Source organism: Ammospiza caudacuta, chromosome 4 (genome assembly GCF_027887145.1).
Source record: "Ammospiza caudacuta isolate bAmmCau1 chromosome 4, bAmmCau1.pri, whole genome shotgun sequence".
Classification (NCBI taxonomy): Eukaryota; Metazoa; Chordata; class Aves; order Passeriformes; family Passerellidae; genus Ammospiza; species Ammospiza caudacuta.
Window position 1 is genome coordinate 13,844,014 of NC_080596.1, and position 139,221 is coordinate 13,983,234.

The window sequence follows — 139,221 nt, forward strand, 5'->3', positions numbered from 1 at the left end:
GAGGGCTCCTTTGCTCAGCCCTGGGGCAAGGGACAGCTTCAGCTGCCTGGCCTGAGGCAGGGTGCACTGCTGCAGGTCTGGTGCTCCCAGCCAAGGGGCACATGCAGAGAGCTCAGTTTCCTAAGGTTAACAATACAACCTGGGCAAGGGAAGGATCTCTCCTTTTAGATCTACCTTTCCTACATGTAGCTTGTATTATACATATATACACTTGTATACAAGAACTGTGGTAAAGCAATTTATGTCGGCATGGCTAAGCTTTAAAAACAAACAAAAGACAACCACCAAACCGAAATCAGGAACTTAGCATTTCAGCTCCTTCAGAGCATTAGCAAAGCCTGAATAAGGCAGCTGAATTAAGAGATGAGTTTGCTCTCTCCCCATACAGGCCATGAGGAAGCGAAGCCATCCCTCATACAAGCCAAGTCACATTTTGGGGGCAGGTACTGCAGAGCATTGCACTTGTGCTTGGCTACCTGGTTCTGTTAAAAAACAACTTGGCACAAAGCAGGTTCTTAGCATGTTTTCAGCCTAGTGGCTTTTATCCTGGTTTTCTACTGGGAAAAAAAATAGCAGGTTTTCTGCCAGGCTGCAAGGAGCTAGTCAAAGATAAGGATGACCTGACTGCAGGTGTTAGGGAAAATGATTTCTCAGGTTGCCAACCCACTTGGGTTCTCCAGATAAGGCAGCTTGTCCCAGGAACACCTTCCTGAGGGTGGGGGACAGCACTAGCTGGTGGTACAAAGGGCAGGGCCTCCTCTGTTGATCCAGTTTGAAATCATCAACTCAGCACAGGCAAAGAGGCACTCAGGTACCCAGCCCCTGCCATCCCTGTGCCACACTCTTACAGGCCCCTTGCAGCCTGAGGGCAGGCCCAGGCACCACTCCCGTTCCCTGTCCATACCATGAACTGCCCACAGGCAGCCTAGAGGAGCAGCAAGCCAAGCCTGCCCCCTGTCTGGGCACTGCCAGCCCCACTGCAGCCCCCAAGGCCGTGTCCTGCGGCAGCACTGCACCCTGCTCTTTGCTGCTTAGGTAGCAACTGCATGGCTCACAAACCCACATTTCCACTGTCACCTGCATTACCTCTGAAACTCAAATTTAAATTCCACAGCTTCCATCTAGCTGCACTTCTTCTCTGGTAGCAGAGAATATTGCCCTTCATGCCCATAGGGCCCATCCTTCCAAATCACAAACAGGTTCAGCATTGCATTTGAACCTTGTCCATTTGTGTGCAGCCCCCACCTTGTGCCCTGACCTTACTAAAGCAGGCAGAGAAATTAAAACAATATGCTGAAAAGGAAAAAGAACATATTTCTGGAGCCACTGTCCCTGTCTGCAGTCAAGTCTGGCATCTCTGTACTGACTCCCCCAGGCTCACCTGGCTTGAGGTCTTGAGGAGCTCTGTCAATGACACTGGCAATGCTCCTGCCTCTAATTAAAAATGGCTTCCACAGCCATTAATAAGTGGAAGATAGAAGATGAAGGTACTTTAATAAAGTTTATTTAATCATAACTATGCTTAGGAAAATACACTTGTAAAGGTTAATATAATGCAATTTAGTTTAACTTTATACTACATTTTGAACAAAAGACTTCTTATACATGATTTAGGTAAAAACAGGAAGTATGATCCGCTCGTTTTACATCTATTACAAACGCAGAAAAGACTGTCATGCACTACAGTAGAGAGCATGAAAAAAATTACCTTTGGTTTAATTCAGAGAATACAAGTATTGCACTGTAAAAGCATCAAACATGGTGCAACTAAACATCATAAACATGTTTCCATGCCAGCTTACAAAAGTTTGTTAGCTCGTGTAATTTTAGAGGGGGGATAATATATGTACACATAAAACAATTTCTTTAGCTATTTGGATTCTGTTAATATCATATCCACGCCACATATCTACACAACTGACATTCAAGAAAATACTTGAATTTGATTTAATACCTTTCAGCTACATTAAATCAGTTGAAATCAATTACTTTACTGTATCTTAACTGGCCTGTCAGCTGTTAAACATTTTTCTTTAAATGACTGAAGTTTCAGCCTAGATCATCAAAATCCAGAAACATCAATTGCAAACCATGGATTTTAGGTGCCTAGCTAGCCATTTCTGGACCATTTTTCGGGGCAGTTAGTTTGAGTGTATAGATTCATACAGAAAAAGCCCAAAACACATGACTCAACCAAGGGCTGGCAGTGTAGGGGTATATCAGCATGCTAATCCTTCCAACCACGTATTGGAGGCTGAACACAAATACAGATATTATTGCCAAAAAACACAAACATGCTAGCATTGGCAAAACCAACACAAAATAATTTAACAATATTGAAAAAGACCAAAAAAAAAAAAAAAAGGCGTTGTTTAAAGGGAGACAGCAATGTAAGACCACCATATATGGTGGGCTACATGACCCACACTCCCCTGAAATACTCATATTAGCAGTGCCTAACATTTGAGATAAACATAATGCATTACATCCTTGCCTTTTTACTGTAACATAATCCCAAACCCTGCAGAGAATTCCAACATAGTTCTGCACCAAGATTAGCTAGTTCAGGATGTTCTTGATGGGTCTCAGATAGAAAAAATCAACTTTTCTTCTTCTTAATACGTTAATAATTTATTTTCAGTTTCTCGTCTTGTAGGAAGGTAGGAAACTCCACCAAAGAGGAGCCAGCTGTTGTCTTTGAAGAGTTCTTGTCAGATCAAGCATTGAAACCTTGACCACTTCACAGAAATGTGCAGCACAGTATTTCAGAGAATCACCTTTGCTTTTGTCTCACAGAGAGAACTTTAAAGTCAGTTAACAGCATTGTTTCCCTTAAAAAAATAACAGGAAAAAATAATCAGGCCAGTCCATGAGTTTACTTGAACATAGCTAAAGTCCTTGAAGTCTCTCACAAAATGGCAAAGGCTCTTCGCAAGGATAGGAAGGGAGCTTTAAATCTCTACACAGCACTGGAATGCCCAGCATCTGCTCACATCACTCACAAATGGTGGCAACATTTATAGATAAAGAAACACTATTATGAAGAAAAAAAATACATCTAAAACTATTACAACTGGTAGTTTAGGAAAACAATCCAACTAGGTTTGTTTTCTTAATGTTTAACATAAATATAGTTGCAACTTGATCTTGAGTTGACAATGATTGTCACAGCCAAGGTAAGGATTGAACACTATCTATGCAAACAGAAACTCACTATACATTATACAACTTATGTCTGCCATGAGGGATGCCTTCCCTCTCAAATCTTTGGCCTCCTATTACCAATCTCTCCCAAAAGCAGAAGCAATGTAGCATTGTTGCTCTCAATTCTTTCACAGCAGTGGGTTTGTCTGGAGGGGAAGATGCTGTGGGGACAACACCATGAAGAATGGGGTTTATTCCAGAGCTTACACAGAGAGAGTTACTTGCAATAAAGTGCTCTGACAAATGCTGTCTGAGCTCTTCAACTCCACTCCCCAAGTAACACCTGACTCCAAATTTGCTTCTTTGGAGCTGTCCCCAACTGCTCCCACTGGAAAAGCAGCTAGTGACAGTCAGAAGAGGGCACAGATGGGACCTGGAGGGTTTTGCTTCTTCCCTACTGGTTTGGGTTTTGTTTACATTTTGCCGCTGGTTGGCCACAAGCAGTCAGGTAAGCAATCTCTCTTGCATTTGTGTGAGCTGGAAATTAAATCTGTTTAGAATTAAAAACTCCTCGTATGACATGCAGACCTGAGATGACAATCTGGTAACTTGCATGTTTCTCTCTGCATGGAAGCAGGATGGTTTTATTAAATGCAATTTGAATTAATACGGAGCAGAAATTCCTACAGATTTTAAATGCCAGGTTTGTTGCTTACCAGTTGATTCATCTTTATTTGTTTGCTGGGTTTTTTTTGTGTATGAGATGTTAGATTATATCACTGCTACTATTTTATTTTTTTAAAGCTCATGAAATTTGACTGCTGTCCACCACAAAAATGAAAATGGAAGGGAAAAAAAAATTCCAGACTTGCAGAATCTGCAGACTGTTTCCACTGAGAGAGATTATTTTCCTGTCTGGTGATCCCAAATTATAAATCACAATTTATTACTCTGCATGTGTATTCAAAGTATCAGAAGTGGCATTTCCATGACAGAATAAATCCCGTAAAAGTGTTCTGGAACTGCATTGGTATTGTTTTGCTCAAGAACTCTACAATTCTAAACACAGTAAAAAATACATAGCCAAGCAGTTCATAATTTTAGCAACTTCACGCACAGTTAATCACACCCCAGGAAAACAAGAAAAATCTGCAGTAAGGAGCATCACAGAAAACTGCCACAGAAAACTGTCCCACTGTAAGCAACAAGTCTGAACGTTTCCAGATAAAAAAAACTTACACATACAAAACCAAACATGCATATATAAAGTGTACATATACTGCACAAGCACTATTCCTAGAAGATTAAACTGCATAGGTAAAAATCAAAAACAAGTGCAACATTTTAAGCCCTTAAAGCACAATCAAAAAACAAAAAGCAGGAATTAAAAATAACAAACTTGCTCCCCCACAACAAAGCCAATTACAGATCAGTGATTAAGATATTAATCAAGACAGAGGTTCTCCAATCAAAAGTTGGAAGGACTGCTCTCAAATTTTGGCTCATCATTCACGCTTAGGGGACCTGAAATGTACGTTCATAATTGTAATTAGCTTAAACAGTTATGTTCATCACTAGCCAACTTTGATTTCTTTTACAAAGTGCTCTCTATGTAATAGAAGCTATCTTCCTGGTAGAAAAACCATCAAGTAGTTTAACACTTTGAACATCAAGATACATTGAAAAGAACTAAAATAAAAAAAGGGAAAGGGAAAAAGGGAGAGAAAGAGAGTTGGCTGCTAGAACAAAAAGCAACTTATGCCAGTGGCTCTATAAACATCCAACTTGTATATTGCTAGCTCCAGTCTTGTTCCTAAAACTCAGTTTATAAAAGAGCTGCATAAGCTAATAGACTAGAAGCTTACAGTGACTTTATAGGACACAACCTCATACACCCTACCTGCTTTCTCTGATTAAGAGATCCAATAGTTAACGAGTTCACCATGACACATAAAGTTGTCAAAAATATTTTCAACTTAAAAAAAAAAAAACTAAACCAAAAAGAAACCAATGCAGACACTAAAGCAAACCGTGCTTAAAAAAAATCTACAGTATTTTTACATAAGCTGTGTAAGATCTTACAAAAGAAGATTCCCCAAACCACAGCTATTTCTACTCCTGCCCTTTTGCTGCCTTCTCAAGATAATACACATTAACTAAGTGCCTGTTGAGGTGCTTGCTGTATTCACCCTCCTTTTTAAATGAGCGGTCACAAAAAATGCACACATAGTTCTCCCTGGCCACGGTGGGGTCTGGAGCTCCTTGTGACATCTTTGGACTCGTTTCCTCTTGCACAGAGCGAGCACCGTTTAACCCCGAGTCGTCGCTCCCTTCTGATATGTTATCACTGATGTCACTGCCTTCGTGGCTGTGGATGCCCTCATCCTCCTCCATTTCCTGAGATTCATTCACGGCTGTGCTATCCCGAGGTAAGGACAGAGCCACTTTAGGGCTTTGTGTACACCCTGCTGCGGACACAGGCGCTGGCACAGCATCTCCTGTGGACTCTGTCGCTGGCAGGCATGTCTTGGACAGGTCCATCGGGCTGGAGTTAGTCTCAGTTTCTGCCACAGTTTCCTCTGGCTCCTTCTCAGGTGCCAGATCTGGTACCACATCCATGACTACATCCACACTTTTTTCAGAAGACACTGCATGGGAAGATTCCTCAGAGCAAGCGTCTTCCCCTTTGTCCGCCTCTCTCTCCTCCTCTTTTGCACCACCAGCGTCTTCACTCTCTCCTACTGCCGCAGGCATTTCTTGGTCCTCTACCTCACCTTCTGTGTTTGCATCCTGAGCTGGCAGACAAAGCTGCCCTGGACCCTGGATGCAGTTTCCTTTGGGATCAGTGCTCTCCCCGCTGAGAGCTTGACCGCTGTTGTTGTTTAATGCCACTGTGTCAGTGGGATCCTGCTCCTTTTGGTCACCGCCCTCAGTGTCCAGCTTCATGTCTCCATCTTCTTTTGTGACAGGATACTCATCTGGCATCTCCTCTTCTTCAATCTTCTCCTGATCAGGTTTACTGCTTTTTTTACTGTGCTTAATTTTCAGAGCTTTCTTTTTTCTGTTTTTCTTGAGGCAAGAATTTTGCTTTTTAGGCTCTTCCTCTGGTGCAACATCACTTTTTTGAGCTTCCTGGCAGTCTCTGGGTTTAGCTTCCACTTTCTTTTTCTTTTTTGTTACTACTGAGGTATCATTTGCAGGCTCTTGTTTTGAGGAAGTAGCCTCAGTCTCTGCCTTTCTTTTGACCTTCTTTGTTTTACATGTTTTCTCAGTTTTAATATCCACCTCCTTGTTTTCTGAAGCCGATTTCCGACTTCTGGTTGTCACCTGGCCTGCAGAAACATTGCTCACTGACTTCTTTTCCTTTGCCGAATTATCTTTTTTCTCCACCTTCACAATTTTCTCCGTTTTCTTTGCAGCTGAATCCCCTTTTGTCGGCTCCTTCTCCACTTTGTCATTACCGCTCTCAGAAAAGTCAGCTTCGCTCTTTTTAGTCCGTAGCTTCACCTTCGAGACATCCATGGTGATGTCAGAACAATCGGGATGCCTGGACTTGATGTGATACTGCAGGTTGCATTTTTTAGACGCTGCATAGTCACAGACAGGGCAGAGGAACTGGCGCGGGTTGATGTGGAGCTCCACGTGCTTTTTGAAGTTGCTGCGGTCAGCGGTTTTGTAGTTACAGTGCGGGCAGATCAGAGGCTTCGGCCCGTTGTGCACCTGCCGCGCGTGACGAGTCACCTCGTGCTGGTTTGAGGCCACGTAGCTGCACTGGTCACATTTGAATGGCTTCTCACCTAAGGAAGGAAGGATGGAAGGGAATGATGGTGATTATTAAGCATGGTGGTTGTGGGACACTTACTTCCCACTAATACAGATATAGAAATATGAAACTTTAAAGGATAAAAAAAAAATATCCATGCGCCTTTAAAATTAAGCAAAGTCAACATAAGAAATCCACGAGTCACAAACACATTCACAAGACACTAAGAACAAAATACAAAAAAAAAGAGAGAAGGAGTGAGGGCTGGGAGGAAGGGGATCCAAAACCAAACAAGCAGTAACAACGTCACAGGTTCTGGCTAGGCATACATACCGGCAGAGATCTCTCTACAGTAATATTAGCAAATGGAATCCATACCCAACTGGTCCATTGAATGCATTGTAGAAAAATGGAAATGCAACATTTGATGAATAGCGGTTTCACACAAACGTTTCAAAAAAGTCCAACTTTATACAGATTTAGCATACTTCATGTTTGCATTGAAAAGGAAATGAGGGAAAAGAAGCTAGCAAAACCTAAGAACATGAAAGGGGTGTCCAGATGATCTTTACCTCTGAAAAAATTCTGTTCGCTGTTTTAGTGCCTCAAACACATAGTGCTCTGGCTGCAGGCTACTCTTGGCAAGGCAACCAAATGCAGTCCACAGCCATCACGTTACTATTAAAATCTGCATTCATATTAGTGTAATGACTCCTATAGAAGTGTTCCTGAAATGTTCTGCTTAATGCATGCCACTGCAGCAGAAGTAGCTTTCCCCTTACACATCAAAGCAAATAGGAAGAACACTTCTAGTGCAACAACCCAAGTCCAGAAATACTTTGGGAGCATCTGTGTATGTGCAAATTTAGCTGAGGAATTTGGGATGCTCCTGAGCTCTGAACCAGCATCTCAAAACTGATCTGCAGCACTAATGCATGCTACTTCTTCAGTATGCTGAAAATCCACTCCAGTCCCTTGTGCTCATGATACAATAGGTGCTTCTCCCACCCCTGCAAGCCACTGCCCATACTCAAGCATGCTCTGTGGCATGACTCAGGAGACCAGCCAGCCTGCACTGAAGATGTGGTGCCTGTTTGTGTGTTAACCACAAGATATGCAACACCCTCACAAACTCTAGAAAAGGCTGTGCTGCCTCCCTGGCAGAAACCAGGGGGACAATTGTTTAAGAGTCCAAATTGTCTCATGTCTGTCTGCAGCATCTATTTATTATTTAAAGAAGAGCTACTTTGATTCCCTCCCTCACCACTTTACTTCCTTCTTTTTTCATCCCACTTCCTGGTGACATTTTCTACAAGTTTAAGCTTGATGTGTTTATTGCTCATCCTTCCTCCAAGTACAGAGCCTTTATCACCAACACTTCAAAGAACAGTTCTGTGCTGCACTGTGGGAGGACAAGTACAGCCTCTCTTACATACACATGAACAAGCTGTTCTAAGTGCACAGAGTGCAATTGGGTAACTCAAAGATAGCATGTGAAGAGCTTGTGTCCATGGCCTCAACTAAATCCTGGGGCTTTACTGTGCATGTGAAAAGGATATGTACCAAGATGGCTAAAACCAGCTGTGAATTAGGCTCTAGGCCACTGCCATTTGCTGTCTAACATGGAAAGAAAGCTACAGCACCCATGGGCCTTAAACAGCCAGCCTGTCAACTGCAGGAGTCCAGAAATTGCTATTGAAAAGGTGCAGCTGCCTGGGCAATGCAACAAAACATACAATAGGGTTTAGGAGAGCTATTAAGATCCCTGATAGCAAAAATCATGCCTTCCCTCAGAGACTTTTGAGGCAGGGGCCACAAGCAGATCCCACTCCTTACCTCCTGTGGAGCTGAGACATCCTTGCACAGAACAAGGGCAGAGCAACATGTTCATGAAATGGTTTCCAGGTTTGGTATTGACCAAACCATTTGCAAATTTGGTGGTTCATTTGCAAACCAGAGGCTCAACCAAATTTTTTTTTTGTTTCTGAAAGCAGAATACTACATTCACAAAATTCTCACACCAAAATACTGACATGTCATTTTAAAGGTGGCTATTTTTAATGGACCCAAGCCCCTCTCTACTACAGTTACAACTGTCTGTCTCTTGGTTTCAATTAAAAGCCTCATCAATTGAAATTGAGACAATTTTTGTTCAGGAGACTTCAACTCCTGTTTGTCAGCATTAAGAATTCACCTAGGGCTGGTCAATTCAATTTTACAAAAACAAATCAAAAGCACAGGCTCAGGCCTATATGAACTCCCTAATGAGAGTCATAAAGGATGACTATGCTTGTGTCTATGGTGTCACAACTATCAAAAAATGCTGTTAATTCATTCAAAAAGAGATTTGCAAGAGCATGAGAGCAAATGTTTGCAACACCACAGCTCACAACCAGTAATGGGAAATAAAGGCTAGTGAAAGTTGCTACTTTGGCTTTTAGTGCCACAAGACTGAGTCACTTGTGAACATCCTGTGAGTTTGCTTTTTCCTCCTGTGCCTCCTTGCCATAAGCAGACACTAATTTACACCACTGTGTCATACTGAACAAAAGCTAAGGGTTCCCTCAGAACCCCTAGATGAGATACAATACTAGGCCTCACAAAGTAAATTCTCATCTACTCAAAATGTTCCCAGTTTCACTGATTTGAACTCAGCTATGAAGCAGACAGTGTATCATCACGACGTTGTATTTATTACTAGGACTACTAGAGCAGCCCTATGAATATCAGAATAGATCTTGAAAAGTAAAAGAAAGAATATATATTTCCATTTTCAGTTTTATTCATGACACTTAACATTCTTTAGCAAGACAACCTTCTCCATTTAAAAAGGAACTAAAGCCCAGGCCCTACTGGCTAAGATGGCATCTCACACAGAACTGGGCAGACTGCTTTAAGTGGCCCTTCTGGAGGCAGGGTGTGGCCCAGATGAGCTGCAGAGGTGCCCTGTGACTGCAGGATGCTGTGATACTGTGAGGCACCCCTTTCCTCAGTCACTGCTGCCCCCCCGTACCAACCTGAGTGGGTGCGCATGTGCCTGGTTAAATGGGTCTTCTGAGAGCTGGAGTAGGGACACATCGCACACTGATAGGGTCGCTCCCCTGCAAAACAAACAGCAAAGGAGTTACGAAACACAGCACATTCCCAAACTTGGTTACCAAGCCACACAGGGGAGGCTGGCACAGATCCTCACACTGTGTTTGAGAGCGTGTTATCTCTCAGCAAAGGGACAGTGAGAAGCAAATGCCCGAGCCGGACCACTGCAACATGTCATGCCTTGTGAATGAGGGTAGTAAAAGGGCAGGATACGACAGAGGCACATCCTAATGTCCACCTGGGGTCAACTGTAACCTCAGCCAAAAGATTATGAGGACAGACAACTTTAGGAAGCCTTAAGCCACCAGACCTGACTTCCCTACAGCATCTTCTCCCAACACTCTGAAGATGCACAAAAGATCCTGTAAGAAACAGGGTACATTCTTGCTTTGCTTAACATCTTACCTGAAACCTCCGTATTTAATTTGGATTAAGATGGGATATGACCATCCATTCCACATGGACTTGCATTTACCAGAACACAAGTGCAGATAGAGCAGGTCTTTGCTTCCAAAGTTTTACTGGCAGAGTGAAAATAGTTTGCAGCATGGAAAAGCATGATGTCCTGATCAGTGAAATTATGCTGCTAGCAAAAGCTTAAGTGCAGCATAAACGTTTATTTCAAAAGACTCAAAACCCCCTGCCTGAAGAGTTATTGGTTCTGGAGAACTAATGGAAACTAAACAGTCATAAATTATATCTCCACTGAGGACAGTCAGCTTGCAATTGTAGCTAAAACTTGTTTCAGTACAATGATACTTGAAAATCTTTTTCAAGTGAAGACAAGCTCCAAACAAAGGCAGACAGTTTTATAATTAACATGTTAGGCAGGTCTGGATAAGCACCAGGGGTGTCTGCCCCAAACTGCTAACACACTGTCTTCCCTACAAACACTTTTTAGTCCTGGGTGGACATCCACAAGAGAAGAGAGGAGTGAAGCTGAAAAGGGAAAAAGAAGTTACTCAGTCCTAGTATTTATTCAATTCATAGCCAGAATTACACTACAGCATTTTGATAAATTTGCTACATATGAGGTATACAACCAAGGTGCTCTCTAAATCACAGAGACCTGGACATCCACAAGAGCCCTGCACACAGGGTATGTGTTCACTTTCAGAGGCACAGCTCTATCTGCAGCAGCAAAGATCTGCATCTGCCAGTGTGTGATGTGAGGCTCCACTGCTGGCCTGTGCCAAAACAGCAGTAGAACCGGCCTTTGTAATGCAGATTAATTCCACATTTCTTCCTTCCATCAAACATTTAGACTATCATTCTTGATTAGATCAGCAGTTTAAAGGTAAATTCAGCCTAACAACCACAACTCCCCTCCCTTTCCAATTAAAACAAGGTAGGAGATTGGCGCAATACACACAATAAGATTAAGTCATGCTCAAGGGGGGGGCAGTCCTTTTGGTACAAAGAAATGGTTTTGGTCTTAAATTACTCCTTACAATTAAAAAATATGTGGCCAAAGGTCTTGAAATATTCAGTCATATCTTCTTCCTATTACCTGAAATTTCATATCTGTAAAGTTAGCTACAACATTAGGAATGTGAAACAGGCTTCCTTTCATGGACTTTTTTACATAGGGCACAGCCACAAAACATACTAGATTTAAGTATAATGACCACAAGTAATTTTAAATGTGTTATTGCCACTTGAGAATTAAACGCATTGTACAGGCTGTTCTGTCAAATACTATTCCCCAAAGGATTTGTATTGTAATTTTACAAGCTGTTTCATTATATGCAAACAAGCCATTAAAAAAACCTCTCCAGAAGACACTTAGAGAATAAGCCCCAATCTAGCCAAAGCTCAAGCAGGCACTTAACTCTATGCAAATGAACAGGCACACTGACATCGGCATACAAGTTTAAGACCATCTTGTTACGGGAAGTTCCCAGTGTGACCATGCAGGAGACTCTCAAGAGTCACACTCCCGAGGCCAGACTGCTGGGACTGAAGCCCTTTCATGGTGGGTGGCTCCAGTGACCCAACGGTGCCCCCTGTGATTCTCTGCACGCCTCACTCACACAGGGTTTCCTTACCAGTTTCACCCCAGGTTTCCCACAGCAGTCTCAGATGTCCCATTCCATAAAGCCACTTACTCATGGCACAGTAACACAGAAACACCTGGAACTGTTGCCTCCAAAAAGGACCCAAGAGTGGAACCCCTGCACTTTTATACTCTCACAATCTACCTGCACACAAATCTCACTCTTCCTCCCCAGTCTTCTGTTCCTGCTGCTGAGCTTCTCCATGTCGACCTTGCTGGCCTCCCCAGTCTTCATCTGCTTTGTTATCCCAAAGTTTGGCAGTTCATGGCTCCTGCTGTGTCTCTCAATGTCCATCCATCTGGCTGGCACCAGCAGCACAGGGTTGGCAGCCCATGGCCTCTCTGTGCCCTCACCCTGAGCAAAACCTGATCTCGAACTGCAGCTTGCACACTGAGCTACCTGCACCAAAGGTATTCCTCAAAAACCTCTTGATAAAGCCTTTTTTTATAACGCCATTAGAAGTCCCATCTGCTGGAAACAAATCTGCTTCCATCAAACTTCAAACAGAGTGGCAAGCAAGAAAGATCCCCTCTCACAACCAAAATTTAAATTAAAAAAACAAAACAAACAAACAAAAACCCCAAACAAACGAACAAAAAAACCAAACAACCACAAACCAAACCAAAACCAGTCCAAAACTAGGCACAGAACACTTTAGCTACTGACTGAAGCAGATGTTAGTTATATAGCCCTTCAGATTATTTTCAATGAAGTTTTCCAGAAATTTCTTCTAACAAGCAAAATAAAGAAAAAAGAAAGAGAACAATGCTGCACTGTCTTGCCCGTAGTACAGCTCCAGAATCAGCAGGTAAATCAAGTCAAAACTTGGTATGAAAGGTCTAACGAGCACAAACGAGCCCAGGTAGATCTGCCCCTGACACAAAGAGTCCTTTCTGACGAGCAGCAGAGGAACAGACTGTCCTGAACAACTCCAGCCAGCCACTCCTGGGCAGCAGACAGGCCCTTCTAGATGCAGCTTTCCCAGGTGACAACCCTATGACCATCTGTAGGATCCTTGTGGCACCCTCTGCCCAAGGTGCCCAACATTTGTCAGCAGCCTGTCCCACAAGCACTGTCACAAGCTGCAAGGTATCCTCAGCACAGGGCAGGTTCTGGGACAGCTGCTTTTCAACATGAATGAAAGCAACAACAGGCAGGCAGATAACTTCTGCCTGTCTTCCTGTGGTCCCCAAACATGCCAAGGATTGGTATTTTTCCCAATCATGCAAGGTGCTAGCATGCAGCCCCCTTCCCTGCTCCCAGCCACATGCTCTGGTATTTGCATGTGTCATTAGTAAGGCAACTAAGTTCACTAACCAGCAGAAAACCAACCTGGGGAAGAGGAAAGGAGTACTTTTATTCCTTTACTCCATTTTAGTGAGCTGAATCAACTAGTCCCAGGATATAGGTAGAAAACTGAGACTGCCCTTCTCCAGCAGCAGCACATGTATCCTGTGAAACTCCACTCTGTACTGTCAGTGTTTCAGAAAATTGTATGGCTCTAACACAGGAGAATCAAATTAACTGCAAAGAGGCATTTCCCCCACAAAAAAGTCTGATGAGGAACAAAAAAACAGGAGAGAAAGAAAAGCATGTATCCAAACTTATTTAACCTATTAGCAATCAGGAAACCAAAGAAACAAACAATTCCAACTTTCTTCTTTAATATCCTGAATCCATAGAGTAGGAAGAAAATGATGGATGGATGTAACCCATTTATTTTTCCCAACAAATATTTTTTTTAGTTTTAAATGAAAACTACAATCCAAAGCTATTTTAGCATCATTCAGCCAGTTTTTACTAAATTCAATATTGTTATGTAAACAGTCTGCAAATACTTTTGACTATAAAATAGCTGTGGGTGTTTTCTCAGGGTTTTTTTGGGTGAGGGTTGTATGGGGGGATTTTTTGTGCGTTCTGGTTTTGTTTGTGTTCTTTAAGGCAATACACATTAGTATTGGCAAAGACTTTTAGCTTGGTGTGTAAAATATACCTGCCAGGAGCTTATTCATTCTTCTAGTACTCTAACACTCTCTTCCACAAAACCAACATTACTGGAAGCCAGGCACATTCCTAAATTATTCTACTAACATATTTGGAAGCTTTTAATCAAGCAAGAACTGCCTGAAAGAACTTAACTATGTAGTTATGAAGTAGCAAAGAAACACCTACAAGGGTACACTAAAACATGCTGAAATCATAATCACTCATTCCAGCTCAATTACAGTAACTAAAAGAACCAGAAACCCTGACTGCACAACTGTGTTCAAAGGAAAAAAAATAGGATCTGGATACACTTGATTTTTTAAAAAGTTTTAATACAGTTCATTGGTAAATTGGTCAAATGCAGTGATAACAGAGCACTTCCTCAGCAAACATGGTAGTTCCTGTAAAAGTCAACAAGTGGAAGTTGTTGACTTTCAGAAGTCGGAAAGGGGGACCTAATGTCATCTACAAACATAAGTAGAGAATTATTTAAAGTTGAGGCAAATGTAAACTAGACAAGAATCAAAGCACTGACTCACATGTGGCCATGACTTCCCCACAAGATTCATTTCGGTTTTCTCCTACTATTTTGCCATTTTTACCTGGTCTCTTTCCTGTTAACTCCTCCAAAACACACAAAGAAAATGAACTGGAGGATAAACAACACCATTTTCCTAATAACTCTCACAATAAACTTTGTTTACTTGTTTAGGAAAAAATATTTAGACAGGACTGAGTTTGAAATTGATGGTATCCACTGAACAACAGCACGCAGCTATTCTTAGGAAGAATAAAGTACTAAAAACCCAGCAGACCCTACCAGCCCCAACAAAGCAGACACTAAAGCGAGCTGACAAACACAAACTCCTGCACAGTTCAGCTCAAGCCCAGCCCCGAGGCCTCCGGAGTGCCCACCCCTTCCAGACAGCTGCAGACAACTGAACTGAAACCTCCAAACCATTCATGCCACTGCTGTGACAAAACACGACTTTAAAGGAGAAATTCCCCAGTGTTTTGCTCAGCCAGCACAGTCTACAGTAAAGGGGAACCAAGTCAGGTGAGCACGCCAGGAGATGGTTAGCAAGTGAGGCGAGCCCTCTCCACAGAAAAGCCCGGACACAGTGGAAATAAAAGCTTCTAAGAAGCAGCAGGGAAGCTCTGAATTGCCCTCTCACTTTCACAAAAGGGATCAGGAGGCCAAGTAACTGTACCCCATGGCCCAGAGAGGTGAGATGGCTGCGATAACCCCCTCAAAAGGAGTTTGGTTGGTCAGAACTCCCCGTGTGCGAGGGTGGTGAGGCTCTCTGCTGAAAACCAAGGTATTTCCTAAGGCACCTGAGGTCCCAGCTCACAGGACAGCAGCAACACTACAGTCCTCTGCTTCCACTTGCCATACACCAGGGAAAAAAAGGGCCTCACACTGTCTCTTCCAATTACAAACCAAGGGTAGGAGAAGTCAGGAAATCAGGCCAGACCCCCCGGAAGGCTTCCTACAGGGTAACAGAAGTGTGTGTCTACTTCTGGCTGCTGCAGTGATGCAGGGCCTAGAAAAAAAACGAAGCCTCTGAGCATTAAAAGGAATTAATTCACTGTTCAACTCTTCTGACTTCGTGGATGCTGGAGAACTCCTCTGCATGCATATATCAGCTCACTCTTCTCTGTAATTACATTGTAGTCAAGTTTCAGCTCAGTCTAAAGGAACCATTTTCAAAACTACCTATGGGATTCAGGCACCTTTTGTCAATCTGCTTGTTTTGGTTTTAGACTACATCAGGTTTCGGTGTTGTGGACTCTGACAATTATCACAGGTTCACTTTGTCATGCCTTCTTCAAAAAATTGGCTTAAAATTACTAAACAGAATGCCCTTCATCTCCTCTTGGGCACCTGACATTTCTTCAGCCCTCTAGGACTACAGTCTGGAGCTCAAAGCAAATTCTACTAGGCTATAACCTGGTAGCACCAGAAAAGAGAGCACAAAGCTTTATCAGATAGAACAAACTTTGCAAAAAGACTCTGCTTCCTTCATTTATCACATATTCTCAGTAGTCTTATTGCACTTCAGACAAAAAAAGATTAAAACCTTACCTGTGTGAGTTCGAATATGTTGAATATAATTGTTCTTCCTGTCTGAAAAATAAGAGCACTCTGAGCACGTATACACTTTCCTGGGAAAATGATTTCTTAGGTGTTTTTTCCAGTGATATTCACTGACAGTAGTGTATGTGCATATGGTACACTTGTAGACTCTCTCATTTTCCCCTGCTTTGTTGTGGTGCTTCAAGTGAGCCAGATAGTGATCATATCTGTTAGTGTTATAGCCACAGCGATCACAACGGATTGGGCCCTTAGAGAAATCCACCTCTTCTGCAGTGCAGGAATCAGACTCCTTCACCTGTGCTTGCTTTTCTGCATTTTCTTCCACGAAGAACTTCTTAGCACTGTGAACCCTGATATGATGCACAAACTCCTCTTCAGACTCTGCCTCATACTGGCAAGGCTTACAACGAAATGGTTTGCTCTTCAAGCTCTTACACTTGTCCTCTGTGCTTTCTGGAGTACCCGGTGCTTCCAATGAGGCATCTTTGTCCACACTGGGAGTCTTAGCAGGGGAACAAGCAGCTGGACCTTGAGTTTCCACACTAGGAACCTCAAGGGAGCTTAATTCCACATTTTCAGGTGCCTCACGGTCACTCTCTGCAGTCTGGGTATCTTCCATACCCTCTCCATCACTATCTGAGAAGTTGCTGTCCCCCACCGTTGTCAGTTCTGCCATTTGTCTCTCTTCTCCAACCAGGTAATCACAGCAGTTGCCACTAACTTCTCCCGTCAAGGCCACATTTGCCAACATAATGAGCTGAGGAGCTGCCAGCTCAGCTTTAGAAAGGTCCTGTAAGTCATACATGTCATTGGACAATGCCATGCCAATATTTGAACTGCCGGGAAAGAGGCCGTTCCCACCAGACTGTCCCAGCACTTGAGTTGCCATGGCAGTAATTCTGTCGGAAGAGAAAAGGAACACCTGTAAGCACCGGAGTGTGGAAAAGTCTCCTCTGCTGTGCACCCTCGAAGCAGCCCTCCAGGGAACATCAAAAAACTACAGCTCTCTGCTGAGGCGCTGGGGCAGCGGGAAGCAGAACCCAGAGCTGGGGGTCTCGTTCTTTGCCAATGGGGTGGTTGGGCTCTTCCCTACGAGTGGTGCAGGATCCCACCGTGTGGAGGACGGGTGGGAGGCGCTGACAGCGGGGTCCCAGGGCCCAGGCGGGGCTCGGCTCAGGTGAGTGACCCGGGCCGGGCCCCGCGGCTCCTGCCACGCCAGACACCGGGGGATGGGGGGTGCAGGGCCAGCCGGTGAGCGCTGCGGCCGGGCTCCGCCGAGCGCCCCTGTCCGGCCGCCGCCCGCCCCAAGGGCCCCGCCGGCCCAAGGCCGCCAACAAAAGGGGGCGGCCCGGCCCTGCGGCGACCTCCCCGCAGCCCGGCGCACATCCGCCGGGGGAGCCGGGCCGGGCCGTGCCCCCGCCACCCTCCCTCCTTCCCTCCCTCCCTGCCTGACAGGCATGCGGCCATTTTCTGCCTGCCCACACAAAGCGCCCTCCCCGCGCCGCCCCCGGCCCGCCCGCTGCCGCCGGCCGGCGGGGACGCCCGGCTTCCTCCTCCCCCCGCGGCGGGCAGGGCAGGGCAGCGGCGCCGGTGCGGGGGCGCGGGGCGGAGGAAGCGCCTCGGTACCGGCAAGGTCACAGCGGCCGCGCCCACCCGATGCCCGTCCGCGGGAGGGGGAGCGAGCGGCGCCCCGGGCCTGCTCCTGGGCCCCGGGCCTGCGGCTGCGCCCGGCCCGGCCCGGCCCGGCCGGCGACGGCTTCGCCTTCCGGCGGCGGCGCGGCCCGGCGAGCGCCCCCGCGGCCGGCGCGGCTCCTTAGCCGTGGTGCTGATCGCCCCGCGGCCCGCCCGCCCGGCCGCCCCCGCCCGCCCGGCGGCCGCAGATCAGCCCTGGACAGCGCCTCTCGCCCGGCTCCCGGCCCCCCCTGCCCGGCCCCGCCGGGCCCCGCCGCACTCACTCACCCACCGGCGGCGCGGGGCCGCCCGGCCGCGCGGCTGCTGCGGGGCGGGGCGGGGCGGGCGGGAGGCGCTGCTGGCGGCGGCGGCGGGCGAAGGCGCCCCCGCATTCCAGCACACAGCGCGCAGCGGCGGCGCCGCCCCGCCCGCCCCCGGCAGGAGGGGCCGGGCCCAGCGGGGTCACCCGGCAGCGGCGGGGGCACCGGGCGGGCGGAGGGCGAGGGGAAAGGGGCACCCGGCCGAGGAGAGGGGTCGTGCCCAGGCAGGGGCAGAGCTGTCCGTGCCCGGCCCCGCTTCCGTGAGTTCCTTTGTCCCGTTCAGGGATGATAACGCTGATCTGACCAGCTGCGAGGCGGTGCCCACCGCATCGCCTTCACGAGGCGAGTCCAGAGAAGAGCAGCGAAGCTGGTGGAGGGTTTGGAGCACTGGTCTAGTGAGGAGCAGCCGAGAGAACTGGGTGTTTAACCTGGTGAAAAGAAGGCTCTGGGTGACCTTATCACTCTACAAGCAGCTGAAAGGAGGTTGTGCCAGATTGGGGTCAATCTCTTCCTCCAGGCAACTAGTGAGGAGAGGAGACCTTAAGCTGCACCAGGGGAGTTTTAGGTTAGATATTAGTCATGGTAAACGTGGTTAGACATTGGAATGGGCTGCCACAGGTGGTGGTCATTGTCTCTGGAGGTGTTTAAGGAGAGACTGGATGTGGTGGCCTTTCTTGCCATGGTCTAGCTGACATGGTGGTGTTCAGTCAAAAGCTGGATTCAATGGCCCCAGAGGTCTTTTCCAACCTAACTGATTCTGTGATTCACCCTTCTCCACCACGGTCTAGGCCATTAAACTACCCAAATTGCTCTCAAAACATAAACTGCCATATGCAACCATAGGACTCAAAACCTCCATAGATTGTCCTCATTGTTCCAAAACTAGGGAAAACCCCCAAAAGTTGCTCTTGCTGAGCCCAACCATGCACTCACTGGCTGCAACGGAGAGCTCAATAGCAGCATCCAGTCCTGCCTGGGTGACAATCCCAATCCTAAATGAGGAACCCAAATTTCTTAGTGGTTCTTTATTCTCTTGGGCACTCATGTAGCTCTTCACCACAACTATTGGAAAATTTTCCGTGGCCCTGAAATTCCTCAGGCTGAGCTGATTTCTAAATCTCAACATTTTCAGCAGGAGTGGGCACCTGTTGGGCTGACATCCCTGGGAGGCTGCAAAACTCCCTCTCTCTGTGTCATCTGCAAAGCAAGCTGTGCTGCACTGCCTGGCAGTGGGTGCAGAGGCAGGGCCAGCCACCCCGCTGGCAAAGCAGAAACGTCTCTGAAACTGGGGAAAGCAAATGGGATTTTTCCTAGGTACAAAAACAACTGGAGAATGTAAACTTACATCAGGAAATGTTGAAGGAGAATAAAGATACTTTGTTAGATATTGAAACTGAGAATCTAAAAAGTATCCTTGATCTGTTCCTGTGAGAACGGCCTTCCTGGCCCGGACAGCAGAGATGTGGTGTGTGTGTGTGCTGGCCAATCTTGCCACCTGGCCCTACCCTAGCTATTTCTGTTTCCCAAGGGCAAGCTCCTTTCTCCAGCCTCCAGATCTGCCTGTCTGTCATTTTCATCATCCAGAAGAGAAACTCTGTAATACACGTATGATGGATTATGAATTTATATATGTTTTTATATATTATGTTACAGATTTATTTGTGAGACGTTGCCCTAAAACCTTAACCCAAGGTCCCTCGCCTAGGCACCATGTCCTTGCAAACTCCGTGTATCTTTCGTCCCTCTTCACTGCTCTCAGGACACATATGGTTTGTATGCTCTGGTGTTAATGCAGGGTGCAGCTCTGAGCAGCTACCCTGGCAGAGGAACTTGCAGACACGGGGGGACAGACTCACATCAAAGCTTTGCCTTTATGAAATACATGGATGCTACTGGCTCAGACCTCTTGGCTCCAAAAAATCTAAACCAACTTCAGTTTCTGTAAGTAGTTTTTTACATTGCCATTGCCTACCCCTCTTCCTGCAGAACTTGCCTTATTTGCAAACAACTCTTTTTTTGCTCAACACTCTCCTTATGCCAGACAAACACAAAAGTTGCATTCCCAAGTGAAAAGCTCCTTTGAGCTCTATGTTAAGTCTGAGCCATTCCCAAATCCCCTTAATTCTAGGGCTGCCCATCAGATTTATAGGTTAAAACCCAAGTTACACCACTCCTAAGCTATGCCAGCAGTCAAGTGCAGTTAGTTCTCCAATGCTTTCCAAAAAAATCCCACATGTGCACCCCAAGAAATCTCAGCAGTACACAGAAGTGGCTACATCAATTATTTAGTGGTCAGGATGCTTTCGAGCAGCTTGAATTTAGATAGTCCTGCAGTGAATATGTATCACGAAAGAAATGTTCCACATCAAAGCCTGTAATGTCTGCAAAAAATGCAATCATAAATATAAACTTCTGCCAAAACAAGAAAGTTGACATTAACAGTCATATGGATTGTTGCCATCCTGCATCAGCTGGAGAGCAGGGAGCTGAAACTGTTTCTAATAGAAAGCACACTTCAATATTAACATCCATCTGTTATAAAAATAAAGGCACTGCATTTAGAATTGTTAAAGCTTTTCAGATGACTTGGGGTTCCTATGGGAACTTTGGTTCTTTCCTTTGTGTATAATTTCACAACTGGATTTGACATATAGTGCCCTTTTAGGTTCATTGCCTGGAAGCAGGTTTTTTGCACTGTCTGATTTTTCTCTTTTTTTTTTTTCCTGGTGACCAGATTGCTTGCTGAAAGCACCACTTTTAATGTTATCTTAATAGTATTTTAATGTTTATCATTTCACCAGAGATCTCTTTCACCTTTCAAAAACCAGTCTGACCAGATTTCTCAACTTTTGTGCTCTGCAAGTATGCCAATGTGCCGTAACTGTCTATGTTAATACTGTAAAATGTGTTTATGGTTCCAGTGTTCTAAAAAAATTAAATAATAAATGCTTCACTGCCAGGATTAGATCCCACAAGCACTGCTTTAACAATACAAACACTATTCAGAGCCTCACACCATATATACACTTTGCACTATTGTGCTCTGAGAGAAATCTTTTGGTGCTAATGGAGAAAAAGCATTGCTGTCTGGGTTTAAAAAAAAAAGGTCTCCATTTGGTTTGTTTGCCTTGTTTGCTACTTATGAGATTGTCATGTTTGGTCAGAATGGGCCAAAATTTCAAGCTCTATGCAGCATCAATTACATCTCAGAAATTCTTGCCTTAATCCTTTTGAACAAGCTCATTCTATAGCCTTCAGTAGACACAGGTCTCATGATGAGAGGAATCTAATAATTATCTTTTTTTTAACAAGTCAGTAAAATTCTCTGACTCACAGCTAGTGTGGCACCTCCTCCCTCCTTCCAGCATGAAGGTTTCCACATCTGTGTGGTGAACAGGATCACTAGAACAACACATACTAAAACTACTTCTCCAAAAAGCTCCTCGTCAGTGATCAGCATTGGTTAGTCTTACCTTACAAGGTCAGTGCAAATGCCATGTTTTCACTCCTGCCTAGAAGTGGGTCTAATAGGGGTCAGTTTTAGTTTCCAGAAGATTATCCACACTTAGCTACTTCACTTTGCTCTTTCACAAAAGCATACAGGATAGATTGCATTTGTTATGGCTTTGCTGCCTTCTCTGAAAGGGGCAAACTTTGGCAAAGCCACCATTTCATACAATACAAAATATCATGTGCAAAGAAGGCTAAGACTCTTCAAAAAGATAGTTACCTTTACTGAAAGTTACCTTTTTTTACTCACAGGGTATTTCTCTACAAGCAATCAGCCTTAATATTTGTACCTATTTTAACACAGTCTTTTCAAACCATCTTTAAGATCTAACATAAGACTGTTTCCAACTGCTGTGGCTGGGATTTTACCAAGCAGTAAACCCAGTGTTCAGGCTGCCACTGCCAGACCTAATCCACCACAGCCATCTGACTCAAATCACGAACCTGGCACAAAACACATCCTGTCAGGTCCTGTTTGTTTCAAGATGCTCTGAACAGTTAATTTTGTGCCATCAGACTTTGCACAGTTCCCATTTATGTGGTTGGTACCACATGATTTCAGTCCATGGAAGGGAGAGGCAGTAGGTACCAAGTGCTGTGGAAAACGTGATCTCAAGTTTGCAGCTGAAAGCTGTGCAGCTGGGTGTCAGGGCTAGGCACACAGCACCTCATCCTCTGCAGCAATTCCTGGCTTCTAAAACTAAAGTTGCCCGAGTAACTGTTTGCGGGGGGAGGGTAATGTTGTGCCTGGAATTACAGTGCCACAGCCTAAACAGACATCCAGCTGCAACAACTCATAAAACTGTTTTTAAAAGCTCTTCTCGTATGGGAGCACTGGTGTAACTGGATTTGGACATGCACATTTTTTGTCTTGGGTGATGACAGGATAGGGAATGGTGTGCCTGGCATTTTACAACATCTCCCTGGATGAGCAACTGTTTCTTAGGCAACAGCCCTCTGTGCTTTGCCACTGGCTAATTGACAACACCAGGGATTATGTGGGGAGGAGAGAAGATGTAATGAACAATTTCTGGGTGAGAGGAAGAGCAAGGGAGGAGGAAGGCCCCCTTTAGAAGGAACATGTGGTTGTGTAGTGGGGCTCAGCTGACCACATTCTCAGACCCTTGGGTTCTTCTCAGTCTGTGCTGCATGTTCACTCTCAATAAATCCTGCTGGGAATCTCTGTCTTATTCACCTCAGGTTCAGAAATTCCACCTATCTTTCCTAAACACCTTTGCATTTAAGCCACAGTCCTCTTGCTCCTGCTTCTCTCCAGGCTTCCTATGCCCACTGGCTTGGAAATGTCATCAGCCAAACCCAATGTGGGATGTTAACCCCTTTCTTAATTGAGCCCTTTGTTGCTCTGTACCCCTCCAGTACCAGGAACTGGAAAAGGGGTTCAGGACTCTACAGTAGCAAGGGGAGGGTACTTTAAATCATGCAATAAATCTAAAAAAAGACTTTAAAAACTTCCAGCATTCTCTCCAGCCCAGCTCTCCAACCTTTGCTCTTTGCATCAGTGCAACCGTTCTGAGGGGAAAAGTTGAAAACATTGCCTAAATAAACATATAAACCTTTCCACTTTGCCTCCAGTAATTGTTCAGTCAACAGAAACATCGTTTCACTAGCCTGAAATAATCCCTAAGAATCAGTGAAGTGTATGAGCATTTTCCCAAGCACACTCTCTGTGCACTCCCCTGCAGTTGCATGTGCTTTTTCAAACGCTCAACACTTGGCTGTGCTGTGGCTTTCCATGCTAGGAAAGCTGCACCATGCAGGACACCCACTTATTGTCTTGAAAAACCACCCAAGGGTGTTTCTTGCCCTTCTGTTCTCAAAGTAAGTTATGGGGTCGCAGCACAGTTTCAAGAGAAGTTTCACTGGTGCAGTCACATCACTCAGTACAACACTAGCTAAAGCTCAGGTTTAAGCAAGGCCAAACCTTATTTCCTTTAAATACGGAAAATGTAGTGCTCTATGCAGAGAAAATGACTTTCCTATTGTCCCCATTTTTTTCTAAACGGGAAGCCAGAAAAAAACCCAGAAAACAAACAAAACAAAGGCTGTCATTAACAGCTGCCCTTCACATTGACTCCCATTATTAATGTCTCCCTTTTCACTCTTTTCCTTCAAGTATCTGCAGCTCATCTTAAGCTAATAAACCTCTTCCCCCAAGGTAAGAAAGGAACCAGAAAACCCACCTCCCATCCATCCTTGCAGACTGATCCTTGCCCACAGTCCTTTGCCTGGGGGACCTGCAGGAAGGGGATTGTGTCTTACTGGGGGTGGAACACTGCCCAGTGTGATCCATCCTTTTCCTCTTCCAGTCTGGGCAAAGTGTTTTTCAGATGGTATTACCTTTCTGTGCTGGGAGGCTGTGCCTAGGATAAGTAGATCCTTATCCTCATAGATAATGATGTAAGACCTGCCATACTGCCTTGGAGGAAAGCTCTGCCTATCCCAGTACCCTGATTCTGATGGAGGCTGTTAACACCTTCTGCTTCTGGAATTCAAGTTCTAGGGATTTTTCAGCAAGATGTCATGTAATGGCTCAGTAGCTGATGTATTGCTTTTATATAAAATCACCCAATCCTTTCATCTTTAGTTTTGGCCTTTAGAATGTGCTGTGGTACAAAGTTTCATAAACCAGATTGCCTGCGTTTCAAAGCGCACGTGATCTCTGAGCTGGCAAGATTGTGAAAATGCATGGTTGGGCCGTGCATTTGGAGGGAGAGCAAAAGAATGGCCAGCACTGCTCCAGCAGCTGAACCAACACAGCCTTCATAAGCCACATGCAGACCATGGGATGCAGCTGCCCCAGCCTGCTGCAGCCACTGTGTACAAGCACACCCTCCAGTGTGCTGACTGGCTCCACAGGGCATTCTACATCTCCTCCTAAAGGTCTCTGCTGCTGACTGTTCCATACCCTTCATTTATTTGGCATTCCAGGGCATGACAAATTCCTGTAGCTCAGCTGTCTTCCTGGGGCTCTCCTGACATGCTGTCCAAAGGTCAGCAAACAATCTTCCCTCACCCACAGCCTCTTTGCTTGGAAGTATGCCAAGCTGAGGCTAAGTGGTAGCACTCATGGCTCCATGAGGCCTCTCAGGTGCTTAAGCAAACAAAGACTGGAGAGGCACAGATGCCTCGGTAGCAGGTTCAGCTAGAAACACTCACTAGTTTCTGTGTGGGACTTCCTGTTCCCCCCTCCTCTTCCCAGGCTGAATGCCCTTGGAGGATGGTTCACACTGTGATTCTCTCTCTCAGCTGCTGCAGAGAGCTCTGTTTCTCAGTTATGTCCAAAGCAGCTCTGCAATTTAAAAGGCAGTATCTGCCCAAACACTAACTTCTCTTTAGCAGCTGCATCAGCTGGGCTAAAGGGAATGTATTAGTATCTTAGGTGAAACTGGATTACCCAAGTCAAGAGTGGTCTTCCTCTCATCACTTATGCTTGCTCTGTTTCAGCTCTATGCACATTCACTTAGTTACAGCCTAATCTCCAGCTCCTTGTTAAAAAGGAAATAAATCCTTCCACCCGTTAATGTAGAATTAACCACGCAAGCCTGCCAATTCAGAATCACACTGCACTATGACCCAGGGGGCCTGGTTATTTTTAATAGTCAGAATGAGGACAGAGGGTTTGCCCACCTAAGGGAAGGAGGACTTCAGTGCTGGCAGTAGTTGTCAGCAGCAGATGACAACTTGTGCTGAACAGGATCTCAGCTCAAAGCAAAGACAGGAACAACCTTGTGAGCTGCTTCAGACTGATTGGAGCTTGTTTTTACCTCAGTTTCAGAAATAGCACAGATCAGTTTGTTTCTGTCTATGCTAAAGCCACATGAATTTCTATGCTGACCTAACCTCACTTTTTACGGCTACCAATTCTTTGCAAGCTGTGCATCAAACTACAAAAAGCTCTGAACAGGTCTAACTTTGTTGCACACGAAACCTGTTACAGTTCTAAGTCTTCTACTCTTGCAGTGCAGAAGACAGTGCTGGCATTATTTAAATCCACATAATAAAGTGCTCATCCACCTCCTGGAGAAGGATGTTCATAAAGTAATCCCATGATGAAGGTTAGCTCTGCAAAATTGTTCCAAGTCAACATTTTATCTACATTCATTGCACATTTTTCCCCTTTTTTCCCCCAACTGTTTGTTGTCTGTCCATTAAAGCAGATGTGATATGTTTACAGCTGCCAAATGACATGAAAATGACCACAGGATCTGACTGGGAGATGAATAACTAGGCAGCAGCAGCAAAAGGTATTCTGGATTGCTGGTAATTCCAGTGCTGCCTCAATAAAGACATCCCCACATACTGATTACAAGGACACAGGAGGCACAGAGAAGAAGGCTTACAGAAACAATGATGTCAGGGCTGTGATCTCAAGGCCAAGTCTCAGAGGATCCCACACAATGGCATCTAAATAAAGCTGCACAGCAAAGACTGCCTAAGTCTTGATGCCAGGGAAGTCAGGGCAAATGCAGGAAATGAGGAAAAGTTCCCTATGCAGTACTTCAGAGACTCTGGTCTTTAAGCAGGCAGTGATTTGTCTCCTCCAAATTTCACAGTGGGTAGTTTGAAGTCTGAATTATGGAATGGCTCAGATGGCCCTCAGGGCAAAAGATGTCAATCCATACTACTGGTAATTGCCTGTAGGACTTAACTTTAGGGATGCAGGAAAACTCAGTAAAATAATCCTGATACAACAGCTGTTAGGACTGCCTACTATTTCCTGCTGTTGTGTGAGAAGTGAGCAGGCAGGACCCACTAGGACACAGGCTTCACCCGCAAGCTTTGCTTTGGCCTACTTGCTACCCTTTGTCATAGTTGCTTGCTGCTCTTTCCACATTTGGCCTTCTCTGTTCATTCTAAGCCATGCTGCAGAAGGAAAGAAACAAGGATGCAGGGCCAAGTCACCTTTCTTCTGCTTGGCATTTTCAGAAGCACCTGGTATCTTCAAACATACATCTACCCACAGGATCTGCAATGGCATGACTGTGGAGTGGCTGAGCTAGCACATCCTAGGCCAGCTTCCTGGTGCAACATCATTCCTAAGTTAGGATGGAGAGAATGTTTTCAGGTCTTCTCCTTGCTGCCAGCTCACCAGCTCTGATCTGCTCCAATCCCCAGCTGCCATTCTGTACCTTTGACAAAAATGCTTCTCTGACAGAAAGCTAAAACAGTATCTTTCCAGACATACTGCCCACACAGGTCAATTCACAGCCTGACAGTTGGCTCCCTTGACTTCATCACTATCTACTCCATCCATTCCCAGCTCAATGCACTTTTTACAACTGCTCAGCCTTTCCTTGCTAAAGAAACAATGAACCCCAGCCAGAACAGAGGGAACCACAAAATGGAAGAGAGCAGGAGATAATATACATAGGCCACATAAAGGGAGTCTGCTGATTATTTTCATTAGCATTGGCAAATCACAGCTGCAATAGAAAAAGAAGCATCAGAAAGTGAATACTACACACAATATTAGGAAAGCAAAAGACCTGGCTACAGAAGAAGGCTCCACAAAATATGCTGAGTGATAAGGAGCTGCTCCCACACAGCACTCAACCCCAGCAGGTACAGAAGGAGAAGGAGGGACCTGACATTATGTTTCAATAGACACAGCAGGACACAACAGCATTGTCTGCTGGTACAGATTGCATTGCTGTGAGATTTTAATGTTTTTGTGGATTTGCTCATATGCCTTCGTTCTCAGGCAGCTGGGCTATTTCTGTACCACAATCACTGGTTGATAGGGATTCTCACAATATTAAGAATACAAATCTGCTTTAGTAAGGAAGAAAAAATACATCAGTTTTAATCAGTGCTAAGTGGACAACAGTCTATGTGCAAGCGCTGCATTTTCAACATTTTCAGCTTTTAGACAGCTGTGCAGGCAGGTAGGTATTGCTTGCTACTTTACTTCAGCAATTCTCTGTGCAACAACTCCTAGTCCTGGAAATCATACCACCTGGCTTAATTCTCTTTTTGGAAGTCAATGATCTAAAGTGATGACCATGGAAGAATTTTATTTTTGAAACAAACCAGCTACCATCTTGCCTTGGTGCTAAGTGAAGCACACACATGGCACCCAGGGAAAAGAGCAAGGTGCACAGCATGAGACTCAGCAGAACTGAGCCAAGATCTGACCTGGCAGCTGAGTCACAAGACAGAGCAGCACAGAGAAAGCTTATCTCTGTCCATCTATTTTTTTTCATCACATGCTTCATGGGAAGTCAGCTGTAAAACCAGGAGTTTCGTTTCTGTAATGAGTTTTAGCTTTGTGTGAGGATGGAAGCATTGTCAGAGTACAAGCAGTTCTGGTCCCAGGTACCAAACTGAATTGCAGCTATCTACAACAGCATTTAACAGTTTGAGCATTTAAACATGCCTTGCAACTATGAAGCTGCTGAGAATATGCTGCCAGAGCCCTGCCCAGGAGCAGAAGGGAGACTTGGACCTTCCAGATCTGATGCTCAAGAAGGAAGCTCAAGGTCTCAGAAGTATGAGCTCTAAGCTGCCTTCCACGAGTTCTTTTCACTCAGGAGCACCAGCAGCATTTGATGAAGGAAACACTGACAGCAGAATTTGCAGGCCCCCATTTAACCCCAGGTTACAACTGCCAAGACATTGAACTCTCTGTGTAGACCATGTGTGTTCAGCAGTGACACATCCTGTGTAAGAAGCCAATACATCAGCTTAGGCTATCCCTGTGTTGAGTTCTGCTCTGCCCACAACCAGAACAGCAGCAGTGATCATAAATTCTTTTGAAGGGTTCAGCTCACCACCTTGTAAAACCAGGAACATGCTGACATAACAGAGCTTTTCTGCAGACTCAGATCCCAAGCCCTGATGTACAAGAAAGCCTTCAATCCCTTATAGGATTCAGTATTTTGTTACTGAAAACATAATCAATACAATAACTCTATTCCCAGTATTGGTTTATTTTATTGAAACAATATACAGCTTACCCACTTTGCATCTGGGGGTAAAGGATGATATTATTTACCCAGGAAGTGGATGATGAGACAGAGAACTCTGAGAAAATAAACAATGCCATCCCTGCAGGCCTCAAGACAGTGATTTAAAGACAAAAATACTCCTTATTCACTTGTTTCATTCCTTTATCAGAGAGAAGGGCAAACATATCCAAACAGATTCAGAAGCTATAGTAGATTTATGTGTCAGATTTATTTTGCACATTTCATGCAGAAACTATAAATACATAAACACAGATGAAAACATTGTCTAAAACATTTCATACCACACTGTAATTTAGGGGCAAACTTCAGCTTCCAACTACCCAATTAGAAAAAATCCAGTTTCACTGTTATGCAATTAGTTGGCAAAGCAAATATTGACTGTGACAAGCTTAACCTGAATTTACTTAGAAATGAGTAAGAACTCCATATTTAAAATATATTCTTCTGCTACAGTTTGTTATAAAGATAAGAAATTTACCATGGATTTTTCATAAAAGGCAGAGCTTTCTAGGAGGCCACGAGTAAGGTCTTTGTCATTTCCCTTTTTAGGTTCACAGTTATTTTTCCCCAACCCTCAGGAAGCTCTGAGAAGCAAACCAACATTTCACCCTCAAGTTATTCTGAATTATCAAATGAAATTGTTAACACTTTTAGTACAAGAACTTTTTCATGAAGCACTTTTTCTGGCTGTTGACTTCATAAAGATTTCTGAGATTTGCTGGTTTGGTTTGCTTGTGTATTTTTTTCTTTTCTTTTTTGAATTTCTCTCTTTTGGTTGCTTAAATCATATGCTGAACTTGGGTGTTAACGTATGAACTAATTCCTTCTATACTCATGAATGGACATGGCTGCTTTTCCCTGAGTTCTGCTAAAGTCACTTTCTTACACAAACCAGACCTATTTCATCTCCTTGTGGAGCTGCAACCTGTATCAGCTGAACAGTGCCTTGCTTTTGCTGTAACAGCTGCTATCAATTCCCAACACAGTATTTTCCCAAGGCTGAAAGACAAGGCTTCTCTGGCTGCTGCCAGCATACATGAGCTGTGCCCACACAAACACTTCTACACTCTGCTAGGATGGGCTCTGCACAGGAGCTGGTGATCAAGCACCCCATTCTTCACTCTTCCCCTCTCCTGAGAAATTTCTCTGCTTTTATCCAGCAATGCCTCTTCCAGGAGAGAATAAGTCACCCAAGAAGTGTACAACACTTCACAGAAGCACCAAAACATCATCACAGAACAAAGCAAGGCCTCTCTGCTTCCCACTCTTCAACAGCACTTTGTTTTTAAAAAGCACATTTGGGGAAGTTACATGCTGTTAGACATCCAACTTCCTTTCTTAGCTTAGTAGCTTAGTAAGATCAGTAGCTTAGCCGGCTGTGTCCCAGGGATTCTATCATCTCTGCAGTAAGAACATCCCCTTCCCTTTTGCAATGAACACCTTTTTTACTGTGCCTTGGACAGGTGATCTAGCAGGACACACCATTCACATGATAAGTTTTCATTTCATTGCCAACATCCACCATTAAAAGGCAAATCTGTGGCCTCAATGCAGGCAAAACATCTGTAATCACCTGAATTTAAATTACCTCAGTCTTCGAGAAAAAGGTCAAGATTTCCAGGTTACTTATTTATTTACCCCCAATAACTTACAGACAAAGTTCCCCATGTTTGCAGAGTTACCCTGGATAAACTCTATAACATGGAGAATCCATGAATCTCCACATTTTTGCTCCAACAGTCACATAGCACAGATACAAACATACTAATGTTAATCTCTTCATACACAGTTTTGCTCTTGTCCACTGAGGAAGAACTCCCACACTTATCTGAGTGGCTGACTGCACTTACAGTGAAGTTCACATTAATTCTGCAAAGGCAAACAAAAATAGCTTCCAAGAACAGCACTCCTTACATATCAGGTAGGTGCTGGACTACCAGAAAAGATGAAAAATATTATCAGAAATTCTGGACCAAATGAAATGAAGCCCAGAACATGAGTAGTAAGGTACAAGCTTTGAAAATCTGGTAAGGCTATCACTGGGGCCTCAAGTACAGACAGGTACACAGTCACTGTAACATCATTCTTCTTAACCTGGATGAGCTTTTTCTGTAGGAGATGATGATCTGAAATAGTGGATGTTCCAGCACCTGTCATACCCTAAATAGCAGTGAGGGTCCACAGAGAAAGTGAGGAATTCTTTGCCTAATCCTCCATACCTCATATGCATTTTTGAAGTATACTACTATTAAAAGAAGCACAAGTACACAACAAGATTTAGTTCAATCACTCTGATGTAATAATGTAAAGGATTTCATCTTCGCTTCGTGCCCCCAAAGCCTGCAAAATAAAAAAAAAAAAAAAAAAAATCAGCTCCACCATGGCCTTTCCATTGAACTCTCTAGTTCTAAAAATGCTAAAGGTAGCAAGGGAGATGAGGTAAACATATCCACATGAAGGAGAACAGCAAGCAACTGTGGGCTGACTGGCCTGGAAACTATTCTGCTCTTGCAGATTAGACAACCTGCATTCTACAGAGAACATGTCTGTGCATGTTTGCTAGAGAAAAGTACACGTAGTGCACATCAGAAGGGAAAGCCTTAAACTAATGCACCTTGCCAGTGAAGACAAGCCCAATGCTGATGGTGCCATGCCCACCACAGGGCTGTGGGGAATTTCGTGCCCCACAATGCTGCCCTACTTCCATATGGAATGGAAGGAAGGGACATTGTTACATGCCATCTACACCACCTGGTAAAATAAAACAAGGATGCTCCTCGAACTGCAACTAACATCTGCATGTTTTTCATAGGTCAAAGTCCCTTGAGCTTCAGGAACTTAAAAGGTGCTTTGCCTTACCAGAAGCAGTTCTTGTTCCTGAGCTGCTGTCTTCTGTGGAATTCCTTGAGTGCCCATACATAGGAGGTACAGCTGTGGGATCTGTCCACATACTGTGATATGGGGACCGCGGCTGCGCTCTGCCATGAAACAGAATAGAAGGAAGGCTTCATGAGTGCCCTTCAGAAAAATTACGAAAACACCATTCCAAACAAGAGAACTGCACCTCCAAGAGAAAACTATAAGCAATTATTTCAAAGCTAGAAATATTCCTATTTAATGTATGTATTTAACACATTGAGAGCAAGGACATCCAGTGCTGTGATTTCATAATCTGTAGACTTTCATAATCTGTAGCTTTATTCTTCAGACTAAGGAATTCTGACAACTGCAAATTTTTCTTTCTGAAATTTTGACCTTAAATTCCATCAGACAAGAAAGAAGTTTGAAATCTGAAGTTTAAATGCATTTTGACATCACCTACATCCCAGCCATGTTTAGCAAGAGAAAACATGCTTTTGTTAACTCTTTTGAAAAGGTCGTATCAGTAACACTAACATATCATGGTCTTTGACTCACTCACTTAAAATTACTTGCTTCCATGGATATGGAATTTCCTGCTGTTGAAATTTACAAACAGCTCTCTCACACTTCCTGGCACCAGCATTTTGCAGCACATAATTTCAAAAGCCTAAAAACCAAACTAAACAATAGTGGACTGAAGACCGTTTTAAAGAAAAAGAAGCTCAAGTCAGGAAGCTTGTTTATGTATTTGGACTTATTCAATTAGATCTCTGATCTTGAGCAATAATTTGTGCCCACTGAAATGGGGATGTGTACAGAAATCGGGGAAATAACCTATATGGAGATACTACATAAACAGAATGCCTCAACACAAGAGTCATGTATTTAAGCCTTAAGAAATACCAGGCCAATAGAAACTTTAACACATTATACCTTAGAAAAATTCTTAGCAGAATTAATATAAGGCTTCTGTTATTGAAAATAGCCCACAACTTTACCACACAGATGCTTAGCACTCCTGTGGAAACATCTTACTCTCTAATCTGTTACATTTCTACAGGAATAGACTCGATACATAGGCAAGTCATTTGATAAATAGAGAAAACTGCTTAGGATCTGAAGATTCCCTGCAGGAATCTTGTATTTTCTCCAGTGAAGCCTAAAATGGCAGCAACTGCTCTCTTTAAACCATTAATCTAAAAATGATGCATTCTGAATGTCTTAAAGCCTATACCAAATATGGTCATCCAGACTTATTTTATGAAAGATGACACTGATACAAGAGATCCACATACAGAAGATTATATGCTTAATATGACTATGTGAGTTTTAAGGCATTCTGCAGATAAATAAAATGCTCAATTTAAATTTGGAGGCCATCATGCCAGGTCAGAGGAAGCAGAATGAAGTGCTTCAGTCTTTCCAATTCTGCCTCAGAAACATGTTTGAAATGTCTCTGGTCCTGAAGCTGCAAACAGCTGCTCAAAATTCTTCTAGTGGTAGGATTTTATAACTTGAATTACACTTTTAAATCTTAGAAACAATGTCAATATAGTACATGGCATACCTCTGAAAGCTTAAATGCTTAAAATCTGATTGTATGCATATTTTACCTGTGACTGCCTGCTAAGTAGCCTAGCAAGCCTCCTGCTCCTAATCCAGCCCAAAATCCCGGTCCTGAACTGGTTCCATGATAAGAATGAGTTCCAAAGCTGTTGTCATCTTAAACAAAATGAAAATAGGAAGCATAAGTTAGTAACAGACTAATCCTCAAGCCAGCTGTTGCAACAAAATTCTCTCCTGTTAAAGATAATGGAAAATTAGACAACAAACTTGTCCTGATTTCAGCAGATTTTCGATCAAGCTTAACTTGAAAGGCCTAACATTTCAGAAAGCAGGATACCCCACATAAACCAACACTACTGTAAAGAGTTTTATGTTAAAAATCTGCTTCCACTTCATCTCACAACCCTGATGTTTGCAAAACATGGAAAGAGTCCCTGCCTGCTGATCTATAAACAGAAAAGTTAGAGTAAAAATAGAAAAAGAAACTAAGAAAGAATAATCTGCTGAAGGTCACCGAGCAGGCCAGAAGCAGATGCAGGAACACAAATCAAGTAGGTAACAGTGCAGAGTGAGCAAACCACAAAGACACAGAGCTCCTAATCTCACTGAGCACAGCTGCACAGTTTGAGTCACAGTGGCCCAGTGTAAGGCTGACATTACTGGTATTGTTCCTGGTAATCCTAGTCTGGCACTTGTTATCAAAAGCCAAGCTCACTGCAACCACATTGCAAAGTTTTCATTATGCATGAGTCGCCAAGCTTGACAAATACCTTGATGAAACTGCAAGCATATCAAGTAGGTTGTGGGGGAAGGAGAGTCACAAATTTTCTGACATGTGACCTGCACATAACATGAGGTTCTGAGCCAGAATGAATGTTTTCCATTAAGAAAGAAAAAGAGAAAATACAAACCCAAAGCAGAATAATTTTTCTGGTCTAGCAAAAATCATGGATGCAAGAATAAGCTCAACCATGGGTTTAACACATAAGGAAGTATAAAAAAAACTGAAGATAACATTAGGGACTCCCTAAAACATGCCCACCTGAACAATTGGGCCAGAGATGACGTAGGTAAAAATCAGAGGGCCTGGTTTGTCTTCAAACTGATATGGGTTGTTTGAAGTCATAGAAGATAAAACAATATTGAAATAATCAGTTTCAGTCCAGACTGTATTTGATATTGAATTTCATTTAGAATGTGGTGGGGAAAAATATAAACTCTCATTGGGATGATATACTACTAAATTATGCTGATTTGGAACAACAACAACAAAAAATTACCTAATTTGCTGCAAAAACAATGTTAATCAGAGATCAACCAACTCATTTGCTCAAAAGCACCATGACTGAACACTGAGTCAGAAAACTGAGTAATTTTCTTGAAATATCTAGAGTAAACATTAAGAATCATTACAACGACTAACCGAGAGAAAGCAGAATTTAATTAAGATAGTCTAGCTAAACAAGTTCCACAGGACACATTCTGCATGTTAAGGGGATTTAAAGTGAGGCAAATTAAATATTAACAGCAGTATGTGAACAACATTGCTTTTTGTTTCTGTCCAGGTTTCCAAAGACTAATACATTCCTGGAACACATGGACATACACATTCAGAGATGTGTTTTTGCTCTGCTCCCACAATGTAAGGCAGACACTGAATGCATGAAGTATCCTAACATTTAGTATTTTTAATCTGGCTCCACATTTGTTTTCCTCCTTACTTTGCCTGAAATCCAAAGACAAATCATTGACATGCCTTATTAAAAACATCACAAGCTAAGCATTATATGGTTCCCAATGTGTATTTTAAGTGTCTAAGTTTTCAGCAATCCTCAAGAAAACATTCTCAAGGCCCTGCCCTTGCTATATTTGTGACTCCTGCAAAGAAAAATGCATTGGGGCAATTAACTGACACGGAACTGAAGAGAAAAAAATGAAAATAACCTTTCATTGTTTCGCCTGTGCCCAGTGTGACAGAGCTGTGTGTCATGGCCAGGGCTCCTGCTGACCACCACAGGGCAGCCAGTGCCATGCCCACACACGGCCACTGATGCCGACGCAGCACAGACAGACAGTCTGATGTAACCACATGCAAACCAATTTGCAAAGCCAACAGAAGCAGATTCCCTGTAATTTTCTGGTGCAGGTACAGGTGAAAGTTCCTGCTCTGCACAAGGGTATCCAAAAGAATTACACTGCACCCTCTGTTGGCCAAGCTGTTTTTATATTACTAAAATACCAACTTTTGACTAATAAACCTAATCCTTGCTACATATTTCCTTGCCAAAACCCCTTCTCTATTAATAAGAAAAAAAAAAAAAAGTAAGAAAGAAATTATGTAACTTGTGAGAATGTAATTTAAATTCCAGTGCTGTGAGCAGCTTGCATGTTTACAGGGTTAACTGAGTTAGTCAGACACCAGATGAGTAATGTTTATTTCCCCAAGACACTATGAGGGCCTAAGGAACACCACTTGCTATGTGACAGAAGACACCAGTTTTCTGGGAAAAGAAAAGTTGCCTCTTTTCCCAGCAGCAGCCTTGTCACTGCTTTTGTAATTTTCAACTTCAGATGAAAGGCCCCACGTGAGAGTCAGATGCTGTACCCTCTAACGACAGTTCACAGACACTGTTCTCTGCTCTGGGAACCAAATCTTTCAGCCCTGTTACACAGAGGACTGGTACATGATACTCAACCCCATCAACTGCTTTGTCAATGAAACCAGGGCTGAAAGGCTGTTCTGTAAAGTTTCAGAGTGCTCCTTTGGCATGGCTTTGTTTCTGGCTGTGTAAGAACATTCTCTTTTCCAGATTATCTATGACAATTATTCTCCCCGTCACAATCCTGCTATTTCACAGGTGATGAAAAGAATGCTTGCAGAGCATGGGGAGGTAGCTTTGCAAAGGTTCAGAGGGCAGCCTGCCCTGAAAGCCTGTGGAAAGCCAAGCCCTTATTTCCTCCTTTGAACAACAGAATACAAAGCTGGCCGTAGGCTCTGCAGCCAATTCAGCAGCTGCCTGCAAATGCTGTGGTTTTAACTCTATCCCACCTTCCCTTACCACAGATAAAACAGGACAATCCTGCTTGCTCTTTGAATACTGTAAATGGCTCAGAGCCCTACCTGTGAAGGTGGACTTAAAACCAGGAGGAGGAGGTGCCTGCTGACTCTGCCAGAAGGGCTGAGAGAAGCCATCACTGCCCCCAGAACTCTGCTGAGAGTGCCGGTTGCTGAGGAAGAACTTGTAAACTCCAAAAGCAAGAACGAGAAGAACAATTACAACAATTGCTCCAGAACCAGAATCAGAATAATCTTTGCTTGACTGGTAATAGCTAGAGCCAAAGCTTCCAGAGTTCTTTGCTTTCCTTGCACCTTCTGCAGTCAGCTCTAGCTTGAACAGCAAACTACAGGAGCCTCTCAGTATGTAAGGATCATCCGGGTAATCGTAGCCCTCACAGCTCACTTCCATTTGTCCAAAACGGTAGGCGTTTTCCAGGTCTGCTTTGCACTGCCACTGAAAAAACAAACACAACACAAAGTAAAACATACTGCCCCAAAGATGAAAACACCCATCTGCTTCCCCACATATACCCTGAAATAAAGCTGTAATTGCTAACAAATCATCTACGGGCCATAGGTAAGAAATGTCTGTGTGCTCCTATTTTGAAAAGGAGTAGGAATTTGATGTTTAAATGAATTTTAAATCCTAAAACTTAAAAGAGATCTTACCTTTCAGAACACTGAAGAATTGCAGAGAATTACTCTGGAATATTTATTTTTTTCTTCACTGAATATGTTTTTCAAATATCCCTTCCTGAGATACAGCAATACTTCTAAAAAATGTGCTGTGCTCTGTGCAACAGCTACGTAACAAATGCCTGTCCTGTGCAAACTCAATGGCAGCTACTAAAACATAACACGTGAGCCTGAGATCCAGTGCACCATTGTGTCTGTTTGTGTCTGTGCAGAAATCAAAAGAAGCTGGGACAGATATCATTAGGCATCCATATGCAACATTTAACAATTATACTGGGGATTCTCTGATTGAACACAGGTGGATCTTCAGGCTCACATTCCCTTGAGGTATTCAAACAAAGGGATCTCTAATGGCACGTGACATGGATTTTGGAGAGGAAAAAAGAAAGTAGTTGTCCCTAAATTAGTAATTCAGTACAGCAGTACCAACTGCCAATTTTAATTGTTCTTTCACAATACTGTATCAGTTTTAGCAAATACTTTCAGCCTTGATTCCTGGTAATCTATTGACAGCGGCCTTTTTAACAGCTCAGAGTCAAGACTATTTACTGACTAGCACTCACATCCTAAGGTGAAAGTGATAGTCAGGCAAGTCTGAAATTTAGTTTTTAAAACGTAAAGCTGAATCAAAATATTAAGAATAACAAAAAATGGAAATTCACACAGCAATAATAATTCAAAAGTATCCTCCGGGGTTTGCAAGAGTTTAATTTTATAACTTGAGCACCATTTTATTTAAACCAACAAAGGTTTGCTATGCCGTGCTTTTACATTAGCTCCTTCAAAGCTATATGAAACATATAACTACAGTAGTTCTGGAAAATCGAAACCTAAAAGTATTTAGGTTAAGTTTTTAGTGCAAGAATTCATCTAACAAAAACCACCTGAACTGACACCCTAGCTCACTACTCTTTGCTCCTTCAGAACTTCCCAGCTTGGGGGAAAGCGATTTCATAGACAGTTTAGCAAGTTTTAAACAGTTACCTGTACATCGTAGCCATCCCATCCTTTGTTGTAGCACTGCACAACCTCAGGGACCCGGGAACACCCGGCAGAGCCCCCCGTGCACTGCAGCTGAGGGACCGAGGCTGTCCGCCGGGATGTTGTGTACTGCCCTCTGTGCAGGGTGAGCGCCTCAACATCCCGCAGCAGAACCTTCCCTGAAACAGCCAGCACAAGGAATCACAGAATGCATCAGGCTGGGAAAGACCTCAGCGATCACCGGCTCCAACCTCGATAAAAGAACTCTATCATGTCAGCCAGACCACGGCACAGGGCGCCACGTCCGGTTTTTCCCTAAACACCTCCAGGGACGGGTGACTCCACCACCATCCTGGGCAGCCCATTCCAATGTTTGATCACCCTTCCCGTGAAAAACTTCTTCCTGCTGCTTGTCAGCGCTTGTGCAGGTGCCCTCCCCTAGGCTGCGAGGGCCGGCTCTCAGGAGAGGGCTGCCGATGGAGGCGAAGTACGCCCGCGTCTGTAAGGGACGAAGCTCGCACCAGAGGCAAACACGGCAGAGTTCCCCATTCCTCCCGAGGCGGCTCCGGGCTGCCACCGCTGACCGCGGCGCGGGATCACTGCTCCCACGCAAGCCGGTTTGGAGGGAGCCCAAACCCCACCAGCCCTTCCTCCCCCGTGCCGGCCGCCGCTAAACCGGCAGCACCGCGCAGTGCCGGGCCGCGAGGAGCCGCCGAGGCGCTGGCAGAGGCGGCAGGGGCGGCTGAGGCCGCGCCGAGCCCCCCGATCTCCGCGGGTCTTACCCGGTCGGTCCCAGCCCAGCGCGGGTCCCGCGGCGGCGCAGAGCAGGAGGAGCAGGCGCGGAGCGAGCCCCGCCATGGCGGCACCGGCCGCTGCCACCGTCAGCCCCGGGGGCGGCGCCCGCAACGGAACGCGCGGGGCTCGGGGAGAAGCCCCGCCCCCACCGAGCCGTGGGGCCAATGGGCGGCGAGGGTGTGGCGCTCCGTGAGGGGGCGGGGCTGCCGCCGCGGGGCCTGCGCGCGCGCCACGTAGGAGCGTCACGGGGCCGTGCCCGCCCCTTGCCCTTACGGCTTCCGTTTCCGCGAGGCGCTTCCGGTTCCCGGCGCGCGCCTCTCCGGTGCCGCGCGGCTGGCGGGACGGGCGGCGCCATGGCGGGAATCAAAGGTGCGCGCGGGGCGGGGCGGGGCCGGGAACGGCGGGAGCGCGCGCCCCGCGGGGGGAGGGGCCAGGCCGGGCCCTCGGGCGGGAGGGGCCGTGAGCCCCCGCGGGACCCCGAGTGCCCCCGGGCGGCCGGGGCTGCGCTGAGCCGAGCCGAGCCGAGCCCCGCGTTGGTCTGCGGGCGGCGGTGGGTGCCGTGCGCGGTGCGGTGCTCCCTTCACGTTGCCTGGGTTTGTTCTCGTTGTAGCGCTGATCAGCCTGTCCTTTGGGGGAGCGGTCGGACTGATGTTCTTGATGCTCGGATGCGCCCTGCCCCAATACAAGTACCGTGCTCTCTCTTTCTGTTTGTGTGGCTGGAACCTCACGGGAGGCCCGCTTCCATAACGGGGGATGGATAAGTTCTCTCTGTGTAGGAGGGACCTCAGGTTTTGGGGGTTTTTTTGTTTTGTTTTGTTTTGTTTTGGGTTTTTTTGTCTTTTGTTTCAAAAGGTTGGGGTGGGAACAAAAAGAAAGACCGTCCAGGATTTAATCAATCCTAAAAAGTAATGGCAGCAAAAGTTAAAGTGCCAGGCCTGGCTGCAGACTGTGAAAGGATGCATTGCCCTGACTGTGGGTGACCCTCAGACAGCAGCGTCTCCCGAGGTGGGCAGCAAGTGTGGGCTATCCAGGGAAGGATTGCATTTTCTGTGGCTGCCTAGGGGCAGGTGGGGTGTCACTGACTCTCAGCTGGATCCTTGGCTGTGTCCCACCCTTGTAATATAGCGTCTGGAGTAATTGCAGCTGCTGTCTGTACTTTCCCGACATCGATTCCTATCTCTTGGTTTTCAGGAGATACAAAGTAGCAGACCAAGTGCTCAGATAGTAAGGCCTATGGCTTTGACTCTTTGCAAGTGAATGCTGACTTTACAGAAAAGATTTTAAATTGACTTATTCACTGTTGAATAAATACTAAATATTTTGTTGATTGACCTGTTATGGGTTGTGAATTGCAGTTTCTACATATATGACTGGAATTCCTAGGCCAGTTTTCTTTTGTTATGAAGCCAGTGCTAGTGACACAAACCCTAGGGAAGGAGACCCTTATACAGTTGCCCTTCAGACAATGCAGTAAAGTTTTATTGAAACCATGTGCACCTGCCTGAGAAGGTGTGCCTGAGAAGTCTATTCTGGGGGCTGCAAGGGTATCCCCTAAGTACAACTGACAGGATAAACTTGGAGTTAAGCTCACCTTGTAAGGTGGCATTAGATTTAGGCTTGCTTAGTGCAGTCCTGCTTTGTGAATATCCTGTTAGTGAGCTCTGCTGCCATTGAGGTCAGCCGAAGCCACTCAGGCACATGGTCTGTAGGATTAATGACAAAGGTTTTGCCTTCTCTGGGCTTGTCTGTCTGTCCTAAATGGGAATGCTGGATGGGAAAAATGCCTTGCATGGATTTTAGGAGGAGCAGGAAGTAAATCCAGTTAAGTAAAACTTTTTTTCTCCTTTCTATTTCAGCCAGTACTGGCCACTGTTTGTTCTGTTTTTTTACATCCTTTCTCCTATCCCGTACTGCATAGCAAGAAGATTGGTAGATGACACAGATGCTACAAGTAATGCCTGCAAGGAGCTGGCCATATTCCTTACAACAGGCATTGTGGTCTCAGCATTTGGGCTGCCCATAGTGTTTGCAAGAGCAGAACTGGTTAGTAGTATTTCAACCTGTGATTGCCTTTTTATTTTTTTCTAGAAAACTTTGTGTTTGGTTGTTTATTGAAGGTAAAGCTTTCATGCACTAAATAACTCTTACAATTATGTACTTTTGGAACCAGAATAAGATTTTTTTTTGGCAAAAAAATCAATACTGAAATGGGAGCGTGGCAGAACATTTGTGATTCCCATTTGCTTCATGTGGTCATGGAATAAAGCCTAACAATGCAATGCAGAGAAAATGAGACAGAAAATACTGTGAAAACTTAACAGGGAAGTAACCAAATATAGAAGTGTAAAGAATACTTTGAAGACAATTTGTGGAATAGTTGAGCTAAAGCAGCATGAATAAACAAAAAAAGTATTTTTATACTCACTGTAAATGATATTGTAAGTGATATTGGCGTAATTTCCTTAAACTTCCAAGTTCCCATTGCATATTTCCCAATATACAGCTTTTCACTAAAATTCTTTACAAGTTCACTTTGTGTGAATGTCAGAAAGCACTACCAAGTCAAAGAACATGGAGTGCACTTTCATAAATGTCTTCAGACAAGAACAGCTCAGATGGACAGTTGGAATGCCTCACATCCTTTGAGTAATCAATCCCCTTACTCTCCTGTGAAAACATTCACCTCCTTTTTTGTTACTGGGATATCTGCTGGCGTTTTGAAGACCTTAAATACCTGTTCTAAAGAGTCTTACAGCATAACAGGGCTGCAGATGTGTTTGATGCTGTTGTCTAGCCTTACTTTGCATAGCAAACCAGTTGTGCCTGTAGCTAGCCAATGCCTTGAGTACAGCTAGAAGAAACTTGCAGTGCTGCTTGGCTGGCTGTGAATTTCTCAAGTAACTTTGGGTAAACCTGCTTGGTGTAACCACAAATAATGAGGTGTTGTGTCTTGCATCATGGATGTGTTACTGAACTTTGTTGAGAATGGGATAGTAAGATGTTGCCTTTTGTCTTGTTAGTGCTCAGCTCCAGACGTGTCTAACTGAATTCCCCTGTTCACAGATTTACTGGGGCGCGTGTGCCCTCGTTCTCACGGGGAATACAGTCATCTTTGCCACCATCCTAGGATTCTTCTTGGTCTTTGGCAGCAATGACGACTTCAGCTGGCAGCAGTGGTGAAAGGAAGACCAGAAAACTATCCACAGGCATCTTGTCATGCAGTGGCCATCCATACAAATGAGAGAATGGGCAATAAAGAGAAGTAGCATAGCAAGCCTCTTGAGTATTCTAGATGCTCCTTTTGACGTTGTTTGTTCTGAGTGTACTACTGTTGCTGACAGGGTTTCTACGTTTTTATGAAGTGGAGAGATGATTGATTTCATTTTTACCTATGGTATGTTTTTAGGTGCTTTCTTGGTTTAAAATTGTCATCCTTCTGTCCAATGTTTTATGTGAAGCTTTAAACCAGGAACAACATTTAAACATAGTTTCAGAGATTTAAAGTTGGGGGTTTTTGTGGGGTTTTTCTTTGTTGGTGGGGTTTTTTTTGTTGTTTTTTAAGTTATGAATTAATACTATGTTTCATTTCTTTTTCAAATGCCAGGATTAAATTATATACAAGCTGAATGGAAGTAAGAGATTGTCCACCACCATTGCCAATTACCAGATCAATAGATTGTTGCTATATTTTAGCAGAGGCAAGGTGGGTTGGAGAGTACCGGTTGCAGATTTTCTTCTGCCCATACCTCAGACTGGGTGATGAATGTTGATAGCCTTCATTTCAGGAGAAGGCTGAGGAGCAGGTAGAGTTATTTGGGAGAGAAGTCCTAAATTTTAACACCACTAGCTCTTTTACCTGCTTTGTTATCAGTTCTGTGGATGTGACATTCAAATACTCTGTAAATGTATTGATGCTGACATAGAAAACTGAAGTGTATTGTAGGGGAAGAGAAAATGATGTTTAAATTCCATTTTTTTTAAAAAAAAGGTATCTTTTGAACTCTTTCTATTTATAAGCATTGTATGGTTTTGAACTTTTATGTCAACTTTTTACCACAAAAATGGTAAAACGTTCATTTATGGAACTACTGGTCTGTGTTAATTTGAAGCATATACAAAGCTATTTGCTCCTCTCCCTTTTTAATTTATTTTATACATAGCATATATATATATATAAATATATAATAAACCAGCTTTTAAAATGTAGATTAAAACTATGTTAAACTTGCCTGAGTTTTCCTGCCCCCCCCCTTTTTTTTTCTTTTTTTTTCCCCCTCAATGCAGCTGAGGCACGACTTTTTTGGAAGTCACTGGCTGAACTGATTTCACTGACTGTTTTTAAGTTCTTTTGCACTGTTGGTTAATAAGATTTACTGTTATGTCTGTAACTGTAGCTTGTGTTCTGTAAGATTGCACATGTAGCTTCAAGTATTTAAGACAAGTTTTCTGCATACCTCTCAATTGTCCAGATTTTTCATTTGAGGAAATCTGCCATTGCACATTCCATCACAGCACAGTTGATGAGTACCACTTAACCAGGTTTGCCTGTATGTGTGCAGTGATGACCTTGACCAAACTTACTTCTAAACTGTATTTTTCAATTCTTTAAAAATAAGTCTATGAAACTTAACTATGTGTAATTGAAAGCTTAGGTTTTGCTCAACAGTATGAAAAGGCAGAGAACTGCAGGTCTTGGCTGTAGTGTTTGTGCACAGATGCAAACCAAGTAGGAAGTCTGCATACATATATATATATATGTGTGTGTGTTTATTAATGTATATGAGTATACAAAGTCTGATAGTCATGGGGTGTGCTCCAGGAGCTGATACTGGCAGGTGGGGGCAGCTGGGCTGTAGCTCCCTCCACACTCTGCTTTGTTCATGTCCTGTGTGTGGAGCAGAGGAACAAGCAGGTGCCAAGGCTCCAGAGCAGACGTATTTCAAGTATAACCAAGTGCTTCACCAGGCTGCCTGATGGTGGCGTTTGGAGCTGCATAAGGGCTGGAGGATCACGTTTCTTTCCCTTTTTCAGCAAGATTTCTGCACCCACACCCCAAGAACAATGGATGCTTCAAAAAAATCTTCCAAACCAGCAGCTAAAGTTGCAGTTCCCTGCAGTCCTTATGGAGGAGGAGTGCCTAGGACTTGTACACATATGATCTGTTACCTATTCCTTTTTCATGGTCAGGAACTGTGTTCTCCTTCATTCCTGAAGCCACATGATTCTACTCTCTGGATCACTGGTCATGGAGCTGACTCTGTATTGGTGGTGCATTTTTTGTCTGTTAATTGCACTACAGCACTCCCTCCTTGCTTGCACACCAAGTACATGCAGTATTGCTCTGATTCATGAGCAGGACACTTGAGAGGTATGATCCTTCCATATAATATGCACTGAGATTGTGTTACCATCCTTTAGAGGGAAAAACTTTGAGCGATACAAATTTTAAATAGCAGTCTTGAGTTCTGTATGTTTAATCAAAAATACTCTAATAAAAAGAGTATTTTGTTTAAAGTATTAATTGTTCTTTTTCCTTTATTTAATGTGGTTGTTACTCCTGTGGAAGAGATGACACCAGACTGCTCACTAGTCCTTCAGAGCAAGTATTTGTGGTTTTTACCCGGGACTGATTTATAAAGAGAGGGTCCAGTGTCCAAGTTGCACTGAGTTGACTTTGTTGTGTCGCATTGCAGTGTTTCCTTCAGTTCCTGTTTGAAAGCCAAATCCTGTAATGTGGGTGGTGTTATACAAAGTGATGTCCACCTTAACCCTCTGATGTATTTATAACTCTGCAATTTTTATTTTAAAAACTACACAGCCTTTGTGATATTTGTGATCATGACATTTCTGAAATTTGAAAGCTGATGACTGATGCCAGTCTTCTAGCAGAAGAAAGTAACGGGAGTTGGAAAATCCTTTTAGAATGATCAGTTGCCCTTTCTCCACACACTCGCTTTGGTCAAAACATGGAAAGGGGAGTGGAGTTATTTGGCAATAACTAAGGTGCTACATCTACAGAGCTTTTTCATGAAAGCAAATTAAATCAGTAGAATCACTGAAAGTGCTGGGCTGGAAGAGACCCATCAGGATGACTGAGTCCAGCTCCAGTCCCTGTGCAGGACAATCCCCAAAGTCACACCCTGTGCCTGAGTGCATTGTCCAAAGGCTTCTTGAGCTCTGTCAGGCTTGGTGCTGTGACCCCTTCCCTGGGGAGCTGTTCCAGTGCCTGACCACCATCTGGATGAAGAACCTGTTCCTGAAATTTAGCCTGGACCTTCCCTGGCTGAGCTCCATTCCGTTTCCTTGAGTCCTGTCACTTGTCACCAGAGTGAAGACGTTGGTACTTGCCCCTCCTCTTCCTCTCTTGAGGATGTTCAAGACCACAGTGAGGTCTCCCTCTCTCCTCCAGGCTGAACACACCAAGTGGCCTTCATCGCTCTTCATACGGCTTCCTCTCAGAGCCCGTCACTGTTCTCTGGACACTCTCCAACAGCTCAGGCTCTGTCTGATGTTGTGGCACCCAGAGCTGCCCCCAGCCCTGGAGGTGAGGCTGCCCCAGCTCAGAGCAGAGCAGGACAATCCCCTCCCTTGCCTGGCTGTGCCTGCTGCCCCCCAGGACAGGGCTGGCCCTCCTGGCTGCCAGGGCTCAGTGCCCCACATTCAATGCCCTGGACCAGCACCCCCAGCTCCCTTCCTGCAGCGCTGCTCCAGCCTCTCGTTCCAGCCTGTGCACACCGCCAGGGCCGCCCGGGCGCGGAGCCCGGCTGGCCCCGTTACCCCCCTGCCGGCAGCAGCGGGAACCTGCGGGCCCTGAGGCGCTCACAGCGCACCGGCCCAGCGCCGGTACCGGGCAGGGCGGGGCCGCCGGAAAGGCACGAGCGCCCGCTGGGGGCGGGGCCCCGCTCGGCCCTTCCGCTTCCGGCGCGGTGCCGTCCCCGCGACGTGTGTCTGCTCCCGGTGCCAAGATGGCGGCGGCCGCGGGGGCGGCGGCGGCGGCGGCGGGGCTGTGGAGCGAGGTGAATCGCTGCGGCCAGAACGGCGACTTCGCCCGCGCACTCAAGTCCGTCAATAAGAGTGAGTGCGGCGGCAGTGCCGTTCCCCGCGCCGCGGGTCTGGGGTCTCTGCCCGGGCGCGCTGGCCTTGCGGAGGGTCGGTGCGGTGCGGCGGGGAGCGGTGCTGTCCGTCCGTAGGGTTCGTGCCGGGAGCGGGGCCGCGGGCAAAGGCTGCGAGGATCTTACTGTGTTGGACTAGGGGGAAGAGGGGCGGCCGGGGCCCAGGCTCCGCTGCTGTGCCGTGACCGTCGGGTCCTTGTGTTGCAGCACGCATCCCTTGCTGTGGGTTAAGCCCTCGGAGTTACTCGTGGGTTTTCCTTCCGTTTTGGTCATTGGAGGAAGGAGGGCTTTTCCCCCGGGAACTGGAGGAGGGGTGGTGTGCATATGGACTAACTACAACTTGCTCGAAACGGAGGGTTCGCGTTGAGATGTGTTGTTTTGGTGGCTAGGCATCCAGAACGGGATTGCAGTATCAGGCACGTTGCTGTTGTTGTAAGTTCTGTCTTTGCTGCTGGTGGGCAGTAGGGATTCATCTCCTGTCCTGGAAAAGCTGGCATCCCTGAAAAAAATCAAATAGGAAAATTCATGCCTCTCTTCTAGTTCTCATTCACTGTCATCCACTGGCAGAAAGTTTTAGCATGTAAAGTGACTCCCTGTCAAGAGCCACACCGTTCTTCTGTACCACATGTTTTCCTTCCTGAGTGTGCTTTACGTGGCACTGGGGCCTTGGCACTGTGGTCTTTGCCTGAAGTGAAATGCCAAGGAAAGGTCTGCCCAGGCCTGTGTAGCCTCTTTGGTCTCTTCCAGACATGTTAGCACAGTGCATGCTTCTGGTAAGTTCAGAGTCTGTATTGGATTCTTTTATCCTGCTGGGGTTTGTTTCATGATCCCAGCCAAAGCAGGCCATGCCAGGATGCTTTAAGTTGATGTGGCCACTCTCTAGGATGGGTTTTTGCAGCTCTAATAATGTGAGTCTCTTACAAAGCCTGGCTGTGTTTGAGTTGGATCACTGTATTGAAACTGGTTTGTCCTCCAGTACTGCAGATCAACAAAGATGACGTGACAGCACTTCAGTGTAAAGTAGTGTGTCTTATCCAGAATGGGAACTTCAAGGAAGCCCTTGGTGTAATCAATACCCACACTAAAGTGTTAACCAGGTGAGTTGTGTCATGCTGTGCTTTACAAAACTCCTGAGTCCTTGAGAAGCTGCTGCAGCTTCAGTGGAGAGGACTAATAAGGCAGCAAAATAAAGAGCAGGATATGCTCAGAGACATTGGGGTTGGTGACACACTTATTTATGGGAGGAGGTGAGACAGGGTCTGGTCGAGTTTGAGGCAGTCTAACACCTTGCTGTTATTGTTGAAGGGATTCTCCCTGAGTTTTCAGCCACCTTCACATGCTGATTCTGCTTGTAGATGTGGCTGGGTAGCGTGGCTGGTACAAGGGAAGGGGACAGATCTCTCTGGGAGGGAAGTGAGAAGGGAGAAGCCTTTGTTGGTGGCAGCAAGCTATTGGCTTTGCTTGGCTGTCTCATCATACAGCTCCTTGGGGTCCTTTGCTTTGCCAGCCTGAAAGAGCTGCCTCAGCTTTTGGGGTGGTGCAAGCCCTTTGTGCATCCTCTCAAAACCAGGACCCTGGAGACAAATTGTGTTTGAGAACAAGTCAAGCTTCTCATTTGTGTCCTTAAGATTCTAATTTTGTTCCTCATAAGGATGCTCTTTGTGCAATGACAAGGATGAAAAGTGCTACCCAAGAAGTGGCTGGCAGCAAAACTTGTGTTTCAGATGCTGTGCTTATTAAGGAAGTTCCCAGAAAGGCGTGTTGAAATTATCAATGTGATGAAACATACCTTTGTTTTTTGTTTGCATCTGAATAACATGTAATTACCCTCTTCACCAGTTCCTTCTTTCCTGGGACAGAAGGGGCTTAATTCAAATATTTTAGCCTATTATTTTATTATATGGTAGGGAGAAGCATTTTTTTTTTTATATTCAACTGGTTTCAGAGTTCTTCCTATAACTTCTTTCAGCTCATTCTACTGTGTGTCTGTGTCCTGCAGAGCAAGGAGAATGGTGGTTCTTGGTCTGTCTTGAAGTTTTCTTGTCCTGCACTGAGGCTGCTTTGATTTAATTCTAAATGCCATTAATTTTCAAACTTCCTTAATACTCAGTTGAATTGAGATCATTTGAAATAGGCAGAGTAAAGCTAATAATAAGTGGCCCCATGCATGAACTAAAGGACTTGCTGATTATTTTCCTTTGTCTTAAATGGTAACTCAGGGGTTAGGTGGAACATAGCTTTCAAGGCTCAGATTCTTTGAGAGTGCTTCCCTCCTGGTGTGAGCTTTCTTTGAAGCCAATTTATGTTTGCAAAAGCAAACCCTTTTGCTGCAGTTCTGCTGTAATCATATTTCAAAATATGTTAATGTTACCTTTGTCTTGGTATCAGCCTGTAAGTGGACTGTGTTTTATATTTTTCCTTTCTCTTTGTGAGTCAATTGTCTTTAGAAGTTTGCAGTAACAATGTTTCGTTGCAATGTAATGCCTTTCCCTTAAGAAAATGTCAGGGAATGAAGTTTGCTATTGTTTTACCTTTTAGCATTTGATTAGCATAATTAGTAGGCGGCCTGGAGCAGAGAGGATTTGGAATACCATGTGTGTGGAAATGCCATTAAAAAGGAACCTTTTGTTTTTGGATGAAGTTTTGATATGCTTTCTCTGTTGAACACCAAGAAGATAGGAGATACTTTCAGTGCTGAACAGACACATAATCCAGTAATCTGGGATCGTGTGTTTGGATTTTTGGTTATGTAGCAATCTGTGCCTAATTAGGGCTGGTTATATGTGAATGAATGCTGTTGAATGGAAACTCTAGTGCTGGCTGTCAGCCTTTGTCTTGTCCTTGCAGTGATGTTATTGCCTTTGAGAAGGCCTACTGTGAATACAGGTTGAACCGTATTGAAAGTGCTCTCAAGACCATTCAGAGTGCCAGTCAGCAGACAGACAAACTGAAGGAGCTTTATGGACAAGTGGTAATTACAAGCTTTTCTTCCTGGTGGGAGTTTCATATGCTGGATGCCTTGTCCCTCCTCTAATGGGGGACAGGTATGGGGACAGAATTTCCTTCTCTGGCTTGAAGGTAAGGACAGGTATGGTTCCAACTGCTCAGACTTCTGTGAAGCTTCAGTTGCCTCTTCCTGGAGGCAGTGTTGTCATCTTATTCCCACAGAACCAAAGCAATACATTTGTGACTTCTGCTCCCTTCCTGGGTCTGGCCTGGTATTAGCCACCTGGTTGAGGAAGGAAGAGATCTGATGGGATTTGTTTATGGTTCAGCCATCTGTTTGCATTAGATACCTGTTCAGGAATGGTTTGTGGGACCTGATGTCTCAGGCATTAAAAGTGATGCAAAAAAGAAGTTATGCTTTTTCTTCTTCTTTTTTTCCTGGTTGATCAGAACAGTTTTGTGAAGAATTGGCTGTCTTCTCTCAGCTGCATGAAAGACCATTCATTTAATTTCTTTCTTAGAGAGGCGATCTAATTTGGAAGAAGGCTGTTTGAGGACAAAACTGAGTAAACTGCTGCTTTTAAAGAAGCTGTTTTAGGAGTAGGAGCTGTGTCATTTTTGTGCAGGTATCTGGTGTCATTGCTTGAGTCCTTGCAAGGGTAGTCTATATAGCTTGCCCTTAAAGGTAGATGCAAATGTTAGTAATGTTCAGCTTAAAGCATATGATGCTCTACTGCCCCCAGTCCATGGGGAGGGAGGAAGGAGGCTGTAGTTACCGGCATGCACAGGAAAATCCTGTTCTGAGGGCTAATCCCTTTCCTTTCTCAGTTGTACAGGCTGGAGCGTTACGATGATTGTCTGGCTGCGTACAGGGATCTCATCCGCAACTCCCAGGATGAGTATGAGGAGGAGAGAAAAACCAACCTCTCTGCTGTTGTGGCAGCACAAAGCACATGGGAGAAGGTGGTGCCAGTAAGTGAGTATGTATGTCTTTGGGTGTAAGAGTGAGAGCCAAGGAATAGAGGATACAAATTGTACTGGAATTGTGGATACTGAACAGGACAGAAAGGTGTTCCTGTCTCGTAAAGATTTCTGAGTATGTTGAAGATCATGTAGTGGTTTTCCCTGTATGGAGGAATAAATGCTGTTATTATTTATGAATTACACTTCACCTTTGATCTTTAGAGAGCCTGTACTTTAGATGTCACAGCAGAGCAGGAAGTAGATCTTTCTGAACCTGTATTAGCAGAACACCTGTGGTGACTAGCACTTTTCTCATTACCCTTTTGCTCAGGGTTAAAGCTAGTTCTTATGATCACCCAGCCATGCTTGGGAATATTTTTGTTAATGAACAATGAAGACTGTAATGTTCACATTTGTTTAGAAATCCTTGTCCTTGGAGGTGCACACAGCATGCTCAGCTTCCTGTTCAGTGCTGTGGATTCACTTTCTAATTCTCTAGAGCAGCAGTTCTTAGTTGCCCTTTTGCACAAACCTAAGTAGTCCCCAGGTTCAGGCTGGAGTTTCCCTGCTGCCTTGTCAGCCTCTGACTTTGTGCAGTGTGAGGAAAGATCCTTTGTGCTGCAACTTACTTGCCCTGTCAAATTTGCTTCTTAAATTTATTTCAAGGATTAGTTTGAATGTACAGGAAAACTCTGGTTTGTGTGTGTTGCCTGTTAAATCTGTTGGTGTTTATGCAATGTTATATTAATTTTTCATGCTAGGAGGATTTAGGCCTTCGAGAAGCTACCTACGAGCTGTGTTATAACAGTGCATGTGCATTGATTGGGCAAGGAAAGCTGAATGAAGCAATGAAAAAACTACAGAAAGCAGAAGGTAAAAGCCTGGTGAGGTGAGAGGGAAGCTTTGTGTAGTAGAAGCAGTTATTTGCACTCTGATGCACAAATTAGACGAAAAGAGGTTTTGAGAATTTAAAAACTGATCAGCAGCAGGATTTGTTGTGAAGCTGGTGTTTTTGGACACGTGTTCCTCTGCCATGCAGCATGTCCTGGCTCTCCTACAGCCCCCTGATTTGTATTCAATAACTTTGTGCATTTTTTTGAAGCAGGAAGTAGATGTGAATGTAATCTCATAAACATGAGATGAAATTTTGTTGGTATGAGTACGGATTTAAGTACATGCTATAAAAGTTCAAGGTACTTCATGGTATGAATTAGTATAAGCCAGTAAATGAGCTTTTTAGCAAAGAGGAGGTTTTTTTTCAATGGAGTTAAAGGGGGATTTTGCATGTTTAAAAAAATCTGGGGAGAGAACTAGGAAGGACTAGTTCTGTCTGATCTAATTGCTCTTACAGATAAATAGGTCAGTTCTGTCCCAGTTTTGAAAGTGTCTCATACAACTGATAAGCATGTGTAATTTGAGCCTATGTCCTTTGATAGTAGTCCTTTGGAGGACAAACAAGTGATACTCTGGTGAAGTGTGAGAAAGTGAAGAAGTGACTAGTGTGGGTACTGACAACTTACAGAATTGCTGCCCCATAAAGGGTGTTGTAAGCTGAATATTGCAGGCTTGCACTGCTTAACTGGTGAGCAGTTGCAGCTGATCCTTATGGGAAAAATCAGGAGCTAGGTCTAAGTAATTTTGGTCAGGAGAGAAAATTAGTGTCTGGGAGGGACAGTATCTTCTGTGCCTTTGATTGTTCTTCTGCTTCACATAGTCTGCTCTCTCATGCTTAGTCCCATCCATCATCAGCCTGGTAATCTGCTGTGCCCTTGTTGTGCTGCAGGAGTTTCAGGGATATATGGAAAGGTTCTATGTTCCCTCATGCTTCTTGCCTCGTTTTTTTCATCCTAAAGCCTTCTAAATTGTGTTTCTCAATGTTTTTCCTTGTAGAGCTGTGCCGCCAGTCGCTGTCAGAGGACTCGGTGAGTTCCTGATGTGGTTCTGGAGAGTGTTTGCTTTGCAGCAGGGGCAGCGAGGGTGCAGTCCCAAAGTGCAGAGAGCCAGACCAGAGCCAGGGCTGCCCTGCTGGTACCAGCTTGTGAGGCTGGGGCAGCCATCATGGCTGTTGCAGGCGGGCAGCTGACACCACAGGCTGTTTGCTGCTGTGCTCCTTGCAGAGTTCTGGTGCAGGTAGAAGGGTGCAGGTTGTCTGAAACCTCCCTGTGACTTACCCCTGCTAGGGATGAACGTGCTGAGTGGGTGGTGACAAACAGGGAATTTGTAACCAATCGTTGCAGAATGGCAGATTGAATGTACAAGTTAAGGTAATCTTCAGATTCTAGCTAGAGTAGGTGAAGCTTTCTTTTCTCCTAGTTTAATTCAAATATGCTTCTGTTTGTGCTGTGGGTACAACCTTCATCTGTAGTTGCTGGGATATTTTGCTGCTAATACTGCCCAGGAATGCTCACAGATGTTTGCCAGCAGAATGCTGAAGCTGGAAGAGAAGTGAGATAACAGCTTTTAACTTTTTGCTTTGATTTTCATTCAGGATGTGACAGAAGAAGACATTGAGGCTGAACTGGCTATTATTCATGGTCAGATGGCTTATATCATGCAACTGCAGGGACGTACAGAGGATGCTCTACAGCTCTACAATCAAATAATCAAGTTGAAGTAAGGGTTTTTTTTTTTTTAAAAACAAATGCTCAGCCTTCCATCTGTAAGAGACTGCTGTTCAGTAACAGAATGCTTTCTACTTTCCTTATCTGCAGGCCAACAGATGTAGGACTCCTTGCTGTCATTGCAAATAATATCATCACAATTAACAAGGTATAGAATTACCTTGCCACTTTCATTGTGGTTAGTCAGCTTGCTTCTCTGCTTCTGTGGAGAGAAGGAAGATAATCAGTAAAGATGTTTTCTTAAACTGTAGTTAAATTGCAGACCCAGGGACCTTTTCTTCTTCAAGGAATGTAGTGAAATCTTCTCATGATGTGTGATTTCCACAGGACCAAAATGTCTTTGATTCAAAGAAAAAGGTGAAGCTGACCAATGCAGAAGGAGTTGAGCATAAACTCTCCAAGAAGCAGCTCCAGGCAATTGAATTCAACAAGGCTTTGCTTGCAATGTACACAAACCAGGTAGGGGAAACTGATCTGCAGTAAGTAGCTATGGATTAAATCCACATGAGTTTGACTGGGAAAAAACAAAGATGCAGCTGTTCTGTTTCAGAAAATAGGACCTCTAGGTTTAGGCACATAAGTGAGTAGAAAAATAAAATCATCCCTATAAGCACAACTGTCTTGGGTATTGCTGTAGTGAGGATGGTGTGGAGATACCCAGAAGACAAAAGGGATGTGGGGATTCTTAAATGTGTCTGAAGGGGCACTAAAAGGACCTCTTGGTTCTGTGTACTCATTTCAGGGGAGTCACCACTAGTATCTCTTCTTAGATTCTGTTGGTTTCTTGGCCCTGTGTGAGGTGCTCGCAGAGGTGAGAAAAGTGAGTTGTCTCTTTCCCCTGCAGGCAGATCAGTGCCGCAAGCTGTCAGCAAGCCTACAGTCCCAGAGCCCCGAGCACCTGCTCCCTGTGCTTATCCAGGCAGCCCAGCTGTGCCGTGAGAAGCAGCATGCAAAGGCTGTAGGGCTTCTGCAGGTAGGTTAAGAGAAAGTTGGCCAAGCACCATCTAAACCTGTGTGTTGTGTTTTCCTGTGCTGTTTTCCCTTAGTTTGTTTTGTTTAGTTTAAATTTCCAGGGTTATCTTGACTCCTTATTTTGATTTGGTTTAATGCTGCTGGAAAGCCTTCACACCCAATTGAACAATTCTGCTTTTAAAGGGAAATAGTTCCCTTACACCTCTGATTTTTATGCTTATGAAGCTGTAGTAGACTTCTAGGGTAAGCAGTAGGCTTTGCAGCTCTGCTTACAAGCAGTTTGCAACACCCTTCTTTGGATTGATTGAGTGGCCTGGGCCAGAAATCTGAAAGGGCACACTTGGGGGGTCCTTCTCTGCTGTGTGCTGAAACCTGCTTGTGCTGGAAAGCTTTCTTTGGCTCTTGCCAGCTTGCTGTGACTGAGCATGACATATGATTCACCAAAGCAGCAGCCTGGTGCCCACACACAAGTTGAATTGTTGTTTCTTCTGACTCTCAGGACTTTGCAGACCAGCACCCTGCCAATGCAGCTGAGATCAAGCTGACGATGGCCCAGCTAAAAATTGCTCAAGGTATCTAGTGTCCTCCTTTGTTGGGAAGTGTCTGCACTTGACAAGGGTACAAGGGGTAAGAAAACCAGACTTCAGGGCAAGCTTTGCTGCAGTCACTGTTACGACAGGGGTGCAGAGTAGAGGTACTTTCAGTCAGGTAATACATATATTTAGCTATGGCAGGATAATGTTGATAGCTAATGTCTGGATACATAGGTTCCACATATTGCTGACAGAAGTGCCCACAGTCTCTGTGAAATGCTGAATCTCCTCTGGGGCTGGATAATTTTGGGAGCAGTGTGAGGCTCCATAATGGTACCATTCCTGTATGCAGTCAGGCAGCACAGACTTGAGCTTGAAGAGAACTCCCTGGTAGCCAAAGCTTGCTCCTGAACCCTTGCAGGATGTGACAAGAGCAGAAGGGTCCGTTGTGTGGAGTTCTGTCCTTAACTCCTGCAGTGGGGGAGATGTGAGAAGGGGAATTGTTCTGTCCCCATTGTTTACCTTTGGCTTGAAGTTCACTGGTGGGATCAGGTGTTGTGATGCCATTCAGAGTGTGTTCTTCCTTGTCTCTTTTCTAGGCAGTGTCACCAAAGCCTGCATGATCCTAAGGAGCATAGAAGAACTGCAGCACAAGCCTGGTATGGTAAGCAAAACTCCGTCTGAGCTGTGTAAGGTTTTTCCCTTGCAGGAGAGCTTTCCACTGCTTGCTCCTTTTTGCCTCTTCCCTGTGGCTGCCACTTGACTTGAGTGTCTGCAAGGATTCTGAGGCCATTTTCCTGGTCTTGGACAAAGGTGGTATTATAACTTGCTTCAGGTAGCCTGAACATAGTCACAGAAGTACTCTGCCTGTCAGAGGGATGCTCTCTGCCTATGTTCCCACTCCCTGGTAATCTCTCAGTCCTGCATGTTGCCTGGATTTACTTGCATAACATGACTGGAGCAACTGCTGGTTGCTGGTAGGTACTGTTAGGATGTTTTACAAGCAGCTTTAGGACAGCAGGCCTTAGGGGGAAAGTGCTGTGTTCCCTCCCTGCAGCATCACCCTGATATGCATGCTTATCCACACCTGCTATTCAGAAAAGCCTGATGGCCTTTTAAGTGCTCACATGTTCAGCATAAGCATCTTGAACAGGAGCTGAGAGTTGGATCTGTTCCAATTGTAAGTGTGAATGATCAAAATAATTTATAGGGGCAGTTAACAATGACAGCTCCTTGCCCTGGGTCACCTCTACTTGTAACTGGGATGTCAGCAAATGGACAGTATCCTTATAATCTCTTCAGTGCTGATTTCTTTTTTCATAGCTCTTGAGGTAGAGAATGGGGGATGAAAAAGGTTTTCTAATGAAACTGAGTTCTGTGATAAGCATATAAAGTGCCAAGACAGGATGGTTCCTTCTATGAATGCAATCTTAGGCTTGTACCATAGGAAGAAGATGTTGGGATGTTCCTTTGGGAGTGACTTGGATAGGAAGATGTGCCCTGGGTATCCTGCCTGTTACCCCAGCTGGTTTTTAGGGACAGAGCAGAAAGCTCACATTGACTCTGCTTTTGGGAAATCCCATTGTTTAACTGCTGAGACTCTGGCTGTAGATAATTTGTATGAAGATCTGCTATTTACTGCTCTTGAATGTTTGCAGGTGTCTGCGTTGGTGACAATGTACAGTCACGAAGAGGATATTGACAGTGCAATTGAAGTCTTCACACAGGCTATCCAATGGTATCAGCAGCACCAGGCAAGTCAGATCAGAGGAGTTATGTGCAAGAACCTGTCCTGGACTTTCTAGGAAGTCCAATTCAGCTTTTCCTGTTGATGCATAGCCCCAACAGTTATCCAGTTGGGGATTTGGAGACATATGAGCTCCTGTTTTGTGAGCATTTATCAATAACATATTTTATATGTGTTATGAAGACGGAGCAGCAGCTCCTGTCAGATTAGGAGGGTGGCATCAATGGATGCCTAAATGTAGCAATCAGGACTTCTCCCTGGTAGGAAAATATGGTGGAGCAGCAAGCTGCCTTGTCCCATCAGTTCTGCTTCACTTCCCAGAGTGCAAAGGTAGTCTGCTTTCTGCATGACAGGATGTTAACTCAGTTCTCCTTGGCCAAGCCTCAGGTGCATTAAAGCCAGCTACAGCTGGGCTCCACACTGTGATAGGAAGGAACTAATCACGGCTGCTGTGTCTTTCAGCCAAAGTCTCCTGTCCATTTGTCACTGATAAGGGAAGCTGCCAACTTCAAACTGAAGCATGGCAGGAAGAAGGAAGCAATCAGCGACTTGGAGGAGCTCTGGAAGTGAGTTGGGTGGTTGCTGAGCAGTAGGTCTCTGCCCAGAGTCGTCTGCAAGCAGTCTGGTGGTGGGCAATGTCTGACAATTTTGACTGACTAGTAGCTGTCCTGTAGAGTTGCCTTTGCACAGGGGCTTCAATGCAAGGCTGTATTTTGAAAGAAGGGGAGATAATTAATTTGATCTATAGTTGGTGCTCGCTGGTAGACTTACCCAGAAGCCTCTGTGTGCAGTGAACATTTCTTTGGGGACTGGAATGGAGTTTTTTCTAGTGCTACATAAACATGGATGTCTAGGTTTTAGTTTCAGTTGTGCACTTAATGGGATCTTTTACTGGGGGGAGTGTTAACTTGCCTTTGCTACTGGGTGTTTCCTCTTCTATTGCCTGCTTCATGATACTGTGAAATTGTCTGTACCTCCCTTAATCCACACCAGTGACGTTTGGTGGTGTGCTCTGGAGGAGACCACATACTAACATGCCTGTCCCCACAGATAGCAAATGTGCTGCAGCAGCAAGCACTGTGTGGTGTTACTGGTCTTTGAGATGAGTAACATTGGTAACTTGGTCCTTTTGTTTTGTTTTCTTTTTTTCCTCTAAAAAGGCAAAACCCAAAAGATGTGCATACTCTGGCACAGCTCATCTCTGCCTATTCCCTGGTTGACCCTGAAAAAGCTAAAGTGTATCCTTTTAATGGTGGTGAAAGAGGTGTTTGGGTATTCCTTCCTTGGTTTTTCAGCTGTGTGGGGACTTCAGACCCACTCTTACCCAAAAAAAGGCAAGGAACCTCTCTGGAACAGCTACATATCCAGGTCAAGTTGTGTGAGCTACATTATTTCTCTAATTGGCTTCATTACTGTGATATCTCAGGACCCTTTAATCTTTGGCCTCCTCCGCTTTGAGAGTTAATAAGACAAGGTGGAACCAAAAACAAGAGCACCTGCATCTTTTCTGTTGGGATCTTTAACCTGTGGTAGTAATGCAGGACTGATACAATAAGGCAAAGCTCTTGCTTACCTACGATCTCATTCACATACTGCTTTTGTCACCTGAGCTGCTTTCACAGGAAGCTGTTCCCTGTATTAAAGAGGGGAAAAATGAGGCAGATGGCGATTAAGCAGCTCATCCCAACTTGTTTAAGAAGCTAGTGAGAGAGATGGAAATAGCCCCATAGGCCTGTCTGCTGTCTGTATTGTTAACTGACAGAATTTATTTAAGCTGAGGTTGCCTCTTGCTTTCTGGAAGAACATGGGTTTTTATGCTCGCTGGTTTGCATCCCTGAACTCTTCCCTGCAGTCTTAGCAAACACTTGCCTTCCTCAGACACCATGTCACTGAAAGTAGATGTTGATGCGCTGGAGAACTCCCATGGAGCAACCTACGTTCGGAAGAAAGCTGCCAAGCTCACTGGAGAGAACCAGCAGAAGGAGCAAGGGTAAAGCAGGCTGCTATATTTTTTTATTTAATTTTATTGCTGTATCTCTGGTGCATCCTTCTTTGGGGTAGTTCAAGAGCCATACCTGGTGTGGTAAAGGTATTGCTGTAGAAGGCAAGCTGGTGGAAAGGGAGCCTGTTATTTGACTGCAAGGAGCTTTATGTAGCAGCAGACCAAGGGAATGGTTTAGCTTCTTCCAGAGCTAGTTTTTAGTTGATTTGTCTGCTCTGTCTCTGCTATGTCACAATGTCTTGTTTTCCTTTCAGACAAGGGGAAGTGAAGAAAAAGAAGAAAAAAAAGAAGGGTAAGTTGTATTTCCTAGCTGTTTAAACAGCACAGCTCCAGAGAGTTCTCCAGATTCTTTCTCCAAATAGCTAGCTGCCAGGTCCCTAGGAGCTAGAGCCCTTGCTAGGACTGTGTCTCTGGAAACATGGATCTTTATGATAGCCTGTTTGGTTGGGGCATTTTTTCTCAGGAGTGAGAGCAACACCCTGATAGGGTGATGTAGTTGCTGGTCTCTTTGTGCTGCCATGCCATTGCTACTGACATCCCAAGCGTGTCCCTTGGCGATGCCTCTGGTGTGCTGACCCCAATCTCATTTCCTGGCACTGGATGTTCTGCAGGAAAGCTGCCCAAGAACTACGACCCCAAGGTGACTCCCGACCCTGAGCGGTGGCTTCCAATGCGAGAGCGGTCCTACTACCGTGGGCGGAAGAAGGGCAAGAAGAAGGATCAGGTTGGCAAGGGGACTCAGGGTTCAACCACAACTGGCTCTGAACTGTAAGTACCCATTTTGCAAGGATCAATGGGGGAATTCACTCCTGGGCAACTGGGAGGGCTGTGTTTGTGCTGCTCTGCTGCAGCTCTGTCACCATATCAACTGCGGGTAGCACAAGTGACATCGTCCTTTGCCGCTTGAACCTGCTACCAGGTGCTCTCCCTGGAGATCCCTATAGGTTCCTGAAAACTAGTGTGATAGGATAGGCATGCTTGAAGGAGCCAAGGTGCAAATAAAATTCTCATAGTCTTTTAATGCACTTCTCCTTTGGCAATGAGATTAATTTTGCATGCTTTCTCTTGAGCAATTTGCTTTCAAGTCTTTTGGCAGCTGTAGAACCATTAGCCATGATTTGAGAAAACACTGTACTTCCTTCTAAGCTGACACTGATTATTTGAACTGGAATCAAGAATTACCATTATGTATGAAGCCTGACAGCAAGATGGTGTCTTAACTAGCATCTGAGAGGAAGGATGCTGGATTTGCACTGCCTAGGAGTGGGACCTGAAAGGCTTCTTGCATGTTGCATGTGCTGTCACACATCTATTCAAAAGTTAGCCTTGCTTTCATTGTCAGTGACTTACACCATCTAGTGAACATCAGTTAGAAGGTGATTGCTGCCCTTTGAGACATGTTCCCATCCTCCACCTGCTGCCCTTTGAGACATGTTCCCATCCTCCACCAGCTCCTTCTGTATGTTGAAGCCTCTCCTCGCATGAGTGCCCTCTCATACATAATGCTTGCTAACTAATGGGGCAGCTGCTGGTTTCCACTGTCAGCTCCCTGCACTAGTACCATGTCTTGCAGGTGGTTGTGAACCCACATGGTGTCTTTTTCTCTTGCCTTCCTGCAGGGACGCCAGTAGAACTGCCAGCAGCCCACCTACCTCCCCTCGGCCCGGCAGCGGGGCAGCTGTATCGGCTGCGAGTAACGTCATCCCTCCCAGGCACCAAAAACCCGCGGGTGCTCCAGCCACCAAGAAGAAGCAGCAGCAGAAAAAGAAGAAAGGGGCTAAAGGAGGGTGGTAAAAAGCAGGATGGGTAACGTCCCTCCTTCAATACGTGATGCTGGTTGCAGAATAAAGGTCAAAAGCAAGTGCTGGCGAAAGACTCTTGGAATCTGGATCTCTGTCCTGCCTGTCAGTGGTCTGGGGGGAGATGGGCTGGTATAGATGCCATGATCTGTCTGCTCACCATGTTCTCTTCCTCACATTTGCCCTCGCTGTGACTTTCGTTGTTGCCATCAAAGTCAAACAAAGCCCCTAAGAATAAATGTTTCTGTGTTGCCAGACATTTAACAGATGTGAGATAATCAAGAATTTCTTAAAATGTAGTTTCATGCTCCTTGCATATGTCAGTTTAGGCCTTTAGCAGATTTATCTATGCATGATGCAAGCACTGTCTTTTATGTCAGTCAGTCATTGACCACCAAAGAGCAAAGGCACAAAGCATCTTAGAAGACATCTGGGCTTTATAATACAGGATAAGATAGGCTGAAGGGGGATAGCAAGACTGTTAGGAGAAAGCATGGTGAAGTGTACGGCAGCAGATTCAGCGTCCCACTTTCTGCAAGCCAGCTGCCTTATTCTAAAGGGCTTGGCAAAACAAAGGTGAGCAGAATGTGTGGTTGTCTGAGGTGTGCTTCCTTCTCCTTTGGCCTTGACCCTACATTCCTACAAGTCTTAGGTGCTGGGTTTATGAAAATGGAGTGGTACAGCAGCAGGTCAGCTTAAGCTCAGTGACTCTGGAGAGGGACCCAGAACAAAAGAACTCAAGAAATTATACCTTTGAGACTAAGTGCCCATCCTGCATGCAACTTGCATGCCTCTTGGCCCTCTTGGTTATTTTTGATCTGGATCTTTAACTCCTTACTCAGGTGTTTCTCTCTGTCGGTGCAGGAAGGCTGTTGACGGTTCTTGTGAAGTTGCAGCTTTGCTGACAGTTGTCTCCTTATCTTCTGATGCACCTGCTCGCTAGCAGAGCAGGGGAACCAAAAAAAGCCCAGGAGTTAGGATAAACACATTTATCAACAACAAAAACAACAGTGTGCTATCAATATTTTTCTTGTACTAAAGACAAAACAATATGCCAGCTACTAGGGAAAATTACTAGGAAAACTAATTTCAGCTATGGAGGTATAAATTCATGGTTTGCAGCCTGAGACTTCAGCAAATCCAGCTACTCATCCTGAGCAAGTAAAGCTAAGCAAACAGCATACTAAATCATACAGAATTATAACTATGTATCTCATGCTGCTGAAAACTTACTCAGGCTAAACTACTATCTCTCAACACAGGTCTTGAAAATTCTGGTTTGATCTGAATGTAGCCAAAACATTTTTCCAGACACGGACTGTCAGTGGGTAGAAATGTGCCTTGGAGAGGGTTGTTAGATGTCAGCCCAAATAGCAAAAGCTTCTGTCTCAGAAAGAATTTAAAGCAAAGACCTTAAAAGGTAGGGACATGTTACTGCAGCTTAAGAAAAAAACAACTCCTGAGTCTCCTGGCAGTAAAAATCTACTATGTAGAATCCATTTTTTTTACCTTGCCTGTACAGTGGGAGTATCTGAGAAGGGGGCTGAGATGAATGGCTGGCAGGCACTTGCTGCCAACTGAGTGCTGAACAAAGAATGTTGTTTTAAATTACTTCGCTGGGCGATGTGCCCCCACTTAGATAGCAGCTGATGTGGCTACAGTAGAGAGACCACTGTCCTGCAGCAGTCCCGTGTTTGGAGGGGAGATACCGGAAGAGAACGCAGCTCTGTTCTTCAGGTGTCTTCTCTGGTGAAACCTAGCACAAGCTCTGGCCTGATGGAAAGGCTGACTCGTGACATTGCCGGAGCCCTGTCCCGGGTACCTGGCCAGTGTACTGACTGCTGCGCCGGAGCTGGGCGCGCAAGCAGAACAAGCTGGGAGCAAATCCCGCGGGGGTGGGAGCGGGGAGTGCAGCAGCAGGTGTGCGGAACCCGTGGCCTTCCCGTACCAGCGAGAACCGCCCGCGGCAGGACTCGTTCTCTGTCTCACCGCCACTCGCGGGTTCCCAGCCCGGCGCTGGGAGCCCGGCTGGCGGCGGGGGCTGCGGGGGCGCTCTCCGTGCGCGGTGCGGGTGCGCGGTGCCCGGTGCCCACGGCCGGAGCGGTGCCCGCGGCCGGAGCGGCGATGGACCCCCGCCTGCGGGCCGCTGCGCTCTGCGGGACGGCGCTGGCGCTGGCGGGCGGCACGGTCGCGGTGTTCCGGGCCTGGGCCCGCCGGCGGAGCGCGGTCTCGCTGTCCGCACGCTCTGCAGCCGCCGCTGCCGCCGCCGATCAGGTACCGGGGACGCGTCGGGGCGGCGGGCGAGGCCGCGGGCTCGGGGAACGCCCGCTGGGCCGCCCGGGGCCTCCCGGCGTGGCTGCGCCGCTCCGCCCGTCTCGGGCCACCGCGACCTCGGCCCCGGCGGCGCCCGGAGCCGCGGCGGGGCGGTGGCCGGGCCGGGGCCGCTCTCCCCGCTTTCCTGCCCCGCTTCCCTGCCCCCGGGGCCGGCCGGTGTCCCAGGGATCCCCCATCGCTGCGGCCGGGCACTTGTGCCGCCGGGGCCCCGCGGGCATCTTCAGCTTCCTCACCGCGAGGGGGCTTTTGCCGTGCCCTCCAGGCCCCTTGTTCAGTCCCCTTCTTTCCCCCAGCCCTGCTAAGCTTTGCTCTTGCCCCGGCTGCCCGGGTAAGTGTGTTACCCTCGCTTTGCAGGGCAAAGGACACGGTAAGCAGATCCTGGTGCTGGGCCTGGATGGGGCTGGGAAGACGAGCATTCTTCACTCCCTGGCAACTAACCACGTCAAGCGCAGCATGGCTCCCACCGAGGGCTTCAATGCCATCTGCATCAACACCGAAGAGTCCCAGATGGAGTTTCTGGAGAGTGAGTGAACCTGTTTTAGTATTGATTATAAGTTCCTGTTTTGTGTTGTAGGGCTCAGGCACCTATTTTATTATCCCAACGTCCCCAGATGCCTGCTTCGATAATGTGAAGCTGTGATTATTTTCCCCTTGGAGATTCTGCTTTCCTACTCAGCCTCTTTGAAGGAGAAGACACAATGGTGTTAGAGATCAGTTTTCATTCAATCCTGACATCCTGGGAATTCTACTCCCAGAGAGAGATGGGTAATAAGCCTGATTGGGTGAAACCAGAAGAGGTTTCCCCAGTAAGCCCTGTGTTATGGTCCATAGCTCTTGTTCTGCTTCTCCTTGGTGCTCCTGCCTGGCAAAGGGCAAGAGTTACAGAGGAATAAATAATAAGTGAAAGAAGAGAGGGGGAAGATAAAAACTTTGTGCCCTTTCTGTTCAAAAGCCTCAGAAGTGGTATTTTCTAGTCTTTAAACAGTCTTTTGAATGTCTGTAGCATTTTGTTAAAATTTCTGTACTGTTGTTAGCTCTGATTTTTGGTTATTGTCTGTGCCTGCAGAGGGCATCTCCTGTGATGCCTTTGGTGCATCACAGCTGTTTTGAGGTGCAGCCTGGCTGATGGGAAAGGTGGAGGCACTGGGGTGAGGTCACTCCCTGGTACAGAGAAGCTGACATCCAGCCTCATCAGTGCTTGCCTTCTGTGGAGGCAGGAGCTGCTCATTGATTCCTGCTGTTTCTGCACTGTGCTGTACCAGTGCTCAACTGGCTCAGTTGGCAGCTAGTCCATAGATGCCTCTGTACCTTTAGCAGGTCTGAAGGAGTTGTACTGTTCCCAGGTAAGTTTTTGGGGTGTGGGGATGAGGCTGCTTAGACAAAGTTTCATTCCCAATCTTATTACCACAGGAGTCTCTGCAGTGGTTTGGGGAAATGGTCTTTAGAGGGATGCTTGCCATCTGTGCCCCTCAGCTGGTATGTAAGAGGGTGTCTCCTACAGGGGTGTGCTTTGCCTGTCTGAGCCCAGAGAAACACACAGTGTCTCTTCTCCTGCCTGGGGATGGTCTGGGCCCAGCACTGCACACACCACAGCAGAACCTGTTGTTTCTGAGTCGTCCTTCCCTCTCTGGTCCAGGTTGGTAGTGCCTGAGATGTGATGGCTGCGATCTGACCCATGGGAAATGCAATGTCTCAGGCCAGTTTCAGCCAGGTAAATCCATGCATGGCTCTCTAATCTGGTTACTTATCCAGTCTGTACCATTGCCTAGTCCAGGGGTTAGCAGCCTGTGCTGTGATCACACGGCACGAGGTGATCAGCAAACAGCAGGGGTTTTATTTTGCTGTCTTAGAAAGGTGGAAAACTGTTCTTTTTCTTTGTACCAACATACAGATAACTGGATGGTATCTTGCCCTCTGCAGGTGGTAGGAGCTCCTGCCTTCTCCTGAGTTCCTACAAGTTTGGGAGAAAAAAATGTTCTCTGTGAGGTTGCTGACCCCTGGGTTATGCTGTGCATGAATACACTTAAAAAAGGGAGCAGTGCTGAGCCCCTGCAGTATCACAGTACAGAATCAGGCTTCTGTCCCAAACATTACATGTCAGTCACAGCCCTTTGGCTCCTTTCCACAGTGGCAGACTTGCAGTTCTGCTTCCAGGTACGTTGGGCCATTTGAAGAGGCAGTCATGCTCTAGTGGGAAATGTTACTTCCCTTTCCATATTCTTGAAACTACTGAACCCTTTTGACTTAAGTGAAAGCAAAATTGTTTTGACACAGAACAGTCAAAGAGGGCAATAAAAGATGGCTGTATAGTCTGACAGTTTTGAAAAGAGCTCCTGTGATAGGGAACCCCAGATATTATTGTTTTGTAAACTTGCTGCTTTTGAAAGACTCACACATGCCTTTGAGCACCTCAGTACTCTTTGAGTGAGTGGTCCTGCAATGTGCCTGAAGACCACCTAGAGACCTGAAAACAAATCTGAAATACTTAATATACTGATAGTTATTCCTTCTATTAAACTCAACAACCTACTGAATTCTTTGTCCCCAGATGGGAGCAACAGTCTCAAACACCTTGCTGCCTACAGTTTCACCAGAGAATTATTTTAAGACCTAGTTTTGAAGGTGAACTGCTTTCCTCTGTATCCAGCAGAGAAGAGCTCATGGAGAAATGGATGTTGTGTGAAGATACTTCAGAGGGTTGCCTGAAGAGTCTGCTGGGACTAGATTTTTGTCTCTTCCTTAAGCACCTTTGGTTATTCACAAAACTGTGGGAGTTTTGAGCTAGTTCTTAGTGTCATACAAATACAATGAGAGCCCTCCACACCTCAGAGCTAAATTTCTCCTTTGGAAATTGTACACCTGCTTTGTCCTAAAACGAGATGGGCATTGGGAGATAGCCTGTATGGGGACATTTGGTGTTTGTGGACACTGAACTGTTTTCTACTCTCTTACTTGCTTGAGATCAAGAACCAACAAGGCAGAAAACAACTGTAAAGAAACTGAACTCAGAATCCTCTCAAAATAAGAGCTTAAAATGGGAAGATTTTTTTTCCCCCAGAGCATACATATATGCCTTCATGGGACCTGACTGGGGAAAATAAAGCTGTTTTCAGTCTCATGTACAGTAGCTCAAATACTTTGAGGTTTTGGTAATCTAAATACCTTGGGTTTTCAGCCCAGGGCCTGCTGTCTGCACCTCTGAGAGCAGTGCTGTTGAATTACTTGGTGAATCCTGTGCTGCTGTCTTCTCTTCCAGTCGGGGGCAGTGAATCTCTGCGCTCATACTGGAACATGTACTTGCCCAAAGTGCTGTTGCTGGTCTATGTCGTGGACTCGGCCGATCATGCCCGACTGCCTGTGGCGAAACAGCTGCTTCATCAGCTAATCCAGAACAACTCCACCCTGCCTGTGGTAGTTCTGGCCAACAAGCAGGTAAGAGTTCCCTGCTGCTGCCACAGCTTGGGCTGGCAGCAATTTTGGAAACAGCAACAAAGCCTTTCAAAAGAGGCTTCATGCCTTTAAGGAGAGCACACGGCTGGGAGTCTTTCTGACACACCTGTTGACCACAAAACAAAATAATCTGAGGTTGTTTTGGATCTGCAAGATGCAGGTCCTGTGCTTGGTGAAGATGCAATCAGAGCTGTGGGTAGAAACTGCTGTTCAGTTGCAGGGTTTGGGAGCTTCAGGGAAGACCACAGTTAGATGTGAAGTTAGGTTTCTGTTCTGAGTATCTGCCTAGAAGTACCACTTCACCTAGGAGCAGCTAAAGAGTGAAGCACTGTTGTTTGCCTTCAGACTGTCTGGTTGGTTGCTCCTAAGGCTGCTTCTGAAATCTGAGAGAAAGAGCAGCTTTCCTCACAAGACAGTGCTTCCTCCTAAGATCTTTGTGGAAGTAAGTGGTGGTGTACCTGGAAAAGAATTGGACCTCTGGTACAATCAGATGACAGAAGAGCCCAGGGGTTTTAATCACAGATTCTCTTTTATGAAGGTTGCATGCTCAGTATGCTCTACGTTGTTATCTCCTAAATTTCTCGTAACTGAGGCCCATTACTAGTCGTCATTTCTGTTACTCTTGAACACAAGTGCAGGCTTGGGCTTCATCAGCCTCAAGTGCATCAGAAACACTGGTGGCTGAGGAGGCAGGCAGGGCATGACTGTTGTATATTTGCCCTATTCTTGTAACCCTTTGCTGGGCACCTGGGGTCTTGGGCCACCAGTGCTTTTGTCTGCCTTGTGCAGGTGGTCTTACATAGATATCAGAAACAGTGGAATTGGTGTAGAAATAGAAACAACTGTACCCATATTCAGGAAGAAGTTAGGTTAGAAATTAACTCTTTTCCCCAAGGCATTTTAGGACATGGGAAGTGACCTCATAAAAGGTACAAAAGAATGGTGCCCCAGAGCCTTTGAGACTCTTTCCCTCCTGGACAAAAGCAGAGGCTCAAAGTAGGAATGTGCCACTACTTCTTGCAACTAACAAGGTTGTTTTATTTTTGTGTAACAGGACCTCGAAGGTGCATATTGCATCACTGATATTCACGATGCTCTGGCTCTGTCTGATATTGGGGACGAGAGGAAGATGTTCTTGATTGGTACCCATGTGGCAGAAGATGGCTCTGAGATCTCCTCCAGCATGCAGGATGCCAAGGAGCTGATAGGGCAGCTGGTTTTGGAAACACAGTGACGGCTCTTTTCTTAAAATAAACAGGTGTTTGCTGCTGACGGAGAGCACATGTTAGTATATGGTCAGTTTGCAGTGTGGCAGCTGAAATTAGCAGATATGCTTTCCTGGTGGGTGTGGAATTCCTCTGAAAGTGGTATCTAGTTGGTAAGAAAATCTTAATTTATAGTGGTTTGAAAATACGTTTGAGAAGTAGTCTATTTTTAGCATTTTTGTAGGAGAAAAATAGTCTGTATCTTAGGCAGCAGATTTAAGGGAAAATATAGCTTAGATGGGCTAGATAACTTCACGTCAGTTGGGAATCAAGCACTGATTTCCGTGGAAGAAAGTTGCATCCAGTGAATTTAACATGGCTTGATGTCTCAGGTTAAAGTGAAATATGTTTACTTTACAGGTTTTACAGAACACTTTTAACAGTGGTGTTCTGTTAAAAGTGAGACCTCACTTCTTGACAGTGTCAGAAATTTAAAGTGCTGCAACTAGTGTTTTTGACAGTGACAGTTCTTGTTGTGTTCGTCCCAGTTGTTATGGGAGTAGCAAATTGGTAATCTCTGGAAGTTGGGTTGGTTACTCCTTCTTTAGTGGGTAAGAACAAGAAAATGAAAGCAGTAATATATTGTTTCTTTGCCTACAGGCAAAAAACCAAAATGGTGTAATTTGAGGTAGTGACTGGATGCTTTTAAGTTAAATTGGCAGCAAAGGTGGGAGACTTGTCCATCAGGTTGAGCAGCTTATTTAAGCTTAGTCCAAGATGTCCTCGAGCAAGTAGTCTTATTTGTGAAAACCCTGTTGTTTCTTGACGGTGGTTTCTGTTAGCACAGCAGGTGAGGGAGGTGACAAGCTGCTCAGGAGTGTCACTTTCCCAGTGTTATACTCAAAGGATATGACCCAGGAGCAGTCCTGTAAAGGACCTGTTTTGCACACGCATCTATTGTACGAGGCTTTTACGGTTTTGTCCTTTGTAACAGATGCATAAAGCAGAAAATTCCACCCTAAACACGGCTCCGGGCTGCTCTCTTCCAGCTGGGGAACAAGATGTTCGGCTGCGGGAGGCACCCTGGGCCGGCCAGCATGACAGGGCTCTTGTCACCCCTTGTGGGCACAGGCCGTGCCCGGGCCGGGCCGGGCGGGGCGGGCGGAGCCGTTGGGCGGGGCGGGGCGGCCATGGAGGAGGCCGGGTGCCTGCACGGTGCTTGGGGCCCGGGCAGCCCGGGGTCGGCCATGGAGGCGGCCCAGTGCCTGCACGATCGGTGGGGCCCCAGCGGCTTGGAGCCGGCCATGGGGGCGACCGGGTGCCTGGGCGGTCCGTGCGGCGTGCACGGTGCGTGGAGCCCCAGCGGCCCGGGACCCGCGGGCGGGGGCGGCCCCGGTGGGCTCGGGCAGGGAGGGCTCCCGGGCGCGGTGGGCTGGCTGGCGCCGGCAGGCCTCGGCCACAGCGGCGGGACTGCGGGGTGCCGGCCCCCGTTCATGGCCATCGCTGCCGTCAGGGCACATGGCTGGTTTTCCTGTCATCCCGTATCCCACACCCCCTGGTTGTTTTATACTGGCACCTGGACCCAGTTTAATACAGCTGCTATTTCCCCGAGGCTCTGGAAACCTCCCCGGGAAGCTGCTGGAGGCAGTCATAAGGGGTGGCTGTAGAGTCAGGTGGGAGCCTGCGGGCTGGTGACCGCTGGTGCTTGGGGTGCTCTGCCCTGCAGCCTTGGGGGCTGCCAGCATTCCCCCGTGAGGAGCAGCCACTGGAGAGGAAGGTACCAGGGAAAAGCAGTACGAACATCTGCTGAGCAACTGTCCTGAGGGGATGCACAACCTTCATCTGCCATATGATTATTGCATGGTAAAGGGCAGGCAGCCCAGGCTCTAGGTGTTATCAGGCTTTTAAATTCACCTGTTCTTGTCCTTGCAGTGTCAGATTACACACCTTGCATGTGGGTGTACCCGCGCAGCAGGTAAGAAGCCATCCCCTCGTGGCTGGGTGTTCAGGCCAGTGCCCCGTGTCTCTTGAGAGGGCTCAGTGGGGGATTTACACCAAGCAGTGAGTCAGTGTAGAGGATGACACTGTGATAAACACTTGAGGGGAAATTATGTCCAGTTTTTCCCTTGCCTCAGCTTCTGAAAAACATCCAACCATCCTGCCCCTTTAAAATGGAAGCTGTGACTCTTTGCTTTACAAGGAATTGATCTCAAAAGGAGTTGATCTCCCTTAAGCAATGAGTGTGTGAATGCTCAGACAATGCAGGGGAGGTGTTTCTGTGTCTGGCTGAAGCAAGGCCTTGCTGGGAAGCAGGAACAGGCCCAAACAACAAAGGCTCCACCAGGGCTGTCTTGTCAGTGAGGTGGTTTAACCCCTTCAAGTTGCAGAGCTGCTGAAGGTACATGCTGAGTGAGGACGCCTGTCTATCTAGAGCTTTTGCCACGATAAATGTAATTTTTCTTTTTGTAATTGGAAAAAGAACAAAAAAAGATTGCCAAGTGAGTTGAGAGACCTGATCTGAAGGTATGTGTGCCTCATTCCTTGGCTGGATCATGATGCAAGCTTTGCACAGCACTGTGGGGCACTAGGGCCATGTGCACTATGTTGTGCTAGATTTGGCTGTGGCTGTGTGCTGGATCTGTGCCAGCAGCTGAGGAACAGCAATGAGCCTGCTTGCAAAGGTAGTGCCAGCTCTGCAACACAGCTAGGCTGGGGGGAACCTCTGTGTGCTAATCCTTCACCCCCTTGCAAGGAAAACCCTCTGGAGACCCGCTAGGGACTAAAGAGCTTAAACTGGGTTTTGGCTCCTGAAATGACGTCTGCCTTCCTGATCGTGTCCTGTCTTGAACTGGTGGCAGGTAGCCAAAGTCCTACAGGCAGCTGCCTCTGTGGGATCTCAGCAGGAGCTGTGTTTGCAGCTCTGTGGCCCAAGTTAGGCGTGACAGGCATCTCATGCAGTGACGATGCTGTAAGAGCAGCCTGCCATTTCAGGGATCTCTGTGCTGCTGAGCTCTCTCACAAGCATTTGCCAGGGCTTGGCATCTTACTAGCAGTATAAGCCCCATCAGAGAAACCACAGGTGTCTCCCCACAGCACAGATTGTTTTCTGTTGGCAAGTATCTCTCTCTGCTGGTGTCCTTGCTCTTCTCTAGGGCCACGCTGTTGCATTGCCAGGTGGTATGGGGCAGGGAAGCAATGCCTCAGGCTTCCACCTTCTGTGTTTTTTCCATGGTGGAGCACTTCCACAGCTGCCTGCACAGTGTGGTTGTTCACCAGCTGGCTGTGGGTAGGCATCTGTAGCCCCAGTGGGTGGGTATGGGCTTGGTCTGTGACATCTCAAGGAGTTGTGTAACACACTTGTGGCACTGGATTAACTTGTTCTCCTCTCTGTACCAATGCTCATAAAGTACTGGGACTTCGGGCCTCAGAAGTGATACCTGATCTTCATGAAAGGTTTTGGTCTGTTGTATATTCAGTAAAAACATTTCCAGAGCTGTTCCTAGGGCAGAGACTATGTACGTTTCTGTGTCTATACAGCATCTAGGACCTCTGTGCTAAATGGACTGAAATAAAATGTGCTCCTAAAGCCATGTGGAAACATAGTGCTGTCTCCATGGTGCCTTTTAGTAAACCATGACGTGGTGATAACAGGTGTTTGTTCATCTGGGCTCCCATAGGCTGGGAGATCATCCTTCTTGTACCTGTTTTATGGTATGTTATTGACCAGAAAAGTTCCTTCCCACTCTCCAGCCATCAGTGGAGGCAGAATTGCAAATTTGTGTCTCTGCAGTCCAAGAGAAACACAACAATTCATGGGCTGGTGAGTTTGCCAGATTAAATGGGTGGAAAGTACTTGAAGAGAGAGGTCCTTAAACACACTCTCTCAAGGAAATGGAGGCAAAAGCACAGGGCTTTGAGAGGGTTTGTATGGCTTTGAGTACAGCAGTAGCTCCTTTTTTGCTTTGTTGGTTTAACTGTATGGTTAATGGCATGTTTGTCCTTTTCTGTAACTTTGGCAGGATAGAGGTACTTGCAGACCCCAAGCCACTCTTCTGCCAAGCCAGCAGTCCCACGTAAGTAGATGTTCAAACCGACTTGCTCAGGGGCTGGGGACTGATGGGACTCAGCCAGAGCAGACCCTTGGCCATTGTCTTGCTACTCCTTTCCCCTCTGTCCCTAGTAAAGCAGACTGAGATGTTCCATACTTAAAGGGCTGCCTTCAGTTTGCTCTTTCAAGTTCTCAGTCAAAACCCTGGGCTTGACCCGAGCCTTGCCTTTGTTGCCCCATCTGATCTGAGCTGCCCAGCTGAGATGTTGTGGGGTAGGATGGTGTGTGGTACAAGGTGACCAGAGCATGGGAGCCAGGATGCTCTGTCCTGGAGGATACAGCCCACCTTTAGGAACAGAGTTGCTGTCTGTGTGATGTGATGTGATGTGATCAAACTACAGCTTGACAAGCCAGGGCAACAGTCTCTTGATAACATCTCTTCTCCATTATCTATATGGGTCTTGAATAAAAGCTCCACAAACCCATTGCCCTGCTGCTGTTCCCTGTCCCAACTACCCTGTACCCTCTCCCATCATGGCCTCTCAGTGAGGGATGAGCAACTCCAAATTTGCCCTGGGCACAGGAGAGTAACCACTAACCCTCTGTAAAACCTCACCCACTTTCCATGGCACACCCTGACTGTAAAGTTGTTACTATTTTCGCTGTCATACCTGTGGTATAGTTGGGTAGTAATGGTGAGGCAAAAGAAATTCAGTGATGAAACTCCTCCAGGGGTTTCAGAGATGTAATGAAAGGACCCTTTCTGCATATCCACTGGTAACTAAAACCTATCACTTTAAGAATCTTTTCCTTTTAGTTGACAACAACCAGCAGGACAGTGTTGGGAAATTCAGAGCCACAGAAAGAGAATGCTCAGGGGGTGCTAGTGGCACTTTGCAGGTGTGGGGAGCCATAGGGTGGAGGGGTGTGTGTGTCTGTTCCATCCTAGGCAGGGAAGGATAGCCCCAGCAAACACATTTCACACTTGTGCCTGTTACTAAAATTTGACAACGTTGCTGTTCATGCTAGGCTTGTATGGGGAAACCAAGAGACGATATGGAGCCTCACACCTGGTGCTATGACAGCTCGACCGTCTGCAAGAACCTTGTATCTGTGCAAGCCCAAGAAAGATTTTACCAAGTATGGCCGCAGGTCAGTGACGTGGTAGCAGATCTTGGAGAAGGAGGCAGCTCAGAGCATATTCTCTAGGGAGGTATTCTGGCTCCCAGGGAAAGGGGAGATGCCATCTTCCACTTAATCCTCTGCTGTCACTGCATGGTGTAAAACATAGATCATGTTTTGGAATTGAAATGAAAATTGATGTAAGAAGTATAAATTACAGTGGTGCTGCCTTACTTGAAACAAGTAATTTGTAGCTCTGTTGGAGAAGATTAAATTCTTTTGGAGTCAAAGTGGTGGTTGCTAATCTGTGAGAAGTCTTAGCAATGAGAATGAAGATGAAACTATGTTGCACTCCTGGCTTCCCTCTATCTGAAGGAATGTCAAGACATCCAAGTCTGTAGTTTTCTCCCCTCTGCCACTATTGCCAATTATGAGCTCTCATCCTCCTGAGAGCTGCTGTCTCTTGCTAAAGGTGTCCATACAACAGCACTTCCTGCCTTTCTTCTTACCTCTTCTTCCTTCTTCCCTGGTGATGACAGGCATATTCCAACAGTTATGCTTGTGTGAAAGCTGGATGAACAAGGCACTAGGAGAGACACCAAGATGAAAGGAGCTACAAGGGCACAAGGTGCTATCAAGCCATTGTAACAAAGAGGTTTCCCAATTGGCAGAGCTGACCAGCATAAATGCTGCCAGATGTTGTGGAACAGCTTCAGGAAAAGCCTAGACTTTGAAAGCAGTGCACTGAGAGTGCTTAAAAGAGGACTCTTCAGATGCCAACAGCATTTAAAGTGAGGAAATCTCAGGTGTAAATGCCTGTTTGCTCATGGCTTTTCCGTGTGCACCAGTGCCAAATTTTGTTCATGCAGTGGGCATGGATGTTTAACCAGACTTAGGTTACCATCTGCAAGGATCATGTTCTCTGTCAGTTGCCTTTTGCTAGCTCTTCTGTACTCCTCCTCAAAAATTTTTCTTTCTGTACAGTTGCAGACCAGTAATCGGCGGGAATCCCCTGCTACCAAAGTATGGCTACCCTTCTGAACGGCTGCTGAAGTTGTCTGAGCCTAAAAAATTCCTCCCTGCTTACCTGGAACAAAGGTGAGAGGCTAGAAAGCCTATAGGGTGCTATAGGTAGAGCTTTGGGTCCTGTAGCATCAGTGGTGTCTAATAAATGCAGGAACAGAGGATGGGTTAACAGAGGGCAAAAATGCAGAGCAGGGTCTCTGCTGGGATTAGAACTTCTGGATTCTCTCATGGGATGAGTTCTACACTGGAAATGCCCACCATATAAAGCTGCCTTCTGCTGTAGCAAATGTGAGTCTTAGAGAGCCCAGCTGCTGCCAGATTGGAGAATATCTGTAAATGGCAGTGCCATGACTCTGTGCTTCCAGATCCCGTGAGACCCCGGAGTGGCCTGTGTCCTTGGCTGCACAGAACTACAATGCCTCCAAGCGGATACTGCAGCTTGCCCAGCCAAAGGGGCTGCACCCAGACTTCATGCCCCCCAGAGAGGTGAGGAGGAGGTTCAGTGAGATTTGGAGGGTGCAGGGATGCAGCAAACTGTCCTGTGTCCCACCCCTGGATGTGCCCAGTGTGTGGAGGTGAGAAGCTGCCTGGTTCTGCTGCAGTTTATGGCACTGGAAGAAACTGCCTTTTCAGAGAAGAATGTTGTCTTTGCAAATCTCTTGCTGGGGGACAAAAACCAGCCAGGTTGGAGCAGCCTAGTATAGCAGGAGAGCCAAGGGAGGCATCTGGGCTGCATCCTCTGGGAAAGTGGAGAAACCTGATGGAGATGGCATGTTTAGCTCTTAGGGAGTAGTCATGTTTGTAGCTGTGCTCCTATCTGAGTACACAGGGGGCACCAGATTGCAACTACTATGTGTATTTTAACTGCATTTTGCTGGAAGCCTAATTTATATTTCTGAGCTTGTTCCTTTTAGGTGGGTCATTGCTTTGGCAGGGGTGAAAGGGCTTGGAGCAATCTCAGATTACACTAATTTCCATGGCAAAGACTAGGTTTTCTGGATGCAGCCTCTGGGGCTGGGAAATAGGGGTCTGGGCTGGAGCAGAACTGGGCAACAGTAACCCTGTGAAAAATTTTGGAAGAAGTCCCCTGCTGGAGAAGTAATCATGTTTTCTGTAGGAATGCAGTTAACCATAGCAGCAAATTTACCCTGAAATCTGAATGTCTCTCCTTAGCAGGGAAGTTATTTGATTTGGGCAGGAAGATGAATATAAAAAACATGGAAGGAATTTCTCTGTACTTTTACCTGACTACATAGGCTTTCATTACAGGCACTCCCCTCCTGACTCTGAGTGGGTAACAGCTGGGGAATCCATATAGCACCAAAATGACTTAATTGTTCAGGTGGAAAAAAGTAATGGATTCTGGAAAATCCAGAGTGACCATGTATGCAGAGGGAGGGTGCTGGGATGTTCATCCCTGTGGAGAGGGAGCGTGTCCCTGTGGGCTGCTGTACAAGCTCTGTGTCTGCACGTCCCTCCCCCATTCTGGGTCCGTGCAGGTGCCAACCCAGGTTTCCAGCTTAGCAGTCAAGGCCAGTGCATCGGCGCGGGTGCAGAAGCTGGCAGTGCCCTTGATCAGGGAGATGACCTGCTGCAGTACACACACCAAACCTGGTGTTATCATGGCTCCGGTAAGGCAGCATCACCCGACATGGATGGGACTTTGGCAGAGGAGTGGGCACAGGTGCTCAGTCGCTTGTGGCTCTCTTCATGTCAGCCCTGGATGTGCTGCCCTCCATGAGGCTGGCATAGCTGCTTCCTGAGCTGGAAAGCAGGGCTTGTGCTCCATTCAGAGCATGAACTGACTCCCAGCACATATCCCCAGAGAACGGCAGAGCTGTGCCTAACCTGCACTTGTAGGAATGGGGATAGGTGGACAAGTTTCTAACTGGAATCTCCAGTGCTGGGGGTGGGTTGGACAAAGGGCTGTGAGTAACAGGAGGCTGGAGGGCAGGTTGTGGGACTGACGAGGCAGTGATTTCTTCTTCTGCAGTTTGCCTGGTGCCAAACACAGCTGAGGATATGATTGTGTCCCATCTGTGTGCGGTCAGTGGCTGTGAACCTGGAAACTCTGAGTTGGTTGCAGGCTGAGCACCCTCGAATGCCAGGAGCATCTCTAAAGGCCTTCCTCCCCATTCTGCCACAGATTTCCATATCACCTCGGAGGATAGTTGCAAGCCCTCGGACCATTGAGCTGTCGAAGCCCAAACAACTCCACCCGAACTTCATGCCCGCGCGGGATCCCGAGTGGCCGGTCACAGAGGCTGCCAAGCATGCAGTGCCTACAAAAAGAATTCTGGGGCTGGCCCAGCCTTCCTCAAGGTAGGTACTGCTTCCCTGTCCCAGGGAAACGATCAGCTGCCAGCCCATTTTGTGTGGCTCATGGCACCTTGTTCATTTGTGTTTGGCCAGAGAGATTAGGCCAAGATTGGGAAGTGCTCTTCCACTTCCAAAATGCCTGGGTTTTATATGTTTGGGTGAGTTAATGCTACATGGATTGCGGTTTAAAAAGCCATTTTGAGGTAGAATGAGTCAAAAGAGAAGAAACAGGAACTCTTTAATTCCAGCAGAATTACTGGTTGGGACTTGTTATTAATTCCAACTATAAAAAGCAACCATCTGGCAAAGGGCAGAGTGTAATACACTCCTGTTGCTCAGCATGTTGCAGCTGACCTCAGCCCAGTCTGCAGGAAGTGCTGGGAGGATGTTTCACAGAGGGTGGGGGAATGCCTGGCTGTAGTGGCTGTGAGATACTCCTCTCCTGACGACAGCATTGAAGGTGTGATGCCTTTTGTCCTGCCTTGACAGGGAAGGGCAGGCTTAGGTGGAGGTGTGGGAGCTCACAGGCAGCTGGCAGGTGGCCTTGCTGCAGTCAGGATTGACTATTTCTACCCTCTCTTCTCCAGACCTCGTGTGACTCCACTCAACCCAGATGCATTCAAAGTGAAAGAGAGTGCTCTGAAGGCAGTTTGTACTCCACGGCTTGCAGAACTGGCTCAACCAATTAGGCACTAAGCTCCTGCCATCTGCCCACATCACCCCTTGGAACATCACTCTCTCTGGCTGTGCTCTGGCTGGAAAATCTCTTTGAACACAATGCAGAGGCAGCACTCAGCTGGAACGCCTTCTGGGAGTTAAAATAAAGTCATCATTCCTTAAGAATAGTCATCAGGGAAAATGACAGAATTCAACTTAATGTGGGAAGACTCTCTCCCTAGGATTGGTTATGTCTGGAGTTTCTTTCCTGATTGTTTCGCTGTAATAGTTTAAGAAGTAATGAAACAACTGCTGGGGGAAGGCAGCAAAGGAACTGTCCTCTCATGCAGGGAAGTGTGGCAAACTGAACTCAAAAGCACACACCAAGTTGATGCAACACAACTCCTGAATTTGGGTTTAAAATTTTTTGCTAAAGTTTTAGCAAAATTTTAGTTTAGCATAACTTTGGAGTGTCAGTAAGAAGATCTTACTGACACTCAAAAGTTTTATGCTTGTGACTGAAATAGAAATGCAAAAGGCTACAATGTATCTTGAGTTGGCTTGGATTTGGGGCCTGTTTTCTCAAATGCCTGGAGAACGGGCAGGTCCAGTTACATAGGTGGGTTAAAGCTGTGTGGTTCAGATACTCAGTTGTGTGGCCCTGGGCAAAATAAGAGAGTTCTGCATTGGGATTTTTGGAGCCTGACTCAAAAAAGCAGAGTTCCCCTCAGTGTAAGAGAGAAGGCAAGTTTCAAAGGCTAAGCAGAAAACAAGTATTGATCCTAGTCTGCAGGCCAAATTCTGAGCTCCAGTCAGGTCTGTGGGTGAGTCAGTTTGGCAGCTGGATTGCAGGGGAACAACACAACCTGTGCAGGGCATGACATAAAGGGAGAATGCTTTTATCTGCTTCGTACAGGGTCAGTGCGTTTTGCACTGGCTGCCCAACCACTGGTGACAGGCTGGAGATACTGAGGCAAGAGAGATGCTCACCAGTAAGGGACAAAAGCCACAAATGAAAGCATATGGCAGTTTCAGAGCCAATGTATTTTAATCTTCCCCTTGTTAAGCTGATTCTCCTTCCAAAGGAGTACAGGCAGGTGACCACAAACCAGAAGGGGATTAATCAGAGGATCCATTAATTGATTCAGTAATCGACTAAGCAGAGGACTTTTGAAGCCTTTTGAACAAGGTAAGGTCACTGGGAAATTGTGCTGGTTATTTTTAGACCAGGCATTGTTCTGTGCCAGGATGGATGAGAGTTTGGACTTTGTGCAAGAGCCCCAGTGCAACTGCATTCCTCAGGCATGAGCATGGCCAGGGGAGACTGGGGTCTCCCCCTAAAACCCCCATGCTGTGGGGGAACCCCAGCACCACCAGCCTCTGCCACCCCAGGGATTAGGAGGTGTGTGGGGTTGTGTGGGCTGCCATGCATGGATCCAAAGGTGCCCTAGGAGATGAGGCTGCCCATGGCAAAGGGAAAACCCACAGTGCCCACTGAGGCTGCCTGGGAGAAGTGTTGCCCTTCCAGAGGAAGGAGTCTGCCTCCTGTCGTGGGGGCAGGGAGCACAAGCAGGACAGAACACAGCTCCTCTCATTTTAAAATGTTGGGGTTTTGTAATTGCACTGGGAAAAAACCCAAAACAACCCATGAGTTCTTTTTTTTGGTGACCTTTACCAGAAAGGTAAAAAAAGGCATGCAGGGGGTGTTTGGCTTGGTCTGATTATGGTGTAGGCACATGGTTTGCAGTATCCAGAGCTGATTCAGGCACATTGAGCCAAACCAGGCCACTTGAACAACATACCTGGTTTTCCAGATGCCCTACTCTCTGGATGATCTGCACCTTAAAGCTCACACACACACTTTGCCTCTGGGGATTGTAAGGAAAAGGAATCTTTATTTCTTCCTTCTATATTTGAACATATATCATGGCAAAATTTCTGCAAGCCTAGAACAAGGGCATGAAATAGCCTTTTCTTGTGCAGCTGCTGTTAATGACTTGAAATCACAAGATAGGTTATCAGCCATCAAAAGTTGTATACACACACATGTGTGTGTATATATATATATTTCTATATAGTGGGTTTTTTCTGGTTATGTACATGTTAAATAAGATTTATGTTAAATAGCAGAGTATTACTTTGTATCACAAAACCTATTGCAACAGAAGAACCCCAAGGAAACCCACTGAAGAGCTTCACCATCCTTTATAAGAGGCAAGGGGATTGCAGCAGCATCCTCTAGTCCCTGACAGACCCGCTTTCTGAGGGCAGCCCTTCAGACTTCCTCCACTCCGCCAGGCGCTGCTTGAACCATTTCTGGAGAGAAAGAACAAAGCAGAGACTGAGTGCACTGGGCTGAGCAAAGCCTCCAAATCACTTTCCTAAAGGTGCAGGTGTCAGCACGTGGGATGAGGTGAGGGGAACTCATGGTGCTGCTGCCTTGTGGCAAGGTGCTGTTCCCAGGCAGTGCAGGCAGCCAGGATGGTTGCTCCTGACCGAACAGTCTTGTAACCTACACGTGCACCTCCTTCAAACTCATTTCTCTAGCTCACTTCAGACCTTGACAGCATGGGTGAGTCTTTTTTTTTTATTGCTGTGAGCCCAGGTTTTTCTTGCAGAGTAAGAGATTGGCTGAGGAGCTGGATGGTGTCTGTTTAAATGACTGGAGAAGTAAAAAAATCCTTTCCAAGTTCCAAACTTGCAAAGTTTGACAGGAATTGAAAGCTCACCTGTTTCAGAAAGCATGAGAGGTACAGCACATTGGCTCTCCAACAAATTTAAGAACAAATCAATTTTTAAAATTCTTTTAAAATTGTCTTAGTTTTAAGGCAATTTGCACATCTGTGTTAGCAGCACTTAGCACTATGTCTGCTGTAACTTAGCATCTGGAAGCCTATTCCAAGAGCTGCTGATGCCACTTCAAGACAGACACAATTTAAAATATTAGATAAAATGTATTTGGTTAAAGCAACACTACATAAGAAGAAAAGAAAGAAAAGAAATACTACTCATGTGCCGGAAGCACAGCTCAGCCTTTTCTTTGGCAATGTGCCTGTGATTCCTTTTGTTGCAGTTCATTTTGTTGCTATATTTGTTCATGGTTATTTTTGAAGCTATTATGCTCCATAATGATACAACCACAGTGCTCTCTATAAGTGCCTCTCACACTCACACTGCCTTTGACCACATCCATACGATTGACAGCCTAGCCTTCTCTCAAAAGTTTCACTTTCTGTCCTAAAGCATAATCTCCTCTTTGCATCTCATCAATACTGAATTTTTTATTAAAATGGCTGCTATTTCTAGAGGATAAAACACTCCAGATGACAGGGGCAATGATTCCCTGTGTTCTACGCAGTGCAGGCACTTTGCAGCTCACCACCCCCGTCTTGATCCTGTCCCTAACATGACCTCCATCTCCAGAGCACACTGGATTAGTGGGAAAAGATAGCTATCAGGGAGGATTTTAAGACACCTGCAGAGGTGCCCTGGGCATATATGGCCTGTGTTTACAAGTTGCTGTAGGGGAAAAAAAAGGATTAGTGCCATTTCTATGGAGAAAAAGGTATTTTAGGGGTGCTGCCTCAAACAAGCAGTGATTGATACCTGCCTGTCACCAAAGCACAGTCCACTCCAGCTGAGGACTATGTGTGCAATGGATGCTGTTCCAGCATCTTTCCCCGGGACAGGCTAAATGCTGACATTGCCAATTTGGCTTTGCTGGGGGAGAGCCAGGCTTGGCAGCTCTCTGCAAACTGCTGCTGACTTTCCAGTGGGATGGATTTCTTTTCTATACCCATAAATGCCGCCGTGGGTCCAGTGAACACCTACATCCCAATGAGCTGCACTGCCACCTGAAGGAACTGGGAAGAAGCTGTTTGCTTCTGAATCCCATGGAAGCCTGCAGGTAGCCAGCTGGATCACAGGGCTTGGTGGCATTCCCAGGCAGTGGCAGCCTGTCCCTGTGGAGGGATATTTGGAGGCCTCTATGTCTCCTGGAGAGGCTGACAGACTTGCCTGACATTGGGGCTTTGGGACGCTGAGGGGGGGAAGGTGCACAGCCTGAGCATGTCCCACAGCATATCCTGCAGGAATTGCATCTACCCTCTATCTGTTTTAAAATGACAGTAGTTTCTTCAGACATTAAAACCAGCAGTAGTTTGTGCATCCAAGACTGTCAGAAATAGTTTGAAAGAACAGCATGCACGGGTTGTAAATTGCGGAGCAGAAACACGTGGAGTGCAGGAAGGATGTGGGGTACAGGGAGGTGCTGTGTTGCGTTAGAGCTCTCTGGGTGCAGTTAGGAGTGTGCTGGGGGTTGCAGAGGTGCAGAGGAGACTTGTGGGTGCAGTGAAGAGAGTGCAGGGTGCACGGTGGTGCAGGGAGCGCACTCAGGGAGCACAAGGGGCACAGAGGAGTGCAGGCGTGTGGGGGGAGCATGAGAAGGGCAGGGCCTGCTGTAGGAAGCATTGGGAGGACAGACAGGTGTATGATAGACCAGGGCAGGCAGGAGATGTGGGGCACAGAGGCATGCAGGGGGAGCGGGGCTGGTGCCAGGGGCAGGATGAGGGGCATGCACTCACCAGAGTCTGCTCCTCGGAGAGCCCGGTCTCAGCAGCGATGAGGCACAGTGTGGTGGGGTCAGGATGCTTATTCACCTTGCAGAAGTGGTATTCCAGGATCTCCAGCTGCTCCTCAGTGGGAATCACTGGCTTTTCCATGGCCATCTCCTCCTGGGGCAGGGCTATGGGGCCAGGCACTGCGGAGAGGGGCTGGTGTCATTGCTCAAGCTGGGAGTGGCCGGTGGGGCCACACTTGCTGAGCCCCAGATTTGCCATCCATATCCCCACCAACCTCCCCCCCCGGCCCCAGCTGTGGCCTCTGGCTGCAGCAGGGCTCAACTCCCTTCCCAAAGGCATGCCAGGCAGCTCAGTGGGAGCACCAGCCCCCAGCAACTCCTGTCTTGTTTCCTCACTGCAGCGAGCACACGGCAGCAATGCCCAGCGCTGAGCTGTCTCACCATCCTCAGCTGGCAGGAAGCTGCAGGCTGCTCAGCACTCCCCTGGTGCTGTATTTATAGCCAGTGTCACTCCCATGGGAACGATTCCTGTTTACAGCCCTATTTAGGCCTGGGCGTCACTTAGGAGTGATGTCACAGCAATGGGCATGTTCAGGGGGTTAATTTAAAGACATTCACTAAAAAAACATTATTTATCCTCTGGGTGAAGGGAGAATATCTAACATCTAAACTAGTGGATGTTGCTTATTTATTTTTCCCCTGCTTCCCAGTGATCAGGCAAGTTTGTGCAAAGGAATGATAAAACAGAGCATACGTGATCTTCTGGGAGCATGGTCTTTGATCCAGAAACCACCCTGTTTCCCCTCCTCAGGATCTGTGTCCTGGTCCTTCTCTTAGCACTGTGGCCGGACATCACATAATGCTGGCCATGAGAAGGTGAGTGCACCGTTTTAAGAAATATTTAATGTTACCACAAACATTAACAGTTAGTCCTATTGCTCCTGAGCATCACTGAACTGGTTAGTTGATTGATTGGGTTTTGGTGTGCAAGTGTTCAAATCCTCAAGGACTGTACCCAGTGTATGTCTGTTGCTCAAGCACTTGCTGCTCCTGACTGGGCTCAGTCCTAGGTGCTCCCAGCAAAGGCAGCACCAAGAAGCCCATGTTTTCCTCCAGAGTTACCCTTGTCCCACTTGTGCTTTGCATAATCTCTGGAAGACTTGGCCCAAAAGAACAAGTAAAGCAAATGCATCTTGGCTAAGTCCCACACCTCTCTTCTGCTGGGCTTCAGGTTTGCTTTCACATGGCAGAGGGTCGAGCTTGCTAATTCAGTCAACTGAAACACGAGGCACTGCCCCCACACAGCATGCACAAGTCCCTTGATGCTGAATCACTGTAGTGTTTTTGAAACTAGGCTGTGGGGTATTGGCAGGGGAGGAGCTGGTTGCAAAATGTGGCCTTTCTTGATCTGCTCTCCTGCTGTCCCAGTTGCCTGGCCCATCTCTGTCAGGTTGGCTGGTTGGTGTTGCTGGTTCTCCAGTGCTGCCAGGAGCCCTTGGCCCTTCTTGGGATTCCTGTGGGCCATCTGCTACAGACCTGCCCTGCTTCCACACTGCAGTCCAGCTTTTCTTTCCCTTTGGCTCTGGAGTATAATCCTGGAACATCCATCATGCTGCACTCCCACTGCACAGGTTTAAACCCAACTGCTTTCTTGGTTGGCTGGTAACTCACCTTTAGGTACCCTGGGGTACTGAATGCCCCAGGGCTTTCTCTTGCTGACAGAACTTCTAGGATGGAGCTCAGCTTCAAAACTGTCTTGCAGCTTGTGAAGAGCCAGGCACAGTGAGAGGCTGGAGAGATCCTCTTCTTTGAACTTTACCTCATAAAACAAAGATCCCCCTGAGCCTCCTCTGCTGAAAGTGCTTTGATAATAAAAGAATCCTTTGGTATTTGAGTAGGGGCTTATAAATAGACCAGGGCTGGTTGTGAAACAGCCCACTCTGCTTGAGTCACTTGGTAAATACAGATTGTAACACAGAGGTTGTGTAACATTGGAGCACCTCTGAGGGCCATAGAGTGCTGGTAGACAGTACAGACAGCATGACCCACCAGCCCTGGGTGGACTGAGGAAAGACCATCTCTAACCCCAGGGACTGCAAGCCAAGCTGGCCTCATCTGCAGTGCATTGCAGCTGCCTGGGCTTCCTGGAGTCAGCTCAGTTCAGAGGCATCCATATAGGAAGGGGGCATCATAATTCAGTTCCTCATTCATGTGAGGTAGTAGGAGTCTGCTGAATGCTGCTCATCTACCTTAGATGTTTGTAGACCTCTGGAAAAGATGCAGGGGTAGAAGGAGGTCCCCTGAACTTGAGGTGCTGCTCTCCAGCACTGTGGCTGCCAAGCTCTCCATGAGGCCAAAATGCAGATGAGGCCACAAGTCCTGCCTCTTCTTTTTTCAGCACACAACTGGGCCACCTGCCCTTCCCACAGAAAGCCCAGCCACAAAGAGATCCTCGTCACCTCTATATCGTGCATCCAGCCCGGGCCACCAGCAGCAACATGCCTTGGCAGCTCATAAATCACTGTTTGCAGCCTGCTGCATTCATGTGCATTGATGTGAGTGCATGGATTTGCATAGGGAGCCCATACTTCACCTTTCATGTTTCACCTGCGCAGCTATTTCTGCTTCTGATTATCTCCAGGTTCCCGAGGCGTTTCCCCACAGGACACAGTATCTTCTACCTACTGGCAGCTCAGGGTGCCCCAGCATGTGGGATGTGATGCCTGATGGCTTTTCTTTATGTCCCCTCTACCCCTGCTCTGGAAGGAGTACAGTTTTTACCTCTCAAGGTTGTGAGATGGGTTTCAGGAAAAGGCAAAAACCCTGGGGCTCCTGGAGGGCTTTGCAGGTCTCCCCACATCGCTCCACCATGTCCTGGAGGCTTTCAGGAGCCATATGACCCCTGTGCAGCATATGGCCTCCAGCACTTGGCACCTCCTGGGTGCTAAATTTGGAGGTATATGACATGACTCGAGGGCACCAGGAGTGCCTAAATGGCCAGACTGGCCCTATTGAGACCACTAATCACCTGCCCACTACTTAAATGGAGCCTCGTTTAAGCCCAGGCATGCAGCTGGGCTTCAGGCTGTCCAACATCTCTCCCTGGACAGGAAAGGTGATTGGCTCACTTATATTTCTTTAAGCCTGGCAGAATTTTGGAGACTCACAGCTGTTTGGCTTAGCTGCTGAAAAGCACACTTCTTACTGCTTTTTCCTCCTAAATTTTTTACAACATTAAAAAAATGCTTTTTCAGTGCAGGGAACGTTAGCCATTCAGCAGGGCCATGGGGCTGCAGTTGTTATTCATCCGGGGTTTACTCACCCAGGCAGAAATGACAATGCCAGATGCACTGTCACAGGGAAGCCACCACACTTGCTTTGTCCTAAGTGTCAAGTTAAGAACCCCTGGGGAATTCACACTTGGCTCTGATGTCGTGGTTTTAGGCAGTGCGATGTGAGAGCAGAAGCTTGCAAGTGGGCCTGGGCTGTAGGCAGCTCCAGCCAGCATTGCTATGTACATGACAGCACCTGGTGCTCTTAGTGTGGCTGATAGGGCCTTAAAAATGCACCTCCAGGGCCGTTTTGGAGTGAGCAGACAAAAATTAATGGCTGATGGACACCAGTTGCAGCAAGAGAAAGTCTTATTATAAATATATAGTACTCTGCCCATGTCCTGTGGTTGCACTCAACTCCCCAGAAACACCCTGGGGTTACTAGCAGGACTCCTAGCTCTGGCCTGAAATGGGCAAGGACATCGTTCTGAGTCCCAGCATGCCTGTCCAGCACTGCTAGTGCAGTCAGCATTTACAATCCTGGCAGAAATCTGCCACTTTTCCAGAAAATACATGATGTCTGCTCAGCTTTGCTTTTTTGAACAGTAGTCACAATAGCTGGCTGGCTGTGCAGCTTTCTAACGATTTACTGGACCCAAAGCTCCTGGAAATCTCTCTGAGCAGTAGCTCCTGCCAAGCTGATGGGGCTCCATAGCCTCTGCTGGGCTTCTTGACCCTTTCCCAGTGCTCCCACTGTCAGGCTGGGATGTGACTGGAGGCATCTGCATCTGGTTTTAGCTTGCAGCTATTTCCTGCCACTGCAGGGATCAAAATAGCAGTTCTCAATGCAAACGAGCCCTCTTACCCTCCCTTGCTCTGCTGCTGAGCCGTGTCCTGTCCTGAGCTTTGCTCATCCTCCTGCTGCGGCGTGGCTGTGGATAACATCAGCCAGCATGGCGCACAGGATAAGGTGGGACAGAGGCTTTAAAAATAAACCGGGCCCTGCCATAAATAAGGAAAAAACACCTGTCATGCATCCTGTAAACTACCGTCCAGTCTTTTAGAAGATAATATCGGATAGGAACAAAGCAAACAGGAGCACAGCAGCTGCTGCAGCAGAGGCAGGACGCCGTGGTGGCCCTGCCTGGGGTCTCTCTTCTGCCTGCCCCGGGCATGAGCCCTCCTGCCCTGCTGGGTGCAGCTCCGACCTCCTCAGCATCAGTACTCACAGGGGAGCTCCTGCCTCCATACCCCATCCCCAACTGCAAACCCACCCCAGCACCCCAGCTCAAAGCCTGTGCTTACCTGCAGCTGGCAGGGACCAGAGGTGTGTAAAACAAGAACCCCGCAGGTCCTCGGGTGACTGCTTAAGTATCTGCGTGTGTGTTTGACAGGCGGGGACCTGAAAAACCTGCCGCAAATCACAGGAGCTGCCGGGCTCCACAGCCGCTCTCTGGGCTGGTAATTCAGGTTTGGCACCCGCTCCCTTTGGCAGGGCTCCCCGCGCTCCGCGGCCGTGCGCTCCGCGGGCTCTCGGTGCCCGGCGGCCGTCGGGGCGCGTCCCGCCGCGCTCGGGGCCCCGGCCGGGGCTGCTTCCCGCGGGGCTACAGGAAAGGTGCAGGCGGGGTGCGGCGGAAACTGCGCTTCTTGCGGCGGAGCTGCGGCCGAGCCCGTCCCGCCCGGCCGGGCCGCGTCCCGCTGCGCCGCTGTGAGCAGCCCGGGCGGATGGAGCCCGCCCCGCTCGCTGCTGCGCGGGGCTCGGTTCTCATCTCGCCGAGTGTCTTGCAAGGGATGTGTCCAGGTTTAACATTCCTGAGCCTGCTGTCACTTTGGTCAGCCCTGTGATCGCGCCACGCTGGGTGTAAGGGCAGGACTGGGTCCTGGATCTGTCCTGCTGCTGCTGCGGCAGCCCTGAGAGGCACAGCCTGCCTGGGGATGGGGAGGAGAGCAGGGCATCTCTGCCAAAGCCGTCTCCTCGATGGAAGTGCCCAGGAGCCTGCCGTTCTCAGTGTGGGGGTCTGGGAGCATTAGACAGCAGCTTAAAAAGAAGCATCTTGTGGGCTGCAGTACAGTGGGGAGGGGCTGATTTTTCTCTGAGCTTGTAGACAGCTGGAAGGGGATGCTGGAAAATCAGGGAGGCTGAAGAAAGGGCTCATGAAAAATTGAGTATGGCTTGCAGTGGCTGAGATTATCTGCCAGAGCAAAACTCAAACTGGCACAGAATGCAAAAGCTGTGAAGCGGCTGGAGCCAGAGGGAGGGAGCCCTGACCCTAGGGAGAAATGGAATGGACAAACCCAGGCAAGAAACCTGCCTTATGTTTAGCAGTGAGCCAAGACCATCCTTTAGAGGTTTTGTAATGCTGGGGGAAACATGGGCCAAGGCAAGGGGATTGCAAAGAGATCTGTGCCAAAGGACAGGCAGACCTGCGCCAGTTTTCCTAGCAGGATGACATTGATCAAGCAAGATCAGGGGATAGCTTCCATGCCTGATCAACCAAATGGAGCTGCTCAGAGGCTGCCAGAGAAGTTTTTGGGAGAAGACTTGATCCTGCATGCCTTGGGCAGGCACCTGGCCAGAGGAATATGTCCTGTTTATCACTGGTGCTAAGCAACAGGAGCATGGCTAGCAATGGGTGCACACAAGCAGATTGGATGATGTGACCAGGGGATGGCTCCAGGAGCCGTGGCTGGGGGCATCGGGGAGGATTCAAGGAGGCTGGAGCAGACCCCTGCAGCAGGATTCAGCCTCGGATTTCAACCCCCACGTGGGAGAGTCCAGGCAGAGTTCCCAAACTGCATACTGACACGTCCTTGGGGGAGCTCTCAGGGGTATTGCTGCTTATCTGCCCCATGTCTGTGCTCTGCTCTGGCATCTGCTCTTGGCCAGTCTCAGTGACAGGACAGATGGGAAAATATTCTGATCCAGAAAGATTTTCCTATGTTTGTATGCTGTCTTTTTTTTTCCTTCCGTGCATGTGCCCCGAGAGTTGCAAAATGTGAGTAACGTGGCCTGCAGGAACAGGATAGGCTCCTCTCTTCCCTTGTTTATTACTGTCAACGGAGAGAAAGCCTTTAATGTGGAAAAACCCTTTTCTCTTAGCTTGTGAACCCAGCCCAGGCTTGCACTGGGAGCACTGGCAGTGACGTGTTTCAGGCTGAGACACCCCATTGAAATGGTTCCAGAGGTGCTGGGAGTCCTGCAGTGACAGCGTGGAAGTCATGTCACAAATCTGTGTGCATCTGGCTGGCACATGTTAATGCTTCTCTGACCTTTTTCTGAAATCTTTTACACCCCATTTCTCCTCCTGGGAGAGGGTCGAAGTCTGCTGGAATTTATGCCTCACCTGATACGAAGAGATCCTGTCCCAGAGGATGTCCTTTGTCAGCAGAATTAGATTGAAGAGAAACAAAATGAAGGGCGCATCCCCACAGACACTTTCTCCCTGTTGAGAAGAAGGACAGCTGTTGTGATGTGCATGTGACAATTTTGTTGTGGCATTGCAGGGAGGGGTTGGCAGCTGCAGCTGCATTCAGCACCCCACTGCTCTGGACCCCCCCTGCAGAGGCTTGAATATCATCCATACTGCTCCATGGCCAGATATTGGCTGAGGTCACTTTTGGGGGGAAGATGGGGTGGGCATTCAACACACAGATCATGCCCACCCTGGCCCAGTTGTTGTCCCTTTAACACTGCATGGAGACAGAATGGAAAAAAGCATGGAAAGGAGAGGGGGGAAGCAACTTGTCAAGCCATCAGGATAGAATGGGCTCTAACACAGCTTTTCTGACTTGTTCATGTTTCCTCCTTTTCATGCATGTGTCTATCTTGAATTTTGCCATGTTTTCTTTCCTGAAAATGAGGCTTAGCAGCAGCACCACTTGTCTATGGCTTAAGCAGAGATTTTCTTCCTTTTTCTGAGTATGTGAATTAAAAAATACATGCTTTCCATACTGCACCCCAACCCAAGTGGCAGAGAGAGTGCAAAAGCTTTCTTTCTCCCTCTGAACACCCCAATGCAAAGGAGAACCTCAAAAGCCATCTTCTGTTCTGTTTACCAGTGGGGTTTTTTTCCTGATGTGCTGGGGTTTTCTGGCCGCTAATCCAAAAAAATGTGGCTGGAAACAAGGCTTTACAGAATATTTTGGCTTCCATTCAGTTAGAGAAGAGTTTTCTAACTAGTCAGTACTGACTCACAGGACAACTCTTGCAGCTAACCAGATGAGACTTCTACCTCCATACCCCACTTGCTCCATAACTGCATAAGAGATTGGTTGTTCTTCAGGGTGCAGCTGGCAATTGCCTTTGTTGGGCATCCCAACACACAAGAACGTGACTGAGTCATTGTTCTTTTGATCCTTTTTTTCCATAGGAGAGCAGCAACACTGGTTGCACCCCAAGAGCCAGCAGCACACAGTGCTTACCCAGACCATGCCCTGGGCAGGGGCAAGAGGAGGTGGGCACAGGTGGCTCCTGCAGCTGGAGCAGGGATGCTGGTCTGGGATCAGCAGCTGCCTCTTCTGCTCTCTCCTTTGTGCATTTTCCTTTGGTTTTCGTGGGCAGGGTTCAGCCTGTCTCTCCTCAGCAGTAGAAGGGATCCAAACCAGACAGATACTAATCAGATGTGCTTTCCAATAGGATTCCTGCCTTTACTTTGTCCGTGGGATGCAGTTGTGTGGATGGAAACTGCAGTGTTTTATTATTCCTCCCGTTGTTCCAGCACTTCTCAGAGAACAGTGTCATCTCATTGGTATTTCCATGTGCAATCTCTGCCTGGGGTACAGTCTTCCTCCCTGCTCTCACTCTTACTAACCAGATTGTTTTGAAGTGACTAAACCGGGAGCCGATCCGTGCAGTTCCTTGCCGGGAGGATTTTCAGCAGCGCTGCCGTGGCTTGTAGGCAGAGCGTGCTGCAGCACGCAGGGGCAGCCGGCAGGGCACCGGCACACGGGGGAGCTGCCGCCGTGCCCAGCCCAGCAAAACACGGCCCAGCACCGGTGAGAGGCAGGGAGGGAGGGCAGGGTAGACCTGCAGACCCACCCTCTGCCCTGGCAGTGCCAGGGGAATGTGCCGGGGAGCGAGTGCCCTTCCACAGACTCGGATGGCTGTGCGTTCTCTAGGGAGCAAGTCAGGGAGATGGGGGCTGGAAAATGTCTGCTGAGATCTGTTCTGAATCTCTAGGCTGAAGCTGCCTAGAGAGCTTTTTGAGCTCCTGACTCAAATACTTCAGTGATCAAATATTTCAAGGGACTTTATCCCTCCCCAGAGCAGGGATGAGCTCTGTCCAAACACTTGCCTGCCACCACTGCTCTCAGTTGTAGCAGAAATGCTACCCTGAAGACCAGCTTCAAGGCTGAGCATGGGTCCTGACCATCCCATGACTTTGCTCAGCATTCACCATGAGGGACAAGGACCAATTTTTCCCCTGTGCTGTCCCATGCCAGGGAGCCCACAGGTTCCTGGCCCTTGTGCCCCCCTCATGGCAGCAGTGCCAAGCAGCTGGCAGCCGTGGTTTCTGTTGGACCAGTCTGGGCAGGCACCCATGGAGGGGTGGCTCTGGTGCCACCAGCTGCTGGGCATTGCCACAGCCAATGAGCAGGAAGGGCCATCTCTGTGACACACACCACAGTCTCTGTGCCACCTGTGGTGACCTGTGACACTGGCAGACAACTAGAATGACTCACAGAGTGACAATGAACCAGGAAGGAACATAATGGAGACTCTGCTCCACCTGCTGGGTGTCAGGGAGTGGCTTCAAGGGCCCTAAGCAATTAAATTTAAAATTTTTGTTCCCTTTAGCAAGCTGGTTGCTAAAGAGAGCTCCTGGGAAGCTGGCACTGACAAAGGATGCTAGCTGCCTACAGTCTTCTCTACACAGCTGGCCACAGCTGGGGACAGCTGAGTGAGCACAATAGAAGCACTCACAGATGCCTTCCTCATTGCTCTGACGGCCTCATTACCACCCCAGGGAGGGGTCATCCTCAGTGGGACATCCCCTGCTCCTGGGATCTCCCCCTGCTCCTGCTCTGGGGGCTCAGGCACTCCATGTGAGCAGGTTGTTTGTGTCTGGGGTGCCTGGCAGAGAGGCTCATGGTGTAGGAGGGTGCCCTTGCCCTGTCTCTCAGGGTATGGTGCCTGGGCTGGTGGATGGGGGTGCTTTCCAGGGAAGGAGATTGGGAGCAGGGTGCAGCGCTGCACAGGCAAGCAGCTGGAGAGTGCTCAACCCATGGGAGAGCCCAGCAGGCTCAAACAAGCACAAACAGCCTCGGAAACCTGAGCTAAGCCATACCTGCACCACTGCTCAGGGAAGTCACATCTTGTCACAGCACGTCTTTTAGCACCTTGTCCTGCTGGAGGGAAGCGGTTTGGGGGATACCCAAGGCTGGGGGCCAGTTCCCATCAGTGGTGAGGGCAGGTTCTGGAGGCTCACTGCCAATCTGAGGCCCTTTGAAGCAGGAGGAAGGCTTCTGGCACCGGCGTGGGATTGCTCTCATGTTGCTCCACGTGTCTGTGTGCCAGTCTCTGGGCTGGCTGCTGCTACATACAGCCAGTCTGTCTGCCTTCTCTGGGTGGGCTTCTCTCCCTTCTTCAAAGGCTGTTTCTCATCCTAGGCCTAGTCCTGGCTAGTAAGATCTTCTCCAGGGAGGGCTTTACGTAGGACCATGTTTCCTGCAGAAAGCCAAGCTCAGTGGGGTGGGCACAGCAGGGCTGAGCTCAGGGAGCCCACTGGAGAGCTGTGTCCCCTGAGCTACTCCTTCTGTCCAGCACAGGCCTGTCTGCATGGCAAGGGAACACTGGAACAGACTGTGCCTGCTTCCCTTGAAATACCCTTCACTTAGCAGCTATTCTTTTAGTAAGATTCTAATTCTAACCTCTGCTGCCCATTCACCTGTTCTGTGCATAGAAATGGCTTTGCTGACTTGTGTGCCCGACCATGGCACATATGGGCCATGGGGAAAATAAAATAAAACACAGAAGGGACCAGCTCTGCTCTCTGTGCTCAGCCTGCTGTTGCACTGGAAATGTTGGTGACCTGGGATAGGGACACACGGGAGACACCTGGTGTGTAACTGCTCACAGCCTGCTGGTCTCTGCCAGACGTTTTTCAGTCCTGTCATTTGTGAAGACCTGGAGGCTTTCTTGAGGCTCTGAAAGTGTTTTACCTGTTCTGAATTAGGTACTCTTATCAATCCCCAATGGCAGACTGTTGACCCTAAACATTTAATGATGTTTTCACCCAAGGAAATTGAATGCAAGAGATGGGAAGTTAAGCAGAAGGCTCAGAGGCATTTTTCTGCTGTGCACCTACACACAGCACTCCAGATAACTGAGGTGCTTTCTCATAAGCAGTCGGGGTGGGTGGTGCTGGTGGTTCTGATAACACCCGACTTTGGGCAGTGCAGGTGCTGGTTGCAAATTGCCGTTGCTATTGCAAACTGCAGAATAAATGAGGTGGAAACGACCTCTCCAGCCTCTAGTCCAACCTCCTGCTCCAAGCAGGGCCCTCTAGATCAGGTAGCTTAGGATGGTGAGCAGCAGAATTGTGGACATCTTGAAGAAGGTTCCTAAAACCTCTACATGTTCCTGTTCTGGAGTTCCTCATGGGAAAGAAATTTTTGCTGGTATTTAACAAAATTTTTGTATGCATACAAGATCCCTATTCTAACCCAATTATTACTTATATGTGGGGTATTTGCCTTACTGATGCGTGGAAGAGTCTAAAGGCAATGTTTGTCAGAAAGCCACAAATGTTTTTTTCCCTCCTCATGAGCCCAAACAGTTTTCTTTTCAGAGTTAAAAACCTCCTTTTCCTCTTCTGATGACTTTTTAAAAGGATATCCTTCTTTCTCTGTGAAGGAGTGGAAGAAGTCCCCAAAATATGCAGGTTTTTCCTCTTTTTGCACTCAGTCACATAGCAACAGGTGGTGCTAGGAGTTTACAGATCCTTATGCCCAGAGTTTAGGAAGTCTTTACTTTGGCTGATCCATGGAGATAATTTGCTTATTGCCTTGTCCTATTTGATTCTGACATGAATATTAGCTAGTTCTCAATAGATGGTCAAGCTTTAAACTTTGGTTATGGTTGCATATCCCTAAATTCTCCTGGAGAAACTGGCTGATCATGGCACGGATGGGTGCACATGTAAAAAACTGTCTGTGTGGCACAACCCAGAGAGTGTTGGTGAATGGAGTTACATCAGCTGCTGGATGGCCACTTGTGGGGTTCCTCAGGGATTGGTGTTGGGGCCAGTCCTGTTTAATGTCTTTATTAATGATCTGGCCAAGGGGATTGAGTGCACCATCTGGGCAAAGGGCAAGCTGATAGTCAGAGAAAGCACCAGGGACACAATTTGCATTTTGCTTTATTGTCAGGATTTACATTTGATGACACAGCTTAGTGGGACTTGGCACATTAGGTATAGAGTTGATGATCTTAAAGGTCTTTTCCAACCTACATGATTCTATGATTCTTACCAGATAAACTTAGTCATTGCTGTGACCCCCATTCACAGCCTCACATTTCACTACATCTCTGTGCACCCAGCTGCATTTATGTCCCCTGCCATAGGCCTAGTGAAGGCAGAAACACTGTGGGGCAAGAAAAGCTATGAATCCCATGTAAATGCAAAGCTGATTTTTAGAAATTCAGAGAGAAGCAAGCTACTTGGAGTTTCCCAAAGCTTGCCAGAAGGTGAGGGTGTGCATGCAGATAGCTAGGGTACAACAGCCCCAAAGCCTCCTACAGAAGCCTCTCCTACACTCCTCTTTGACAGATGCCCTTCAAATGAATAGAGAGGGTTCACTTCAAGTCTCCATTTACACACATCTGCAAATTGCTGGATATCCAAAATATTTGGAGGGGACTGGCAGATAAGAAAGGACTTCCAGGAAATCCAGGCCCTTCCAGAGCAGCAGTTTAGGGCTTGCTACAATATCCCACAAAATCTACAGTGACACCAGATGTTACTTAACAAGCTAAAGACCTCAGCCCCAGCGCTATTCTCTGCTCCAGAGTGCTTCACAGTAGGATTTTTCACTGGGGAAGCTGGAACAGACTAGCTTATGTAAGAACAGTTTTAGGTCAACTCCTAATGTCAGGAAGAAATATTCAGAATTGCTTAAAAGGTAAAATTAAACACACGTACCAGATTCTTGCATAATTTCTCACCAGTTGACTGAAGAAGCACTTAAAAGGGGTTAATTTTTCCTCAATGTAAAGATGAGGCACTTTTACAGAGAAAAGTTGGGGGTTTTCTCTGAAGTTATCTAGCTAAGAATTCCCAGAAACCTATAGATGTTTAGATGTTTTTCATTAAGAAAATGAAGCAGTTGCTATGTGACCAGCTCAGAAATCACAAAGCTAAGATAGGAGCCAGTGCAGTCCTACACATGGCAATGAATGCCACAGCTTCATCTGTGAGTCATCTGCCCACAGAATAACGTTTCTACCAAATTGTGTGCCATGGAGTCTCCTCCAAAAAACCACTTGCATTCAATGATCAGGAAAAAGCAAGTTAGCTTTGCCAAGTAAATGAGACTGGCCGAGTATCACTGACACTAATAATACAATACAGTTGAAAATAAACAGCTCCCAAAAACGTTTATGCATTCAAACGATAACGATGAATAAAAAGCCTTTCCTACACCCTACTGAAAACACAAAAGGAGCTTTAAAAGAAAACAAATGCTGCCGCCTAGAGAGCGAGCTGCAAATCCACAGGTCCAAGCTCCCAGTACTGACTGTCTCCCAGAGGATTCAGTCATGGCTTTCCCTTCTGCTCTTGCTCGTGGTGCTGTGTCACCCAGGAGAGACTTCTCTTTTCCTCCAGATACCAGTGTTACTGAGCAGTTACACCTCCTCCTGGAGGAGAAATCCTGCATTCCCTTCAAAGGGTGCCTGAGCACTTCCAAACTACCCCAGCTAAGCTGGGAGCTGGAGCCCAGCCGTCCCAGAAACACACACACTGTGCCTGCTGAGCGACCGTATGTGGAGTTCAGGCAACTTTTAAAAATATTTTTCCTGGATAATTTAAAAACAATTAAAATTCCGCAGGAGGGAAAGTTGAGAATTTAATCAGTTAAAAAAAAAAAAAAAAAAAAAAAAAAAAAAAGCTGTTCTTGCAACTCAGCCAGGGAAAAAAAGCCATTCATCTGCATGTTTCATTAGCAAAAGGCAGTAAGACATCTTCTGACCTTCCTTTGATCTATATGGATGGCTGCACATTCTCCTCCCAGTGAGATCAGGGCTGTGCTGCTCCTGTGAAGCTAGAAAATATAATAAAATCCTAATCAATCAAAATACTGTTCAACCACCTGAGCTCAGACAGAAAGAGATCCTTTCTTGATTCACAATTCATGACCGTGCCATTCAGCTGGCATTACTCCTTGTTAGCCTCACACACGTGTGGAATTATTGCCATGAGGCTGTTGATGTCTAAAGATTACAGTAACATCATTCTATAACACTGTATAATGAATTATGCTGTGAAGCTGTTGTTATTATGTTAATATTATTCTAAGTTATGCTGTGAATCTGTGCCAGGAGAGGTTTGAGGTGGATCTTAGGAAAAGGGGAGTTAGACACTGAAACAGGTTCCCTGGGAAGCACCAAGACTGTCTGAGTTCAAGAAGTGTTTGGATATGCTCTCAACATGGTCCTAAATGTAATGTACAGTTTTGACGTAAAAAAATTAAACCCATCATACTGAAATTCACCATCTTTTTGAGCTATAAACCTTCATAAACACCCAACTGGGATACACTAATGTTTTTGGTTGGTTTTTTTTTTTTTTTTGCTTCCAGCCCTCCAGTAATTAATCTTTGCTCAAAGAAAATGAAAGCAGGCATGTGCTGGAAGGTAAGGATAGTTTTGACCCTTTAAAGGAACTGTAAGGCAAAAACATTATTGTTTTTCAAACCCGAAGTCACTGACCTGAGAATGTTCCTCAGGCATGAAATGTGCTGTACATCTCTGCCTGCACTGCTGCTGCCCAGCAAAGCCTGACAAAGCCATGGTCTGGGCCAGGGGGAGAGCAGGTGCTGCTTGGCTGACATCAAAGCTAAAAGCCACCTGTGTGTTACCAAGCACTGTAGGACAGCCCCAACACAGCTAATTTCAATCAGCATGCAAAAAGCTCTTGTTTGGTGGAACAGAAAGAACAAACCTAAGATATGTGCCCATATCCATGACAGGTGCAAGGAGAGGACCAAATGCCAGCTCTTGCTTGCCCTCCCTGTGGGAAGGCCCACCAGAGCCACTCTGGAGTGCAGCCCTTCACAGGAGTCTTGAGCTTTCCCATTTTGCTTTGATGTTTGCCACAGCAAGTGGCTTTGGGTGCCAGCCAGGCCGGTGGCCTCACGGCCCCAGGAGCAGTGCCCAGAGGGATTGGGACCTGGAGGGCAGTGCATGCCCCCTGCCCCTGCCTCCAGCATCCCAAAACAGCCCTCACTCGCAGCAAGAGCAGAGGGTGCCCGGGTCACTGTCCCCACCAGCAGCACCTGTGGGTAGGCAGCAGGGGCAGAGGCTTGGCATGTGTCAGGTTGCCACCACCAGTTTGGTAGCTGCCACAAGAAACTCCTCCAGTGGCTCTCCAGGGGTTGCTGGCACCTGTGGGCTCAGAATATCCCAGAACCAAAGAGCACTGCCTCTGACAGAGATGCTGGGGCCTCCCTGATCCCTTTGGGGACTGTGGGAATGGCACTTGGTACCCACTCCCTTCCTTGGTGCACTCAATCCCTTCTCTGGACAACTGATCTTCTGGTATAGAGAGAGGACATACCCTTCTTATGATCCATCTTTAGCAAGAAATTACATCAGGCTTCAGGTTATAACTGTACTATGGGTAAGTTTACAACCGTTGGTTTTAATACAGTAAACAAACTTTAAATATGCAAGTTTGTTTATTAAGACAGGCTACACAGAAGGTACACTTAAGGCATTGCTTCCATTTGGATTGTCTGTGACCCTCTAATTTTCTTGAAAAGCAGCCATCTGTAGTATCAGCAATGTCCCTTATGGGCAATTTCTATACGTGTATGATCTTCCCTGCAAACAGAAGAAAAATATATTAGAACAGGAACACTACTTGAATTTTACAGACACATTTTATAAACTGGACTCTCTCATTTCTTTCTATGTGTTCAATTAAATGCAGTGCTGCTTTAATTGCATCACTTACTGAAAGCATCACCACAAAGTAACCATGATGCGAAAATCTATGAAATCACATACACAGAGTGAGTAACTTACCACAGGCTTTGTTACCTATAAAACTGGATAAAACCATCTGCAAATCTGAGAACTGTCACACCACATGACAAATCCCATGAGGACTAACATGTCCATTACAAAGCACTAATACAAGTTAAGCTTTGCAGTCTCTTAGGTGCAAACCAGTTCTAATGCTTACAGCATTTCCCCTTTCACATGGGAATTCAGTGGGAAGGGTGTGCATCCTGATGCACCTCGGCATCTGAGGCTTTGCTACATTTTGAATGTGTGGTTCTCTGAATGCTGGAATCTTCTTTAAGGAAATTTTAGCCAAGCACTCCTTAGTTTGGAAACACTGGTTTGTTTTTCTTGTAAGTCCTATACACAGTATTTTGGGGTGCTCCATTTACAAATCTCAATTTACCAGGCAAATGCAGATAGAAAAAGAAACTAATAGAATGCAAATTGTCCCAGAAGATCAGTTTGCTTCCTTATCTTAATAGAGTCAAGCTGGTTTATTCCTCATGAAATTCAAGAGACTTATGTTTACCCAAAATCAGGGTTAATCTGTACTAGTTAGTAGTTTTATCAGGGATCTTTTAACCACAAGGTAGTGCCAGAAGGCAGATCAGTAATATGAAAGGCAAAATCAAGGCCAGGGGATGTAAAACACCAGCAAGGATGTAAAGAGTGGTTCTGGCTGAAGGACACCCTCACACTAAACCCTGCAGAGACACCTCAATCTGCTGCATCTCTTTCCAACGAGCATGTATTGCTGTTGGACTAGGTTTAAACTAAGATCAGATGTTGTCATTGCTACTGGGAACTGAGTGTGGAAGAGACCTGGGATTTGCATGTGAGCACCACTTAAGAATAGATTAAATCTAAACTTTAAAAGAAAAAAATAAAGTAAGAAGGAAAACTAACTTTGGTCTTACAATTGAGGGTCCTCACTGCAGAGCCAGGATGGGGAGGGTTTGTGCTGCACCTTTGCTCCAGGTGTCTCAGGTTATCATGGGTCAACTGCATCAGCCTCTTCTGCAGCACTCTATAGATTCACACAGGGCTCTCCAGGTGCCCACACATTCCTTCACTCTATGGATTCACACAGGGCTCTCCAGGTGCCCACACATTCCTTCACTCTATGGATTCACACAGGGCTCTCCAGGTGCCCACACATTCCTTCACTCTGTGGATTCACACAGGGCTCTCCAGGTGCCCACACATTCCTTCACTCTGTGGATTCACACAGGGCTCTCCAGGTGCCCACACATTCCTTCACTCTGTGGATTCACACAGGGCTCTCCAGGTGCCCACACATTCCTTCATGGCTAAAAGAGCCCATGGACAGTTCTGTCTTGGCCATCAGGAAGTACAACTCTCTCCAAGAAGTCCCTTCATGGGGTTAACTATGGGCTAGAACAAAACCTGCAAGATGGCCATTGAGAATCACTCCAAGTTAATTGAGAAGTGACTGTTTTGTATTTTAGTACTGGATGTGTCCCTATATCCGTTTCTGTATCACCACATTGCACTATTTCAGCAACTAGTGATGCAGCCTGCTAAATAGGGCAGAAAAATCTCTTTGTTCTGTCTTCCTAACAAGTGTGACAGACTGTACCTTAGATTATTTGGAGTGGAATGATCATTGCTTATGACTATGGACTGTTTTTCAAGCTGAAATTCCTCCAATGAAGCAAAATGTTTTATCTGTGCTGTGTTCATGCCAAGTCAAACACTTTAGAACAGCAACTCCAGGCTGAACTAGAAGGCCCCCAAATATGCCAACTACTGAACTATAAAAGAAAAATGGTCAGGAGAGTATCTGACTACCCTGTGCCCCTTCAGACCCAAAAACATGTTTCTGAGCATGTAAGAAGACAGCAAAAAAAGATGGTTAAGACAAAATTCTATCTTGTGTTTATAATTGGATTTAATCCCATGTATCACACAAAAGATGTACTTTACATCTTATACTAAAAAGACATAAGCCCCATCACTAATTACTTAAGGAATTACTTAAGGAGTTGAAATAAGCAGCAGATTTGAGTGGAGAACTCTTTGTTCTGTGTGCACTGCTGTATTCAGGAATCTGCCATGCATCCATCTGGAACTGAGGGATCATGCCTAAAAAATGAAGCATCCTAGAAATCCTAGAAAGCTGGATCTCAAAGCCCATCCTTCTGTTCTGAAAGGATTAAATATACTGTTTATGTTGTGAGATGCTCTCCTGTCTCTATCTCCACAGTATGGATTTACACTCTCTATGGGCAATACTCAGCACTTCTTTTTGTCTTTTACTGTACTGATTTCACTCTATTTCTCCAGATCTCTGGGAATTTTTATAATATGCTGCACAGATCACCATATCCCTGCCATTTTGCATTTTTTATTATATAAAATGTGATAGCTCTTTAAAATGTAAAATGCTGATCACTGTTTTTGAACCAAAGCATTTCAAACTTCTGTGACTTCATCCTTTAACAATTTCAGCTGAATAACTATTTGTCTGCTTATGTGAATGTCAAGTGGAGATAATGTAAACTGCCTTATTAATGTCATGCACCAATACTTCTATTTCCTCCTACTCTGTTTGGCCAGTTATCGTGCCAAAAAACTAAATCTCATGGATTTGATCGGATTATTTGTGACAAATCTCTATCTGCTTTGCTTCATTCCTCTTTACCTCTGGCTATGTACAAAGCCAATCACTTAATAACTTACTCCAACATCACTCGAGGCAGGAAAGATGGGTAGGCTCCTAATATGTAACATGCCAGAACCTCTTTTCTTCCCTTTTAACAGATTCTACTGTGTGTGAATTTTGATTAATTTTCTTTTTTTTCCTAAACTGTAGGTTTACCAATTCTCTTTGCAATTATCCACTTGCTTGGGTTGTTTGTGCTGTGCTCTGGTGAAAGTGTAACAAATTCTTCAGATATGCATGACACATTTCAGCACTTTCTTTATAACATTACCTTAAGTGTCCTTTGATATCTTTGTCACTTTCTTTATTTTGGCCTATGTTTCTTTTATCTTGGCAATTTGAATTTTGTAGATTGTCTGGTCAGAATTAATCTCTCCTCTGCCCCAAAGTCAGAAACTCATTTCAGCCTTCCCTTTCTTGACATCTATCTGTTCACAGTTTTGTTTCTGTCATTCTACTACTCTCACGTATACCTTCTGCTGGAAACAGAAAATCTTTTATTTCATTAATATAAATTGCCTTTTACCATCAAAATTTCTATTCACAGCAGCTCCTTTCAGTTTGTACTGAGAGACTGCTCTATAAAGAAAGGTTTACAGTCAATTCTAATGGAGGGTAATAATGCTCATTAGATACCAATTCTCTGTGTTTTCAGTTTGTTTTTTTAAAAAATTAAACTATTAAGGAATAAAATACCCCCTCTCAAATATCAGGCAGTCTTTTTCTTGATTTTTAGACAACCTGAAGGCAAAACAGGGTTTTCTCCTAACATCTGGCTTTCTTACTCTTCTTTGTGAAAAGAAGTACAGGAGTTTGGATCTTGAACATAAATATTTTATATGTAAAGCTGCATTTTAGGTGGGAGCTTTCATGTTTTCTGATGGAAAGTGTGGGTCTGGCATTATGTTTATTGGATGTATGGCATTGTATGAACATGACAAGCAAGCTCCTTTAAGATGCTCCTTCTCAGGAAATAGTAATACAAATATTCAGTACATCCAGCTGACCGAATTCAATCTAAGCCATTTACAGGTACCACGATAAAATCTCTTGCAGGGGATACACAGCTGAGAGGACACTGCTGAAATTGCAGTGCAACAGTGCAAATGATCCAAAGCCAGTAAATTATCTGGCTTCAGTTATCTGGAATGTTAGGATGAATGTTCTGCTTGCACGTAGGGAAGGGAAGGACAGAACTGACTACCTGTTAGCAAGGCAGAGCACACACTCGTTTCCGTAGGTCTCTCCATCAGTGCCACAAACTGGATGGTAGTCCCTTGGACACATGTAGTTCCCATACCGAGCGCAGTTGGGCTGGGAAGACAGGTACAAGAGAAGTCAAAGTTACACCATTTGAAACAGGTTTCTGCTCAGCTTCTAAAGAATCCTGGCATGCACAGAAAAAAAGGCGTCCATGGGGAGCTGGCACAGCATTTTAAAGCGCCACATTATCTTTCATGCTCTTATGGGAATTGATCACTTGAGGCTTGGCTCCTGCTGCCTGGCACGGCTTGGCTGTGGCGTCAGGACTTGTGTGCGCCTCACAGCGCAGCGCCTCCGACCGCTGAGCATCAGCGGGACACACGGACAGCGAGTGCCCATGAAGGGCAAGGCAGACCGAGATGGTGAGAGATGGGCATGAAGGGCAGAGGGAGATGGTGAGAGATGGGCATGGCCAGGGCGAGTGTGCTGCGGAGCCAGCAGCGTCCCGGGCGCCTCAGCTGCGGGGAGAGACCCCAGCTGAGTGAGGGCCGGGCTCGGGACCCGGGCCAGGCTCACAGCCCCAGCGTGCGGCCCGCGGCTCTGGGGAAGGGGCCGGGGCAGCGGGAGGCCTGGCTGGAGGCAGGGGGGCAGCGGAACTGGCGGCACTCACCGGGTAGCTGGCCATGGCTCCGGGACACCACAGGAGACCTGAGGAGAGCGAGCAGCGTTAACGGCGCCGGGTCCCGCACGGAACCCCCCGAGCCCCGCGGGACCGGCCCCGGCTGTTACCGACGGCACGCTGCCCGTGCCGGCACCCTGACCCCTCTCTGTCCGCTCCGGGGACACCCTGAGCAGCCGCGGTCCGACCCCGCCATCCCCCGGTCTAGCCGCAGTCCCGGTCCCGGCCGTCCGGCACCATCCCGTGCCGGCTCCCCGCCGTGCCTCCGGTTGGCTCCGGTGCCCACCCCCGGCTTAGATCCCGCCGCCGCTCCGCTGAGCCAGCCGGGGCACGGCACCGCTTCAGGCTCCCCCTTCCTGGGACGGCACCGGCCGGGACACGGTACCAGCCCGCCTCCCACCTCCCCGGCTCCCCTCTCGACCGCCAGCGGCCCGGCGCGGTGCGCGGTACCGGCGAGGAGGACGGGCAGCAGCAGCAGGAGCGCCAGCGGCCGCGCCATGTCGCCACCTGAGCGGGGACAGAAGCGGGGACAGCAGCGGGGACAGCGGGGGCGGCTCGGGGCGCAACGGCCGCGGCAGCGCGGGAGCCAACGGCGGGCGCGGGGCGGGACCGGTACCGGTACCGGGCGGGGCGCGGGGCGGCCGCGGGGACGCCCACGGCTGGGATGGCACGGCGGGGACCTGCCCAGGAACGCGCTCACGGGGATGGAAAACTCTCCCGTCAGAGCTGTGCAGGGGGGCAGCACAGTCAATGGGGGGTGCCCGCCGGGATTCCAGCGTGCCCCGGGCTTCCCTCCTCGGCCCCAGCCCCTCGGGGCTGTGCTTTGATCGCAGGGTCTCGGGCAGTGCAGGCAGGTTGGAAATACGCACGCCCTGCCGTGCGGCTCTTAAGGTCAGGGCCCCCGTCTCGTCATAAAGTGACATGAAATGGCTTCTGCTGAGCTGTGAGTGCGCCTCTAACAGAAGGAACAGAAAAACTGTCCCGGCAATAACGCAACCTGCCTGCCTCCGAAGGCGTGAGAATACATACAGGGGGCTGGAAAGCCTTGGCACACTGTCCCACCAGCATGGCTGGTGTCTCGGCAGCACTGCTATCCAAAGAGTATCTCATCTGGCGGTCACTGATAAGAGTGGTTAGCTTTGCAGAGCCCAGAGGTTGGCTTTGCACAGGGTCTGGCTCTGCAAAAGTTTGTATGCAGTTTCCCAAAATCTAGGGTATGAACTTCTTGTAAAATTGCCTGTGCTTCTGCGTATGAACTGGGATTAGAACTGTCAAGTGTTTGAATATGTCCCACACAGGTACATACACAGATATCACACACACCTTTTCTGTCTGCGTGTCAACCTCTGAGTCCTTTCAAGTATGGCTTTTTTTCTTTCTGACAGTGTGCTCTGCCTACATGGCATCATAGGGAGGTTATTTTATTATCTGCTTAATATGTTCTTATTCCTCCAGGTAACCTCTGCAAGCTGATTGCAGTTTCAGATTTCCATTCCGTGCACACCTTTGTGTTTACTGCCCAACACAAGGCATGTTTCATGCAAAGGCCCCTGGCTTGGCTGTTTTAAGCAAGATGCCTAATCAGAATGTTTTGTGGCTGATGAAGCATGCAGAGGGTTATTTCTCTCTGCCTGATCTCCTTCCCTAGCTTTCCCAGCTTTCTGTCCCAGCTTTCCCTGTTAAGCCAGTGGAGATGAGGGTGTCTTTCTGTTACCTTGTTTTTGGTGGGATGGTTGCTGGAATTGTCATCCTGGGGGGAAGGATTGTAAGGGCTTAAGTACTGGAGAGTTATGCTGTGGTGGGTTTCCTTGTTTCTTGAAGATGTGATTTTTCAAAGGGAGAAGGGCCAGCTGAAGGTGAAGAAAGCAGAACCATGAGGAAGGTAAAGAAAGCAAAACCAAGGGTAGAAGTTATCTCTTAGGTTGTGAATATTGTAACTTCCTCTAAACAGTTAAATTCCAAGCTCTTGCTCAGAAAAAAAAAGCCTGAACAACGTGAACCAAGTAAAAGCTCAGTGTCCCACCTGTAGGTAGCCCAGACCAGCTTTCTTTCTCCTAAACAACTCCTGCACAACAGGCACTGAGTGGGTATGTACTGTTGTTGTGTCTCCTAAGAGAATAGCTGCCCCCTAAAAATGTTCTCTACACTGATGTATTTTCCAACATATTTAATGTTAATTCCATGATCATCAATGTGTGGCACTTGATCCCAAATACATGGCATGAATGGGACCATTTGGGTAAACATGACTTCACTTGCCTTTCTGTGACAGTAATGAACTCAGTCACAGCCATGTGATCTATCCTGGAGAAAATAGAGAAAGGTAAAATAAAAGTGCTCTATTGACTCTCAGTGTGACAATCCTATTTGAAACTGGTGCCAGTCTCCTCGATTCTGAAAGCAATTTTTTTCACTTACTTATATTTTTCTACTGAGAGTATTTAATTTTGCCTTATTTAAGTAAAATTTTAGAGACTAGTCTTTAGAGAAGGGAAAATTGTAGAAATGAGATTTTAACCAGAAGAAAGGATAACTTAAAAAATTTTTCTTCTGGCAAGGTTGAATATTACAAGATACTAATTTTCTTTCATAAATTATTAAGAACTGGAGGCAAGGAAGAGTGTAATTATGCAGAGAGCTTCTTAATAGCTTTTGTATTCTGTTAACACATTTCTGATGCAAATGCTGAGTCATTGGAAAGGAAAATTGCAGAATTATTTGCATATCTCCTAGAAGTTATCTTCTTGTTAAAATCAGGTAGCTGATTAACAAACATGAGAGACAATAATGAACCTAGAATATAGGCTGCAGGGAACAAGGCATAATTAGAAGTTACATCCCTACAGAGAAGGTCTGTTTCTGCCTTATGCTCGGTGGAATAACCCTCTGTGCTTGGAAGCTAGAATTTATTTGGACTTCAGTCAGACTCTTCTGGTGCTCCATGGCCTTGCTGCTGCCCAGTGAGTGCCAGCCAGGTCTTTCTGAGATGTATCTGCTGCACAGATTGGCACTGATTGTGACCACCCCAAGGTGGGGTCTTGTGAGAGTGGAGTAGAGCAGGAAAATCACTCCCTTGACCCGCTGGCCATTTCTCTTTTGTTGCAGCCCAGGAGATGTTTGGTTTTCTGGGCTGTAAGTGCACACTGACAAGACGTCCAACTTTTCAACCACCAGCACACCAAGTCCTTCCCCACAGAGCTTTACATCCATTCATCCCTATCTGACGCTCATTTTTGAGTAACTATTTGAGAAAATCTGAACTTTCCCCATACTCTTAGTGTTTCTTGGAAAGAAGATGTGCTGAATATTTGTGGCCTTTGCCATCTTCATCTTTGGGGATTTTCAGGACTCAGCTAGACAAGATTATAATTTTGTTGATCTACTGTTGCCAGTAATCTTGTTCCAAGTGTCAGGGGGGTAGAGACCCAAAGGTCCCTTTCTGCCACCCTTTCCAGGGTTTGAGTGGCATGGCAGGTTGGAAATGAGCTATGAGACAACAGATCTCAGCATAAAATTTGTTCACAATCTCAAAAAAAAAAAAACAACAACAACAAAAAAAAGAGCTATCTATCACCTCATCTGCTTAAAACAGATACAGGAAGAAGTCCAAGCACCAGGAGGATTGGGACTAAGGAACTGGATTGCCTGCTACCTCTGTGATTCAGCAGCGTGGCATGAAATATCCTCCTTGCCAAAGGTTGTGGTAGGTGCTAAAGGTTTAAACTTGGAAGAAAAAAATAGAATTGCAAAGTAAGAAAGCATAGGTGGCCTTAAGAGCATGAAAATTACCACTTGAACAGGTCCCTGTGGGCTGCTGCAGGCAGGAGGGCGACACAGCTCCTGTTTTCTCTTGGCCATTGTTGATGGCCTCTGGGAGAGCAGAGGCTGGTGAGAGGGATGCTGTGGGCACACATGACCTGCAGTTAGTGTCCTCTGGCAGCCCCCAGTCATTTGGGGGATGGTGATAAATCCACAGTAGCAGCAGGACAGTGCAGCTGATGGGCCTGCCCTGCTGCAGGCGGTCTAGAAGGGGACAGGTGCTTGGGCACGTCCCAGCTGCACTTGTGCCATGTACATGTGAGTCTCCTGCCATAAGAACAGGACCTTGTCTTTCCATCTGAGTAATTTCAGGGCCAAAACCAAGCAACACGGCACAGGACAATCAAGAGTGCTTCTGAGCAGCTTTCCAGCACGCCGCTCTGGGGTGGCACTGCTGAAAGCCTCCTTCCTAAGGCACTCGGGGGCTCCTGCCTCCTGTGAGACTGGAATGCCCTAGAAATAGTTTGGCACTTGCTTACTTGCTGATTCTGCCAACTTGAACCTGCACAGCAGCAGGGCAGAGATGGACAGAGGGGATAGAGCTGATTTGTCTAATGTTTTAGTCTCCCTGACAAAGATTCCTGCAGGGAAGAAGCTGGCAGCACTGAGCAGAGTGCTTTTGGTGTAAGGCTGGGTTCATTGTGTGTAGGGAATTGGTTCCCACTGACAAACTGTGTCCCTGCCCAGGCCCTGAGTGCTAAGCTGTGGCATCACCTCTAATTTTGGTGGACCCTTCCAGGTTGTTTCCATAGAGGCTGGGTTCAAAGGTTCACAGAAGGATGTGGAGGAAGCTCCTCATCTCATACACTCCCTCACCATCCTGTCAAGTGGCATTCCCACCTCCACACCACTAGGAGATTGCTCTGGGGGTCCTATCTGTCACACGCAGCCCATGAATCATTCCTTTCAGTTGTGCTCCTACGTTTGCAATCCCACGTAGTCCCAAAGACAGGATCCAGGCCTTAGGGATTCAATTATTTACACTCCAGTCAGTCTTTCCATCCTTGATCCCTCTGTGCCCATTCATTTTGCTCCATCATGTGCTGTTCTCTGCTGTATCAGTCACAGATGGGCAATTTATCCTCTCCTGTTTCCCACATGAATCCCATCTATCACCTGCCTGTCTTTGCAATCAATTTACTGGCTGGCCAGCTGCCCACTCTGTGTGGCTGCTTCCCACCCATGTGCAATGTGGGGGTGCTCACTGACAGGGGTGGCTGCAGGTGCTGCAGTGTTCTGTGCCTGCCCTAAGCAGCATTGCTGACCTGTGGGCAGTGCTTTGGGACAGGACTGCTGCCTGTGCTGTGGGACAGTGGGGAAGGGGCTGCAGGGGGTACCCAGGCATTCCTGGATCTGCTCATGCTGTCAGTCACTGTCACAGCACAAAGCAGCACCTTGTGCCTGGGGGGTGGGAGATGTGTGTGTATTGCTGCCATGCTCAGGCTTGAATAAGGGCTTTAGGAGTCCCTGGAGCCTTCAGAAAACTCCTGAAGGCTGTCCTGATGGGCAGAAATAAACACAGTTTTCCTTTTTCTCTCTCCTCCAGAAGTTCTTTCCTGCTGTTGTTTTCAACTCAGTTAAGCATATCTGTCTACTTGATCTGTCATGGACAGGTTTCCAAGTGCTGGCTTCGACTTCTGCTCTCTGTGTGCTAGTTCAGATGACTCATGGCAGAGCTGGGCCACCATCCTGCTGAAGGGGACACACTTTATTGATTTGCCTGGCACCATAACCCCTTTGGAGGGAGGTGGTTGGTCCCAGGGCATTTCTTATGTCAAAAGTTTTCTCAAAGAGCAGAAAGTTTCAAGACAGGCTGTAAAAGCTGCTTCTAACTGCTTAAGCTGTTACAGGAGGCAAGGTTAAGGGAACCTACCCAGAAGGTTGCTCAGCTTTTTCTGGGTGCTAAGGCTAAACCCAAACCCCACAGATGACCTGCAGCTATAGAGGAACAGCACGGCTGGAGGTCAGCAGAAATTTTTTCATCTGTGAAAGGGCAGAGGGTGTCCCTGGGAGCAAAGCTGCAACTGCATCAGTACAGTGCTTGAAAGTGAATTGATCCAGCAATACTTGTCTTACTTCCATATGAGAAGACACTTGGAAAAGCCAAAGGCATCTTCTTTAATGCCCACTTATTTATCATAGAGTGGTTTCAGCCAGGGCAGTTCCTATGCAGATCTGCTTTCAGAGGCAGCCTCACACCCTCTTCATCCTCCAGGAAAAAGCTCTGTGAGTGGTGTGATCACTTAAGAAATGTGATCTCTCTTCCAGCAGAGCTTCTGTCCAGCTTCTAGTTGAACAGAAAACCCTTGGGCTGGGTATGTATGAGTTTCCCTGATCCATGCTGGGGGAAAGGCACAGACAGTAGCTCTGAACAGGGCAGAGGGAGGGGAGGAGGGGAAGTGTGTTCAACATCTCCATTTTCCCAGTGCCTTGTTTATGCAGCACTGTGCCCTGAGCATGTTTCATGGCACTCTGTGCTCTCTCTGACCCTATAAAGAAAGGTATTCTTATCTTGAAGAACCCACTCAATGTGCTTTATGGTCTCTGGGAGTGAGGATGAACTGCAGATAAGGGTTTCACAGTTGGCTGGTTTATCTCAGTCAGGCTTTGATGCCTGTCCACCTGATGGATTGCCCGGTAAAATGGAGGATAAAAAGACCTTTATTGACCAGGGAAGATGATGACAGCTTGGAAATGGAGATGAGTTTGCTGCAAAGATGGCAGGCACCACTGCCATGAAAGCTCAGTGCTGCTGGAGGCTGTCCCTTCTCTGTGAAGGCCAGTGACAGAGGCACCACTTTGCCATGTCTGGTTGTGTCTCACTGTCTGAACCACTGCCAGCCACCACTTTGGGCTCTATGTTTTCATCAGAAACCTGCCATCAGTCAAGAGAGGAGAACAGCAAAAAAGAAGCCTGGGACTTGTTGGAGGCACCATTTCTGTGTTGTTCTGCTGGATGGAGCACCCTCAAAACTAAGGAATCCCCAAAACACTGCCTGGGCTTGAGGACGATTGTGGCCCTGATTTTTTAAGATTTTCTAAGCCTTCTGAGTTTACATTCTTGTAACGAACTTTCTCACACACTTTATGTAAATAACTTATTGTTTTGCATTCTTTTATGGAGGAGGAGAAATTTGATGGACTGTTAGTTTGTCAAGTGTCATTGGAGAGGTGGCACTTTCACCCTCCAATCCACTGTCACTTTTGGAAGTCTGTAAATGCTGGAATGAGAAATTAAAAGGTCCCTTTTTACCTTGAAAAGAGCAGCATGTCCATGTTGTGTTATCTCGTGTCCTATAGTGACAGATGATGGAGGCAGGTAAATGTCAGCTCTGTTTCCCTGTCGTCCTTCTATGGCCTGACTTGGCCTGTACTCCTCCAACACAAAGCTGTGATTTCTCTTGCTCCTCTTGCTTCTACATTTGTGTTTTGGCTCTGTTACTGCAGAGCAGAACCACAGTTACCTGAACTGCTCTGCAGTTCAACATGAGGGGCCAAGGCTGCCCAGCCATTATTGGAAGTGTCATGCTTTTGCAGTAGTTCCATGCCATGAGCAGTGTGAGTTTAGGAGCTGCAAAAGCTTGGTAGATTTTTGTCTATCAGTGCTCTCAGGCTCTGCTGAGCCCAGACTTTTCTGGTCTGTGGGACACTGTTAAACTGATTTTGCTCGATTCAAATTTTCTGTAGTGAGAATGGCCAGATCTCATCCATGTCTTAGGAATCTCCATTTTACAAGATTCAGGTGGTTTCTTCACAAGAGATTTTAGTGACTTAGAGTGGATGGAAGGGTGCAAGAGGAACCAGACCAAAGTAATTGATCCAGCTGAGACCTCACGATTTGGCTGCAGCTGGTTAGTGAGGCGAGGGCTGGCTGGAGGTGTGTTTTCCCCTCTCCTGCCCTGGCTGAAGGAATCTACAGGCTTGTCCTTGTGCCATGTGGTGGCAGCCTTGCACACGGTAAGTGCTCTGGCTTGCCTGCTTGCGTGACTGGTTTTGTTTGCAGCATTTTTTAGGGTGAAGAGCTCAATGGTCCATTAGGCTGTCAGCTGGATAATATGGTACTGTAATGTAGTGGTCTCATCCTCACAGCATCAGCAGTGCAGAACTGCTTCTGTTCCTTGCTGGGCTGGAGACATCCATAACTCAGTGTGAACCTGCCCGTTCCATCGGGCTCGGTGCTTCCACAGCCATTGTCAGCACTGCAGGAGTGACAGGGCTGTGCAGGAATGAGGGCATGAGGATGTCTGGGGCATGTGAGATCTCACCCAGCCGTTCAGATCCTTGCCTGGCAGTCCCAGAGCTTCCCAGGAGCTGTGACCAAGGAATGGTGGCAGGGCCATTCCTAGCTGACCCTCTTTCCCTTGCTAATTCACATGGGAATTTCTGTCTTTACAGTGTCTCACTCTGAGCCTCATCTGGGAGAGCTGGGATCTCTTCTGCTCACAAGTGTGCCTGTGCTGGTTCTCGAGGGGAGGAAGGGGACAGGTGGTATTTATCTTGATTGAGCTGCAGGGCTGTGTCTGGCAGGGCTTTCCAGCAGCATTGGCTGAGCAGGTTGTGGGCATACTCAGGAGTGAGTCACCAAGTAATAATGACAGTAGGAAGCAGAGAAGAGAGATGCTTCAGGAGTTGTTCAGCTCTTCCTGCTGGGAGCCAAACACAGGGGCAAGGTTTACTTGGAGTGGCAGGAAACATCTAAACTGGAAGGTCAGCTGAGGTAATCTGGGGACACAGCTCAGCTGTGGTCTCTGTCTCAAATCCTCTTGTGTGCCTGTCACCAGATGATGTGGAGACTTCCTGGCAGATTAATATGATGTTTCAGGAGAACTTCCTACCTGTCAGCTTCTCCAGCCACCACAAATCTCATCAGACTGATGTGGCAGTCCTAAGGGACATTTGCTTCAGTGTAAGCTGGCTGTACTAGAAATGATCCAAACCCTTCATATTTAAACAGCACGTACTGCTGTAATAAAAGCACCTACATGGAGATGGCAGTTTGCTGAAAAATGGTTTACACCTCACTGAGCTACAGCAGAAAGGAGGGATGCAATTGGCAACATTGGTTTTTACCAATAATTTTGGCTTTCACTGCCATTTCTGATCAGAGGTGAACGTATGGGATAGTAATTAGTTAGGAAAAAAATTTCCTAGGCTGCATTCTGAGGAATACAAGACTACTGCTGTGTTTTCCCTCTGCAATATATGCTGGTCAGGTCGTGGAATGAGGCAGCTCTGCTCCCTCCACGTTTGCTGTGGTTCTGATGTATGTGCTACACTGAGGGCTGGTACTCTGTGGGCACATTGCCATTACTGTGCGATCCTGCAAATCCCAATTTTCCTACATCTAGAGACCCTTTTGCTTGCAGGTGCTGACCCCATGACAATGACCATAGTAGAAAAATCTGCTGGTGAGTTTCCTTTTTGGTTTATCACACGGAGAGGACCCTTTGCAGCAGATCTAATTTTGCTTTGGGCTTCAAGTGGAGGTCTTGGAGCTATGGGATGAGTTTATTGTAGGAACCGAGTGCAGTGCAGTAACTAATGACAGGATAACACCACTGGGGAACTTGGGAATGGACTACAATTGCTGATGGCAGAGTTTTCAAGTGCGAAGGACAAAGAAACTGTGGCTTCCTACTTATGTATTTGCTATTACTTTAGCATGGAGCTTTTCCTGCTAGTAAGTGGCAACTGTGCAAGCTCCTCACCCTGTGGTGTTGGTCCAGGATGGGGTGCCTCCTGTTTTAACTGTGATTCCCATTCATTCCTTGCACATTACCAGCTTTATCTACCAGACTCTGGCAGCAAACTGGTGATTGATGCTGAGGTTCTCCCTGAGGACTGTGGTTACAGTGCCTGCACGAGAGGCAGGGAGTGACCTGGCATGTGGAGCAGCCCACCTGGGTGCATCCAGCATGTGGGAAGCCTTCTTTCTGTGAGTAGGTGTATGGAGAAGTGCAGAGCTGAAGTCAAGGCTAGATTGCACCATTCCTTCAGATATAATGCTCTTAAAAAGCCATTTTACTTTGGGTCAGGCTTGCTATGTTGGTGTGATCAGAGTTACAGACATTCTCCCAGAGCCCTGTGCTAGAGAAGTTTTGGGAATGGTGGTGTTAACAGAACATGGTTTACGGGTACCTTTAAAAGTAGCTTTGGAAAGGGGCCATGGATATATCCTAAAAACACAACTGGGACTCTTTTTGGTTGCTCCCAGTTCTGAGTCTGAGCAGGTGGTGACTAGGGGCTGCAAAGCCACGTGGAACAAGGTAAGAAGGGCTGGAGAGGGGTCCTACATTCCACCATACTTCCAGAAGAGTCTGGGGAAGAAAGGCCTCTCAGAGTAATCTTTGTGGGAGATTCCAGTCACTGCCATCAGGTCAGAGAGGACAGGCTGAGCTTGCAAACCCCCTGTGGGCATCCCTCAAAACCTATCACAACCAGGAGCCAAAGAAGTTGCCTTGGAAACTGTGACGAAGCTGAATTTGCGGGGAGCTCCTGCCAGGCTGACTGGAATTGCAACGTAAATACCCGTCCCCCTTCTGGCATCAGGCAGGGCTCAGCAATCCTGGGGATGCTCATCCCAAGCCACATCCTAGGCAGCTTTCCAGTTTCAGCTTAGGGAACTTGAGGAGAGGCAAAGTTGATATCAAAGTACTTTCTCCCCAGGGTAAGCATGAGGTCAGTGAGCTGTGCCTGCTCCTTGGTTGTGTTATCCTCTGAGAAAGATGAATGCGCCAGGCAGGTACATTTGCATTTGCAGCAGTGAAAGGAAGGGATTCTGCATGGAGTGGGAAAGGAGATGGACTGGAAGACCAAGCAGCTGATAAATTGTCTAAGGGACAAAGAGAAGTTACTGAATTATTTATTTTTTTTTACACTCGCCATGGGCTAATTAAAGAATCTATGTAATGCTGGAAACCTTTGAATATTTAATGGAAAAGCAGCTAATTAATTAACATTACAAATCATAACCATTAAGGAATTAATCTTTCATGAACTTAATTAGGAATGGTGAGTGAATGGGTACATGGGAGGATGACTTTTGGAATATGAATTATGGTTGTTTCTTTTCTAATCACTTCTAGTTAATGAAGACACAGCAATATTACTGAACAAACAATGCAGAAGGGAACAAGGCTGTGTAATGATCCCAACTAGAAGTGATAATTGATTCATTTGCGGGGAAGGCTCACAAATTGGAAATGCTATTTGGCATGATCATTCTGTTGCTAGAGATGACCATTTGCTTATGGCAATAAATGGCTAAATTGTCATTGCATAATTTTGCCTGCAAGGCAAAACTCCTGGTTGGCTGAGCCTTTGTGTCTAGTTCCCAGGGCTGGCTGTGGTCACTGCCCAAGGACCTCAGGAGTTCTGTCATCACAAGGTAATATGATGTAGATGAGAAATACAGTTTTTGAAAGAAGAAGCACTGGTCACAGTGCTTTGTGAGGGCTGTACAGAAAGAGATTGGAAGACCTGAGAGGACTGCCATGGTCTGGATCAGGAGACTTCCCTACGTGGCATTTCCTTAAGGGTGTGTGCTGCTCAATCTGGATTAAAAAACTGCAAGTGATGGTTCCCAGGATGTTCAGATCCACCTGGGAATTCCAGACTATTAAAAATGTGTCTCTCATTTTGCGCCTATATTGGGGATCAGCTTCTTCTTGTCTGACTCCCTTCTGCTAAACAGAGATCCTCCCTACACCAGGGTGGTGTGACTGTGTTAGGGGTGGTCCCACTGGTGCCAGGCAGAGCCCTAAGTGAGCAAAAAACCTTTCAAATGAGGTTTGGAGAGTTTTCTGGCTTAGTTAATGAGCCCTGTTTCCTGTTCAGTGCTCATTTGGGGATCATTCTGCTAATAATTGTTCTTGGGTTTGGCAGTCAGACAGGATGAGGCTAAAGACTCATTTTGGATGGAGGAAGAGACAGATCTTAGAGGGATTTACCTAGAGAGCACATGCCAGTGGAGTTAAACTAATAGGAAAAGCAGGGAACATTGGCCCTCTATTTTTATCTCTGTCATGAGTGTCTGACATAAGGTTCCTTTGGGCACTAGACAACAACAAAAATCTGGAACAAAAGCTAATAAACACCCTTCTTTCTTAAAATACAACTTAAACTACATGGTTTAACTCTTCTGACAGTGCTTGCTAGATTTCTCTTTCATTAAAGAAGCTCCTTAAGAACCTTGTTCTCCCCTCATATTTTTTTGGTAAATGTATTTAGGTTGGTTGTTCTGGCCAGAGAAAATAACCTATCTCAGAGGCTGACACAGTCAAGGAATAAAGGATGGTTATGAACACCACTCTTCAATAAACATTGCTTTCTGATGCCCTTTGATCTGTGTTGCCTGTCTGCACAGATGTGTTTGCACTCTCCCCTTGCTGCAGAGTAGGAGGTGTGTTTTCCAGGTGGAAGTGGAAGGGGCCACAGGATGTTTTCAGGGTTTTGGTGTTCCAGGCTCCTTTTGAAGGTCTCCAGTCTTTGGAATTCAGGGACATGATGTGTAGTACTTGTGCAGTGCAGTAAGATATCTGGAAAGAGGCACTGAAACCAAAGAAATTCTTTTCAGATATCTGGAAAGTGGTACTGGAACCTTTGGGTGATGAGTGTTGAAGTGGGAAGAAGACAAGCTGGTCATGGATGCTACTTAGCAGAATTCACTCTGATTTAATGCAGAAAACCCAGCATAGACAAAAAGGGGTGGCTCTTACATAGTGGGAATTAGAGACCTTGCAGACTGAGCATTTTGGTTTGTTCTGATAATGGGCCCATCTATAACACTCAGATTTGGCTCTGGCATGAGTGCTGGGACTGTTTCCCCACAGGACTCATACCTTTCCTAGAGCAGCCTGTGACTGTGGAGGTCCTGCAATAGCCTTTGGCATTACTTTGTGTGTGATGCCTGGGAAGCAGCCAATGCCAACACAACCAGCAGACAAGCAGGGCTCCTGGTGGAATGAGGCAGCACTAATTCTTTCATGCTGAGCTCACTAGCCCTTTTTTTTTAGTGAGGGAAGGCTGCAATAGACTTCGATTCATTCAGATAAATAACGAAATAAATGAATGAGAGTGACTTTTATTAACGTGGGGTTTAGGATCCTACAATTGCTTTGTGAATTTGGGCTTTAGATATTAGGCAGAAATGGATGTTCACATGACTTGAAGGGATAGACCAGCCCCAGGTGCTCTTTATGGATTTTACTAAAAGGAAAAAAGTGAGCAAGTATATGCTTATCAAGCACATTATTAGGCTAATTTACTGCAGTTTCATGAAACTAATTAAAAAAAGAACAAGACAAGGATGAAAATAAGGTCACAATTAAGACTGAATCTATAAATCACTGTATTCAGCAATTTAACACAGCAAGTAATTTAACTGAATTATGAGTTTGGCATAAGAAAGAATTACTGTTTGTGTAAATCCTGTCCAGGGGTAGGTAAAGGAGACTCATGTCTATTTGAACCAAAGCATAAAATTCATTTGCTCTCCTGGATTAGTGCATTGACTTTGCTAGTGAGAACTTGAGAGCTTGATCCATTGTGGGCAGAAGCCTGTAGGATCTGGGCTAAGATCTGCTCTTAGCCCCCTAGCCCCTCACCTGGGGGTGTTGCTCAGTGCAGACAGTTCCATTCAACACACTGCCCTTGAATATCTCTGTGTTCATGTGGTTTTATTTTGGTCCTTATTTCCCTCTTCCAAGTCTATGCAAATACAAAAGGGCCTGTTCACACCTTCCTCCGAAGGCAATGACAAAATCAGTTTGAGCAGCAGTTTTAAGCAGTGGTCTTTTTTTGGTCACTTATATACATTGACAAACTGGGAGATGCACACACTCAAGAAGAAGAAATTGGACCTGTCAGAGTCCTTTTCTTGCAAAGGAGAGATGCAGGTATATTGAGGGATTCCTTAATGGCTTCAAGTGTTGTCACAGAAACCAAGAGATCATTTTGAAATATAAATTTTATTCTGTAAATTTTGGAAATGTTGCTTGCTTCACAGTTAGAAGCAAGATTTTAAAAACACTTGTGTGTTCTATGATGAAGTTAAGTGTATTGAATACGTATAGATACACATTCCTTTAAAGATTCAACAACATGTTCCAAAATCACCAAACTGACGGCAAAAAAAGGCAGACTAATGCAAACCATTCCACCCTAAATAAATTAACAACTGCTAAAAAAAAACCCAAACAAACATTTCTGTGTTGAATATCCTTCTACTTTGAATTCCAGAATTCGAAGGAGTGGAAAACACCCTAAAGTGAAGTGAAAATATCTTCCAGGGCAGATATATAATCTCTCAGTATCTTCTTAACTGTGTTTCTACTGGACAGTTTTGAAATATCAACTCTCAAAGTAAGGAACATTGCTTGTGAGATTTTAACTGTTGTAAAAATAGGTTAAATTTATCTTAAGGTATTTGACTGTCTCATGGCATTACCTTCTATCAGCCATCCCAGTCCAGGACAAGTCTGGGGTGACTGGTGGGGCTTACTTCCCTTTTGACATTTCAGGACTTGCTGCTACTTGTGCCAGTCTTTCTTCTCTTATTGCATTATTAAACTTTATGTGAGAAAGATAATATGCTAACAGTAATAAAGCCCTGATGAACTGGCCAATTCCTCTAGTAGCCAAGTATTAATTTTAAGTGTTTCTCTTCATTAAGAGGTCTTCAAGAATTGCGGCGTAGTAGATTATTTTTCCAGAACACTTGAGATTATGTCCTTATGGCAAATTTCACACAAAAATGAGTGAGAATTATATGAACCATCAACTTTTAATAGTTATACCCTCCTGCTAGTGGCTATCTATAGCTCTGGCTTCATCTTTCTCAGACTGACACTGCAGTGGAAGATTCTCATTGACCTGTGTGTTGGCAATAGAACTGAGAGTACAGGAGTGTGTGTGCTGCTGACAGCTGACAAGCACAGGCAGGACGTAAAAACAAACCGAGTTTGAGCAGTAGCCAATGCTGTCAGAAGGAACTGGAAACCCAGGGCTTTTTCTCAGCCAGCTCTGTTCAGCAGCAGGACCTGTTTGCAGCTGATCCACCTTTAAATGTGACCCCTCACTGGGAGGCTGGATTTGCTTTCTCACATTTCATTCTTTTGGCTTCTGCCCTAAGAATATTGTTCACTTGGTGGTGCTCACCCACATATTACTCCAATTCCCCTAACAGACAGGCAGCTACATGTGGTTCAGGGCAGCTCTTGCCATCCCAGATATCCCTTGCCATCTTGTGGGTGAGGAGCCCTTTACTTTTACCCTCCAGAGAGTCTTCCTGGGCATGAGAGGGGTGAATGTGGGCAATGCGTTTCTGACAGTGCATGGGTGCAGCAAGGTCGTTTGAAGGTCATGCTGCTGCAGCAGGAAAGACACAAACATGTGAGTGAAACAAACCACAAGGAAATAATGAGTTTTAACCCCACATGTCCCCTTTTGTCAGCATAGGAAGGTTACCAAAACTAAAGCTTCAAATCAGCGCCAGTGTGGGATTTTTAATGGAACCCCGATCTTTCTCAGATAAAAGGAATTGAAAATCAATTGATTTTCAAGGTAGGATTTGGTGAGAGACAAAGAGTGGCTTTGGGGGTTTTTTTTGACTCAGTGTACTGAAAAAAAGAATTTTGAAGCATGATCACCAGCTTTGTTAAATTGCAGGGGTGTCCAAGGTATCTGATATTGATGTCCCTGCCTCTAACAACATTACTCTCAAGAGGTCTGCAGTGCTGATTTATTGACTTGCAGCAACTGAGAGGCTTAGTCTGGCTAAATTCCTAACTCAAACACACCTTCAGAGAGGTGGAATGACCTGAGAAAATGTGAAATTATTTAAAATAATTTGTTGTTAATTGTCTCTTAGCCTTGGAGTGTCTCAAACCTCTTTCTAATACAATGGGATTGAAACTAAAAGAAAAAAAAGGAAAACAAAAGGGCAGATTAAAGCTCTGCAATCTGATACTTTAATAAAAATTACACTCCTGGGTGAAATTGGAACTGTCAGGGAGCAGTGAACTCTGTAACTGGTATTGCACTGGGTGCATTCTGACCCAACACCAGCTCCTTTGATTTCAACGGTTACTGAAGATTGCTCTAGTTTTAAATGAGATCAGAGATACAGAAAAGCTTTAATGTTTGTCACTTATGATCTTATTGTGAGACATATCTCTGAAATAACATGGCCCAGAAGAAGAAATACTCAATTGTTTGTTCCCATTTATTCTTCCTCTGGAGGCAAATGTATTACTAAGACAGAGATGAGTGCAGTGACGGAACTACAGGCAAGTGCCATATTACTGCGTCAGGAGAGAAGACTTGCTCCTATGTCTGGGTTATGGAGAGCAAAAATAGCTGCAAATCAGTCTGTCTGTCAACCTCACCTTAGTTAGGAAATGCCTGTGAGTTTTTCAGGAGGCTCCCACCAGGTTCAGTTGGTCTCGAAGCCTCAGTTCCTGGAACCCTACGATTATTACAGGCTCGCTCCTTGCTTTAGTTGAAAAAAAAGTGAGTTTGGTTTTAAAATTGCAAAGGGAAAGCTGGACAGAAAGAGGTGTAAGAAATCTTTTTTCAGGATGTTAATGAACACTTCTTCAGTGTGTTGCCTGATGGGAAATGCTTAGCAAAACTAAGTGTCAAAGATCATAAAATTGTTAACATTGTAGAGAATTCCCAAATATGGGTGCATTTTAAATTTTGTGATTCTTGCAGTGGTAAGAACTGACATGATTTTTCAACAACTCCTCTTTCTCTGCTGGCCACTCATCTAGTGTAGGCCAGGGCACAGTTTGCTCTGTTTTGTGCTGTGCCAGCTCCTTCAGCTTTGTATCCAGCCATCATCCCCAGGGCATCTCCACCCAGGACCGCCTGTGCTCTGAGGGCTCACAGCTTCTGCGTGGTGTGAAATCTGGTTGCCTCCTCTTACCTCTCCTCTGGGCACTGCTGCCCCTTGCTTGTAGCCCCAGCAGGAGCCCTCTGCCTGCTGGCACGGTCTCAGCTCAGCAGCTCTCAGCAGCAAGCACCACCCATGGTCGAGCCCTGCCCTGTGGGAATTGCTGCCAGAGTCGGAGGAATGAGGGAGAGGGCACCAACAAAGATTCCAGCAAGGAAACAAAGCTCGTGCAGGCAAGGTGCTGAGCCTGAGCTGATCTCTGTGTGTGCTGACAGATGGTCTGACTTGAAATACTCTCTCCAAATTCCATTAAGCCCCGGGAAGGCAGCGGGCAGCTAGCAGCCGTGAGGAAGTGAGTGGTTTCTTATTAACCAGCCCCCACGCTTCCCAACCCCTGCTAACAGCAGCTGGTGGAGTGTGTTTTCTGGATGTCAGTTATCTCTGTCCATCTGGCAGGTACTTTCAAGCCTGCCAAGATGAGTATAAATAGAAAGGCTTTTAGGGAAGAAATGGCAGACCTCCACTGCAGACCCTGTATGTGCTGGTTTTGAGGGGTCTTGGTGGCTTTTGCTTCAAAGCAGTGTTTTACTTACCATGGATGTTTTAGTATTGGCATGGATGAGAGAGTTTTCTTTAAAAAGAAAAGAATTATTTTCTTCAAGAGAAAATTTTGAGGCTGTTGTCTTCCCTCATTTTCAAATGTTGTGAAGAATGATCCTCAAAGCTAGATGAAAGGTTTCTTCTGATTTTATTTTTTTCACCAGAAAAACAAAGACTGAAGCAGTGGTTCCAGATTAGGATCAGAGGGGCAAAGATTTTTTTTTATTTAGAGCCCCAAAATAAAGATAAAAGGAAACTGAATTTGCGTTTTGTGGGATTTGAGCAATGTTGCAACCAGAATCTTGTATAAGCACCAGCGGTGTGCAGTATTAAAAGGAGAGAGGCACCATGGTAGAGACACTTTTAATGCTCTTCTCTGCCCATACCTTTCAAGACACCATCTAGAAGAACACCTTGTTTTCAGGTGTAGATCTGCCCTTGAGCAGACCACACTCAGATTTGGCAGTAGTGGTCCAGCGAGGCTGGAGTGTTGGCAGCTAAGCTACATGTCCGTGGGTTGAGAAGGATGCTGGCCAGAGATCTTGGGTTCTGAGTGTGGGTGTAGCACTTCATTCCCACCTAAACATTGCAGTGCCTGCCCACATCCACCACTCAGTGTAACCCTCTGTTGTTGTTATGATTACTCTGAATTCCTCCTAAAGACTGTGGGGGGATGAGCACTTTGTCTGGTTCTGACATGCGTTGCTAAATTTGGGTGAGGTAACTCCCTGCTCATATCCAGTCCCTAACTCAGAGGGGACACATGAGTTACAGATGTTACAGCAATGGAAGTTTGGGTTCTTATGGTGGAAAGACAGCATGAACAACCTTGTGAGCACTGGTGTTTCCTGGTGGCTTTTTAAACGGATATTCTCTATAATAATGCAAACTGGGAGCTCACTAGTACTGATTTTCATGGCTGAAAATGCACAGGAAAAAGCTGAGTTTTGCCTTTTTGGCAGAAAGCTATGTTGGCTTTTCCTAATTCAAGTGGGCAAAGTTGGGAAAACCATGAGAAAAAGCAGGAGGGAGTTGGAAAATGCAGCTTGACAAGATGAATACAGATCCCACTCGAATGGGTGGCAAAAACTAACACTTTTTCTTCTGACTGAGTTGACTGCCCAGGCAGTCAGCGTTGGGTCCCCTTCCACGGAGAGCACACTGTCCCAACCATCCTGTGTCAGCCAACAGATAATTGCTTTGTACTCATAAACTGTGTATTTCTTTACTGTGTATGGGTATTCTTATTGTGGTGACAGTTCCAGGGTGCAAAGTCAATCCTGAGGGCTGAGGTTTAGGTGAATGAGGTGAATATCCTTGTGATTTCTCTCAGTTGCCATGAAAATATTTGACAGAATAATTTGTGTTTTCTAAAGTGGACAAAGTGGGCTTGGTGATAGCAAGGGCTAAAATAGGGCATGCCCTGCAGCACGAGTTTGTACACTTCCTCATCTTTCAATCAAATATGATTGTAAGATGTTCTCTCCTGATGATCCATGTCAATCATATCCATGTCTCACAAAGCTTGAGGATCTTAGTGGAGCAGATAACACCACAGGGTAGTGGTGAGATATGTTTCAGGACTTGTAGCAACATGGAGCATCTTCTCGTCTCATGAGAGCAAGTGAATTACCTGTCCTCATACTCACCTTTAGTAGTGTCTTTTGCTTTAAGTATCTCACCTGTGGTAGATAGGTAGGTTTTATTTATTCTCCCTCTGTATGAAATATTTCTGGTCTCCTGAGAGTCCCTGGTACATATATGCCTGTCAAAACCCCACGGTGTTTATCAGGAGATGTTTTTCCACTTGGGATACCCATGCAGCTGTTACGCTGCTCTCTGCTGGGTGAAAAGATAAATCCTCCAGCCAGAGAAGGCAAATCACCAGCTTATTTGTTTATTTCCAGTATCATCTTCTGGAGGCTGAAGGCATAGCAGGCGGAGCAGTGCCAGCTGCTTGCAGAGCAGACTGCTTGTGATGCTGCCCGTGTCGCTGGCACGGGGCCAGCCGGGCTTTGGCCCTTGGCACTGGGGCTGCGGGATGGATGGGATGCCATGTGCTCTCCGCACTCGCAGCCCGGGGAGCTGGCTCGGAGCAGGCTGGGGCACGCTCCCAGGCACGCGCTCGCCTTCCATGGATCCAGCAAGCTGCCTGCTCCCGTCTGTCCGTCAGAGCTCCTGGGCTTCGCCGGGCAGCCCCTGCCAGGGCGGCATGAATGAAACTCTGGTAATTACTACAGCATGACTTCACCAGAGCCATATCGCTGGGGTTCATCACCAGCTCATTAATTAAATGGTTGCCATGGTGACGGTTGCCTTGGTAGCATGAAATCCTTTCTGCTCCTTCCCCCTCCTCCTCTCCGCTTCACAGGGTTTCTCATTCATAGCCTTGTGTTTTACATGAATGAAACCAGAGGGAATCACGGGGCTAGGCAGAGAGGTACTTGAGGAAGGATAATGCCTGTTTTCCACCACGCCTGTCACCTTGTGGGCATGAACGAGCACTCAGCCCTGTGCCCATGTTTTGCTTTTCTTGTGTACATAAAATCTGCCTCACAGCCATCCTGTTTTTTTCATTTGTTCCTTTTAGGTCAAATCCTGATTGTCCTGAGCACCTGTGTTATTCTGGGGTCCTAGGACTGTCTCCTCTCATTTTCACTGCTGCAAGGGAAGGAGAGGGCACTTCATTTGCAGTCCAACTGCAGAGCCTTGGCAGTCTTCCAGAGCTGAGATTGTGCCCATGTGGGTTTTCTATGCTTGATTAAATCACAATATTTCCTCTGGCTCTGAAGCCAGAAAGCACCATTAGCTCTTCAAGACTGGCCACCTGCATAGTCCAGATCAGGGACTCCCTTCCAATGGCTTCTGCTTTGTGCCTGAAAGCTTCTGGTGGAACTGTGATTTCCTTGTCAGAAGACGTCTCATCTTTGTAGAGATGTTACTTGTGATGGCAAACACCTGTGCTGTGGTAGTCTTCCCAGGTGTTTAAGCATCCCTTACTGTGAAGAATCTGCTTCCCCAGCGTGCTTGGTGAGTCTTGTTTGGCATTGCTTATCTTTCGTGGTCTTTGATCGCCTGTGGGCACTTTGTTATGACACCTAGCACCTCTCTTCTTAACAGAGTTTGGATCCTTCCTAGTCCCTATGGATGAAGATGTTTGGTTGGTGATTTGCCCTGAGCTCACCATTCTGCCCACATCTCACTGTAGATATTTAGAAAAGAAAGTAATCCTCAGTGGGTAGCAAGACATGTCTGTATTCATTTCATAAGAATGTTTTTCTAGTTCAAAGTATTCAAAGTAATAATATGGATGTTTCAAGGCTCAAAATAAATGTTTTCATGGCACAAAATTGACAGCATGTGGTTTGTGAGGAGAACTGTGAGGAAGCGCAGCCTGTTGGGACAGTGCCAGAGGAGCACACAGGTCCCAGGGCCTGCAGTGACCTTGCCCATGCTGGGAGTGGTCACTGGTGACTGCTGTCCTTTGAGCCACGTCATGGGGAGCACCACAGTTGGTACGGGCCAGAATCACACTGCAGTGTAAGAACGCTAGGTTGTTTGCATGATGGGGACTCCGGAGTTCGTCTTTCTCCCTGACTCTGTTTTATAGAAAAGTCTAGACACGGCATTAGAAGTGGGGGTAAAATTTAGCCCATGGGGTGGATTATCCCTTGTCTCTTTACCACCAGGCTTCACCCAGCTTTGTCTGAAGCGCTTCGCTGTGGCAGTGCTCTGAAGGAGGTCTCTCAAGCAGATGGAGCTAGGGGCTGAGCAAAATTGAAAATCCATATGTTTGTGACTTGGCTCTACCCAGAAATGTGAAAAATTGCCAGGACTGTGCCTCAGCTTTGTTTTTTCCAGCCAAAATGTGTTCTCTCTGATTGCGTGTCCTTTCAGAGATGCGTAAAACTTTCCCAAAAGTGCCATAACAGCTGGGACACCAGGCAAAGGACAGGACCTGCCTGTCTGGTAGCTCACAGCCATCACACATGGCTGTGTTGGTTTTGATGTAAGGCTGTTGAGCACAGATATGAGGACAAGCAGAGCCAGACCATATCTCTATTGTATTTGGCTGCCAAAGTGCTTTCAGCCCATCTGAGGGTAAAAGAAGGACCCCAGTTGTCTCACTGCCTGTAAGTTACTGTATGAGTGACTAGGAAATTCTTGACTCTGTCTGAGAAAATGTCCTGTACTAGAGAGGGGAAAACTGACATGGTTCTGGCCTACCCCTTTGTAGGTTGTTACTTGGTTTCTCATTGTGGTTTTCCTTCCTCTTCAGTTTTCTGAACTAATTTTGTAATAACAGTTAGCGCTGGATTTCATAACACAGACATACAACATGCAATTAGAAATTGCTTTGTGTGAAATAAAGTAGCTGTGAGTCATATCCAGACAAGTGAATTATCTGTGATTATTCAGCCAAGAAGGGAGACAGTGGTAAGCAGAGGAATGTGCACACCAAGGGCTACACATTATTATTAGCATTTCCATACTATTAGGAAGCATAAGGAGGAAAGCAGTGCCAAATACTATGGCAGGGCTTATTGGGATGTCTGTATGTAAACATCCATGTGATCAAGTCCTCATGGGGAGGAACAAGTGATTTTCTTCTGATCCTAAGACTTGTGCTCCAAAGGACAACACACAAGTGACATTGCTAGGTCTTTCTCTGTTTCTAAGAAGAAAAAAAAACGGGGTAGGGGAAGATACATACATCTTTTAGAATTCGAAATTTATGTGAAGCAAATCTTGTATATGAGGGCTTAGCCTAATGGGGAACTAAGATTTCTTCAAAGGGAGATGGAAAAAAATAGATTTCCAGCACAGCCCTGGTTTGATGTATCTATTGGATCTGCTTCTTTTTGTCCTCTGGGAATGAAAGGTCATATTATGAAGGGGCCTTGGCTGTGCAGAAATAGCTGGGAAACCTTTGGAGTGAGGGCTTGCTGGCTTTGTGAAACAGGGTGGCTTTTGCAGTGGTGTCCCAGTGTGTTTGTTATTTATTGCCAGGTGGGCAGTTTGAGAGCTGGGGCTGCGCCCGGGGTGCGGGCAGGGGGCAGTTTGCATTTCCTGAGTGCCAGTGAATCAGCAGTGACAGAGACAGTGACAGCAGAGGACAGTGTGGGCAGGGAGCGTGCCAGCTGCCAGCTCTGCACAGCTACACGCTTGTTGTGGGAAGGGTGATCCCTTTTGAAGGTGTGCATCGAAACTGGAGGTCCGTCTGCAAGGAGAGAGGTACCGGGAGGAGACTGAGAGCCCTCGCTAAAGAGCACCTTCACAGTCCTCGGGGCATTGCTTCTGCTGCCCAAAGAAGTTTGTTTTCCATCCATTGCAGAGAATCAGTTGACCCTTCCCCAGCCAGTCACAAATGCCTCCATCTGTAAAATGACAGTGAGAAATGCTTAATCTTCCAAGATGAATCTAACAGATGCTTCTCCCAGGAAATGAACTAAAGGTTGCAGCTTTGCTTGAGCGATTGTGAGTCAGGTATGAGTCATTTCTCCCTTGAAGGGCATCTGGATGTGCTTTGCTGATAAACACACAAAGAGCACAAAGCCTGGGGTGAAAGGTTATCCCAGGAAGGAGAAACTAGAAAAAAACAAAAACCACAAAAACCCCTCAGAGATAGACCAGTGTACCCAGAATCTTCCTCTGTGGCCCACAGGATGCATTAGCTGTGGGTTTTAACGGCATTGTTTCTCAACTTCCATTGCACGCTAACTTGGGAAAAGCTGAGAGGAGCCTTCTGTTATAATGGAATTTGGTTATTAGTATTATATCTATTGTTTCTGTGGCTTCTGATTGCTGCAGGTGCATTGAGCCCAGGGAAGTGGGAATTGTGGAAAACATACACCTTCAGCTGTTTTTCCACACCAAAGCAAGGCAGTTTGAGTACAGATTAGAGTCAGAGAGTGATAGTGCAGAGCATCTGACACCTCAGTAACTGATCTGTATGGAAGAATAGTCATTTACAGGAAATAATGTGGCACTGGCTGGCTTTCCAAAGCAATCATAAATTAATAAAGTTGGTGCAGAAACCAATGGCCAAAATTATCTGGCCTTGTGCTATGCAGATCAGAATAAGGAATCACAATATATCTGCTTAATTTTAAAAAGATCACAGAAAGAGGCACTGGACTATAAAGAACTGGGTGTAAAATTTGTTTCCAGAAGCAAGCCACAACTGGTTTTAGGTGGTCCTGTTAGCTCAGTGGTAATCCCTGCTCCCACAGAGGTAGGAAAGCTGGCTGCAGCAGCAACTAATTAGCATTAATTGTGCTTCATCTGATGGGGCTAATCCTAGCCAAGTGCAGCCAGACACCAATTTTCATACACTGCCCTTCTGACCATTTCACTATCAAGCTGTTCCTCAGTGACGTACATTTATTTGTGGCACAGGGCCTCCAAAAAGCAGCCCAGCAGCCTGCTTTAGGAAGCCCCTGGAGTGTGGTCTGCAGGAAGAGCTCCTATCCAGAGGCTCCTATCCTTTACCAGGCTGACAGAGACACCAGGGAGGGGCCAGACAGGCTTGCCAGCACACAAGCCCATTCCCAGGTCTGGCATGAAGATGCTTCTTCCAAGTAGAGGTAGGTCAGGAGCTCAACTTAATTATGCTAATCAGTCAAGCAATTAGCGGGATAAGGATGCTGACTTGTGGGGACAAAGAATTAGCTGGTCTTTTTGGGCTAGTTATCAGCTGAGCTTGGGCTGGGAGTAGAGGTGGTGGGGAAGATTGATATAGTAATCTCTGATTGTGTCTGTGGCTTTAGATGTTGTGGAGGTTATGATTTTTAGATTTTAGGCTTATCCAGAGCCCACGCTTCGCCATGTGGCAGAACAGGTACACTGATAGAGATGCAGTTTCTTCTAGCTACTGCCTGCTTTGAGCTGGCGCTGGCAGATGCATGGAGTATCAGTGTACTTGTTTATTTGTGTTACAGGAGACCCTAGTCCTCTCCCCACACTGACTGAGAAAGCTCTAGCTCATCCCTGGGACTATTTCACATTTGTCATCATGACAGCCAGAGGGTTGGATCACATTTGGATCATCTCATGGCCAAACTGTCATGCATATCCCTGACCTGAGCAATCACATTACCTTCTGCACCAGCTACTCACAAACTGACTTTCACCTGTGGATTTGTGCCTGGCACAGCCAAGGTTTCAAAATCATCAGGAGAATGACAGGCCAAAATGTGACCAAGATTGAGAAGTGTGCTCTTGTAGCCCTGTGCCATGGCACAGACGAGAAACACCAACCTTTTGAGGGGCATAAATCTGCACAGCCAGGAAGGAATAGCACAGAGGAGAGTCTGTTTGGGCTCAAGCATCTCTTCCAAAAGTGTTCTTGATTTGAAGAGCTGAAGCATTTACTGTGTCCCTTGAAAGTCATTTTATCTACGTCAGTTACCTTGACTGGAAAAACACAAGCGAAGGAAGAGCACACCCTTCTTAAAGCAATAGGTATCAGTCAATAAAGGACACACTTTTTATCCTTCCTCAGGTCTGAAATAGAAGCAGCAGACTTGAGGGCTACACCCAAGCTACTCAGTATTGCATTAAGTGGGTACTAGTGAGGTTACCTCTGCAAGAAAAGGTGTTTGATACCTGTGACAGAGGAGGAAGGAGAGAAGTGGAAGGGGATGTCTCTGAAGGGAGAGAGATCTCTCAGTGTGTCCTGATGAAGAGGGTTGCAAGGCCTGCAGCTTTCCTGCCTGGAAGTGAAAAGCACCTTCAGGCCAGGCCTGCAGGGATAACATGTTAGCCTGCTCTGTTTTCTCCTCCAGACCTTGCTGTCACATACAGGCTTTGACAAAACAGAAGCAAGGCAGGCTGGAAAACTTCCTCAGAAATAGAAAAGTCAAGAAGTATTCTACTCAGAAAAAGGCTTCCCAAGGCTGGTGACATACTTCGAGATAGTGAGTGATCGACCTCAACAGCAGAAGGGAAAAAAACAACAAAACTATCTGTTCTTCCCCCTGGCAGGCTCCAGTGCCTTGGGAGACGGCTCTGCTGACTCATTCAGAAAGCAGTTTTCAAAGCACGACTCCTTCTCTTGTATCTAGACAGATCTTTTCCCTGGGAACAGCAGCCCACCTGCCCCAGTCAGCAAAGGCAGGCTGGGAAACCTGCCTGGGAAACCTGGGAAACCTGGCCCTCAGGACAGCTGCCCTCCTCCTGCTCTTGCCTCTGGCTCAGGTGCCTTGGCACCGGCACCCTCTGCTCCTTGGTCTGCACTTAATTCTCAAAAGCCCAGTTGCATAAAAACCTGGGGTCTGACGTTTGGAAGTTGCTCCAATGTGATGTTTGTCTCCTGTGCTCTAGGGTAGCAAGCCATGAAAACCAGTAAATAAATAGCTATTAAAATACAAGGAACATTAAACAAAAGAGATTGCTGGTTCCCTGTTTTTCCTGTTAAACCATTGGTTTCTTCTATATGAAGACAGGAGCCTGATGCAAGGTAAACCTAACTGCCTGCTTCAAACATATCAATTCTGTCCCAGGAGATGGGTCGGTGCCGGTCCCACTGCAGGCCCTGTGAACACAGATGCATCGTGCTGCTGTGGGAGGCAGGGTGCTGACAGCATGGCATGTTGGATGGCCCTTTTTGAGTGAACAAATCAGGAATCCTTTATCTAGTTCCCAGCCAGAGGGCAACACTAGGTCTATTTTGTAGGTGCTAAAGAGTTTTTTTTTTTGCTTGTGGGCAGATCAGGGAAAGCTACTGGGTCAGTCAGAGTATCAAGATGGCTGCGTGGGAGGACAGCCCAAACACGACCACATTTCCTCAGAGATCTCTCTTTAGTACCAGAACTCTTTCCACAGGGAACTTTTAGTGCTGGCACCATTGCAGCCTTCCCCCAAATTGTGGTTGTGGTGGCTGTGTGGGGAAAAAGCAGAATTTTATCCACAAAGCTCTTGCCAGGGCTCACTCAGTCGTGAAGAAGAGATCTATGCTGGAGAAAGGAGCGAACTCCTCAAGGTTTTCCCCACAAATTGCCATGACTTTGACTCAGCTGGAATCAAGCTAGCATCAGTAGCATCATTCTCAGAGCAACCTCGCAGCGGTGAAACTGAGGAAATAGGAGAGCTTCCTGTGGGAGCTGCTTGGTGGCAGCTGGGGTGAAAGGGAGCATACGCAGCAGTTGCCTCATCCGAGTGGCACAAGCAGGCTCTTGTGAGCGGATGTGCGAAGCATTTCATCCCTAGCCTGCTTCCCAGGAAGTCAATTATTCCTCCCCACTTTGCAGGGGGCAGGCAGCACATGCAGTTTCTGTAGACAAACAAGGGGCTGGTGAGCAAAGAGGACCTGGGGCCTGGGCATCTGTTTTACAGGAGATTGGATCAGATCTGAGGGCTGTGACTGGCTCATCTGCCTTCCTGGCTGGTGACAGCTGACAGCTGTGGAAGACAGAGGGAGAGAGGGAGGCTTGATGTGAAAAGAAAGGGAGCTGGAATTGCAAAAACACACTGATGATGGTTTTGCTAGGAGAATTCCAATTCCAAATCTACATGTGATGAATTAAAACCTGAAATGGTGTTTAGCAAACGCTGCTTGCCAGGCCAAATTAGCAGCCTCATTTGTTGCCAGTGGCAGCTCTTTAAAACTCTTAAAGACGGGCTCCTTTTAAAATGTGGCATAAATAGGATGTTTTCTCAACAGTAGCATTTCCTCGCTTGAGCATCACAGTAATTTCTGTCCCCTTTGCTCTCCCACAGCTGGTATACCAAAAGAAAACGCCAGCACAAAACCCAGCCAAGCTCCTTGGAAATGTAAATAGACCGGAACCACTGGTGTCCTCTTAGCACACCATCAATCACTGCTGGGTGCTGGAAGTGGCAACAAGCTTGTTGCAGTCCAGGCAGCCAGCGTGGGCAGCAGATGGAGGAGGTTGAAGACCTTGTAGCACTGTTTTGGAGTTTCTCTGCAGAAAATGGAGCACAGATGGGGTGTGCTTTGACCTGCTCACTCAGTAGCTGCAAAATCCTTGTCTTTTCAGTATTTATCTCTGGGCATCTCTGTTTATCTCTGTGGCATGGCTTGGAAACCCTGCACACACTCACTGCTTGTGCTAGTCTTTGTTGGCTGTTAGCTGAGCTTCCTATGGATTTGAGGTGAATTAGCAGACAGTAAACTAAGGCAGGTCCTTATCCGCTGGTGGGCTCTTCTCAAGAAAAATTAACCCATTTACTTTCTGCCAGCAGACTGTGTTTCCAAAAACAGTAGTTTTTGGAGACAGTTCCTACAGGGGAAATGCAACTGGTGATCAGCGCCACATCCATCAGCCAAAAGAAAAGAAACAGATCCCTCCATTACAGAGGATTCCCATGCCACAGAGACTTCTCCCAGAAGGCAGAGGAACCTCAGAAATTAATGGAAGATGGGCTCTCCATTGGAATGGTGGTGTTACAAGATGCTTTGACCCAGTGATTAGGGGGGTAAGGAGGCTTTTAGCCAGAGTATGTTCTGAGCAGTCAGCACTGGCTTTACCAAACAAAGAATAAGAAGAAGTCTGCTGGGAATTTTAAGGCAAAGGGAGAAATTATTTTAAGGAGAAAGGAATATAGTAAATACTGTGTAGTGCTCTAGTTTGCCTTGCAGGATGGCTCTCATTAGGAAATAAGTGCAGATGTGATTTCTTGGATGTGCCACATTTGTGGTGAACAGGCAACAATCACATCAGTGGGTGGAGCTTCACCTGGCCTGTTTTCAGATTTCTCTTGGCCAAGTCTACACGACGCACACCTGACAGCTTTGCTCTGTTGATCATTAGGAAGGTAGTAAGTGATCCTGATGGACACAAGAGGTTAAAAGGTGACTATTTTGTAGGCTATATCAGAAAAACTGCTTTCAGAGCTTGTTTTATTAGAGTAGTATTTGTTTTGGTTTTAGGGATGAATTTTGTGCTGTGTGGAGCAGGATAACGCACTGTTATATTTTCCTGAGCACCTCATGTAGGAGCATGCCAATTCTTGGACGTTCTTGTGGGATGTTTGTTTCGCAGCCAATTTGTGTTTCAAAGCTTGCATTTTCCAAGAACACCAGGTGGTTAAATTAAGCAAGTAATTGTTTTTCAGGTTACTCTCTCTTTCATGCCACGGAGCAGCAAGGGGTGCATGACGCAGCTGCCCACAGGAACTGCTGAGGGTTTGTAGTCACCAAGGCTGGCACATACTGCAGGGGATTAGGGTTGTGCTGATGGTAATCGGGCTGATGGATCAATCCAGCCCATGCAGAACCACAGCTCAGAACAGGGAGTGATTTCTTGCCACTGTGGGAGGATGTTCACACCACCTCCTTCTTTTAAGATGTTTATCATATGCTGCCTCCAGGGAGGATGGTTGTGAACCAGAGCCCAGCCTGGGAGCTGTTCTACATCCTTTTCTCCTCCTCTAACTACAGGTGGAGCTGAGGGGCCACTTTCTAACTTAGGAAATAGTTTGACAAGTCTTGCTGCCTGAAGTAGCATAGATTTCCTTTTCCCCTGAGTATGTCCTTCTGCTTCCCTTTATCTCCCTTTACCAAAGCACAGTTTGAAGAGCTGATTACACACACACACACACACACACATGCGCGCGCACACACACACACACGCACATGTATACCTACACACAGAGCAATATCATTTCACTGATTCTGCTCCCTGCATCCCACAAACTTCAGGATTAATGCAAGGAAAATGGTGGGCAGGACTAGGCATCTCAGGGCAGTGGCCACCATTGTCAAAAGAAGCCATGAGCTGGGCCAGGCCTTAAATCTGAAGGCCCATCTTTGGGGGTTCTGACCTTCAAGGACCAGCCTAGATCTTCCTGGAGCTGGCAGAAAAAGATATTACTATGAACTTGAGGAGATGCTCTGAGGTAAATAAAAAGCACAATGATGCTTGGGGGAGCACAGCTTAGCTCCAGAGAGCTGCAGGGCAGTGTTGATACCTGACTGTTGATACCTGACTGTTGACACCTGAGTGCTCCTTGCCCGTCTGTGACAGAAGTGCACTTTGATGTAGAGCAAACTCCTCTGGTGTTTGCTAAACATGCAGAAAACCTCAGTCTCTGGTGCATCACTCAGAACTATGTCAGAGTTCCCAGCCACAGGAGCTAATCCATTCTTCTGCACACCTTCAGGGATTAAGAACCCATGGTAAAACCTGAGCTGGATCTGGCACAGATGGGCTCTCTGTCCCTGACTGCTGCAGCTGGGCAGCTGCTGGCCCTCAGGGCAGGTGCCTCTCTTGAAGCTCCTCTTTTGGGGACAGGATAGCTCTTCCAGATGCAGCAGGGGGGAGCCAGGGAGGAGGCACAGCTTGGCTGTAGATACAATTGGTTGTGGAGGATGTAAAACCAGCAGCACAGTTTACTTTCTGCTCAGAACGGACAATACACCTTCACCTTCCCACGCAGCGCCACAGCCAAGGCTATTGTGTTCTTTATTATTATTATTATTATTATTTTCCTCCCCATTGTTAGGAGACACGATTCCATTGCTGTTATTTTTAACCCGCCGGTTCCGGAGCTTCAGGCTGCTACCTGCCGACCCTCTGTTTTGATTCAAGTCATACCTTTCTCCTGGTGTCATTCCTATCACAGTGACAAGCCCGCTCCTGAAAACAACAATGGTGCATTATTCAGACTTTGACTTTGCAGCTGATGGGAGATAAAATTATAAAGAGGGGTAGGTGAATCATCTGCTGTGAAGCGCTGATGAATACACACGAGACACTCAGATCGCAGCTCTGTGTGTTACAGCCTGTGAGTGCAGAAAGGGGAGCAGGGAGAGATTCAGACAAATGCAGGGAAGCAAAATGGCCAAACATGCTGGTAGGAGGGTGTCTTCCCACTCACATGCTGGACTGTCCTGGCAGAAGTGGAGCTTTATGATAGTGCTTTCACCCCTTTTTTTCTTTTTTTCCTTTTTTTTTTTTTTTTTTGTCACTCCTGCCTTGTAGTGAATTCAGTGAGAAAAGGGTGTCATGAAGATGGGGACCCTTCTTTCACTGTGTGGTCACTGTCACCCACACCATGCAGCACAGAGTGTGTGAATGCCTGGAGAGTGGCATCAATAGAGGGCTTTGAGAAGAAGCTCCAAAGCACATACAGCCTGGGGAATGGACCAAAGTAACAGAGCTTCATGTTAATTTTTAAAAATCCATAAAGTTCTTTCCCCTATGTGTTAAAGAGATAGAGAACATACTCTCTTTTTCTCTACCAACTCTTTCCTTTGCTGCTCTCAACTCAAAAACCAGGAAAATGTGCTTGCTTCAAGATCTTTTATGTCTGAAAAATTGAGAGGGTGGAAAGCTCTCTTGTTCTTTATTTTGCTTCACTTGGAGGACCTGGAAAACACAAAAGAAAGTACTTATTTGAATATTTGGTTTTGTTCTGTTTCTGTCCTTCAAGATGTGTCCCTCAAGCTTATGAACAAGCTTTTTGAATTTTTATGGAGGAACCAGAGGATTCAGAAAATAAATCTACACTTTTCTAAGTGCCAGATGATATCTCTGAGGCATGTGTTCTGCCATAATATCAGGGACTTCTTTAGCATTAGACCAGTGCCAAATCTCACCAGCTGGGTGAGAAGTCCAGAAGGTGACCTGAGCATGATGTCTCCATGTGTTGTAAGGGATAAGACATTACATGCCAGAAGGCTCCTTCAGCTTGTAGGGTCAGGTCCAATAAAAAATGAGACATAGCTATGGCAAATAAAGCTTGTATACTATTTAACAGGTGGGTGGGTGAACCATTGGCATGAAAAGTGAGGGAGACATCCTTGTGGTCAAATTCAGCTCACCTAAGCTTTCCAATATCCATAACACAGTATGAAGCTGGCTATTTTTAAGGAGAGAAAGAAGGACCATTGACTTCATGCTGAGGTCTCATTTTGCTGCATTGTGGTTGAAGCAGGTGCTGTGGTAGAAAGGTCTCACAACAATATTGAGGCTAAAGTCCTTGTTCATATGTATGAAGCACTGTGAAGGAGCTGGATGTTTGCTCAGTTGCTCTGTCATTTGCAATAATGTAAAGATAAGGGTAATAAGAGATCTTCCTCCAGATATAAAAGAGGAATGAAAAGCATGAGGGTTTTCCCCTCTCCATAGAAATCAGCCCCGAGGCGACTGACACAGTTTCCTTTGGAGCAGTTGTGCTCTGCCCAGGCTGTGCAGAGAGCTCTGTTTCTGCAGGGTCACAGAGGCTCTTGGTACCTTCTCTGTAGTCATTTAATAACTTCCCATTTATTGCAAAACCACTCTTCACATTCCATTAGACTGGGGGAGGGGAAGGCTGTGTGCAGCAGTAGCAATGTACATTGTCATGGTTCACAAACTCGTGGCACTTGACAAGTGAGAGGAAATTGCATTTTTCCCCACTGTAAAGCAGCTACAGCAAGGGAAGGTATGAAATTAGTCAGTCTTAACATGCATTAATCAAGGAAAGGAATTTGAAGATGCCCTTGGAGAAAGACAGACTGAGAGGCTGGGCCTAGAGGCTGTTTTTGCTGGTGGCACATGATAGGGAGACAGCTCTGGTCAATGGCAGCAGATGGCTGGGTATGAGCAATGGGGGAGAGAGAGTTCAGTAACCACTCTGGAGAGACCATGCTCTCATAGAAACAGCTAAGACCCAGAGGCTGAGGAGGATTTCAGCACTGGGAGCAGGAAGAAGGGGAAATTTGGAAACAGCAGGTCCAAGGGAAGCTTTCCTGAGCTATTGGTATCTTTGGGTTGTTCCCCGTGGGAGATTTCCCACAGAAGGAATTCATCTGGCTCTACAGCCTCTCTGCTCCAGTGATGTGCCTGCAGTTGTGGCAGGCAATGGATCTGTCCAAGGTGTGTGTTCCCTGGTTGTGAGAATTTGCAGGTATGGATCTGCACAAGGTGTGTGTGTCCCCTGGTTGTGAGAATCTGCAGGTGATGGATCTGCCCAAGGTATGTGTTCCCTGGCTGTGTGGATCTGTGGGTGATGGATCTGCACAAGGTCTGTGCTCCCTGGTTGTGTGGATCTGCAGGTGCTCGAGTGCTGACAAACCTGCTTGGCACAGGACAATGCTGCATCCATCCTCCTCCCTGCAAGCACTGCTTTCTCCTGGGTGCCTGTGACACTGAGACACAGAGACATTCTGCTCATGTCACTGGGCTGGGGGAAGAAGTATCCAGAGAGAGAAGCTTGTGTTGTCCCCATTTCCCTGGGAAACTGGCTGGAAAATCCCAAGCTGGCCTGAGGTTTAGTGCCTCTGGAGTTCTGGGAATGCTGTTGGCAGTACAAGAAGACAAGACAATCGCAAGCCAGCACAAAGACAGTGATAACCACTGTCCTCCATGCACAGCCAGAAAGGTGCTCTTCCCTCCAACTCTGCCTGCAGAATCACTGAGAGATCACAAAAAAGCCAGCTTCATCCTTGCAGCTTCTTTTATTCAGTGTGTTATTCACCCTCCCACTTCAGCTTATAGTTGTGTTTGTTCTCTCCTGTGTGTTTGAGATCTCTGGGTGGACAATGATTGGGTTTGGTGCTGGATGCAGCTTTCTGGGGTTGCTGCAAGACTGATTCTATTCATGAAACTTGAGGTGACTTCTTAGCTCTAGAAATATGAAATGGGAGTACAGCTCACCTTGCAGATGGTTGACTAAAATATTAAACAGTGATTCACCATTACTCACTGTCGCATCAGCTCATAAATTTAAAACAACTCTCTTTCCTAGCTTTTTTTTTATTTAAGGAAAAATAAAAGAAGTAAAGCTTTATCATGCAGAACTATGCTAAATTGATTCTCCAGAGAGGTTAGCTAATAAACTTTTCACTGGATTCTGCCTCTTTACATTAGTTGGGAACTGAAGCAATCAGGGGGGAAGAAATCTTGCTTTTCTATGTTAATAGAAAAAAATCAGGACCGGTGACATCTCTGGCAAAAAAAAGAAACAAGTGAAAATGTGAATGCAATTGTCCATTATACTACTTAGAAGGATGAAAATAACAACTGAACACTGTGATTACAGGCCACAGGAAATAAGAAGGTGCTGTGAGTTGTTTCTGGGGTTCCTATTAGTCATTAGCCATTGCCCAGGAAACAATTTGTATCCCCTGAAATCCTCATTAAAGAATTGTCACGGATTTCTTCCTCTAAACTAGGCAGGTTCTTCTTTCCTTCAGCAAGCCTGTGTTCCCTAGGCTGAGCACATACTGCTGCTGGGCATTAGGGGAGCTCTGGCACATATTTTCCTATTTGTTTTCAGTTTACAGTAGGTCTGGTGTCTCGCTGTTCGGAGTGCTGTGGGTAGTGAATATGCTGAGTGGGCAGCAGTCCTGGCCCAAAGATTGTGCAGCCAGAGGAGAGACTGCAAGAGGAGACCAAGACTACCAAGGTGAGTGGCAAACCTAGAAATCCAAACTCCTGGTTCTCAAGCCAGCACTCCCTACGCATACACCAGGCTGCTTAATTTGACTTCCCTTGGAAGGGGAGTGAGGCCCCTCTCCATTGATTTGAGGTGCTCCTGAGAGCTGTAATAGTTAATTTTGCCCCTGGTACAAACCACCTCCCATACACAGCCACAGCAGGTGACTTACCAGGCGTTGTGCCTTCTGAGACTCCTCCAGAGGTCTTCCATGGCTGAAGGAGTGCCTGCTTCAGAAAGAAAAGTTGATGAGGGACATCCAAGAGGATGGAGCCAGGCTCTTCTCAGTGGTGCAAGTGGACAAGAGGCAAGGGGCAGAAAGTGATGCACAGAATTTCCACTGAAACATGAGGAAGAACTTCTTTACCGTGCATGTAACATTGCCCAAGAGATGTTGTGGAGTCTCTGTCACTGGAGAACCCTCTGGACACAATCCTGTGCCATGTGCTCTGGGATGACCCTGCTTGAGCAGGGAGGTTGGACCACATGACCCACTGTGGTCCCTTCTAGCCTGACCCATTCTGTGATTTGCAACATCTCTGCTGACTAATACCAAAATTCAATGATTTTGCTATCTTGTATCATCTCTCATCAGCCTCTAGTGGTTGTAGCACTTAATTTTAATGTCAAGTAGAAAGTGAGCCCCATTTTTAGTGATTATTCTGCTTCTGTGAGTGAAAGCTAGTGGGACCATAAGCATCTCTAGGCTGCCAGAATGTTGTTTGCTCTTTCTTTCAGCCAAATAAAAGGAGAGAGAGTCAGCCTAATAAAACAGCATGTCATAAGACCTTGTCAGTGATCAGCAAACAATTCTGAAAAGGAAGGATGGCAGAAAGGCACTGGCACAAATAGCTTTGAATCGTAGCAGTGAGATTAATAGAGTGAAAGCTCCTCCTTTTTGTGCTAAAGGTGAGACGATCCCCAGCTTGCGTCTGCTCTGGGCTCTTCCTGACACTGGTTCCTGTCCCCAGCAGGAGTGAAGCCAGAATGCATCCAGAGAAGGTGCTTTGGTTCACCAGGCTTTCAGGAGTGATGAAGTTCTGCCACGAGACTGTTGTCTTCATCGTGTTTGTCTCAACTGCTCTCTTGTAATGAACCTTGCCCAGAAATCAAGTTTTCTGATGGAGTCCCCATGTTGTCTGTTTTCTCACCATGTCCTTAAACTCCATGCTCATTCTTCAGCACAGGGTAGGCCTGCCTGGTGCCTTTGCAAAGGTTGGATGGAACAGGTCCTCTGGCACTCTGGGAGGCAGAATTGGGATCATGCTGCAGAGTACTCTTGGTGCAGCCTGGGCCTTGCAGTAAGCATGATGTGTGAGTGTTGGAGAGGGAGAAAGCGCCACAGACTTCAGGCTCAGGCTCTCCAGGGCCTCTTTCCTAGCTTCTCAGGTGAAGGTGGGCTTTAATATCACCCGTGTTTCTGCCCCAGCTCCTCTTTGCAAACCATCACTGTGCTGGCGCTGGAGCTGTTTGCAAGAGGAACATTGCCATGGGCTCCCGGAGAAGGTGCCATGCTGCTGTGCTCACATCAGCTGCATCTCTCCTGGGGGTGGGTTTCCCTGCTTCAGGGGCTGATCACATGCAAGCTACCCTGGAGCACTGAGCTCTTGCAGCCAGGGACTTCAGGTGCTGACTAGCATGAGTGGAAGAGGGCAGGCAGTGGTTGTGCCACGTTGCCCACTTGCACCTGCACCAGCCTTCATGCTGCCCATATGATGCCATGGGTAGGAGTTTGAGAGCTGCTGCAGATTTGTTTGAGGGAAAACTGCCTGGAGAATGGTGTACTTGTCACTTGGATGTTGGCTATGACAGGAAAAGCACATGGTTCTTCCCTTCCTCGTGCTCCCTGCCCTTAGACATGGCAGCCCGGGAACAGCCAGGATTTATTTTGGTGTCTTAGCCTGGTGAAGGGTGAGTCCTATTCAACCTTACTGTCCCTTCAAGGTTCCTATAAAGATTTCCTGCTTTCTACCATAAAGGGGGCCAAAAGTGCTTAAGGAAATGGCATTTTCTGAGGCAACCACACTTAACAATTTCATCAATTAATCAGGAGGAAACTAAGGAAGAGAATGGGAAGCAGATGCTCAGAGCAGGACAAGGCTATGAATGATTGATGCCATCTAAGAGACAAGGAAGAATTTACTCCAGGAGAGACCTCAGCCTGGGCCTGAGGCAACTTCCTATGCAAGAGTTCGTTACTGCAAAATGATGGCAGGGAGCCAGGAATGGCTTCCCAGGTGAATGTCCAGTCCAATAGCTAGAAAACTATGAGGTACACTGCAGAAATACAGGTTGGCTCAGAAAGGCACATGAAAACTCACGGAGAGATGGAACGGAAATCATATACTGATTTTCCATACCACATGTGACAGTTCTGTTGAACCTAAGAAAAATTGGATTTTTTATGTTCCCCAGTCAAAGTTACAAGTAGGTGTGACCTCTTCAAGATGTTAATATCTGCTGCATTTGTGTCATGGTGTGTTAGCTGACCTGAGTGTTTGCTGCAGTCAGGACTGCAGCACATGCATCCAACAAGCAGGACTGCCCTGAAGCATTGCCTATGTGTGCAAGGCAGCTGAGGGACAGGCTGGATTTCTTCTGGGTGTCCATGGTGGGAATAAAGGCTGTAGAGGTCTTTACCAAAGGTATCAGATCTTGTTCAAGCCCTGCTGAGAGCAGCAATTACAAGGGGAGGAAATCAGGCAATGATTCACCCCGTTATGGTAAATCTTTTCTCTTGCAACTTGGTTGGAATGATAATGAAATGGTCTTAAAGGTGAGACAAGGAAGGGAAAAATGTCATTGTGAGATAGAATTTTTTTAGAGTAACTTTGAATCCATGGTTTTTTCTTTGCTTTTAAAACACATTTTCTACATTTTTTTTTTCTCCGTGGCATTTTTTTAATATTGTTCTTTCAATTTCCCTCCACATTTAACAATCCTAATTTTTTTTTTTTTTTCTGGTAGAAGCAACTAACTGAACCAAATAATGAAAACAGCATTGTTAGCATCCCTTCTATATGCAGCACAGCTTTTCTCTATATGAATTCATGTGACACTGTATTCTTTCCTTAACACTTTCATTTAAGTGAGTGCCAGAACAGACCTTTTGCATAAATCAGCAAGAGAAAACAAACCATCTCTTGCTATAACCATTTGTTCCTTTTACCTCAGTAATAAATCCCTCCTGGGAATAAGGAGTTCATGTAATTTATCATTGATCCTTGTAATGCACATTGTAGTACTGTATTTCACACGCCTGGAGTGCATCTTTTGATTAGAACAGACATCAGCTTTCTGCTTGTAAAAGCAAATGAAAATATGCTCTCAATGGCAAAGTTGAAATAAGTATTAATTGCATTAAATAATCAGTGAGTAAAAGGGCAAGATTCTAATAATCTAAGTGTTCATAAGGAGAAAAGCTAATCAGAAATGTTAGAAACAGATTAAATTTTTTGTCTTTCCTAGGATGGATTTATTGCCTTTAATGATATCAGCCCTGTGGCTTTTCCTTTTCTGATACATTCAAAAACCATTAAGTACACATGCCAGTTTGCATTATGGGTACCTGAGATATAAGACATTTCAGCCTTTGATTTCTCTAATTAATTTTAGGCCTTTTCTTTGGCAAGAAGTTTCACACAAAACAAACAGGATTAAGCAGCTTTTCCAAAGCAAGGGAAACCCTGGGTTCTTCCAGGGGCAGTTTTCTGCCAGGTTCAGGGATGAGCAGGGACATGCATCTTTCTGCGTGTGTCAGGTCAGGCTGGTGGTCCATGATGGTTCAACACTGCATGTATGTCAAGTCTGTGCCAGGAACAAAATGTCAGGGCCTCAGCTGGGACAATTTTCATGAGCAATGGCAAAATCACTCTGCCCAGGTGCTTCCCAGGGGCCCAGAAGGTCTGCTCTCAGGAAGGCTTTTCCAGGTGGCAACTCAAGCTTTCAGTTGGAAAGGAATGGTGTGAGGAGCAAATAAATAGGCTCAGGGGTGTTCCTTGGATGTGAGATGGTGGGAGGTTGCTTGCCTGAGTCATGGACATGGCCTCTTTTACTGTGGGAGCTCAGCACTTCAGTTGCCTTCCCTTGCCTCTCCTGATAGTGTCTTTCACCTGGCAAGCAAGTAAAGAGGGAAGTGAGATCAGAAACTCAAAAAATGCCATCAGGCAGATCTTCAACCATCTTGCTCAGCTGCTGTCTAAACCTTGGGAAAGTCATAAACTGGGCAAAGTGTTGGTTCTTCCCCTAGCCAGTGTGTTGCCCTCAAGTCTGTTTCCTTATCTGTGGGTCAGGATTGAGTGATGGCCATTTCCTAGGATGACTGGGGAAGTCATTCCAAGGGTAAAAATCCTGAAGTCTTACACCAGACTGTGAGAGACACCTACAGGGGGTTGTCAGTCCTCCCTCCCACGATATCTTGGGTGCTGGCCCTTGTTGTTGCAACTCCTAGACACATAGCAAAGAGGTTTTGATTCCTTTCCACCTCTCTCACTTTCTAACATCCTGCCAAATGTATGAGTTTTGTGTTAGTCTGCTGAAATGAGAAATGCCATGGAGTAAGTGAATTGAACCTCAGACTGAGTGAAGGAAGGGCAGTTAGTTGTGTGGTCTCACCCATAAAAGTCTCCAGAAGCCTGACTGCAATCAGACACCACTTTATTAGCTGGACTGTGCTAACTATAAGCCAGTGCAGTGGGAGAGAGAGGAGAAGGAGTGATGTGCTCTCTTGGGCACTGAGAGCCTTGTTACAGGCTTAGATTCCCTTTAGCAGCAAGCCTTTGTGTCACACTTCCAGACCACAGAAGCTGAAAGTCCTTTGTGCACAGAGGAGAATGCTAAGGGTCAGCTGTGGTTAACCTGCAGATAACAGTGACAAAAGCAAGTTTATGTCCATCTGAATAGACTGCAGAGTCAATTACACCCGTGGTGAGGGCTTGGTTCATGCTCAACACCAGGGTGTCACAAGAAGGGGTGACAAATGCACTGCAGAAAGTTGATATGCTTTGCTTTGCTGTGTGCTGCTTTCGTGGATGACAAGGTTCTCAGAGGAAACTCTTGTAATCACAGCATCAGTGTGAAGCCCCTCCTGGCCAGCAGTGGACAAACTTGGGTTAACCCTGGCATAACCAAGGTCAGAAACAAATCAGAGGAATTCACTTTTGTGCACATACATCCACCACTGGTATGACCAGGAATACTGCTCCAAAATTGCTGAATTAAGTAAACTTCTGGAAACTCTCTGATTTCCTGAGAGAAGTGATCTGTCTGTATTTCAAGTTGTTTTGGGGTTTTTTTGTTGTTACTCAGCAGCACCTTAAAAATACTGATCCATTTGTTGTGATCAGACACGAAATGGTTTTTTAAATTAAAGAACAGTGGCCCTGGACAGGTGTTCTTTATAAATCAGAGGACCTGGTCTTTGAGA

General features: G+C 46.4%; 8 protein-coding genes across 10 annotated transcripts; 4 read left to right on the forward strand and 4 right to left on the reverse strand.

The window, feature by feature from the left end:
• Positions 1 to 1,525: 1,525 nt before the first annotated feature.
• On the reverse strand, positions 1,526 to 18,190 carry REST (RE1 silencing transcription factor). The gene is made up of 4 exons (XM_058803729.1): positions 18,104 to 18,190; positions 16,133 to 17,043; positions 9,925 to 10,008; positions 1,526 to 6,941 (listed from the first exon to the last, which is right to left on the reverse strand). Exons 2-4 carry the CDS (start codon positions 17,031 to 17,033, stop codon positions 5,257 to 5,259), a joined length of 2,670 nt encoding a protein of 889 aa, XP_058659712.1. The 5' UTR covers positions 17,034 to 17,043; positions 18,104 to 18,190; the 3' UTR covers positions 1,526 to 5,256.
• A 10,628-nt stretch (positions 18,191 to 28,818) lies between these two features.
• Positions 28,819 to 38,693, reverse strand: SARAF (store-operated calcium entry associated regulatory factor). Its single transcript, XM_058802933.1, has 6 exons — positions 38,580 to 38,693; positions 37,801 to 37,976; positions 36,184 to 36,574; positions 33,110 to 33,218; positions 31,494 to 31,612; positions 28,819 to 30,974 (listed from the first exon to the last, which is right to left on the reverse strand). The coding sequence occupies exons 1-6, from the start codon at positions 38,653 to 38,655 to the stop codon at positions 30,949 to 30,951; spliced, it is 897 nt and encodes a 298-aa protein (XP_058658916.1). The 5' UTR covers positions 38,656 to 38,693; the 3' UTR covers positions 28,819 to 30,948.
• Positions 38,694 to 38,878: 185 nt separating this feature from the next.
• On the forward strand, positions 38,879 to 44,064 carry LEPROTL1 (leptin receptor overlapping transcript like 1). The gene is made up of 4 exons (XM_058803527.1): positions 38,879 to 38,961; positions 39,203 to 39,278; positions 40,449 to 40,635; positions 41,656 to 44,064. Exons 1-4 carry the CDS (start codon positions 38,946 to 38,948, stop codon positions 41,770 to 41,772), a joined length of 396 nt encoding a protein of 131 aa, XP_058659510.1. The 5' UTR covers positions 38,879 to 38,945; the 3' UTR covers positions 41,773 to 44,064.
• Positions 44,065 to 45,470: 1,406 nt separating this feature from the next.
• On the forward strand, positions 45,471 to 59,352 carry SRP72 (signal recognition particle 72). The gene is made up of 19 exons (XM_058803631.1): positions 45,471 to 45,666; positions 46,681 to 46,801; positions 48,552 to 48,675; positions 49,479 to 49,622; positions 50,375 to 50,486; positions 51,504 to 51,535; positions 52,102 to 52,226; positions 52,325 to 52,382; positions 52,562 to 52,693; positions 53,079 to 53,207; positions 53,706 to 53,778; positions 54,339 to 54,403; positions 55,398 to 55,493; positions 55,949 to 56,052; positions 56,647 to 56,724; positions 57,339 to 57,476; positions 57,743 to 57,780; positions 58,100 to 58,256; positions 59,108 to 59,352. Exons 1-19 carry the CDS (start codon positions 45,558 to 45,560, stop codon positions 59,280 to 59,282), a joined length of 2,010 nt encoding a protein of 669 aa, XP_058659614.1. The 5' UTR covers positions 45,471 to 45,557; the 3' UTR covers positions 59,283 to 59,352.
• A 2,031-nt stretch (positions 59,353 to 61,383) lies between these two features.
• ARL9 (ADP ribosylation factor like GTPase 9) lies at positions 61,384 to 67,252 on the forward strand. Its single transcript, XM_058804035.1, has 4 exons — positions 61,384 to 61,561; positions 61,976 to 62,144; positions 64,878 to 65,053; positions 66,126 to 67,252. The coding sequence occupies exons 1-4, from the start codon at positions 61,412 to 61,414 to the stop codon at positions 66,303 to 66,305; spliced, it is 675 nt and encodes a 224-aa protein (XP_058660018.1). The 5' UTR covers positions 61,384 to 61,411; the 3' UTR covers positions 66,306 to 67,252.
• Positions 67,253 to 71,367: 4,115 nt separating this feature from the next.
• SPMAP2L (sperm microtubule associated protein 2 like) lies at positions 71,368 to 75,526 on the forward strand. The gene is made up of 5 exons (XM_058804379.1): positions 71,368 to 71,476; positions 72,431 to 72,544; positions 72,838 to 72,958; positions 74,619 to 74,794; positions 75,379 to 75,526. Exons 1-5 carry the CDS (start codon positions 71,403 to 71,405, stop codon positions 75,485 to 75,487), a joined length of 594 nt encoding a protein of 197 aa, XP_058660362.1. The 5' UTR covers positions 71,368 to 71,402; the 3' UTR covers positions 75,488 to 75,526.
• A 1,789-nt stretch (positions 75,527 to 77,315) lies between these two features.
• On the reverse strand, positions 77,316 to 84,830 carry HOPX (HOP homeobox). Of its 3 annotated transcripts, none has more exons than XM_058804048.1 (3): positions 84,605 to 84,830; positions 80,032 to 80,207; positions 77,316 to 77,764 (listed from the first exon to the last, which is right to left on the reverse strand). In XM_058804048.1, exons 2-3 carry the CDS (start codon positions 80,173 to 80,175, stop codon positions 77,687 to 77,689), a joined length of 222 nt encoding a protein of 73 aa, XP_058660031.1. In that variant the 5' UTR covers positions 80,176 to 80,207; positions 84,605 to 84,830; the 3' UTR covers positions 77,316 to 77,686. The 3 variants fall into 3 exon arrangements, with proteins under 3 accessions (XP_058660031.1, XP_058660033.1, XP_058660032.1); XM_058804050.1 differs by lacking the exon at positions 84,605 to 84,830 and adding an exon at positions 81,699 to 81,840; XM_058804049.1 differs by lacking the exon at positions 84,605 to 84,830 and adding an exon at positions 80,469 to 80,496.
• A 10,379-nt stretch (positions 84,831 to 95,209) lies between these two features.
• Positions 95,210 to 100,603, reverse strand: SPINK2 (serine peptidase inhibitor Kazal type 2). The gene is made up of 4 exons (XM_058804272.1): positions 100,547 to 100,603; positions 100,088 to 100,125; positions 99,419 to 99,528; positions 95,210 to 95,342 (listed from the first exon to the last, which is right to left on the reverse strand). The coding sequence occupies exons 1-4, from the start codon at positions 100,593 to 100,595 to the stop codon at positions 95,297 to 95,299; spliced, it is 243 nt and encodes an 80-aa protein (XP_058660255.1). The 5' UTR covers positions 100,596 to 100,603; the 3' UTR covers positions 95,210 to 95,296.
• Positions 100,604 to 139,221: the final 38,618 nt, after the last annotated feature.

Excerpts from the sequence above, each read along its gene's own strand:
- REST (XM_058803729.1), bottom strand. The coding sequence starts at position 17,033 with ATGGCAACTCAAGTGCTGGGACAGTCTGGTGGGAACGGCCTCTTTCCC. Across the intron at positions 10,009-16,132 it reads ACATATTCGAACTCACACAG|GGGAGCGACCCTATCAGTGT; the intron begins GTAAGGTTTTAA and ends TTTGTTTTGCAG. Across the intron at positions 6,942-9,924 it reads GCACATGCGCACCCACTCAG|GTGAGAAGCCATTCAAATGT; the intron begins GTTGGTACGGGG and ends TTCCTTCCTTAG.
- SARAF (XM_058802933.1), bottom strand. The coding sequence starts at position 38,655 with ATGGCGGGGCTCGCTCCGCGCCTGCTCCTCCTGCTCTGCGCCGCCGCG. Across the intron at positions 36,575-37,800 it reads GGGATGGCTACGATGTACAG|TGGCAGTGCAAAGCAGACCT; the intron begins GTAACTGTTTAA and ends TTGTTTTTTCAG. Across the intron at positions 33,219-36,183 it reads TTTTAAGTCCACCTTCACAG|ATGACAACAGCTTTGGAACT; the intron begins GTAGGGCTCTGA and ends ATTTTGTTTAAG.
- LEPROTL1 (XM_058803527.1), top strand. Across the intron at positions 39,279-40,448 it reads TGCGCCCTGCCCCAATACAA|CCAGTACTGGCCACTGTTTG; the intron begins GTACCGTGCTCT and ends TTTCTATTTCAG. Across the intron at positions 40,636-41,655 it reads TGTTTGCAAGAGCAGAACTG|ATTTACTGGGGCGCGTGTGC; the intron begins GTTAGTAGTATT and ends CCCTGTTCACAG.
- SRP72 (XM_058803631.1), top strand. The coding sequence starts at position 45,558 with ATGGCGGCGGCCGCGGGGGCGGCGGCGGCGGCGGCGGGGCTGTGGAGC. Across the intron at positions 46,802-48,551 it reads CACACTAAAGTGTTAACCAG|TGATGTTATTGCCTTTGAGA; the intron begins GTGAGTTGTGTC and ends TTGTCCTTGCAG. Across the intron at positions 52,694-53,078 it reads TTGCAATGTACACAAACCAG|GCAGATCAGTGCCGCAAGCT; the intron begins GTAGGGGAAACT and ends TTTCCCCTGCAG.
- ARL9 (XM_058804035.1), top strand. The coding sequence starts at position 61,412 with ATGGACCCCCGCCTGCGGGCCGCTGCGCTCTGCGGGACGGCGCTGGCG. Across the intron at positions 61,562-61,975 it reads CCGCTGCCGCCGCCGATCAG|GGCAAAGGACACGGTAAGCA; the intron begins GTACCGGGGACG and ends CTCGCTTTGCAG. Across the intron at positions 62,145-64,877 it reads CCAGATGGAGTTTCTGGAGA|TCGGGGGCAGTGAATCTCTG; the intron begins GTGAGTGAACCT and ends CTTCTCTTCCAG.
- SPMAP2L (XM_058804379.1), top strand. The coding sequence starts at position 71,403 with ATGACAGCTCGACCGTCTGCAAGAACCTTGTATCTGTGCAAGCCCAAG. Across the intron at positions 71,477-72,430 it reads TTTACCAAGTATGGCCGCAG|TTGCAGACCAGTAATCGGCG; the intron begins GTCAGTGACGTG and ends CTTTCTGTACAG. Across the intron at positions 72,545-72,837 it reads CCTGCTTACCTGGAACAAAG|ATCCCGTGAGACCCCGGAGT; the intron begins GTGAGAGGCTAG and ends CTGTGCTTCCAG.
- HOPX (XM_058804048.1), bottom strand. The coding sequence starts at position 80,175 with ATGGCCATGGAAAAGCCAGTGATTCCCACTGAGGAGCAGCTGGAGATC. Across the intron at positions 77,765-80,031 it reads TCTCCGAGGAGCAGACTCTG|AAATGGTTCAAGCAGCGCCT; the intron begins GTGAGTGCATGC and ends CTTTCTCTCCAG.
- SPINK2 (XM_058804272.1), bottom strand. The coding sequence starts at position 100,595 with ATGGCGCGGCCGCTGGCGCTCCTGCTGCTGCTGCCCGTCCTCCTCGCC. Across the intron at positions 99,529-100,087 it reads GAGCCATGGCCAGCTACCCG|CCCAACTGCGCTCGGTATGG; the intron begins GTGAGTGCCGCC and ends CTGTCTTCCCAG. Across the intron at positions 95,343-99,418 it reads GTGCTCTGCCTTGCTAACAG|GGAAGATCATACACGTATAG; the intron begins GTAGTCAGTTCT and ends TTCTGTTTGCAG.